This window comes from Salvia hispanica, chromosome 4 (assembly GCF_029641045.1).
Source record: "Salvia hispanica isolate PSC_SH4W2 chromosome 4, Shi_PSC_v1, whole genome shotgun sequence".
In the NCBI taxonomy this organism is placed as follows: Eukaryota; Viridiplantae; Streptophyta; class Magnoliopsida; order Lamiales; family Lamiaceae; genus Salvia; species Salvia hispanica.
This window is the reverse complement of record NC_142695.1, coordinates 52,565,855-52,701,344: the sequence shown is the minus strand read 5'-3', so window position 1 is coordinate 52,701,344 and position 135,490 is coordinate 52,565,855. Positions and strand designations below refer to the sequence as shown.

The 135,490-nt window shown below is 35.8% G+C and overlaps 23 protein-coding genes, 1 long non-coding RNA gene and 1 pseudogene across 26 annotated transcripts; 13 read left to right on the top strand and 12 right to left on the bottom strand.

Moving 5' to 3' along the window:
- The first annotated feature begins 5,402 nt into the window (after positions 1 to 5,402).
- LOC125195377 (UPF0481 protein At3g47200-like) lies at positions 5,403 to 6,728 on the top strand. Its single transcript, XM_048093535.1, has one exon. It carries the CDS (start codon positions 5,403 to 5,405, stop codon positions 6,726 to 6,728), a length of 1,326 nt encoding a protein of 441 aa, XP_047949492.1.
- A 1,089-nt stretch (positions 6,729 to 7,817) lies between these two features.
- On the bottom strand, positions 7,818 to 11,348 carry LOC125197068 (ER lumen protein-retaining receptor-like). The gene is made up of 6 exons (XM_048095766.2): positions 11,136 to 11,348; positions 9,718 to 9,983; positions 9,521 to 9,636; positions 8,469 to 8,542; positions 8,248 to 8,311; positions 7,818 to 8,163 (listed from the first exon to the last, which is right to left on the bottom strand). Exons 1-6 carry the CDS (start codon positions 11,224 to 11,226, stop codon positions 8,127 to 8,129), a joined length of 648 nt encoding a protein of 215 aa, XP_047951723.1. The 5' UTR covers positions 11,227 to 11,348; the 3' UTR covers positions 7,818 to 8,126.
- Positions 11,349 to 17,524: 6,176 nt separating this feature from the next.
- LOC148929416 (nitrate regulatory gene2 protein pseudogene) lies at positions 17,525 to 18,211 on the top strand (annotated as a pseudogene).
- Positions 18,212 to 19,685: 1,474 nt separating this feature from the next.
- PAP15 (purple acid phosphatase 15) lies at positions 19,686 to 23,052 on the top strand. Its single transcript, XM_048094185.2, has 7 exons — positions 19,686 to 20,418; positions 20,754 to 20,945; positions 21,171 to 21,504; positions 21,632 to 21,849; positions 21,937 to 22,127; positions 22,219 to 22,503; positions 22,629 to 23,052. Exons 1-7 carry the CDS (start codon positions 20,151 to 20,153, stop codon positions 22,806 to 22,808), a joined length of 1,668 nt encoding a protein of 555 aa, XP_047950142.1. The 5' UTR covers positions 19,686 to 20,150; the 3' UTR covers positions 22,809 to 23,052.
- A 302-nt stretch (positions 23,053 to 23,354) lies between these two features.
- LOC125195903 (PLASMODESMATA CALLOSE-BINDING PROTEIN 2-like) lies at positions 23,355 to 25,799 on the bottom strand. The gene is made up of 3 exons (XM_048094186.2): positions 25,145 to 25,799; positions 24,824 to 24,857; positions 23,355 to 23,811 (listed from the first exon to the last, which is right to left on the bottom strand). The coding sequence occupies exons 1-3, from the start codon at positions 25,443 to 25,445 to the stop codon at positions 23,550 to 23,552; spliced, it is 597 nt and encodes a 198-aa protein (XP_047950143.1). The 5' UTR covers positions 25,446 to 25,799; the 3' UTR covers positions 23,355 to 23,549.
- Positions 25,800 to 32,955: 7,156 nt separating this feature from the next.
- On the top strand, positions 32,956 to 33,860 carry LOC125196586 (ethylene-responsive transcription factor ERF062-like). Its single transcript, XM_048095169.2, has one exon. It carries the CDS (start codon positions 32,978 to 32,980, stop codon positions 33,767 to 33,769), a length of 792 nt encoding a protein of 263 aa, XP_047951126.1. The 5' UTR covers positions 32,956 to 32,977; the 3' UTR covers positions 33,770 to 33,860.
- Positions 33,861 to 35,527: 1,667 nt separating this feature from the next.
- POP1 (ribonuclease Ps) lies at positions 35,528 to 41,561 on the bottom strand. Of its 2 annotated transcripts, XM_048089393.2 has the most exons (13): positions 41,394 to 41,561; positions 40,082 to 40,594; positions 39,737 to 39,833; positions 39,431 to 39,538; positions 39,128 to 39,352; positions 38,714 to 38,829; positions 38,154 to 38,630; positions 37,660 to 37,768; positions 36,968 to 37,557; positions 36,707 to 36,871; positions 36,303 to 36,565; positions 36,116 to 36,197; positions 35,528 to 35,912 (listed from the first exon to the last, which is right to left on the bottom strand). In XM_048089393.2, exons 2-11 carry the CDS (start codon positions 40,519 to 40,521, stop codon positions 36,367 to 36,369), a joined length of 2,526 nt encoding a protein of 841 aa, XP_047945350.2. In that variant the 5' UTR covers positions 40,522 to 40,594; positions 41,394 to 41,561; the 3' UTR covers positions 35,528 to 35,912; positions 36,116 to 36,197; positions 36,303 to 36,366. The 2 variants fall into 2 exon arrangements, with proteins under 2 accessions (XP_047945350.2, XP_088925882.1); XM_089069756.1 differs by lacking the exons at positions 35,528 to 35,912; positions 36,116 to 36,197 and having other exon boundaries at positions 36,429 to 36,871; positions 41,408 to 41,555.
- A 572-nt stretch (positions 41,562 to 42,133) lies between these two features.
- LOC125194252 (phosphoinositide binding protein) lies at positions 42,134 to 46,576 on the top strand. 2 transcript variants are annotated; one of them, XM_048092373.2, is made up of 3 exons: positions 42,134 to 42,370; positions 42,648 to 42,816; positions 43,733 to 46,576. In XM_048092373.2, the coding sequence occupies exons 1-3, from the start codon at positions 42,257 to 42,259 to the stop codon at positions 46,423 to 46,425; spliced, it is 2,976 nt and encodes a 991-aa protein (XP_047948330.1). In that variant the 5' UTR covers positions 42,134 to 42,256; the 3' UTR covers positions 46,426 to 46,576. The 2 variants fall into 2 exon arrangements, with proteins under 2 accessions (XP_047948330.1, XP_047948329.1); XM_048092372.2 differs by having other exon boundaries at positions 43,724 to 46,576.
- Positions 46,577 to 46,647: 71 nt separating this feature from the next.
- LOC125194254 (Calcium-binding EF-hand family protein) lies at positions 46,648 to 48,423 on the bottom strand. Its single transcript, XM_048092374.2, has 5 exons — positions 48,270 to 48,423; positions 47,556 to 47,789; positions 47,282 to 47,484; positions 47,028 to 47,202; positions 46,648 to 46,917 (listed from the first exon to the last, which is right to left on the bottom strand). The coding sequence occupies exons 1-5, from the start codon at positions 48,283 to 48,285 to the stop codon at positions 46,811 to 46,813; spliced, it is 735 nt and encodes a 244-aa protein (XP_047948331.2). The 5' UTR covers positions 48,286 to 48,423; the 3' UTR covers positions 46,648 to 46,810.
- Positions 48,424 to 49,126: 703 nt separating this feature from the next.
- LOC125192730 (NADH dehydrogenase ubiquinone complex I, assembly factor-like protein (DUF185)) lies at positions 49,127 to 53,605 on the top strand. Its single transcript, XM_048090362.2, has 14 exons — positions 49,127 to 49,308; positions 49,382 to 49,440; positions 49,527 to 49,638; positions 50,224 to 50,306; positions 50,510 to 50,575; positions 50,932 to 51,032; positions 51,545 to 51,663; positions 51,784 to 51,821; positions 51,941 to 52,029; positions 52,155 to 52,335; positions 52,421 to 52,537; positions 52,624 to 52,668; positions 52,955 to 53,083; positions 53,196 to 53,605. Exons 1-14 carry the CDS (start codon positions 49,251 to 49,253, stop codon positions 53,328 to 53,330), a joined length of 1,332 nt encoding a protein of 443 aa, XP_047946319.2. The 5' UTR covers positions 49,127 to 49,250; the 3' UTR covers positions 53,331 to 53,605.
- Positions 53,606 to 56,516: 2,911 nt separating this feature from the next.
- LOC125195376 (uncharacterized) lies at positions 56,517 to 60,896 on the top strand. The gene is made up of 10 exons (XM_089056841.1): positions 56,517 to 56,707; positions 56,990 to 57,149; positions 57,222 to 57,434; positions 57,556 to 57,797; positions 57,925 to 58,083; positions 58,787 to 59,014; positions 59,415 to 59,574; positions 59,669 to 59,881; positions 60,285 to 60,526; positions 60,725 to 60,896. The coding sequence occupies exons 1-10, from the start codon at positions 56,517 to 56,519 to the stop codon at positions 60,894 to 60,896; spliced, it is 1,980 nt and encodes a 659-aa protein (XP_088912967.1).
- An 868-nt stretch (positions 60,897 to 61,764) lies between these two features.
- LOC148929415 (uncharacterized) lies at positions 61,765 to 65,151 on the top strand. The gene is made up of 3 exons (XM_089056840.1): positions 61,765 to 63,348; positions 63,406 to 63,562; positions 64,289 to 65,151. Exons 1-3 carry the CDS (start codon positions 61,765 to 61,767, stop codon positions 65,149 to 65,151), a joined length of 2,604 nt encoding a protein of 867 aa, XP_088912966.1.
- A 945-nt stretch (positions 65,152 to 66,096) lies between these two features.
- Positions 66,097 to 69,503, top strand: LOC125195375 (putative pectinesterase 29). Its single transcript, XM_089056839.1, has 6 exons — positions 66,097 to 66,344; positions 66,921 to 67,046; positions 67,599 to 67,758; positions 67,843 to 68,055; positions 68,799 to 69,040; positions 69,224 to 69,503. Exons 1-6 carry the CDS (start codon positions 66,097 to 66,099, stop codon positions 69,351 to 69,353), a joined length of 1,119 nt encoding a protein of 372 aa, XP_088912965.1. The 3' UTR covers positions 69,354 to 69,503.
- A 524-nt stretch (positions 69,504 to 70,027) lies between these two features.
- LOC125195374 (putative pectinesterase 29) lies at positions 70,028 to 71,769 on the bottom strand. The gene is made up of 5 exons (XM_048093532.2): positions 71,531 to 71,769; positions 71,279 to 71,438; positions 70,999 to 71,202; positions 70,296 to 70,543; positions 70,028 to 70,212 (listed from the first exon to the last, which is right to left on the bottom strand). The coding sequence occupies exons 1-5, from the start codon at positions 71,767 to 71,769 to the stop codon at positions 70,038 to 70,040; spliced, it is 1,026 nt and encodes a 341-aa protein (XP_047949489.2). The 3' UTR covers positions 70,028 to 70,037.
- A 793-nt stretch (positions 71,770 to 72,562) lies between these two features.
- LOC125196569 (large ribosomal subunit protein uL13w-like) lies at positions 72,563 to 74,546 on the bottom strand. The gene is made up of 4 exons (XM_048095138.2): positions 74,190 to 74,546; positions 73,387 to 73,503; positions 73,181 to 73,268; positions 72,563 to 72,864 (listed from the first exon to the last, which is right to left on the bottom strand). The coding sequence occupies exons 1-4, from the start codon at positions 74,459 to 74,461 to the stop codon at positions 72,721 to 72,723; spliced, it is 621 nt and encodes a 206-aa protein (XP_047951095.1). The 5' UTR covers positions 74,462 to 74,546; the 3' UTR covers positions 72,563 to 72,720.
- A 1,149-nt stretch (positions 74,547 to 75,695) lies between these two features.
- Positions 75,696 to 77,398, bottom strand: LOC125191862 (transcription factor FAMA-like). Its single transcript, XM_048089289.2, has 3 exons — positions 76,839 to 77,398; positions 76,399 to 76,746; positions 75,696 to 76,239 (listed from the first exon to the last, which is right to left on the bottom strand). The coding sequence occupies exons 1-3, from the start codon at positions 77,061 to 77,063 to the stop codon at positions 76,144 to 76,146; spliced, it is 669 nt and encodes a 222-aa protein (XP_047945246.1). The 5' UTR covers positions 77,064 to 77,398; the 3' UTR covers positions 75,696 to 76,143.
- A 343-nt stretch (positions 77,399 to 77,741) lies between these two features.
- LOC125192031 (uncharacterized protein At2g39795, mitochondrial-like) lies at positions 77,742 to 78,713 on the bottom strand. The gene is made up of 3 exons (XM_048089484.2): positions 78,561 to 78,713; positions 78,183 to 78,478; positions 77,742 to 78,115 (listed from the first exon to the last, which is right to left on the bottom strand). The coding sequence occupies exons 1-3, from the start codon at positions 78,699 to 78,701 to the stop codon at positions 77,851 to 77,853; spliced, it is 702 nt and encodes a 233-aa protein (XP_047945441.1). The 5' UTR covers positions 78,702 to 78,713; the 3' UTR covers positions 77,742 to 77,850.
- Positions 78,714 to 80,234: 1,521 nt separating this feature from the next.
- Positions 80,235 to 81,070, bottom strand: LOC125192494 (uncharacterized protein At2g39795, mitochondrial-like). The gene is made up of 2 exons (XM_048090087.2): positions 80,939 to 81,070; positions 80,235 to 80,804 (listed from the first exon to the last, which is right to left on the bottom strand). Exons 1-2 carry the CDS (start codon positions 81,062 to 81,064, stop codon positions 80,331 to 80,333), a joined length of 600 nt encoding a protein of 199 aa, XP_047946044.1. The 5' UTR covers positions 81,065 to 81,070; the 3' UTR covers positions 80,235 to 80,330.
- A 9,890-nt stretch (positions 81,071 to 90,960) lies between these two features.
- Positions 90,961 to 92,010, top strand: LOC125195372 (uncharacterized). Its single transcript, XM_048093530.1, has one exon. It carries the CDS (start codon positions 90,961 to 90,963, stop codon positions 92,008 to 92,010), a length of 1,050 nt encoding a protein of 349 aa, XP_047949487.1.
- A 1,787-nt stretch (positions 92,011 to 93,797) lies between these two features.
- LOC148929414 (uncharacterized) lies at positions 93,798 to 96,298 on the bottom strand. Its single transcript, XM_089056051.1, has 3 exons — positions 96,105 to 96,298; positions 95,577 to 95,698; positions 93,798 to 95,485 (listed from the first exon to the last, which is right to left on the bottom strand). Exon 3 carries the CDS (start codon positions 95,427 to 95,429, stop codon positions 93,993 to 93,995), a length of 1,437 nt encoding a protein of 478 aa, XP_088912177.1. The 5' UTR covers positions 95,430 to 95,485; positions 95,577 to 95,698; positions 96,105 to 96,298; the 3' UTR covers positions 93,798 to 93,992.
- A 2,384-nt stretch (positions 96,299 to 98,682) lies between these two features.
- On the bottom strand, positions 98,683 to 104,708 carry LOC148929413 (holliday junction resolvase). Its single transcript, XM_089069873.1, has 7 exons — positions 104,596 to 104,708; positions 104,008 to 104,100; positions 103,320 to 103,454; positions 103,117 to 103,206; positions 101,785 to 101,934; positions 99,882 to 101,458; positions 98,683 to 99,753 (listed from the first exon to the last, which is right to left on the bottom strand). The coding sequence occupies exons 1-7, from the start codon at positions 104,656 to 104,658 to the stop codon at positions 98,856 to 98,858; spliced, it is 3,006 nt and encodes a 1,001-aa protein (XP_088925999.1). The 5' UTR covers positions 104,659 to 104,708; the 3' UTR covers positions 98,683 to 98,855.
- A 6,070-nt stretch (positions 104,709 to 110,778) lies between these two features.
- Positions 110,779 to 111,230, top strand: LOC148929412 (uncharacterized). Its single transcript, XR_016137691.1, has 2 exons — positions 110,779 to 110,874; positions 110,981 to 111,230. It is a non-coding gene; the product is annotated as an uncharacterized LOC148929412 (long non-coding RNA).
- A 9,584-nt stretch (positions 111,231 to 120,814) lies between these two features.
- On the top strand, positions 120,815 to 122,106 carry LOC148929411 (uncharacterized). The gene is made up of 3 exons (XM_089069815.1): positions 120,815 to 120,925; positions 121,088 to 121,225; positions 121,810 to 122,106. Exons 1-3 carry the CDS (start codon positions 120,815 to 120,817, stop codon positions 121,945 to 121,947), a joined length of 387 nt encoding a protein of 128 aa, XP_088925941.1. The 3' UTR covers positions 121,948 to 122,106.
- Positions 122,107 to 123,401: 1,295 nt separating this feature from the next.
- On the top strand, positions 123,402 to 127,039 carry LOC148929410 (Inosine triphosphate pyrophosphatase family protein). Its single transcript, XM_089069988.1, has 8 exons — positions 123,402 to 123,580; positions 123,667 to 123,731; positions 123,887 to 123,950; positions 124,025 to 124,034; positions 125,095 to 125,126; positions 125,222 to 125,334; positions 126,585 to 126,661; positions 126,787 to 127,039. Exons 1-8 carry the CDS (start codon positions 123,439 to 123,441, stop codon positions 126,899 to 126,901), a joined length of 618 nt encoding a protein of 205 aa, XP_088926114.1. The 5' UTR covers positions 123,402 to 123,438; the 3' UTR covers positions 126,902 to 127,039.
- Positions 127,040 to 128,585: 1,546 nt separating this feature from the next.
- On the bottom strand, positions 128,586 to 132,035 carry LOC148929409 (putative pectate lyase 8). Its single transcript, XM_089056261.1, has 7 exons — positions 131,816 to 132,035; positions 131,412 to 131,471; positions 130,690 to 130,767; positions 129,456 to 130,098; positions 129,274 to 129,377; positions 129,040 to 129,178; positions 128,586 to 128,951 (listed from the first exon to the last, which is right to left on the bottom strand). Exons 1-7 carry the CDS (start codon positions 131,917 to 131,919, stop codon positions 128,730 to 128,732), a joined length of 1,350 nt encoding a protein of 449 aa, XP_088912387.1. The 5' UTR covers positions 131,920 to 132,035; the 3' UTR covers positions 128,586 to 128,729.
- Positions 132,036 to 135,490: the final 3,455 nt, after the last annotated feature.

The window sequence follows — 135,490 nt, the reverse complement described above, 5'->3', positions numbered from 1 at the left end:
GTACTAGACCCAATGAAAGAAACTACTACTACCCTCTTTCCATTCACAAAAATTTGACAACACGATTTGCTAATGAAGGGTTATATGAATAGATATGACTTATTAAAGAGGCAAATTTGATGTAAATAGATAAAATGTTGGAATTATTTTTTGTGGAGAGTATTATTTTAAAATAACTCTCAAGAAAGTCCAATAGTCAATGTCCCAAGGGCAATAGACGACAATGTTAGAATTATTTTTTTTGGAGAGTATTATTTTAAAGACTGAAATAATGGTACCTGATCTTTCATTTTCGCACGCAAATGATACATGATCTTTATTTTATATCATTTTTGGTACCTAGTGACAAAAATAATCCTAGGTATCAAACTTTTGATTATTTTGTTATGGAGGATATTTTTGAAAATTTCCATTAAATAGTATGCCAAACATGTGATTATTTTTTTCTTCATTTCTTTTTTTTTTCTTCTTTAGTTTCTCCTTCTTTCTTTTTCTTCTTTCTTTTTTCTTCATTTTCTTCTTTCTTTTTAGTATTTTATCTTCCTTTCTTCTTTCTTTTCTCATAGTTTATGTTTCCTCTTTTTCCTTTTCTCTTCTTTTTCTTCTTTCTTTTTAGTGTTTTATACATACATCTAATTGCATTCATAATATAAATCAAGAACAAAACACCTAATTAAATTAATTATTTAAAATATTTAAATCAATTAAATATTTTATATTGAATTATTTTATACTCATTTTACGGTTGAAACACCTAACTAAAAATATTCAACTCTTAATATCATTATGAATATATTTCACAATTTTAAATTTTTATTAAGATTATATTGATTAGTTATTAGTTTAATATAAAATAATAATAATAATAATAATAATAATAATAATAATAATTATTATTATTATTATTATATAATATTGTGTGATTCATAATTTAAATAAGAGTAAACTACAAAAATGGTTCCTGGACTATGGGTTTATCTCGCCCATAGTCCCTTGACTTTAAAAATATCGTCAGTAGTCCCTGGACCAAGGGTTTATCTCGAAATTGGTCCCTTTGGCTTTTTTTGGTACGAAAATGCCCTTTTGGGGGGTTTTGAGGATTTTGGGCAATTTGGTCTTTTTACACTTTTAGCATTTTAAATCTGATATTATTTCAGTTATGTACTAAATTTGATATTATTTCAAAATTATCATTCTTCTTCCATTTTGTCATCCTTCACTTCGTTTTTTTAGGGTGTCTCCACCGGCGGACGTCCCGGTCGCTCGTCGCTGACGTCCGACCGGAGGTCCGCCGTAGTGGGCGGGGAGGCGCCCACGCCCGTCCCGAGTGCCGGTCGGATGGGCTCGCCCCTCGCATCGACGTCCGCCACTGTGGCGAAGGTCGGACGTCCGGAATTTTTAATTTTTAAAAAAAAAAAAAAACTCTATAAATAGGGCTTCCCCAACTTTATTTCATTCACACCACTTGTGTTGACAAGTTTCTCTCTCTAACCTCTTTTTTCAATTATCTATAATGGCGAGTAGTCGTGCGGGTGGTAGTGGCGGAGGCACTAGTGATAGTGATGGTTATAGTGATGATGAATTGGATTTCGCTGTGCAAGAGGCGATTGATCGATCACTCCGGCAGAGGCAGCAGCGGCGGCAGCAGGCGGCGGCGGCGGTACCTCGGCCGATCCATCGCCACCGCGAATGTGAACATGGGGGTACCTCATGGAGAGGTTGAGCGGTTGCGCGCATTTGCCGACATGCGGCAAAGAAATGCCCATATTCGACTTCAGGAGGATATCATCGAAGAGGGGTGGACACTGATGTGGTTGTTTTTTTTTATCTACTATGTAATTTTTTTTCTTATCTACTATGTGATTTTTTTTTCCGAATGATGTATGTTTTTTTAATGAAATATTCGTATTTCCCGTTCGTATTCGTGTCGAATTTTAATTCCGTGAATTTTAATTTTAATTGTGAATTAATTTAATTGTGGAAAGGGCTAATGGAAGGACTAGTGGGAAGTCCTAGTGCAGTGGGAAAGGCTAGTGATGTGGCAGTGGAATGGGAAGGGCTAGTGCTGACGTGGCATGCAGTTTTTGTGGGAAGGGCTAGTGGAGGTCCTAGTGGGAGGGGCGCCACCAGAGACACCCTTATTTCAATATTATATTTAATTTTATAAAATTAAATTTCAAATTTTGATTTTTAAATATCAATAAATTTTTTAATTAAACTATTAATTCATGGACACTATAAATATTGATTAAAACTATTAATTTTTGTTATTTAATATAATATTCAGCTGAATTGAAGTACACACAAATAATATTAATCATGATGGAAAAATAAGAGTACTATTTTGCCTTCATTCGGTTGTTATAATTGCTTGTGATTGAATATTATGAAGTTGACTAAAAATTTGATCCTACTAAAAATTTTATATAGGAGTATTTTTGTTGAAAATTACTAGTAAATTTTGATTGTTTTCAAATTAATAAACAAAAATTATATTAGTCTTACATTAGATGCATACTTATTTGAGAATAAATCGTGTTATATGATATATTTATGATTAAAGCTATTAAATATTGATTAAAACTAAGTCGTTGTCATATTGATTAAATATTATACACTTTCAAATATTGATTATGACTATTAATTTTTTTTATTTAATAATTTTTGTAATTAAAAAAATTTATTGATATTTAAAAATTAAAATTTTGTAAAATTAAATCTAATATTGAAATAAAAAAACAAAGTGAAGGATGACAAAAAGGAAGAAGAATGATAATTTTGAAATAATATCAAATTTAATACATAACTGAAATAATATCATATTTAAAATGTTAAAAGTGTAAAAAGACCAAATTGCCCAAACCCCCCAAAACCCCTCAAAAGGGCATTTTCGTACCAAAAAAGCCAAAAGGACCAATTTCGAGATAAACCCTTAGTCCAGGGACTACTGGCGATATTTTTAAAGTCCAGGGACTATGGGCGAGATAAACCCATAGTCCAGGGACTATTTTTGTAGTTCACTCTTTAAATAATTATATTATTATTTATTTATTTATTACAACATGTTTTTAGCACTATAACAATAATATTATTACAATAATTAAATACAATTATAAATATAATTAAGTACTCCCTCCGTCCCAAGATAAGTGACCTACTTCTTTTGGGCACGAGATTTAAGGAATGGTATTTAAATAAGTTAAAGTGGTGAGAGTAAAGTATGAGAGAGGGAAAAGTATAGAAGAGAAGAGAGAATAAAGTAGGTGGAGAATAAAGTTAGAGAGATGACTTTTTGCTAAAAATGGAAATAGATCACTTATAGTGGGACACCCCAAAAAGGAATACAAGTCACTTATCTTGGGACGGAGGGAGTATATTTGAATGATATAAAAAATAAATTAATTCATCAAAATAATAATTTTAATATTGATTAATAATAATAGTATAACGAGTGAGAAGAATGAGTGAAGAAATTATAATATCACTTTTGGTACTTAATTTTGTATGCCCAAAATAACCTTAATAATACAAATGGAAATATGTATTTGTTTAGAGGACATTTTGGGGTCAAAATTGCATCAGATATAAAAAATGTGATATATAGGTACTAAAAACGATATAAAATAAAGATCATGTATCATTTATTTTCGAAAGTGAAAAATCAGGTATTATTTACGTAGTTCCATCTATTTTAAAATAACTCTCAAGAAAGTCCAATAGTCAATGTCCCAAGGGCAATAGACGACAATGTTCTATGTTCGTACGAATTCGGTAATGTTATTTGTCGTTCGCATTTATACCTTCTACGTAAGTTCCATAATACAAATCGATGACATCATAAATAAATACATTAAATATGTCATGCAAGCAGAAAAGATAGGTGAAGAATGTACTACCATTAGTAATGAGTATTGATTGGTAACAATAATGATGGTCCCATTCTATTCAATTATTATCGCTTTTGTTGATGATATGAATTCCTTTTCTCCTTTCAACGTGATGCATGTCTCAACTTTTTGAGGAGATCTTTACTTATTTCACCTACTCAACTTTTGAATCATCTCAATTCCACATTAAGACTTCAATATTTGATGAAATAGTAGTAGAAAAAAACGGTTTATACATACTATATTCGCCTCTATACAAAGCAATTGGACAATTTTAGGGTTAGTTTCACTTGGTTAAGTGTGATCTCATATATCTCCGTCTCCGACGGAGAGTGTTATATTATTAACTTAATACTTAATTATTAACTACAATTAAATAATAGCCATTAGATATTTAAATTAATGGTCTAGATCATTAGCTCCAGAATGTCAATACGATCGACAAAAAACGTCAATCAAGATCAATTTACAACAAATTAGTTGTAACTAACTTTTGAAAAATATTCCAAAACTTTAAAAAATATATAACTTTCTTGATTAAAATTATTTTTTCGCATAACATATATTAAATTAAAGATAATTTCATAAGGATTCTAACGAGATCTCACTTGCATATGTTCCGATGTCAAAATTTGAAAAAACTTTCGAAAATTTTCAATTTTTTCGTCGGCAACAAATGTCAACATGATATATAAAATGTCAATATGATACATGTAGAATGTCAATATAAGCTAGTGTTAACATTTTCAAAGCATTGTGTTAATATTTTCGAAACACTATATTGACATTTTCATCCAAAACCCTAATTTGGTAGGTTTTTTTTAATCTTTTTCGATTTAATTAATAAAAATGAAAATTACACGTGACAAATTATAGACCACACGTTTTCTAAAATCCTATGGTCTTAAATTAGTTGTAGTTAGCAATTAAATGATGAGTTAGCAATTAAATGATGAGTTAGCAATTGATCACTCCTCTACCTCCGACAGTATATTTGGGCTCTTTGTTAGTAGCTAAACAAGATCACTCATGCCATGTGCATTACCTCAACGACACATTCGACTCGAGCATGTGGCATGCTCTGATACCATATTAGATTTTACGGCACACTAAGCGTACTTGATATATGAATGATGAAACAATAAAACGTAGTGAATTTCCATCCAAAAACCAATTAGTTATAGGAGGAGTAAGTCACTAGACACCTTTGCTTTGCATTTTGTTGTTTTTAATGTGTGACAACTTACTTGTGAATGTCTAAACATCCGGTCCTTAAAATTGCCACTCCCTTCATCCCTCCATAAGCGATACGGTTTTTTTAAGCACGAGATTTAAGAAAATAATGTTTAGAAAATTAATGTTGAGAGGGCACTAACTATTGCATGAAGATAAAAAAGGTTAAAAATTGTGCTATAAAGGCTACTCCAACCATATCACATATTGTGCAGCTCAACACCTTCCTAGCCATCAAGTGCAGCTCATCATCTTCCTAGCTTTTAAATTGTATGCATAAAAATGGCCTCTCCAAAACCCCCAAAACCTAGCAAAGAGTACTCGAGCATCGATATACCGCAACCGATAATCTACAGAGTGCCAACGCAAGTGCGAGAGTCTCGGGGTGGGCAAAACAGAGCGCCATCACCGGTGCGAGGGGCCGAGGGTAGGCACCAAATCTACGACCCGGTCCTAGTCTCCCTTGGCCCCTACCATTATGATTATGGCCTCACTCAACTCAAGCCGGTCGAGGATCTCAAATCCGAGATCCTCGACCTGCTCATCCCCGACAAGCAGCAGCAGCTGCTGGTCACGGATATACTACAAAACCACTCAAGCCAAATCAGAACCTTCTACGAACGCCTGTCGATACAAAGCGACGTCGATTTGGCTGGAATGATGCTCCGTGATGCCTGCTTCCTCATCTACTGCTTGAAGCACCACAACGACGACAACTCCGTCGTCCTCCACCGCCTCGGAATGTCGAAGCTCGCGTTCGTCGTCCGCGATTTCTTCATGCTGGAGAATCAGCTCCCCTATTTCGTAATCAAAATGCTGATCCCCCACACATGCGAAGGCGTTGCCGATAAATCAATCGACGGGTATTTTTACGAGCTCGTGATCTCCATGATGAACAGTGAAGAAAAATCGCCGCAGGGGAGAGAAATCACTCACCTCCTCGACGCCTGCCGCACGCTTCTCGTCGGAATTAATAAGAGCGGAGAATCTAAAATTGAGGAGGGGAACCAGAAACCGAAGGTGGTAAACAGCCAATTCCAGTCGGTAATGGATCTAAAAGCGAAGGGGATCCATTTCCGGCCGACGAAATCGAAATCGTACCGATTAACCGACATCGAATTCAGATCTCACTCCTTCTACGGGATGCTCCGCCTCCCGATCCTGCTGCTGGAGAGCAAGACGAAGGTGATACTCTCGAACATCATCGCGATGGAGATGTCGCCGGGGAGCCGTACCGATTTCGCGGTGACGTCGTACGCGAAGTTCATGAAGTCGCTGATAATGAAGGCGGAGGACGTGAAGGAGCTGCGGGAGAAGGGGATTCTGGTGATGGCGTGGCAGGCGGACGACGAGGAGGTGGTGAAGATGTTCAGGGAGCTGGAGACGGAGGGGGCGTGCCGGAAGGATATTTTCCGAGGGGTTAGAGAGAGAATCAACGAGCACTGCAGGAGCAAGACGAAGACGTTCAAGGCGGAGCTGCTTTATACGTATTTTCGTAGTCCGTGGACCACCATAGCTCTCCTCGCCGCCGTGTTGCTTTTGTGCATCAATTGCCTCAATTTTCTGCTTAATTATCACAGATTCGCCCGCCAGCTTAAACGGCAATGATCATCCGAATAAACTCTGTTGTGAGATTGCATATTTATTCATAATTGTGTGCATAAGCAATCGATCCAATGTAGTTTCTTTTACTCTTCATATCTGAATCACGAAATTTGAATAAATTCTGTTAAAATAGAATTATTTTCAATTATCACATTGCGGTTTTCATGATTCTCAAAATTACCTTTAATTAAAAAATAAATAAATAAACTACTTATTTTAGAAAGACATTATAATGGTCAAAAGACCATTTTGGATATAAGTGAGCCATTATTGAAACTTTTTAATTTGATAGTATTATATTTTCACATGACATTGACGAAGATTTGACAGGTGATAGAATTATCATTATCCTTAACTATCAAATTAAATTATTAGTAATAAATTCTCAATCAGTGTTTTTTCTATTTCCGCATTTTTAATTATTATCCAATTCATAGCATTTTTTTATTTGTAGAATTAAAGTAAATAACTCAAAATGACATGACTTAAATATGAAATCTTTTCTACAATTACGTCAAATAAATAATGAAAATTACATAGATTAAAAGTCCATTACGTAATTTAAGTTTTCCAGAGGAAAGTAAGTATGTGAATTGTGATTAAAATAAATAATTACAAAAAACTATTTTGTAAAGAAAATTAAAAAATTGATTTGTGTTTGGCCCGGTGCCCGTAAAGCAACAGCATACGGGACTGGACAGTAAATCAGTCCCGGAATCACACCCCTGGAGGGGTGCGGGGCCCAGTCCCTCGCCCTCCCACATATCGGACGGGGTGCCCATACCTCTAGAGCATTCCGAACCAAATTTAAAGCCCGTTACTGATGCTCTTGCCGATAAAAATAATCAAACTGACATTATAATTTTATTGATAAAACCAAAGGCAAGTTGTAATATCCTTCGAAAATAAGCAGTACGTTTAAGCAAATCTCCAAACTGGCCATGACATTGATAAAACAACAAAAACATGTACTAAGACTTAAATTATCTGCAAATTTTCTACCAATCAGGAGAAGTTCGAGTAAACAGAACACATGGGGAAAAAAAGCCCTTTATGTGCTAGGATTAAATACTAATTAAATCAATAACGATATAAGAAAACATATGTTTGCTCTTTCTCAATTGGGAAAAAAAGAAAATGACAAATTATATCTGTCTAGTGAAAAGTTGGCCACATGTTCTGCTAATCATTCTTGCTGTATAACTATTTCCCTCAACATTACAACACAGTAATAAGTCACTTAATAGCAGGCTAAATATACGATAATGAGTAATGGGATCTCATCTCTTGTCCAAATTAAGACAGGCATAAGCGAAACCACATGCCAAGTACCTACTAGAGTGTCTGGAGAAGTGCTGCTTGAAAATATCAGCCTCGAACAATTTTATGCTGAGGACGATCTCAAGCCGGTAATTCAAGCTTTGCATTATTCTTCCAGCTGAGAAAATGAAATCAGAAAATAAATCAGTATAAAGCAAATACGAACTTTGGACATGTGGTCACGATATCAAATGTACTTTACCTTTGGAAATAGTAATAAAAGAAATCGGCATAAAGCAAGGTCTGGACAAGCCCTGAAACCCAAGCTGCAGGGCAAAAATAAGCACATCAATTTAGTACTACTATAAATTTCGGTAACCAGCTGTTCCTCTTTAGAGATTTTAGCTTCGGCAGGAACATCACCCAAATTTCATGATTATAAGGCAAAACAGACAGAAAAAGAGAGAGAGATAGAGGCTTTACATATCCAGTGGACAAAGTGTGGCTGAGTGAAGTAACGGTAAACCCAGTTCAAAATGTAGAATGATCGGTAGGCACTGCAAGAAGAAACCAAGACATAAAAAAGTTAAGTGTACAAAACCAAGTAAATTTAGCTTTAAAGAAAGGAACAAGAGGTTCTAATGGCAGTGGTAACTCAGTTAAATCATGTTCCACCAAGTAAGCAAAAGAATATCATGAAATATGAATATTTTGACAGACATAAGTTACCAGCGACCCCTTTTACTGTGAAAAAGAATGGAATCTGACAAGTCAAATCCATCTAATCATTTTTCCATCCCACAAACTAATTGTAAAATTCATGAAAGAGACAATAAATACACCAGTCGATAACTAAACTGGATAGCCAGTTGTTATCAAGATAAAGAGTACAGAGTGAGTAATATGTGCTTTAATCAATATTTCTACTATAAGTGGAGTCTTTCATGGGAATAAATTTCTATTATACATAATTGATGTTTTTCTAGCAATAAAGTTACATCAACTGTTCAACAAAGAGTGGTAATGAGAGAGAAGACTGTACATAAATCATCTCCATGCATCCTTATAAAAAATTATGTTCGAGCTAATAGTGTTAATAATATTTTAGAATATGTAAACAATTTTCAATTGGAATTACATCAAATTTCGAAACTAGGTCTGCTTAACAATGACATCTGAAATCTTCATACAAGCTACTTCCTCCATATATATTGTAATGCTCTAATTATAGTCATGTCGCAAGCACCCAAGACAGCATAACACATACCAAATTCATACATTCACACAATCTGTACATTACATAACAATAAATCCTAATAATTGATTTCGAAAATCAAGGCTGAATCTCATAAGCTATACTTTTACCCAAGACTCTTTACCAGATATTAAAGCATAAATTGGATTTTATAACAAAAGATAACACTAGAGGAACTTGCCACACGACAAAACACAATTTGAACCCCACCATCATTGATTCGTACACACCGACTGCTGCAAGAATTAAAAAAAAATTAAAGGGGGGAATCATCCATTACCCTAGAAGAAAAACATATTGCCCTGTCAAGTTGTCAATATTTCTCGTTCTCTGCAACAAGACCAGTTGAGGAAGGATGGCAACAGCTTCCAGGTACAAGGAAAAGGCCCACATAACCTAGTCAATCATATAAAGCATAAATATTTTACAGAGAAATATGTTGGTACATATATTAGCTTTCTCATGGGATTACAGTACCTCTCTAAAGGTAAACTTCTCATTCAAGACCAGGGCTAGTAATAAGCATGGAAGAATTAGAAAATAGTGGCGAAAAGTGTCGTGATCTTTGTCGTATGATCTGCGCACAATCTTGTGACGCCTCATATACCAGACAATTGAGAAAGAGCTCACCAAAAATATTAATTTCATAAGTGTGTTATAGAAAGACACATATTGTGTAAATAAATCCAAGTAGCGAGTAGCAAAAACAATAGCATAGAGCTCCTGAGTCTTCAGAGAAACGCCTGCATAAACACATACAGTCAACATCTTAAAAATGATTAAAGAGACATGATTCATATTGTTCCAATCAAGCCATGAGAAGATGACAAGGCACACCTCAGCAGGCAACATATTCAACTGATGAGTTGCACTAATTAGGTTCCTATGCGTAATGAAGTGAAAGTAGGCTGCAAATGTAAGTCATCATCTACTCTATCTGATTTACAAAGCATGTATACCGATTCCCAAATCGATTTACAACCAACATAGAAGTGATCTCCCAATCATATATGTCTATAAGACTATAACGGATGTAAAATAGATGCAGGGTCTCAGTGGGCTTAAGAATTTTCCACTGAAAGTACAATTTTGTGAGCATTACTACAACATGATACTTGTAATACCACCAACCTCAAAGGATTGGTAGTTTTTCAGCTAATCTGAAGCATAAAGCTTGCAGTTAAGTTTTAAATACACTAGACCAGTAACCACATCACCTATGTCTTGATCTGACCTCAGCTAATCCAACTATCAGAAAGTACCAATAGAATCATTTAACCTCTCAAACAATAAACTTCCCTTGGATACAATTATTTCCACCCAAACAGATGAATCTCCTCCAGAACCTCTTACATTAAAGCAGAAAGAGGCAAGGACCATCAAACTACTCCAACCTTTGATCAGTTCCTTGGCTGAAGACCTGGTAAATTTATTATAGCTCTCATTACTAACATAGCCTACAACATCTCAATTTGACCTCATTACATCTAGCTCTACCTGGTCTCTGAACATGACTAAGCCCAAACAACAATGCCCCAAACACCCTTATGCCAAGTGCACAAAAATATTTGCACCCAATCTTACTGTGCATCAGTTTCACGATTGATAATTTAATAAGTAAAATTTAGATTGACTGCGCCACAGTTCGTGTGACACGTACGGAAACAAGGGAATATGTTTCCATTGCCAGAAAAGAAAACCATTCCACCAATTACAAAAACAAACAACAATGAAATCGCTTTGTCTCACTCCGTCTCTCTCACACACACGAGGCACTGAATTAGGGCTTTAGATACAACAAACAGGGGCGTTTCAGCCGCAAACACCAAATCTCTTAATCTGGATCTTGCGAAGCAAATTGGATAAGAAAAAAAGGGGAATATGTAAATGCATACCTGCACATGATTTGATAGTGTGAATCTTGAGGAGCAGGACAAGAACACTTGCCAAATGTGTCATATCCCCTACTAGCCTGAATATATTCATCTTCACTCTCTTTTCTTCTCACTCTCTCTGCAAACCAGAAAATTTTTGCTTGTGCCCAGAAAATAGCAGAACAAGATTTTGCGTAGTTGTATTAGTATTTCCCTTTTTTAATTTAGACAAAATGAAATTGGGATTTTTTTTTTTTTTTTGACAGAATAAAAAAATGCAGCGCGTTAGATATTGAAACTGTAACGTGGCACGTGAGAAAGGTCTCAGGACGTGTTTCAGCCAATGAGATAAAAGTTTGACGCGTGTGATCTTCAATTTAGTTTGAGGTATTTATAGTTACTTTTATTAGTATATAAATACAATCATTTTTAATATTTTTTGGTTTTATTTTCAAAATTTATATTTTAAATTCAAATACTTGAATTTCAGATTTTCTACTTTTTGTGATGATAAACCATTTTGATGAGATGACGTAGACTATATACTACTAGTAGTACATGAGTCCTATTCTAATGCTTATAGCACCCTAATCTAAAATCAAGATTAAATCTCCATCCTTGGATTTTAAAATGAGTGGATGAGATTAAAGCTCACAAAATCACAATAAATAGTAGACAAAATATCAACAAAAGGGTAATATCGTCATTATGTTATCATATGATAATTTTCGTGAGTGTTTTTTTATATCAACATTGTGTATTACAAATATCAACAATATGAGATTAGAATATCAACACAAGGACAAGAAAATATCAACACATTTTTATTGAGATTGGACATGCATAATATTAAGATTTTGCCTACAATATATTGAGATTTTTTGTTGTATTTGTTGAAAATAGTTGCTTATCAACATGCACGAAAATTGAAATATAATTTATCAAATTTTATCATCCGAACATCGTCGGAACATATGCAGTTGAGATCTCGTTGGAATCCTTATTAAATTATCTTTAATTTGATATATTTTTTGCAAAAAAATAATTTAAATTGAGAGAGTTACATAAATTTAAAGATTTGAGATGATTTTGAGGAGAGAGAAAGTAGTTAGTTATAATTACTACATATAGGATTTGACATTAATACCCTCTTAATTTAATTAATAATTATTTAAAGTTAAAATATATTACACTTGAAATTATATTAACCACAAGATCTTCTAATATAATGGTTGAAAATTGGTCTCAATTTGGGATGGGTAATTAGTTAGCAATTGATTACATCCCAGTAGTACATAACATATTATCATCTACATGTCAAAATATGACAAATTATTTTTTTATAAATATATAAATTTCAATATTTTTTAGTATGTTTTTTACCCATTAAATCAGTTTAGCTTTTTTTCAAAAAAATAAGTAAGTAGGAGTACATATAAAACGGTTTAGCTTTTCTACCCATTATATTGAGAAGGTTCATATAAAACGGTTTAGCGTTTTATATCGACATAAATTCACTTAGAGCATCTCCATGAGAAAAATGTATATTGAGAAGGTATATTTCTCATTTCTCTTCTCAAAAAGGTTATTATATCTTTTTCAAAAGAGTGAACTTCAAAACTGGTCCATGGACTATGGATTTATCTCAAAAATAGTCTCTGGACTTTAAAAATATCACCAGTAGTCCCTGGACTAAGAGTTTATATAAAAAACGGTCCTTTTGCACTGTTTTGAGATGAAAATGCTCTTTTGGAGGGTTTTGGGGTGTTTGGGCAATTTGGTCTTATTACACTTTTAACATTTTAAATATTTTAAATATGATATTATTTCTGTTATGTACTAAATCTGATATTATTTCAAAATTATCATTCTTCTTCCCTTTTGTCATCCTTCACTTTGTTTCTTTATTTCAATATTAGATTTAATTTTACAAAATTAAATTTTAAATTTCAATTTTTAAATATCAATAAAAAATTTTAATTATAAAAATTATTAAATACAAAAATAAATAATTTTTTTAATTATAAAAATTATTAAATAACAAAAATTAATAGTCATAATCAATATTTGATAGTGTCTAATATTTAATCAATAAGGTATGACAACGACTTAGTTTCAATCAATATTTAATAGCTTTAATCACAAATAGATCATATAACACAATTTATTATGAAATAAATATGCATCTAATGTAAGACTAATATAATTTTCGTTTATTTATTTGAAAATAATCAAAATTTACTAGAAAATTTCAACAAAAATACTCCTATATAAAATTTTTAGTAGGATCAAATTTTTAGTCAACTTCATAATATTCAATCACAAGCAATTATAACAACCTAACAAAGGCTAAATAGAATAGCTCTTATTTTCCATCATGATTATTATTTTTTTGTACTTCTTCAATCCAGCTGAATATTATATTAAATAACAAAAATTAATAGTTTTAATCAATATTTATAGTGTCCATGAATTAATAGTTTTAATTGAAAAAATTTATTGATATTTAAAAATCAAAATTTAAAATTTAATTTTGTAAAATTAAATCTAATATTGAAATAAAGAAACAAAGTGAAGGATGACAAAAATGAAGAAGAATGATAATTTTGAAATAATATCAGATTTAGTACATAACTGAAATAATATAGATTTAAAATGTTAAAAGTGTAAAAAGACCAAATTGCCAAACCCCCCAAAACCCCTAAAAGGGCATTTTCGTCTCGAAACAGTGCAAAAAGACCGTTTTTTATATAAACCCTTAGTCCAGGGACTACTGGTGATATTTTTAAAGTCTAGGAACTATTTTCAAGATAAACTCATAGTCCAGGGACTATTTTTAAAGTTCACTCTTTTTAAAAGTAATAAACTCCAAAGAAAGAAGGTAAATTAAAAAGGCAAACAAAATAACTAACTTTTTACCTTTTTTTTTATTTATCAAAAAGAGGTAAAGATACTTTTTCAAAATGAAAGAAGATATAATAATACCTTCTCAAATAACCTTTTCATTGGAGAATAAAATTTTATAAAGAATAAATAAATATGGTAGTATTTCTTTTTACCTCTCCATTTATCCTCTTCTTTGAAGAGATGCACTTATGCATGACATATTTTTCCATCGTTATATTTTCATTCTATATTTAAGTATATATTTCAGTTTTTTTTTCCCCTTCTGATTTGCAAATCTCAAAATGCATTTTTAGAATTTTAAAGAAATGCAAGAAAATCACGAATGTTTATGTACTCCTATCTTATATATAAAACATATAAAAATGATATGTTACATATCTTACGGTGAGTATCACTCTCGTTTAACTCATGTTTAGTATTATTCGTTTCAATTTCTGTGAGCTCTGTATATAAGTATAATTTGCTACGTGTAATTTTCGTTGTTAATAATTAAATCGAAAAAGATAAAAAAAAACTACCAAGTTAGGGTTTTGGATGAAAATGTCAATATTGTGTTTTGAAAATATCAACACAATGTTTTGAAAAATGTTTACACATAGCTTATATTGACATTTTACATGTATTATATTGACATATTTTATATATCATGTTGACATATGTTGCTGGATGAAAAATTGAAATTTTTTTTATTTTTTTTGAAATTTTGACATCGTAACATATACAAGTGAGATCTCGTTAGAATCCTTATGAAATTATCTTTAATTTGATATATGTTGTGCGAAAAAATAATTAAAATCGAGAAAGTTATATGCGTTTTAAAGTTATAGGATATTTTTCAAAAGTCAGTTACAACTAATTTGTTATGAATTGACCTTAATATCCTTATTGACATTTTTTGTTGATCGTATTGACATTCCGTGACTAATGGTCTGGACCCTTAATTTGAATATCTAATAGCTATTATTTAGTTGTAGTTAGCAAGAAGGTATTGAGTCAACAATATAACAGATCATTCCTCTCTAAGCACAATTATTTTTCTTTCATATACTCCCTCCATATCCCTAAAGAGGATGTATTATTTCATTTTTTATCCGTCCTAAAGAATATGAACATTCCAATTTTGAAACCTGAAGACTCTTGTTTGGATATTCTATGTTTAGACTGTATGCACAGAAAAGAATAACAAGTTTCTCAGGTCCAGCAAATCCACAAGATCACAGGGTCTAGGAGCTCACTGGTCGTTGGAAAATCTCGGTCGTCGGACACACAGAATACTTCTTAAAAAAAACCCTCAACCACGTATACTAAAACTTAGCACAGGGAAGTAGAGATCGATCCCACAGAGACGGATGCGAAATTAAACATGCTCAAGGATTCGGGAACTATTTTTGGGTTGGCTGCTGCCACACATTTTTGGGTTGAGGAAATTAAACTAACTTGGAATTGAAATCTGCTACGCTAACAGCTAGATCTAGGCAGAACAGAAATCATGCATGTAAACTGGAAACCGAGTCAATCACTAGATCTAAGAAACTACTCCAAATTACCTAGACCTGGGAAATAAATTGACGGTGGAGACCATTTGCTGAAAATGTAAGGTACGGATGAAAAGCTGGAAAACAACTAACTAAAGTACTAACTAACAGCGACATCATCTTCTCCAATCGATTTGCATAAAACATTCAGTAAAACAAAGATGGAACGTGAATCGGAAACGAAGCAGACTAGATTTAAAGCAATTTTAACGAAGAACAATTAAAAAAACTAAGCAGGTCTACGGCTACTAGACGGAGTAAGTTGAAAAGAGAGCAAAGAGTTCGAAATCCATGCACAACTTGATTCCCCTATTCAGATCCAACCTCGGATGCTACCGGATCCAAGCATCCGACACAAACCCGGCCAAAAACAAACCCATAACTACAGAATCGCCAAACAACCTCCGATTAACAACAACAACACAGATCCACAGCCGAATTCCTCAGATCGAGCACAGAGATGTCCAAAACAGAGATTAACATATAACAGCCGAAATAAAACTTCAAATAACACAGAATCAATGTAGATCAACACAAGATAAACACCATCATGACAGAAACTAAATGCATAGATAAATCGGTAAGTAGCAACAACCAAATCGACTTCCAAACGTGAAGTTCGACGAAATAAAGCACGAAAAACTGAATGAAAAGCAGATTGTTTCTTTGCCCTTCGCAAGGACGGTGTTACGACTGACTTTCCCTGAAGAAGAACTCCTTAGAACCCTAAACTACCCCAGAATTCCCATTTCCCAAGTGTGTGTTTTTGTGTGTGAGCTAAGAGCAATAATCTGTATATGCGTGTGATGCATGCTCCTTTATTTATAGGCGTTGAAGTGGGCCCAACGAGGTATAGATAGTCTTTGTTGCCCTCAGCTATTGACTCCCTTCTTCTAGCCTTCTTTTCCCCTTCAGTTCTGCTCACTTTTCCTTCATTTCTCTCGCTAGTCCATTTTCTCCGGCTCTTCCTGGATCTAGCGATTTCGTCACACACCTGGCTTAAAAACTATGTTAGACCCAGTAAAATAAGGTGTTTTCACCACATAACCGATGCATGAAATTAGCCTTATCAAAACCTCTCTTCTTTCTAATAAGGTGAGACTCATTCTCCACTAACAATACTTTAAAAACTTTCTCTATCTATCTCTATCGTACTTTATCAATAATACATTAATATCCGTGCCGAACCCAAAGTTCATATTCTTTGGGGACGGAGGGAGTATAAGGGCTCGTCAGGTAGCCCGAAAATGCCGTGAAACCCAAATCTTACACGCCTATTCCACCGTTTGGTTCGCCGAACACCAAACGGCCGACCCGGAATAAAGCAGTCGGGTTTCAGGCTTATACATACTACAATCAGCACAAGTGTGTTAACTCTGTCAAGGTGAGGAGTGGTATTAGTTTTCGGCTTCCGCCGATTACGCTGAAAGGAAGCGTATTGTGCCCAATTTGCCCTCTGAAGCCGCTAATTACTTGCGTTTTGCGAACCGTTGCAGGTGAAATCGGGTCGTCGCTGGTGTGCAAGTATAACTCGGCGGCGTCACACTCTTTTCAATTCCAGTGTCATACTGTTTTCTATCCGGTTCTTTCGTGCTACCTTCCGGGTATGCCGAATTGTCGATTTTTGGCTTTGATCTGTTGGCAGTGAATGTGAATTTGGTGTTGATGTTTGAATTCGAGTCCGATTTGCACAAATTTTGTCTCTGCATCTGGTAAAAGTCTGGTACGCCAAAGTCGTTTTGCATTTGTGCCAATTTTGAAAATTTGTGTTCGATAAGACTGGGTTGCATAGTTGATTTCGCCCTGAAATCCGGGTCAGGTTTTTTTCAATGTTCGATTCATGGGTGTCGTATCGATCTGTTGCTTAATTTTTTTCAGCCCGATTTGGTCAGCTTAATTAATTGGTTTTGTTCCATCAAACTGATTACGATTGCCCATATGATGGTTGTGCATTGACCTGCAGCTCTCATGGAGTATTTCGACAAGGCTGCTTCCGCTGGCGAGCAGGTGACAGAGATGCTGGAGGCCGGGCGGGATCAGCTGCATCGAAGCTTCAAGCAGTTGAGAACTGAATATGGCTGATGGCTCTGTTTCACATGCTATATATGCTTTTGAGTTTGAGTTGTGTTTTCTTTAACATATGACTGTGAATTAGATTTGGTGTTGTAGAGAGTGTGTATCACTCTAGTGGAATGTTGAGCAACTTGAGCTCAAGCTGGACTTCAAAGCCTCCATTGACGCTTAAATACCAGTTCGAGCCCAGCTCAGTCGAGCTCTCCAGTGGCAATTAGAGCTTGTGTTCCACTCGGGGAACGCCTCTTGGCTTGGGAGAAGAAATTGTACCAGGAAGTGAAGGTATAATAAGCTTGTAAATCGTGTCTACTTATTTCAGAATTTCATATCTTATGTGTGTGATCACAATTGCAGGCTCGTGAAGCAGCGAAAATCGAGCATGAGAAGGAGCTATGTGCACTTCAGGGGCAGGAGTACCACGGTGAAGAGGAGTCGAAATTGGACAAAACAAAGGCCTCGATAAAGAAGCTGCAATCTCTAATCGCTATGACATCTCACGCTGTTCAAACCACCTCTTTTGCCATTGTTGGACTACGGGACTCTGATCTCATCCCACAGCTTGTTGAGCTTTGTCATGGATGAACACTCTCCCACATTTATAATAGTATCAATGTTATGCACAACTTAGCATAGGTTAGCTAACTCAGTGAAACATTTTGTTGTTAACTCTTCCTCTGCTCAACTTGAACTAAGTACATGACAATGGTTGTTGCATTGATTGTCTCTCATTTATATGTTCTTCAAAGCATGCTAGAATTGGACCTTGCATCGATAGTCTGTTTTCGAGTCTTTTATGAAACAATAAAGTGTGAATTATATAGCATATCATATCAGTTAGGATGAGTAATCATAGGAGCATTTGCACTTGGTACACTTTTTGGAGTTGATGTGCGGCGCTAATATTTGCCCTGACGTGAGAGGGTAGTTTAGGCAGATGGCATTTTGTTTCCTTTATTCCTTGGTTGAACCAAACGCTTGATATAAGCTCAATCAGCCCTCTATGGGCTGAACCAAACCACATACTATCCTATCTACCAATTAGAGAAAGCCCATTATCCATCAAAACATGATAAAAATTGTTTGGGCTACCAGACGCACCCTAAATATATAAATTGAAACGAACAATACTAAATGTGCATAAAACGAAAATGATGCTCAGATACGGAGTTCATATAAAAAAGGATATTGGCATCTAATATCACAAAACTTTTAAAAAGTAGGGGTTTTCCCACGAACGTTAAAATTGACAAATAATATCACGAACTTTGCTCCGGATCTATTTTTCCCACGAATGAAAAAATTCCACAAATAATATTATAATACGATTATTTTTCGTAATTTCTCGACAACAATTTTGAGAGTTTCAAGTTTTTCAATATTTAAAAATAATTTTTCTTGAAGCACATCCTCCAAAATTGTTTTTAATTTATTAACATAACATGAATTTTTTCATTCGTAGAAAAAAACAAACGCGGGATAAAGTTTGTGATATTATTTGCCAATTTTAAAGTTCGTGCAAAAAACTCAATTTTTTTAAAATTTTGTGATATTATATGCCTATACTATATCCCTATAAAAAATGACATCTACTTCACTTTAGAGAAAATATAAGTGGACCGCATATCAGGCCAATGGCCTCATCTCCATATCGGATATTCTACGCGAATAATAGGGCAAAAGAATATTCTTCTCGATTAAAACATTTCGATTTCGATCCATCAAATTTTTTATTTTCATTATTACTATATAGTAATACTATTTATAGTAAAAAATAAGAAAATATACCTTAAATATAATATTAAAATCATGTAGACACAACACATAGTCTATTATGCGTACTAAAATCTACCAAAATATTAAACTTTGAGATTTGTTCCGTAATTGAGTTTATTTTAGACTTTGAAATTTTGTTTTAAATTTATAAATTTTATAGTATGAAAATGACACATACGACTCACACAACAAGATGATGCATGAACATTCCTTACAATTAATTACACCATTGTACTTGACTACTTTCACATGATTTGCATTTAATTTTTACAAATTGGAAGTAGTAGGGTTGTAGACACGTTCAATGCATAAATATTGTTTTAGTAAATCATTGAAATCAAATCTACTATGCTAATTTAGGGGATTTAGACTAAATACATAGTCATAATTTATTGAATTTATCATTTGAAATATGCCTCGAAAACGGCAAGCATGCAGCAGTTCTCTGATTTCGAGGTGCAGATTATAATTGACGATTTTGTATCGATTGATTATATAACTGACATAACCGCTCACCACTACCCTTTTAATTCTTCACCCCATCTTCATATTCACACACGCATGTCTATATATACAGAAATAGCCACTTTGTAGGAATGCGAATTTGCAGAAATCTAGAGCTCTCATTTTGGGAGAATTTCGTTTGACTCATAAAGAAGGGAGCTTTATTGCTTTTCAAGATTCTTTTTTTCAATGATTTGATTTGATTTGATTTGGGTTTAGATTTTAGCACGTTTGAAGGGGGGAAATGGCCCCGCAAATAGGGAAAATGGTGGTTGCCGTTTTCATTCTTCTTTTCTTGGAATTAATTCAAATTCATTGCAAAATTCCCACAACCCTCGATGGGCCCTTTGATCCTGTCACTGTTTCATTGGATGAGAATTTCAGGGGGAATGCTATTGATTTGCCTGATTCTGACCCCAGAGTGCAAAGGGATGTCTCAGGTTTCGAACCTGAACAAATTTCGGTCTCTCTCTCTTCCACTCACGATTCTGTCTGGATTTCTTGGATTACAGGTTTGAATCTCTTCTTTTGAGCCTTCAAATTTGGTTATTTCCTGATATTTTCTTTTGTGCATTCATTATGTGGTGAAACTTATGATGAATGAATGTTAAGCAGCCCTTTTCTTGAATTTGTTGGATTATAGATGATCAGCTATGATTTAATTAGGCCTAGTTACTATTTTGAAGTGAATGCTAAACTTATGATGAATGAATGCTAAATTAGACATAGTTACTATTTTAAATGAATGCTGAACTTATGATGAATGGATGCTAAATTAGGCCTAGATGAATAAATGAATGCTTCATTTTGTGACTGGTTTCTTGATGATGATGATGATGTCTTGCAGGGGAATTTCAGATTGGTGACAACATCAAACCGTTGAATCCGAAGAGTATTGCCAGTGTGGTTTACTATGGGAAGCTAAGATTTCCTATGCATCGCATAGCTACCGGAGAATCTGAAGTCTACAGCCAGCTTTATCCCTTCAAAGGACTCAAGAACTACACTTCCGGAGTCATTCATCATGTCCGTCTCACAGGTGCAGTAAAAGAGTTTTCGCCTTTTCCATGTCGAGTTGCCTGATAATCTTTACTTGAAGAATGCATCCAATCCATCAATCATTTTTAGCTCCTGGTCTTGAATTGTAGTGTGTTTCCAAATTTTGTTTTATAGGAATATTGATTTTTCTGCTCTGACCGACACTTTGCAACGCACAAATCTTGATTTTAATTGTGATGGTAGATTTTCATTTATTGTTTCTTAGGTTTGGATCCTGATTCTCAATACCACTACAAGTGTGGTGATCCTTCAATACAGGCCATGAGCCGTATCCTACATTTTAGGACAATGCCAGTTTCCAGTAAACATAGCTATCCTGGTAGAGTAGCTGTGGTTGGAGACCTTGGTCTCACATACAACTCCACTTCCACGATTGATCATGTAACGAGAAACAGTCCTGATCTAATTCTGATGGTTGGAGATCTGTGCTATGCTAACTTGTATCTTACCAATGGCACTGGTTCTGATTGCTATTCATGCTCGTTTCCAAATACTCCTATACATGAGACTTATCAGCCCCGGTGGGATTATTGGGGAAGGTAACATCTCGATTATCTTAATAACAGTTTCTCTTACTGGTTTAAAATGTGTAACTCTAGTTGTCATAAACTTCAAACAGTTCTGAGACTATATATAACTGTGACATTTGGTGTATGATCCTTTCAGATTTATGCAGCCACTGATATCTAGAATTCCAATAATGATGGTGCAAGGGAACCATGAAATAGAAGAACAAATCCACGGCCAGACTTTTACTTCCTTCACTTCTCGATTTGCTTTCCCACATAAAGAAAGTGGCTCTTCTTCCCCATTCTATTATTCGTTCAACGCAGGAGGCATACATTTTGTCGTTCTAGGTGGATATGCTGCCTACGGCAAGACAGGTAACAGTAAGCCTTTAATTATTATCGTATAAGTCTCTGATAGTATTTGTTACAGTTGGTTCTAATTCCATGGCTCCTTCACTGCAGATGATCAATACAAATGGTTGCAAAGGGATCTAGCTCATGTGAACCGAGATGTTACTCCGTGGTTAGTCGCTACATGGCATCCTCCCTGGTACACCACTTACACGGCACACTACCGGGAAGTTGAATGCATGAGGGTATCCATGGAAGAGTTACTGTACAAGTATGGTGTCGACATAGTCTTCAACGGCCACGTAAGTTTATATGGTCGTAAATCATGGTTTATTATGTCGTTCTTTCGCTAAAACCTAAGAGAACAATTAAAAAAGGGGAAACAATATTTAGGTACATGCATATGAGAGGTCAAACAGAGTGTACAACTACACTCTTGATCCATGTGGTCCTGTCCACCTCTCAGTTGGCGATGGGGGAAATAGAGAGAAAATGGCAACGATACATGCTGACGAGCATGGCAACTGCCCAGAGCCCTCCACCACGCCCGATGACTTCATGGGGGGATTCTGTGCACAAAATTTTACATCTGGACCAGCTGCTGGGAAGTTCTGTTGGGACCGACAACCTGAGTATAGTGCTTACAGAGAAGCCAGCTTCGGCCATGGAATTCTCGAGGTACTTCCATTTTGTCTGAATCCTTCCTTACAGTCTGAGGGCATAATTGGGAGTATGGATGTCATCTACGTTGACAAGTCGAGTTTGTTCTTGTTTAGGTCATCTCATTTGGGTTTATCGTGCAGGTGAAGAATGAGACACATGCTCTGTGGTCGTGGCATCGCAATAAAGACATGTACAACGAAACTGGTGATCAGATTTACATTGTAAGGCAACCTGAGAGATGTCCAGTTGAACCCCAGGTAATCAAACTCTGGGGAACTGAACATTTGAACAGTGCATCTTTTTTTGATTCTATTAATTGAATATTTAAAAGTTTCTGGATCTTGAAGGGTATGAATTCTTATAGTATCCTTTTAAGGTTTCAACTGGAAACAGCTGTAAGCCCACTGCAAAAATGAAAATTTGAAGAAAAAACATTGTTAGCTTGTTAGTAGCTTTTAAAAAATATTGTTAGCTTGTTAGCTTCTAAGGTTTTAGAATTTTGTACATTACTACAACTTGTGTAAGATTGTCAACAGATGTTCAATGAAGGAAAATTTACTTGAATTTCTTGCCTTTTCTTTTTCTCTCTCTCTTATAATCTCAAGGTTTCTTCCAATGGCTTATTGATCTGATGCAATTTTTTGCTTATGTAAATTTGCAGCTTTAACATATGAAAAATGAAATGATGATATGAATGGGGATGAAGAAATTGCATTCATTTATAATTATGGGATTTTTCTGTATAATTATTCATATTCTCTGGTATCACATGTATGTGGAATATGTATTATGTAAGGATTGAAGAGAAGATTATATGGGATCCAAATTCTTGAGCTGCTAATCCAGTCTAATAGTAAAACATAAAATGACCAAAAAATTGGGTATTAGTTCTACCAACCTTCAACTGGGAAAATGTTGAGCTTGCCGATACAACTCGAGGAAAAGATCAAATATCTTCCTGAGAGAGACAATCAAGGAAGGCTACAAATGGCTAACACAAAACTGGGGTTCACCTACTTCTCAAGCTATATATATATATATATCCTGATGATTATACAACCCTAAATTATCTGGCAAATAACCATGAAACCGAGCAAGATGATCAGAGGAGACGAGGCTGTTTGCTGCAGTAAGATTTTGGACCCCTTAGACATGGGGGCGTCGGGGATAACTGGCCCTGTCCCCGTGCCTGTCCCTGGTGTTAGTCCGGCTCCACTTCCGTATAGAGGTGTGGCTCCTGAGGGTGGTGTGGTTGAACTTGGAGTGGTTATGCTTGTGGGTGTTGTGGATGTTATTCCTGATGAGACTCCTCCTCCGGCAGAACTGCAAAAAATCAAGAGAGGCGAGTTTTTTTAATGTATGCCTTCCATGGAAACAACACAGATAGTGATCCAAAACCTTCTGTTCAAATAATTAAGTTTTACGAATGTGAGTAATATGAATGCGAGTAAGTCGCATCATAATAAAAATATGAATTGAATCGCAATCTGTCGAGCTTACTGCACAGAATCAGTAAAAGAAGGCCAAAGAGGGAGAACAGAAAGAATCAAACACTAAACAAGTCAGAACAATAAAACATAATTGTATTTTGTATTAGCATTAGAATGTCAGCAGATGCTCATAAAAACTTGGCTTTTCAGAGTTAGGTAAAAAAAATTTGTACAAATTGATCTTCTGGTTTTCCACTTCAAATTTACAGGTATACACAAAGGCTAAACAACCTAAGATTTAGCTTCCCCAACTTTTTAACCTCTTTCTTTAGATCTCTAAGCAACAAGCCTTTAGCCTCTCCATAGAACTTTGCAATTTCTACAAGACATGACTTCTGAGTTCTGTGGTTATTTGGCACGAGGTCCAAACATTTCGACATTGCAATTTTTTTAATCGCAAGAATTAAACCCTTAGCCTATGGATGCTAACCCAAAGTGTAATTATCAAGAAGTGCACTACATAATAAGACAACCTTGTTATAAAAAAATGAACCCACATGAACAAGGACAAAATGAAGCTCCCATATCAAAGAAGCATAATTCTTATATCTAAACGATAAAATACTTTATACTATGATTTACTACAGAACACCGTATACATAACTCGATGACACTTTTAAAAATAAAGGCATATTTACACTCCAATTCTTTATAGTGTAAATACAAATTCATGCTATATGTGAGAATTTATAATATGAGATGTCACTAAAAAAATGGGAATAATGTCAAGGCACAAAACAGCAAAATGAGAAACTTTTGGAAAAGCACAAGAACTCACTGCAGAAACACCACACATCATCTAAAATATATGCAAATGGAGTGGGAAAAAAAGAAGAAAGTAATACCTTGCAGATGATGGGTAAACACAAGATCCATAGCCTGAAAACAGAGAAACACCAACAAATTTTTAAAAAAAAATGAAAAAAATAAAGAAGAGCCACCATAAAGTTCCAATTTTTCCACAAGCAAGAAGTAGCCAACTACATGCAGATATTAAACAACACAAGACCACCCATATCCTCAAAACAGAAACACCAACCATTGTTTTTTTTTTCAAATGAAACAATCAAGAAGACTCACCAAAAAGCTCCAATCTTTCCACAAGTAGACACACTCACTCAAACACACATATGTTATGTAGAGAGAGAGAGAGTAAAAATACGAACTTGGATCAGTTCTGGCGATGGTAGAAGTGGAAGCAAAAGAGCAAGAGTCGGGAGCATTGTTCTTGCGCTGATAATAGCTGTTGAAAGCGTAGGACGCATGAGCCTGCAGCGTATTAGGCAGAAAGCAAAGCCCATTCGGCTGAATGGGCGAGCAGTCAGCTCCAGCGCTGCATGCATAGTCCAGAGCCGTCTGCAGCGCCTGCTCGCTCGCGTCGCTCCTCACCACGCACCAGTTTCCCGCCGCCACCGCCGCCGCCGCCGAGAGCAGGAGCACCACTCCGAACACCGCTTCTGCTGCCATGGCTGCCCCCTTTTGAGTTTTGAGCTACAGAGAGAGAGTGTGGAAGAAGGGAGAAGAGGGTGGTCAACAATGGGGTGATTCTGTCTGATTTCTTTTTTACTACTCTCTTTATTGCTGGGGCCGATGTACTTTCCTTTTCTTTTGCTCCATCCCCTCCTGTTTTTCCCTATTTGTCATGTTTTGCTCTTGCTGAACAAGTTAATGTCTGAATTAATGTTTTCTGCTACCCTTTTGTCCGAAGTCGCGAGCATCGAGGAGTCCAGTCAAATTCATACTGTGGAATATCTCTTCATTCTTCAAATTTGAAAAAGAAGAAAACAAAAATTGAAGTAAGTAGCAGATAATTATCAATGCTTCTGCAGGTTTTAAAGCAATGTAAAAAACACTGGGTTTTGATAGCTGGATCTGGGCTATGGATTGGGCTGGATAAGATCTAAAAGTAAATTGGACCAATAGCATTACTTCTATTTTTTTTGGTGCTTAACTTCTGGATAAAGGAACATATCAGTAAACTTTTCGTTATTTTATTAGTCATTTCGTCACATTATTATGGGAGGTAATATCTTTGCAGTTAGTATTTTTTTTTTCATTTTAACTTAGTTGGAGTGTAAAAATTGGCATCTTTTTATTTATGATAATTTTTTCATTTTAAAGATGTGAAGTCTATTTTTTATTAACAATATTTTAAATAATTTTTGCATTAAAATTCAGTGACATCCACTACCAAAATCATTTTTTGTGTATTTCTTTTGTGCCTTCTATATTACATAAACACATTCAGTTATCAAACGTGTTTATACTAGTATACTTTTAAACTAACGAGTACTGGGTAATGATAAAATGCAAACTCATATATTGTAATAATTCTAAACTTTTCAACACAATATCAATACAACGTCAACACAGTGTAAAATTTCAAGATTTTGATGTCAACACAACATCAACCGTTGACGTGTTGACATTTTTTATTGCTATCATTTTATCATCTGTTGATATTTTAATATATATGTATATTTTCTCACATATTTTTCAATTCTCCTAAAAAGTTAGTGCTTTAATTAACGAATGGAGAGAGTAATAAATTTGTAATGTAATTATTGATTATTTATACTCTATGATTAATCTATCAAAGACAGATTTATTGATATAAACTTCAAAGGATTGTTTTATTTAATCAATTCCTCCCTGTGGGATTAATTGCAGTCCTTGTTAAAGTTTTTGATAAAACACAATGATTTTATATCATATTATGTTATGTATGATGTGTGTAGTATGAATGAAAGTTTAGTATGATCAATGAAATACAAACGAGATTATTTTCGCGACGAAAAACATATGATAGTTCCATTTCCCAAATCAAACATGGCCCAAAATAGTAGTGAGCTTTAAATTTTCAATCAAATGAGCCCATTACGTATATAAATTATCACTAACCCTGCTCCCTGCAAATGGGATTAATTAATTCGTAAGGTTACGAAATACTTAATTTTTTATTATTATACGAGATGCGGCATTTATAATTCATAGTACAATATTTATAAGTCACTTTTATTATTTAGACCCTATATAAAGTGTCTCAAAGGGTCCCTATCCTATATAAGTGGAAATAATTTAAAACGTGAGTGGTTGCACCGTGACCAAGTTATAAATCGTACCTAGCCAATGTTTCGTCGTATTTATTCGTTCTTTTATTTATTTAATAATTAACAAACTAAATGAGGTGGAGTTATGTTAATAAAAAATTACCGGACTCAGCACGCGAAAGAGAATGAAAATATAATGAAATATGTAAAATATGATTAAAAATTGCAACCACCTTCACTCGCATAATGGAGTTGTTTAACTAGGGTATATCAAGTTTAATTACTAGTACAAGTTAAAGTATTTATTTTGCAGAAATTAATTTGGTCTTATTTGTATCAAATCCTGCACTTATTTGGCGTGTGACGATTGCAAATTGAAAATTTAACCAAAGCATGCATGGTAAAATATTTCATTTAACAATTTGGGATCCGAACAGAAATTTGGCAAAATTGGGTTTGAACTTTGAAGTGGTTCTTTTCTACAGTCAATATTCGTTTATTCATCAATTTGCAGAAGTTAGATTTTTTTAGTCAACATTATATCAAAGATTCAAAATTTGTTCCTCTTTTAAGTGGTGCAGAATGTACTACTCCATCAATTGCATTAGTTATTTGACCACCACAGTAATATTTCTCATACTCTTTTGCACTACCTACAAATCTATCATGGAGCATTACACTATCACTTAATTTCATATTTCTCATTTCTTATTAATTACTTATTTATAATTATGACTTTCAATTGTATAAATTTTTGAATGAAAACAAAATAAAATATCATTAAATAAGAAAATTATACGATTGAATAATGGAAAATTAACCATTGGAATATTTTTCTACATTAAATCCATTTTTTTGGATTTAAAAAACAGGTAAAATTATTAAGAAAAATGCTATGTAGTGCAATGTAAACCTAATCTACAGTACATCGTATTCCCAATTCACAAAGACCGATACAAGTAAACCTAATGCTCATAAACTGTTTTTTTTTTAATAATTTGAGATCAAGATGATATACTATGGCTTACTACGAAAGCATGGACATAGTTTTTGAACAAATATACAAACTCCAATAAAATAATTCTCTCCATTATTTCACTATCACAAACTTTAGTACAAAACATAATTGTGCTATATTATATGCTCCATAAACGTAATTACTGGGAAAACATGTTTAAAAAATCAATCGAAGTAGTGATCTAGGAATTAGTGACACGTGGGACTGACCAATTTATTGAAGGAATTTTTTAATTGCACTTTTCCTTTTGTGCACCTAACTTTTGTTTCGACATTTTATGACTAATTTGGACCACATAACTTCCTTAGTGTTTAGTTGTCTACCTTATGACGATAATATTAATTAGACAGCGATAAGCTTGATTAATTAGAATAATCCGAAAAGTATTTTGATTTATAATTGGTGGAAGGCATGATGGTCTTATTGTTGAAGAGAAGATGGGGGCAAGTACAACTGAGCTTTTGCAGAACATGATAATTTTATTTAATCACTAATTAAGACTTTGCTGGTTGTCTAAGTATGCAGCCATTTAATTGACAAAATAAATAAATTATGATATGCGTACATGGACAAAAGTGACACAAAGGTATTACTACATCTCTTGAAATAAAATTTCCTTTTTCATGTAAAAAACACTAAATTAGAAAATAAAATGTCAAAAGCTATATTTGTCCATAAATTTTAAGTAATTAATTGGTTTTGTTTTCTAACAAGTGATCAATTTCAAGACTCCGTTATTAATTACACACTTATTCATCTATTAAGAATTTGCAATACTGAGAGTAACACTTTATTATTAATGTCAAGTAACGCATGTTTAAAGACATTTTTCTTATATGTGTTCATTATAGGGAAAATAATTTTACATACATATATGAGCACTATCCTCGTTTGATGTCAATTTGTTCGTTTTACTTATAACTTCAAATAAATGAATAAAATTATGGTATTTAATAGAATTAAAAGAAATGTGTAGTAAATAATGAAAAAAATTATGTATAGAATGTTTCTCATGATTAAGTTGATTCTTTTTGGGTATGATTGTGACAAAATATATAAAGCTAGATTCTATTTCCCATAAGAAGATGAAAATTGTGTGAATATTTTATTGCTAGAGAGCAAGTGGTGTGCAATAAAAGTAAGCATCGATCGATTGGGCCAGGGGAGGGGAATCCATTGGAATGTATTTCTAACTTTTTAACAATTTCCTACTAATTTCTTTTAATGTTTAGTTATTTTTGGTATGTAAATATTTTTATCTGAAAAAAACTAATTAACCGGCCTTTATAAACATCTATATCGACTTGAATAAAATCATTTAGTCCTTTGATAATGTAAGGATTTTTTATGAGAACTGACAAGGGTATTATCAGAACTCAGAAAGTGAGAAATCAATGATCAAATTCCAATACTCCCCTTTCTCTTCTCCTTTAAAAAGAATTTACAACTTATAAATGAGGAACCAAATTTATTGTGTGACAATATTTCAAGTATGTTTTATAATGATAGAAAAAAATTACAACAAGTTTTCTACTCTAAACCATATAAATAAAGCGTTCTGCATTAATTGAGTCACAAATATGGCTCTTCAACATACAAATATTCGGTAAGAACAAAATTTAAAAGTTTATAGTTATTTGAGAATCAGTATGGCAAGTTAGTCAAAGAGCATTTTGTGGATATTCAAAAATGAAGCAAGTATATAATTTTTTTTTCATCATTTGAAAATTGGTGAAGCTAGCAAAGTTCTTATCTTCTCGTCTAAGAATTTTGGAAAAGGAGAAGTTAAATGAGCACTATATAACCACAGCATATTCCATTCTCATCGTTATTTTGTTTTTTGTAGACTTCCTACATTATTTGATGTGATGTTCAAACATAAAAAGAAAACACTAATTTTGATAATTAATTGATCAACACATGCCACTAGCAATAATGTGGCTAATGAATCCATCCACATGCCTAAGCCTTGTTTTGGAAACTAAAGTGAATATGTTGCTACAAGGATCTTGGTTTTATTCCAATATATACATGTCTTTAAAGTCCAAAATTGTGGCAGGAATAAAGTAGTACTATATGATGATGGTGAAAAAGAAAAATAAAGTTAAAAGCAACTTTGAGCAACTTGGGCATTCAATAATATTATGGGCAAGTGAAAACAACAGAATTAGCTAGAGGAAAACCATGTGCTAGTTGGCTTTAAATAGCCATTAGAAGATCTGTTAATCTTTAGAATAATTTGAACTGACAAAAGTGAACAAGGGATTGATGAGAATCTTTGTCTCTTGTTTTGTTTGTTCCAAGACCTTCCAAGGTTGGATGATTTGGTAATTCTAATCTTTGAGGAAATTGGTAATTGGATATCATAGTTTCATCATTTCTTGAATAATTTGTGTGTTTGGAGATTGGGTTGGGATTCCAGCAATTTTTTTGCAAAAAAAAAGATGGTTTGTGATTGATGTATCCTCGTCATGTCTAGTGATATGATCTGAGAATGATTCATGAGATTTAAAGGTGTAGGTTTGGTGTTGATGTTGGGGACACCCATTATTATATGGGTATCTGCAAGTGCTCGGTATAACCCATTTTACCAAGCACGTTCGCCTTTTTACCGAATGTTTAGAGAAATGTGCTAGTGATATGATAAAAATAAAATTAAAATACGGACTGTTTCTATACTATAGAGAAATTAATCAACATTAGATAATGTTTAGAATGTAAGTATAATTTTTTGTCAGATAAATAAGTATGTGTGTTCAATAAAAAAGATTTTAACTGAGTACCAGGAATTGCTTCTGCATTAGACTGACATGCACATGAATACTTGACATGCACATGAATACTGAAAGTAGTGCATTCGCCTACAAGATTCGAACAAACAAAAGAAAAAATAACTTTACGAAATAAGTAATTTCGCCTCTAATCGTTGTGTTTAAATTCTCACCTCAGAATATTTGTTATGAATCTAAATATATTTTATGTTTGTATTTTCCATTGTATATTATTAGATTATGACAAGAATTACTAACAATAACATAGTTCGTGAATGTGAAATCAATTGTCTCACCATAATATGGATTAAGATGCAGATCTATCTCTACTTAAATTGTTACTTTCCTATTGTTTGAAAAATATAATCAATAATGATTTGCTTTTTATCTACGGTGACTTGAACTCTCTCTATTGGATTAAAGAGAAGAAATGTCTTGTAAGTTGCATTTCTCTAGTTTAATTATTACTTGTATTCGGATTTTGTTTTGAATCTTAAGCCCTCTCGTATATCGAAATTAATAATCTCACACTAACTTAAATAATTTTAGTTACCACATAGATATTTAATGATTCTTGATGGTAAAATGACAAAATTCACCCTCAGACATATAGTATGGCAACAAAATGTCACACACATGCGTTGAGATGCTTATTCATCCCCCTTGGAGGTAAGATCAAGAAAGTGAATATAGACTTATTGACATTAATTGAGGAGTGGCTTAAGAATGTTGATACATTGACAATATATGAAAATGATGTATATTCTAATAATTTGTGGCTCGAATTTGGAGGTGAAAATATTGGTCGTTTTTCACAAAAAACCCTAATTAATTAATTGATCCAATTACTATATTTTTAATTTGATTTTAATTATGCGTTGTTAAAGCGTCTCCAACCTCACCTCAAAGGCCACGTTTCGATGCCAGAAGAAAAGCCAAAAGTTGTATGAATGCCTTAATTAGTTGTTTGCTCTAGACTTTCCTAATTATTTTACTACTAGATTAGGAAAAAGACAGCCATGATTTCCTCACATCTATGATGCAAGAAAAATAGTTTATTTGCCCTTTTCTTTCTTAATAATACTGCTTGATGATAATGTTAACTATGTTTTGCCCTTAAATAAAACGTAACGACAGCCAATCATTGGATGGCCCTAACCTTCATTATGAATAAAGAAATGCGCCTAATTACAATAATTAGTAGATAAGATATTAAATGATAACCTCATTAACTTTTCACTGAATTCGTGGATTTAGTACTACATTAGAAATATGATGTTAACAACCCATAAAAAGTTCAATTTCTTGCCATTCGAGGAATTAATTAATCAAACATAAAATACCAACTATCAAATCAAGTTCATATCAAGACTTAGACATCCATTCATCAAAGTTCATCCTTAATAATGAAAACAAATTTTATTCTTAATAAGCGCAACTACAAAAGACATAATTTACCGACGGATTGTGGCCATCGGCAATAGCCAAAGCAGCCTATGTCCCAAAAAAAAGTTTACTGACAAATTTTGGCCATTGGAAAATTTACCGACGGACCCCACATAGATAAAATCCAACGTCGGTCGTTGGAGCTCGTATTTTTTTTGTAGCATTTTTCTTGATGCATGTAATTTGTAACCGAAGACATATATTCGAGAATTGAGAGAGCTTCCTCTATAACATTCTAGCTAGTAACTATACTAGTAATATTTTACAAATCCCACAAAAGTGAAAAAACCTTGATTACATAACCTTTAATTAGTTATCTATCTTAAGCCAAAAAAAGTTAGTGTGGGATCGAAGTATGCTTTATACTATTTTAACTAACAAACTTCAATGATGACACTTTTGTTTGTGCTATCATGTGGACGAATAGATAAATCACATGTTTGTTGATTGAAGAACAACCTAACAAAAAAGTAAATCTATAGAGAGTTTAAGGAGGTTCTTGTCACTATCATCCAAGAATATTTATTACATTAACCCTAACAATAATTAATAATCCCAAGACGCAGGAGCGACAACGCCACACATGTTCACTTTTCATTGGCCGAGATTCCAAGGCACGAATTTCTGAATAACTCCATTAATTATTTAATTAACATATTACTTGTATAAATACCCTTGTTGTCACAACTCTCTCTCTATTTGACATTCACTCACATGGCTAAGAAATTTCCAAAGATGGAGCCTTTGAATATTCAATTATCTGAGTTTTCTAAAGAGAGTATTGTGAGAAAGCTTCATGCACATTCTTTTCTTCCAACATACAACCACAATGAAACCCCAAATTATTCCCATCTTGGCGGAGGAGGCTCCGAATTTCCGAATCTGCCCCTGTTCGCGCACGCTCCATCGCCTGGGGCAGCGGGGGTAGATTTGTCTTTTCAGGAAAACCCTTACTTCCCCGCGGCGGAAGGTGATCACCAAAGCCGGCAGACGTGGCTGAAGATGAAGACGCAGCCGATGAAGCGGGCGGCGGGGGCGGGGAAGCTGTTCAGGGGGGTGAGGCAGCGGCACTGGGGGAAGTGGGTGGCGGAGATACGGCTGCCGCGGAACCGGACGAGGGTGTGGCTGGGGACGTTCGACACGGCGGAGGAGGCGGCGTTCGCGTACGACACGGCGGCGTACCTGCTGAGGGGGGACTACGCGCACCTCAACTTCCCGCACATGAAGCACAAGATCAGGGCGAACTCGCTGTGCGGCAGCACGGTGGCGCTGCTGGAGGCGAAGCTGAAGGCGGTGGCGCAGGCGAAGAAGGAGGCGGGAGGGTCGTCGTCTTCGTCGGAGGAGGTGATTGGGAAGGAGGTGGCTGAGGTGGAGAAGAGCAGCAGCAGCGTCGTGGAAGCGATTGGGATTGGGGGTGGAGAAGGTGATGCGGTTCATCAATTGAGCAGAGTGCCTTCTTTGGATATGGATATGATTTGGGATGCTTTGTTAGTCTCAGATTTATGAGATTAGTATAAAGTTTTTATTTTTATTTTTTTGTGTTTTTTTTGGGGATGTATAAGGGATTCTCTATGCAATGTTATTGATAATTTCTTGATGATGTTGAGTAATTTTTTCTGTTTTTTTTTCCATGTTTGTTTGCATTAGTATAACCAATAATCTGTGGAGAATCTCTAATTTCTTATACTTTGACATACACAACCTTGTTTTCTGGAAAAAGAGTTTTTTTTTTAACATAATTTCTTGATGAAAAACATATATATAGAAGAAATGTTTGTTTGCATTAGTATAAGTGTAAAACCAATAATCTGTGGAGAATCTCTAATTTCTTACACTTTGACATACACAACCTTGTTTTCAATAAAAAAAATCTTAATACTTTTGTAGATTTTATTTTTTTTAACAAAAATTGTGTGCGCATCCTGCATCGTCTCCCTACCGCCACCTCCTCTCCTCAGGTCAGATCCTCACGCATTGTAAGCGGGCGTTCGCAATGAGTCTCTTTTTTTTAACACAGTTTCTTGATGAAAAACATAGAAGAATAAATTACTTAGAAGTGATCATAGTGATCATGATCATGTCTAAAATTAGTACTCTATATTTTTCATTTGCAAGTTTTCCACTTTAGGCATAGAAACAAATTTTGGTTTTTCAACCTTATATATAATACACCTACCTATTTGTTAGAGTTTTTAGAAACCTCCATTGCAGTCGATTTTATTAATTTATTTACATTAAATCGACTATTACAATAGTGTTAGCACGAAAATGCACACTGTGGCGCACGGATGGTTTCTGGCCATTCAATATTACGCATAGTGCGCATCTAGTGGTGAACCTAATTTACACATCTGTAACAAAAAAAAAATATTAGTGTTATGACAATACATTATTATTATGGAAGATAGTAGTTAAATATTTGGATTTGACTATGCGGAAAAGATACTGTTGTGCTCATATGCATAAAGTCAACTTATTAGTGTGATTAAACTTATATGAAAGCACATAATACTACTTTTTTCTAAATTATGTTTCTTATCTTTGATGCTGACCCATTGCAGAACCAAAGCCTCTTTTATTCGTTTTAGGGTCCCATACTTTTTCATCATCAAAGGAATAAAATTATTGTATGACTTAAAACATAAATTGAATCATATACAAAAAGAAGAATATGTGGGGAAGAAATAAAAAGTCAAGATAAAATACTTCTTGTCATTATCATCCCGAAATCATGCTTTTGTCAAATGAATATTTTTTGGGCCTCTCGAGTTTTTAATTATAATAAATATTTCCCCATCCAAAAAAAAAATGATTCATTTTGGCATTTAAAGTACCTGATTACTTATTTTTTAAAAAAATTTTTAGTAAATGAACCGCACATAGTTACTCAGTCAAACAATTTCTTAAATCTGCATCGTGACAAAATAGGTCTTTAAATCGTGAACAGGAAATACAAATTAAGCATTTACATGATGGTATTAAACATTTATTAGTGTATATGTAAGTGAGTCATTTATGTGCATAGGAAGAAATCTAACTTGTTCAACCGTATTATAGAATATATTAGTAATTATACTACATAATACTAGTCATATAAGTGCAGTTAGGAGATAACTGCTTAAATATACTAAATACACTTCTTCCCTCACAAGTTAGGTTCTATTCTTAACAACATAATCCAAGTCTTACCAGTTCTGTATTGGACAAAGCATTTTAATAGATATGTTATCGTCATAAACTGATGTTTGAGATAAAATCAGCTGCTGTGGCAAAAATCTAGATAGTATTTGTTGACTTATGCAATTAATCATAAATAAACACGGTTGCTGCTGTAACATGTCGCCTATATTTTTCCTAATTAATTCTAAATTACAATCCTTACACAAAAAGTTACACGAATTCCATCCAATATTATACATTGCCAAGCCTAATAACATAATTTAGAAATAAAAAATATAATGAATAAAATCAACTACAGTTATATCACCTCTTATGAGATGCAAACACAGCTCATCTCGGGCGTTGGTGGCCCCAAAGACGAAGAACGACTGGAGTCTGGAAAAACCCTTAACGAAGCTCGAAAATCCAGCAAGAATGGGGAACAAGTTGAATATTGTGCGGAGAAACAATTAAACTGATCCTTGATTGCCTGTAAAATTTGGAAAATAAAATCTCATGATGTTGCAATTTTTCTGGCAGTAGACAATGAAATACTACTACTATATTAATCATAACACATAAAATAAATAGTGCCATCTTACAACAATGTAAATCTCCAGTTACGTTCTCGTGTATCCTGACTAACTTATCATAACAAAGCATGATGTATACATATTTGCGTAGAAAGTTCACCTTGAATGTAGATAACATCCTCCTAATCCACAGACGAGCATTGAAAGGTTCATTCCATTTACCGAAGCTTCCTACAGACTAACTGTGAAACGTAATTAAATGGACACCGTCAGTCTCTTCCTAAAATAAACTAACCAACCGTAAGAATGCAGCAAAATATTATCAGATGGCAGTACTTGATCCGTACCTAAAAGTGTTTTCACAAACCATGTAACTCGGACAGTGAGACGTGTGTAATTGTAGACAATAGGTCACATGAAATTGGTGTCTCGTTCCTGTTGCTCAAGAACAACGGTAGCACACGCAAGTCTATAGGCTGTGGATCTCATATTTCTAACCAGAACATAGATCTCCTTCCTTCTCCGCCTTACAGGTACATCTCTCCATTGTTCCTGCCGAAGCCTGGAAAGTACGCTCGCTTCGCAAAGAGCCCCTGCTGTGGCCTTCTTGCTGCATACTCAAGAGAGAGGAAAAGACACTCAGTCATAAGAAAATTGAAGGAATTTCGTGAAGAAACACCCTATAAAACATGACATTTTATACTCCTACAATCAGAGCATGGCTTTCAATCAGAACATGTTGCAAACTTGCCTTCCTCGAACAAAACCAGTAGTAACAAAGCCAATGGGCAATCTATGGGATGAGAGAGCTTGATCCTCAGGTATCTGAAGTTCCCATTTACCAGAAGGTGACTGCATGAAGTATGACATAACTGAAGATTGAGTTATTTGAAGTGGTTCGTCGTTTGTTTCTGAGCTGCATCATTTCAAAACAATTGCATAGATTAAACATAATGGATTAATTACACTTAACTGATTGACAGACGACTCTATCATATAACTCAAGGAGTACCTAGCAGTCCATAAATGTATGTCAGTAGCAAGGGGTGCACAAACCACTGCTCCCTGTTCAAAAACGCCTTCCTTAAAAGCACGCAGAAGTACTCGAACAAAGCAAGGTGGTTTTCTGGACTTCATTTCAGACATAACAATGTCTTGTTTGAGAAAATCTTTGTTCCTCATGAATTTATGCAAGCAATTCTCAGCACCATCTATACTAGGGAATAACAAACGATTGCCACTGATATTATCTAGGAAATCATTCAGCATGCATGAAGTCCTTGCTACAATACCCTCAAACGGAGTAGCCTGACAATCAGAAACATTATCCTTTGATTTTTCAGAGCCAGAGTTTGTCTCCATGTCATCAATTTTTTCATCTTGAGTTCTACATATATCTGCTTGAATTTTTCTAGCTTCAGTCAATTTCTCCCCAAAATTGTAGACCACACAGTCCCATGGAGGTGGTATAGGAACTTCCAGTGGCCTCTTAGAAGGAGGAACAAGCATAGCTTTTTGGTTGACTGTGGCTGCCTCCATTTCCATAAAATCCGAATATGCGTTGCAGTCGGGAAAGTCCAAGGGGAAGTATGGCAATCCAATCTGCAGAAAGACAAACGACATCATCACATCATCACATAAATCTCTTTACTCTAATCATCATACAAAATCTCTTGGTGTAGAATCATCAAAAGTATAACTTACTTCACCCGCAACCCAGTGCTTCTCTCTTAAGCCTATAGCATGAGCACCATTCGATACAAAAGTATTCCAAAATGCTTTTACCCAACTTAGAGGTAGAATAAGAGAGCACCTGAAGAAATTTGTAAAAGCAAACACTTGCTTAGTTATAAGAATACCTGAATCATCTGCCGGAAAGATCTATTTGGAGAACATAAATAAACTAGGTTGGTTGAGCTTGCATATATAACCAACAAAAATGGCCAACTCTGATTATCATAGCAAATGTCAAAGTTGAAAACAGCTCTATCTATTGTTAGCAAACAGTTAGGAGTTGTCATAAATAGAATTGAAAGACTTTCATTAGAGCATGTGAACAGTGCAATGTGTTTTGCAGAAACTTATGAGGCCCATGAACATTTGAAATATCATAATTATTGATTAGACCAAACTTTATAGAAGAAAAAGTTGTATGGAAAACATGAAACACCACGAAAATCATCAATGAGAAGATATACCTTGTAACAGAATCTTCAAAAATCCCATTTTTCAAAAGCAAAACAGGACACGATCTGGTGTAATTTTTATCAATAGTTTTGTTTTGAGACCCAGAACCTTTTTGGCCGAGGCAAAAGAACTCCTTCCGCTGGTGATGCTCGCCAGCACATAAAACACTTTCTTCCACTGGAGGGTCTAGCTCTTTGCTAGCGTCCCATAAATCACCATACTCGTGTTCAAATTCAGCTTCATGGTTAGGCGCTGATGTTTGCTGTTTACTCTGGTGTTCATTACCTAATAAGCCAAGGTTCTTTCCATCAGGAACAGCCACACCCCCAGTCTTAGTCAGATTACGAGGGTCCTTCACAACCATGGAAAGAACTGCAGAAGAAGACATCTGATGTCCTTTCTCAAACATGGACGTATTTTCAGATTCCACAGCATCATCATGTTCATGAGCTGAACATTTCTTCACAGGCCAAGGGTTCTCCGAATTACTGAGAAGCCAAACAACAGAAAATCATCAGTTGGAATACATATCCATATAGATAGAGAACAATTATTACTCCGATGCACTCACAGCTTAACAGGTTGCAATGTCTTGTGCAGCAACTGAAATACCTTTGTACCTATCAATTCCACTTTTGCAAGCTGTCCTTCTCGAGAAACGCATTGAGCTGAACAAGTCCCATCTGTCTGGATAAAAAACTCATAATTTGCAAACGCATAAAAAATATGCTCAGAAATTAAGTAAGCTATAGTAGTAAATCAATGTGAACCACTGAATCCTTCCCCAGATACATGAATTTGATTTTTAGGTAGTCATGTGAAAGAGAGATACAAGCCCAGAACAAATTTAATAACAAAATAGCTGGATATATTTATAGAAATTTCAAATCTAAGCACACTACTCATGCATCCTATCAAGCCCACAACCCGAAAAAGAGAGCTGCATAAATGTCATGCACAAAATATTTGAAGTTACGTAACCTACATTCATTTCACATGCTGAACTCAAAGAATCATATGCTTCTTTAAAAGAGGCAGCATGTATCCACAACCAGAGTTGGCGGATAGAGGTGGTGTTATCAATAGTAGGACCTTCACAGGAAATTTCTCTGCGAAGCTCATCTATGTTGGTAGAAATCTGCTGCATAGGTCGCCACATGTAGGTCACAGGAGCAATAGTAGGCAAACTAGGTTTTCCAGAATCATGAAGCTGCATAACCATAATTATTAGAACACTACCAATAGGTTAATATCCAAATTCAGGAAACGTAGAGGATTGTTACTTCACCATAGCAGTTCCAAAGATATTGCCCACAAGAATATCATGCAAAGTTTCTTCACAACAAGCTGATGGAGAAGGCACTAGCACAGAACTTAGAACTGATATCAGCGTTTTCTGGAAACACACACAAGGAGGTTAGGTCATTCTAAATATACACACAAGCACACCAAAGTGGTCTACCATCACATATTTTGTTATCATCCAAAACATGCTGGTAAATCCACAAGCATAAGGTGGAAACGAATGAAGTGGAGGATACGAAAAAAGTGAATTAAGATATTCAGCAAATGTTCACAAATTAAAGATGCCTACCTGTGGACCCTCTAACTGGATTGCACCATAGTAACTCGCATCATGCACAAGCACTCCATTTTTTAATTTTTTCAACAGAGCCCTTGAACCTCTTCCTCTGCATCACATAATTTGAAGTAAAGTTATCGTGCTTGCAAAATGAAAGATTGATTTATTATTGACCATAATAGACATCGAAAGCATATTTACTAACTTTAATTGCTCATCTTTACAATCAAGAAAACAAACCTATAGATTACATAGTCATGTTCTGACTTGGCCAAAAAATTCATTTAAGGAAAGATGCTTTTCAGAAACAAATAAACAGCCACCTTTTTTACCACAAAAGTTTAAGAAGACAACTACCTCCCATGAAGGCCAAGGGGAATATAAAATCCCCAAAGTTTTTCCATTTTGAACCGCTTAGCATGCCATACGTGCGTTCTCAGTCTCTTGGTCCCATCCCCTGAAGTAACATAACCGGTTGGAAGGTTCTTCTTAAGTTCAATACTCCTCCGAACACGACGGGAAACTTTCTTTTCATCATTCCCCATAGAATCAATTTTGCCTGCATGTCCTAATCCATCTATACTTCTCTTCCTGAACTTCTTTCTTGCAACTCGATTATCATGTCCAGTAGTTCTCCTCCTCTTGTTCCTTTGTGATTTGAAATTGTTATCCATACGACCAGCAATAATAGAATGCAGTCCCTCAATCTCAGGAGCTCTAGACTCTGCAAATTTCCACACATGAAGTTCGTGCGGAGGTGCTGCTGGCACTCCAGCTTTATTGCTATTTATTACCATACCCACAGTGCTAAATAATTAAACAATTTGTGTACTGAGAGCTGCAGTCAGCTATCACAAGCAAGCTCTTCGTCTGTGAAACAAAAGAGATAAGGAAAATATTAAATTTGAAATGTAGATAATGCCTTGAGGTATCCAATTTTCTCAGAAACTAAAACGTAAATAGATGCACGATTCAACAAAACATATAGAACTACTACTTTTTAACACAAGTTCATTCTAACTATCACCGTGATAAGTATCACGACTTAGTATTCCAAACTGACCATAGAATTGACACCTTCGAAACAAGAGAATCTGGAAAACTTACATCAGCCATTGTCCATTTACATAGTACAAATTAAATCACATGACCAGTAAAAAGTAATACTACTAGCTTCCTTTTTTTCTGCATGTTGTAATAATGATTGCATAATACATATCCATATCTATAATCTATAATCTATAATCTATCTATCTATAATAGTAATACAAAGAGAGAGTTTTTGGACTATTTTCAGAAATACCACTGAGTTAAGTTTTGGAGGGAAACATCATAAATTCTTTAAAAAAGTTTGGTTATTGTATTTGAAGCATATTGCAAAAAATTATTTTAAAGCCAAAACATAGATATATCAAAAGTAGAGTTCGATATTTTCATTCATTGGTTAGACAATAGCTGTGGTGATTGTGAAGAAACACTGCAGAAACTATTGGACAAGATAACTGTCTACTGTATATAATGGAGAAATAATGGGTTTCCAAACAAATTTTTAAATCTCTATAAATACCTATAAAAACGAGTAGAAACTCAATCTAGAAGAGAAACAGAATCAATTCAAATTCAATCAAAAACAATAAGATCAAATACTTGAATTGAAGAATATCAATACCTGCTGAAACTCACCACAGCGAGGCCGGAGACGCAGAGCAGAAGGAGAGCCGTCGAGCGGCAATGCAACGAGGTATGGCGGTGATGCAGCGGTAAGGCAGGTTTCGCCGGAGAAGGATATGGAGGCGCCACTTTAATCAGTTTGGGTTTTTATATGTCTATACAATTCAATTTAGGAATGTAATTAGTTTGGTTTTTAAATTGTTCATTTACATGTTTGGGCTTTTAACTAGTTTGGGCTTTAATATGGTGTTATAAATTTTAATTTGGATTTTAAATTTGTTGACTTTGTGCAAGTAGATATATTAATTTATTCAATGTTTTTATTGTTCTTTAGTAGTATTCCGATATTGAAATTATTTATCGTAAATAAATATAATTATTTGTATCTAATTTCAAGCTTTATAATTTTTAAATGTATTTATATTTAAATGATTAAATGATGTATATATAATAAGAATTGAGTTGATCTTGATTTTTTCTTTGATATAAGATATTGTTGTTCAAGACTTTATTTTTTATTTCCGTATCAAAATGTTTTTCAAAAGCATAATGTTATTAATTTATTTATATTTCTAATGATTACACAAATTTCTTTAATGCATAATGTTATTAAATTTTGTATTCTGAATATATTTGGGGAGAAGGTTACTTAAAGTTAAATCTGATAATCTAAATTTTTCTCTTTGAAAAGGACACAAACTGAGACACGACGTCGTATGAGTATGCTTCAGACTCTTGACTATTGACAAAGACCCCTCATTCTTCACCTCGTTTGATTCAATTCAATCCTATTGATTTCGATCACTGCATCAGCTCAATTTAAAAACTAAAGCAGGTTGAAATCAACAAGAGAAAGAAAAGATGTTGGAGAAAATTGGGCTGCCGCCGAAGCCATCACTGAGGGGGAATGCTTGGGTGGTCGACGCCTCAAATTGCCAGGGATGTTCCTCACAGTTCACTTTCATCAATCGCAAGGTCCGTCAATTTGCCTACCTCTTTCTCCACTGATCAATCCATTTGATTTCAGATCTTGATTTTAGTGCTTCATTGATGAAAACCCCTTTCGTCAAATTTATTGGTTCTTGAGTTCGGTCATGATTTTGATAAGTGAAATTTTCCTGTTTCGATTCATACCCTTTACACTTAATTGCGTATTTTTTGATGGGTTTCGTTTAAGTTGTGATCTTTTTGCCGTTGATCGCGATGAATTTGAATTGAATATTTTGATGTCTTGGGCTGGATGGATTTCCAGCACCATTGCCGCAGGTGTGGAGGCATATTTTGCGGCAGCTGTACCCAGCAAAGGATGGTATTGCGTGGTCAAGGCGACTCACCGGTCCGTATCTGTGAACCGTGCAAAAAGCTAGAAGAGGCTGCACGGTTTGAATTGAGATATGGACATAAAAATAAATCTTCTAGAGGTATTCAAAGATATCTCTATTTTGTTCATTCTCTTCTTTTATTTTCATGTAGAAGTGGTTCATCCTCGTATTAAGTTTTATGCTGATTTATTTTGCAATAACCCCCATTGTTTTCTTTAGTAAACTTGCTCTAGTTTTGAAAGCTTAACATTGCTCTCTGGCTAACCTGCTAGCTTTTCTGTCTCCCGTTATTTATTTACAAGTGGTTCATGCTCATATTACATGTTCTGATAACCTCCATTGTTGCCTTTTGTAGACTTGCTCTAGTTTGAAAAGGTTAACGTTGCTCTCTGGCTAGCCTGTCAGCTTTTACGTCTTATGTTATTTATTTTACAGGCGATTCTTCCTCATATTAAGTGTTTTGTTAACTTGTTTTGCTATGACTGTCATTGTTGTCTTGTGTAAACTTACTCTAGTTTTGAAAGCTTAACATAATACTAACATTCTCTCTGGATAACTTGTTAGCTTTTACGGTTTCCTGTTATGCTATGTTAACTAGTATACTATAAAAGTAGGTCACATTTGGCAATATTTGATTAATTTGTGATGAACTACTTAAATCCCTTTTTTGAGTTATATGTTCATGCTGCTGGATTAGATTTCTATAATGCTTCAAACTTGGATAAGTGCAGTACAGAGAACCATATTCGATTTTTTGATTGAATACATATGAACTGCCTTGTGTCACTGCACAGAGAACAATTTGTTTCAGAAGGGTCACAGCTTCCTGTCTCTAAATTACCTTTTAAACATTCAATTCTACATCATATGAAAATATTTTCGTTATGATATTGAACCATTTGGTATGAAAATCTATTTTTTGGCGCTGCACGTTAGCATGCTTGCTGTTGCTATATTATCTGTGGCAGATGAAAGAGGAATGTGGTTATCTGAAATTCTGAATTAGCTATTGCAGGTGGTTCGAAGCATGCTTCAAAGAAAGATGAAGAGATTTTGAATCAGATTCTCAGTAACGAGAATGGGCATTCCTCTTCACAAAGAGGCAGCGCATCATGTTCAAATATTTCCGAAGTAGCTAGTCAGGTTGAAGGTACAGATGTAGTTAGAAATCTCTCTCTCGATAAGTCTACTTTCACGTTGACAGAGTCAGGATCTGTCACCCCAGAAGATTTACGCCAGCAAGCTCTACTTGAAAAACAGAAGCACAGAACTTTGAAAGCTGAAGGAAAACCCGAAGAAGCATTAAAAGCTTTTAAAAAAGGGAAAGAGCTTGAAAGGCAAGCTACAGCATTGGAGTTAGCTTTGAGAAAAAGTAGTAAAAAGGCTTTTTCGTCAAGCAACATAGATGATATTCAACAGAACAAAGATGAAGCTAAAACCTCTGGTCTGAAAAACAAAATCCCGTCTCAAAAGAGTAAAGGAACAGACGATGTTTCTGCCGAACTCAAGGAACTGGGATGGTCGGATCTAGATCTCAACGATGCAGAAAAAAAGCCAGCAACCATGTCTGTGGAGGGTGAGCTGTTTTCGCTTCTCAAGGAAGTCTCTCAGAAACCTAATAAAGAGAAGAAAACTGTCAGTGCTGATAAATCTAAGGTTGTTGCTCATAAGAAAAGGGCTCTGGAACTTAAACGAGCTGGGAATGTTGTTGAGGCCAAGGAAGAACTTAAGAGAGCTAAAATTCTTGAGAGGAAAATAGAGGAAGAGGAGCTTCTGGGTGGGTCTGATGATTCTGATGATGAACTTTCATCACTAATACGCAGTATGGATGCTGACGAGCGTGCTGATTTTTCGGGGACATATAAATCTAACATGAATTTGGATTTCAATCAGTTGATTGGAATGGCTGATGATATTGCTGTGGATGGTAATTTCGACATAACAGATGAAGACATGAATGATCCGGAGATGTCTTCTGCCTTGATATCGTTAGGTTGGGAAGACGACGAGTCTGCAGATTTTGATGACCATGGCAACGAGGTTGCATTTTCCAAGAAGGATTCATTAATAACGGAGATTCAGTCTTTAAAGAGAGAAGCTCTAAATCAGAAAAAAGCAGGCAACACAACAGATGCATTGGCACTTCTTAGAAAAGCTAAACTACTTGAAAAGGAGCTCGAAAATTCCGAAGATTTGATCAATCAGGGTTCTGCTATACCTCAAAAAGGTGTAATATTGGAATCTGTGGAAGAATCTTCATTTTCCAGCAGGGCGAGTGTGAATGACGCTGGCCCTAAGTCGGCTCCAAAGAGTAAACTAATGATTCAGAAAGAGCTTATTGCCCTGAAAAAGAAGGCTCTAGCACTCAAACGGGAAGGTAGATCGGATGAGTCGGATGAAGAATTGAAAAAGGCGAAGGTTCTTGAGGAGCAGCTTGAAGCTATGAAAGAAGCTCCCACTGCAAGACAGCCAAGTATTGGCAACAAGCAGAGTTACAGCATAGATGAGACTACGGATAATGGAGATGAAGAAGTGACGGATCAAGATTTGCACGATCCTTCGTATCTGTCACTTTTGAAGAACTTGGGCTGGGAAGATGAGGATAATGCAGATATAGCATCAACTTTAAAAGAACATAACCAGTCCCAGAAGCATATAGGTGGGCCCTCTATCACCCAATCTACCACTGATTTTGGAGCGAAGATGCCTAAGAAAAGTAAGAGTGAAATTCAAAGGGAATTGTTAACGTTGAAAAGAAAAGCTCTTGCGCTGAGACGCCAGGGAGAGGTCGAGGAGGAGGAGGAAGTGCTGAACAAGGCCAGATTGCTGGAGGCACAGTTGAAAGAATTTGAAGAACCAATCAAAATAGACGATTCTCCCCCCAAAAACAAGGGAATCGCATCTGTTCATGAAGATTCAGAAAAGCAAGCTAAAGTTGAGATTAGACTAGAGAAACCAGATGGAATACCGCAGGAGATTGAGAAGCCACAAGAATTGCATGCTTCTCAATCAACTGTTTCTCAACCATATTCGAGTTCCCTCCAACAAGAGATCCTTGCGCACAAGAGGAAGGCGGTTGCCTTCAAGAGAGATGGGAAATTAGCAGAAGCTAAGGAGGAGCTTCGGCAGGCAAAGCTCTTGGAGAAGGGCGTGGAGGAAACACCTCAGACTACGACAACCAAATCCAGTGACAGTTCAGCATCCAACGTCTCGTCTGTGGACAAGGAGGCCAGTCCCAGTTCAGTTTCTAAACCGTTGTCAAGCCGTGAAAAGTTCAAACTGCAGCAGAAATCGCTTGGCCACAAGCGTCAAGCGCTCAAGCTGAGAAGGGAAGGTAAAACAGCAGAAGCTGATGCCGAGTTTGAACTGGCAAAAGCGATAGAATCGCAGCTGCAGGTGTCGGACGCTCATGATTCCGCTGGGCCAGCAGATGATGTAAGCATCGAGGATTTTCTCGATCCTCAGCTCCTGTCTGCATTGCAGTCAATCGGGTTAAATGATGGACAATCCAAATCCAAGGCTATAGAACGACCAGAGCCGGCCAAGATCGAGGCGGATGCTGATACAGAGAGAGCTCAGCTGGTGGAACAGATCAAGGCCGAGAAAGTGAAGGCGGTGAAGTTAAAACGCTCTGGCAAGCAAGCTGAGGCCTTGGATGCCCTACGACGTGCTAAGCTTCATGAGAAGAAATTACAGTCTCTAACTTGAAGAAGAATGATGCTTTCAGCCTTTTAGCATGATTGGAAATGTGCCATGTATTTTTGAAGCCATAATCTTATGGAATCTTCATCGGTTGTATTCAGTGTATTATAAATTCAATCTTGAGGATATATATAATTTTTGGGGTTGATTTTTAAAATTTCTAGTTTTATTTTTAATTATTTATTTAGTTGGCTTTGCTGGTTGGGGGAGTGAAACATTACAGCAAGAGATCCAAAATCAATCAAGGAAGACTGTAGGGACATAATATCATACAAACAAATGAACATACAAATATTTATATGAATCAGCATGTACACTTTGTAGCAGTTATCAGATCTACATGACTCTTAACCTTGTTGCAAGCAGGTCTCCTGCTTCAGTCATATAGAAGCTACTCTTCACGATCTTCATCGTCACACTCAAACCCGACCCAACTGATAAACGAGAACAGGAATTCCTTGAAGCTAACCTTCCCGTTCTTATCCCAGTCCATTTCTTCTGCATAAGCAACAATGCCACTGTTAAAAGCCGAGCACACCTCTAGCTAGTAATAAACCATGAACTACGCAAAATATTGAAATTATCGAAGAAAATGGAGGGTTCATAACTAAAACGGTTGTGTGTGATGTGTGAAGGAGATTTCTCCTTGGGAGAAGCCTCGTTTAGTGCCTTGACGACATCCTTCTTCTTCAGCTTCCCAACACCGTTCTTGTCAAGAAATAAGAACACCTCAATTATCGCATTCAAGGTTGTTTCAATTTGAGGTGAACACATCTTCAGTTTCTGCAGCAAGTTCATATAACGGAGAATCATAACCTGATAACAAATCCCGTGTCAGCTAAGAAGAAGACAATGCTTATACCATGTTAGGTGAAGCCGGAGCATCCATGAGGAGATAAATGAGAAATACAACAACTATAAACTCCTTCAATTGTATCCCTTCCTTGTCGTCTATGTCACAGTAAGCGACAAGATCACCAATTTCCTCATCACTAATGCTGAACTCGAACGCGTGCAAGCATTTCTTCAGCTCTTCATTGTCAATAGTACCATTCACGTCTTCATCTGTGGTAAAGGCAATAAAAGACTCATCATCAAGAACACGAGTACGATCTCAATAGGAGTTGAGAACTCACCATACTGCTCGAATATGTTCCTGATCTCTTTCAGCCCCTCTCTGAACTGAGGGAATTTCATGATTATGCTGTCGAATGATTTGAAATTGTTATTCCTCGAAGGGTTCCTCTTCATCTCCACCATTTTCCTCTCAAGGGTCGCGTCTAGTCTCTTATAGTTGTTTGGCAACGTAGAACAGCAGAGTATGTCTTGCAACTTGCCGTATAACGACTTAAAGGGTGATTGATATGCACCTTACACGATACAAAGACTTGTGTCAACAACAACAACGTTGCATCACAAATAAAAAGCTTCTTCAGTTGATCATCAAAACAAGGTTCAAATAACTTTCATCTTTGAATTTGCTAAGGGCATTCCTTTTAATTTCTTGACATGTTAGTTAAAACTGTTGATATTCATACTTAAAAATGAAATCTTTATTTTATAAATAGTCATGTCTACACAGATAATTTATGACCACTTCTCAACCAATTTTACAATATGTGATTAGCTAAAGGGTTCAAATGAATACCAAGAAACATTGTTTGCTAATCTACTTATAGCAATTCAAATAATACCAATTCACACAAAAATCTGTGAATAATTTCACTAGAAAGAGGCAAAATATTCTTGCATCCTTGAGCTTCAAATAACAGAAATTAAATATCACTGAATTTCCCATATGATGAAAAGATAAAAACCAAAAATGAAAAAAAAAATGCATAGGGCTTTACCTTGTGGATCTTTCATGGCTTTGAGAGTAAAAATACCTGAGAAAGTATACACAAAAGTAGAGAGCAAATGGCATAAGCAGATATTTTATATGTAAGCAGAAAAGAATGTTAAAGAATGGAATTGGGTATAAGAAAAGTAAAGTAGAAATGTGGAGTTTGTCTATGGAATAATGGTTTTCGAATTAGAATATCTGAAATTCTCTTCTTTTTCTTTTCCATTTTTTTTTCTCAAGTGGAAATGTAATCATGGTTTTATTGAATTCCACTTTGTTCATCTCCAGCACACATGAACAACTTTCAAAATTCTGTTTTATGGGGCCATTGATGTTATGATTTTCATTTATACTCCAAAAACCATGCCATCCTATAACTTTGTTTTTATAATTCTCTCTTTTTTATTTAAAAGAATCCATTTTTTTTTATATTTTCACTCAAAATGACATATTTCTAAAATGGTGAACACTACTATCTATTTGTTATCTTTTCACTTAATACTACGTTATAGGGGAGCCGTATAAAATCTCATGCTAAAAATGCTTCGTTTTGAATGGGATAGATAAAATATAAAATATGTATTTGGGAAGACAATGGAACAATATAAAGGGAGGTTAGTCAGACCCCTATCGCTATCGTTAAATGCGCTGATAGCTGAGACAAAGAATTACTACTCTGCCCGTCGGCATGAGGATTGGGTAACAAAAAATAAAAATTAGTGAAAAAATAAATTAGTTAGTATTTTTCTTTTTTGGATTTAAATGAAAAGAAAATTGGTTTTTATCATTGGACTGACAAATTAAAATTAGCAAATCCAACTGTTGAAAAATCGTTCAGCAACTACAGATAAACCTCATGAAGTCGCGTTTCTTCAACGCCTCTCTCTTCCGCAAAACCCCTCGAAGACTGCAGAAAATGCTGAGTAGAGTGTAGACGAACAAGGGGATGATACAAGTCAAGCATTGAAAAGACTCAAAGAGTGCAGAAATGGCAGCTCGCATTGCCTCCTCCAGATCCCTCTCCTCATTCCTTTTCTCTCCCAGAGGTGTGTGTGTGCGCGTGTTGTCATGTGGAATTCAATTTTGTGTGAATTCACTAAACAGTTTTCGTTTTTGCAGTAAATCCATTTTCCCCGGCCTACTTCTCCACAAACTTCGTTGGTGAATCCCCAGTTCTCGTAATCTCTCCTCTTTGTCTCAGCTAAAGAATTGATTTTGGAATTTTGGGCTCTCATTTTGTTCAACGTTTTTTTGAATGTTGAAGGTTAGGGATTTTATTCGTGCGGCTTTGTATGATCCAGAACATGGATATTTTTCTCAAAGGTCGGACTCAGTTGGAGTGCTTGATCGAAGCATTAAGTTCAATCAGCTCGACGGTTAGCTGACATGTTTGTGGATATTTAATTTTTGTTAGATTTTTTTGAGATATAAATCATGTTATTACTTCTTGGCTTAGGGTGTTGCGAGGTTGAGCTAAGGAAGGTTGTGATTGTGTTTTGAATCGAGAGTGTTTCTGATATATTATCTGCCAGCTTGATTAACCTTTCCAATGGATGATTTTGTCAAGAATATTTTACTCATGTGAAAAAGGGGTGCTTGTTGATTTCGAAGCAAAACTAACATTTAGAAGCTCACGATTACCAAGATTGTGGGCTGTTGTATACCCTGGTGGCTTGATAGTTCTTTATGTATATTTGTAGCAAGAAAGGATATCCATTTCAGTGTGCTAAATTCACATGTCGACATTCTTCGTTATTGAGCTGAGGGTTGCTACTCAGTAGTTACCCCTCTCTCATAGTTTAGTGTAATACAAAATTTCAGTATGACATAGATCACATTATGGGCCTTGGGAACTATTAAATGGATTTTCAAGCATTTGGTCTTACAACTCTCTTGCTTGGATGCCTTGGAGTTATTTTTATGTATGTGCTCTAACTGTTCAAAGTGCAACAAATTTGAAGGCCGGAAAGCTTATACAAAGCACGTGGATGCTATCTACAAGCAGAACGATATATCTTGGTTTACCCCGGTGGAGCTTTTTAAGGTAAAGTTCGATGATTGAGATGCAAAAGTATCACCTTATTTCAAACTTCTTGTTTGATAGTGAAGTAGGGGGCTAATGTGAAGAATAACCTATCTGAACATACGGCATTATTTCTGCATGTTATACATTTTTGAAAAATAATACTGGCTTTTGTTTCTCACTATTTTCATTGCTTATTATGTTAATATCTGTTCTTTTTGAAGCCTTGGTATGCCCATGGAATAGCTGAAGCAATTCTCCGGACTGCTAACCTATCTGTTCCACTAAAAGTAAGTGCATCATTTTTTGAGTAGATAGACAAACATGTGAATATCTTGTACTCCTATCATGATTCATATGCAGATTCACTCTGGTTTTAGATCATATTAAACTAGGAATAGACAATGGCAATACAATTAGTACTTTAACCATCTGTCCGAAATTCCAAGGCTGTGGTATAGTTAGAGTCCTGGTTGGCATGCTTATTGCTGTAAAATAAAAAGTTTAGATTCGTATGGCAATATCTGGCTTAATTTTGTCTTCTGCAAAAGTTGTAAGTTCTGGAAAATCTGATTGATCATATTTTGTCCATGCTCACCTCATCCCTCTTCCTATAAACATTTTTATTTGTTACATTGTATTTCAGATATATGAGATCGGAGGGGGATCAGGAACCTGTGCGAGGGGTGTAATGGATTACATAAAAGTGAATGCACCTTCAAGAATTTATGATAGTATGCAATATATGTATGTAATGTCCTGATACATGCTGTTGAGAAGATTTTTGGCTCGTCTGTTTTACTGGTGCCTCTATTTCCTTAGCATGCTTGGCTAATAATATACCACAACCACCCCTAGGTTAATACATGAAGTATACAATGTATTCGGCAGGGGCGGAGCTAGGATTTCACTTGAAGAGGGGCAAAAATATATTATGTAGAAAAATTTTATGTATTTGAGAGGGGCATTTAGTGTATTTTGTTAATATAATTGAGAATTTATATATAAAAATACAATAGTGTTGAAGGCATGAGGGGGGGCATTTGACCCAGCTCCATACATGCTGGCTCCGCCCCTGGTATTCGGTTATCCAGTACCGATTAAACTTAGAACTAGATGGAATACTGATATGAATTTTTGAAGATTTTGAAGTAGGGTTGATATTTCCCAAATAAGGCATTATAATAGAATTTTATTTTGGGATGTTATACTTTTGAGATATTTGTAGATAATAATTGTAATAATGTGATATGTTTCAGTTCAGTGGAAATTAGTTCTTCGCTGGCCAAAAAGCAGCTGGAAACTGTCGGAGAAGTTAGTAGCCACGCGAAAAAGTTCAGGGTAGAATGTCGTGATGCTGCTGATCCAAGTGGATGGGGTATGCCTGCTTTATTGATGCCGCCTTTGTTAAGTTGTTGTTTCATCTATACATGAATTATGAAGAACAAAAAATGTTTGGGAACCAGGGCTTAGTCTGAACTTATGTCTGTTGTAACAGGTTCTGAGCAACAACCATGTTGGGTGATAATGCTGGAGGTATGTAAACTTAGGATCGAGAATTGACTGGTTAGATAACACAAGTTTGGATATTCTTATTATTGACATGAAAAATCTATAACCAGCATATGGGTCGTTTGTCTGATAAACTTTTGCAGGTGCTTGATAATCTTCCACATGATCTAATCTATTCTAAGGATCAAGTCTCACCTTGGATGGAAGTTTGGGTTGAAAAAAGACATGACAAGTAATTCTGATTTACCTTTTACTTGGAATGGATGTTCTTTGCTTTGCTCGTTTTGCGTGTTATATACTGCATTTATATCAAAGTAATTTACTATTTTCTGTTTGTCTTCATGTGTTCGTCAATAGGCCCGAACTCTCTGAGCTGTATAAGCCTTTGGAAGATTCACTTATTGAAAGTTGCATGGAAATCCTGGATTTGGCAAAAGACGGTAAACCTCATGGAAGCAGGATGGGTTCAATCGCTCAAAGTTTTTTGGCTAAAGTGTTCCCGAGGCCTCGAAGAAGCTGGCTACCAACCGGTTGTTTAGTAAGATCTTTTAATAATATTTCCAATTCTTACAGTTGTTCTGGATTCACATATTTATGCAATTATACTACACTGAAATATACAGAAACTCCTACAAGTTCTACATGGCGCCTTACCAAAGATGTCCTTAATCGCGTCCGATTTCACTTACCTTCCTGATGTAACAATACCAGGCGAACGCGCCCCTCTCGTTGCCAGCAAGGTTCAGTACTCTTAATTATATTAGTAATGTTTCATTAAATTCCCTTCAATGAAGTTTATTTGTGGTTCTATCCTATTTGTTTGCAGAAAGATGGCACTAACTCAGATCATAACAGTTACCTGGATGCCAAGGTTTGTTTCCTTTGTTGCTGTCACCTTTATGAAACAGAGTGTTTATTAGATGTGTCGTTCATCAATAGTTTTCCATGTCTAACAACCGTACCATACATCAATTATCCTTACTCAAGAAATGCCTTTCTGTCGTTCACCCATGAGAGTTGAAGGTTAATTAAGATTTCTTATGGTTACGATTCTTGAGATGAGTTGGAAGAAGAACTGAAACAACAACATACTAAAATAACTGTTTACTTATATGCACCCTTCACAACCGTAATGCGATCGATGTCTTCCTTTACAGGGTGACGCCGATATATTTTTTCCAACGGACTTTTGCCTTCTAGAAGATATTGATCACTATTGCTCTGGATGGTTAAAGCCAACCGAAGCTAAACCATTGAAGATAGGAAAGAAGAGGCGAACCCTTATGGTAAATTCGACTTCACAAAATTATAGTATGTGGAAATGACACATTTTTGTTGCTGAATACGTTGTGTTCTAACTACTATCTTCGTCTCCCTGTATTTGCTACTCCACTGTAGCTTGATACATCATCTTTTATGGAAGAATTTGGCATTCCTTCCAAGACGAGAACCAAAGATGGATACAATCCGATGCTGGATGATTTCAAGAACACCAAGTTCTACCTGAGCGTTCCAACACATAACACCAAGTAGACTGATGGGATCCTCTTCCATTTGTTTTGTTGAAACCACAGGTGAGTTTGGAGAAAACATTTGCTACCAATAAATTTTTAGAAACAGAAATGAAAAAAAATTGTGCTGTATTCTGGCAAAATTTTGCAGATCACAAAATGTTGAAGCATTAGTAATTGCTTGAGCTGCTTTAGATTGACAAGAATATATTCTTTTCCCACATTCAAAGAATGATATAGGCGGCTATTATATTGGTACAAGATTTTCATGAATGGTTATTTGCTTGTTTGTGATGATCTTAGAATAGATATTAGTATTATTATTATTATTTGTTGTTTTGTTTGGTCAATTTAACTCGAAACTCGTGGGTTGGTCTGAATAGCCCAACAATTTTACAGACTCTAAACCAAATAGCCCGTGGTTCAAAATTAACCGAAGTGGTTGACCCAGAATGAAATAATTCTCGTTGTTTCAATTTGAGTTACTTTATTTCAATTTAAAATCATGGTGGTTGACCCAAAATGAGATAAATTAGTTTTGTTATTCTATAGCAATAAAAAGAAATGATATGGAAAATTGATAAATTTTCTTACGATTTCTAACTTGATTCAAAGTTATTATACTACAAAGGCTACAATATTTCCCTAAACTGTTATATACTATTTAATAAGTATAGATATCTATCTATACAATACATGAAAAAGGAGTTTTGGGGGTATTTAAGAAAATTTTATTTTTAAAATAGATATTATTGATTTGATACACGTAGGCAACCCCACCCCATTTACTGAACACTTCCCCACTCTTCCATAACCGCTTCTTCCCATACCCTCATTTTCATCATTACTTTCATCTCTGTCTCTTCATTTGCGTGGAAACAAAGTTGAGTTGGAACAATTTGGAGAAAACCAAAAATCAAGTTAGAGTGAGAATTGAGTGATGATGGAGAGTGAAGCACTTCTGCACCGCGCTCGTGGCGGATGGATCACCTTCCCTTTCATCACAGTTTCTTTTTCATGTCTCTTTTAATTCTTAAACCATTTTTACAAGTATTGAATTAATGTTTAATTTTGTTGTGGTGAAACAGCAACAATGGGTTGTTTGACATTCTCATCGGGATTATATGCCAACCTTTTTACATTCCTGAGAGATGAGTTCCATTTTGAAGACATTGATGCTGCTAAAATCACCAACTATGTCAATGGAAGCATCACTTTCATCCCTATCTTCGCTGCAATCATTGTTGATTCATTTGCTGGCTGCTTTTCCTACTTACCTTATAGAAGAACTCAGGCATACCATTTTTGTTCTTACAATAGAAGGAAAGCTTGACACCATCACGCCATAGAATCATTTCACACCATGTTCAATGAGCTCGAGGCTTCCTCAATTTCTTTGGTTGTCGGTCCATTACTATGTTTCTTTTTTAGATCGATGTTACCACCATTTTCTTTATTTTTGTTTTTAATAATTATAATTTTTTTTAATAGTAATGATTAGATTTTTAGCCCATCTATGTTACTTTATAGTTGATCCTATATTGTTATCTTCATACTCCATGATTTAATGTTTAAACATTATATTATATGATTTGTTTCAAATTTATTATGCTTTCAATGTTGATTTGCATAGATTTTTTTATTTTCATATAATTGAAATTGTTACTTTGTTCATTTTTAATATTGATTCTAATTTTTTCAATTAATTTAAAATTGAAAATTAGCGTTTAAAAATATACTATTAATCTGTTCATAGCACATGCGTGATACTAGTTTAATTTAAAATTTCAATATTTTCCTAAAGTGTTACATATTTATGACAATAGGCTACCAAAGTATACAAAATACTCCTCCGTCCCATTAAATATGCAACATTTGGGAATCGGCATAAGTTTTTATGTAGTGTTGTTTTGTGGTTTAATGTAGAGAGAGTAAAGTAAGAGGGATGAAAAAGTAGAGATATAGATGTTTTCATTTGAGGAAACGTTTCATTTTTAATAGGACAAACTAAAAAGGAAAATGTTTCATTTTTAATGGGACATAGGGAATATATAGTTTTTCTACCTCAAAATGATGTAGAATGTCAAGTTACTAAATAGTACTCCCTCCTTTGCAAGGATGATGACCCATTCCTTAGGCAAATTAGATTTATTGCACTTTAATTTTGTGTGTTAAATAGAGAGATTAAAGTAAAAAAGAGATAAAGGTGGTTCTAATTTTAGTAATAGTCGAATTAAAAAAGAAAGTGGGTTGAATGGAGTATACATTTTTTCTACCTCGAAATATGTAATTTTTCAATCTTCATGATGCTAGTGTGTATTAAATTCGAAATCAGGCATTTCTTCATTTGTCATTTCTAATAAAGATTGTCTATTGATGATTCCTCATTTTCTCTACATGGTAATTGGAACCCGTAACCCATTCATTGAAAAAAAGCTTTCTTATTATTAATTCAATTGCATTTTATTACTAGTATATTAAGTTGAAATCTGAGCAATTTTTAAAGGTTATATCAAGATTTTCATGAGTGAACAAGAGATTTTGCTTTTCTTTTGGTTATTTGCCTGTTTATATTTCCATTAATTGGAATATATCACTACTAGCTGGTTTAGATGCATATATATATATATATATATATATATATATATATATATATATATATATATATATATATCAAAGATTATACTGATCTCATTATATCCAAATTTTATTAATTACTAGTATAAGATATGTGTTACTATGTTTTAGAGATTTTTTACCTCTGTTCATTTATACGTTTTGCGCTTGAATTGTTGAGTCAATATTCAATATGGTTTAGTTCCATTTTTAATGACCATATTTTAGCATAGTATTTTATTTTTGTAACGCACATTTTGTGGACAGTGCATTAATATTGTGCAATCTCATATAAATGTTTACAAATTTGCTCAAAATTGAAATCAATCAGCAGAACTTAGGAAGGAAATCAAAAGAAATTAACCATGCATGAAATGAAATAAAATATGATCATGAAAACGTTAACTGAAAAAGAAAAAAAAAGAAGGAATGGGTGAAATGAACAAGATTCTGAAACTTATTCACTGTTTAGTGACTTCATAAATCCTAGTAACATATATACAGCATACTCAACTGAGAATACAAACACTTATAGAATCAATAATAGAACAAGTTGTATTGGTTTACTAGCTACATTCAAAAGAAAAAAATTATGGCATCTCAAAAATGGTGTATCTGCATATTTTTGTCTCTCTTGTCATCACTTTTTTCCATTGGGGCTGCAACAATCGTGGTTGATCAGTCGACGAGTGGTGGTTTCAGAACCGTACAAGCCGCCATTAATTCCATCCCTTCCGGCAACACCAAATGGACTACCATTGATATCAAAAAAGGCACTTACAGGTCAACAATAATACATAATCATTTTTCTTTTTAGTACGTCCTGATAAAATTACCTGAATCCCTCCACTTTCCCATATACCTCGGATCCTACTAAATACTCATTTTATTCTATTTTCTATGAAATTGTCCAAAAATACTTTTAACCCCATATCTAGAAAATTATTAAGAAAACATAGTTAGAGTTTTTCTCTGCGTCCGCCACTGTAGACTGTAGTCACTCCTCAACCTACATTTATTTGGATCATCATCTCATCTCTTAAAAATAATGCTGATTTGTTGCAGGGAAAAAGTGTATATTCCTAGTGATAAGCCATTCATATTCCTGAAAGGAGCAGGAAGTAAAAACACCTTCATTTCGTGGAATGGTCATGGTGCCATTAACGAAAGCGCTGCATTCACATCTAAAGCCGACAACATAGTTGCCGAGGACATATCGTTCATTGTAATAAGCTCACGCAGAATGTGCTCAAGCTGTTTTCAGTTGAATTATTGAGTAATTATTTGGCATGTGCAGAATACTTACAACTTTCCCCCAAAGGACAATAAAAATGGGATGGCTACGGCGGTGGCAGCTCAAATTCAAGGTGACAAAGTGATCTTCTACCGTTGTGGATTCTTCGGATTGCAGGACACATTGTGGGATGTTCAAGGCAGACATTACTACAAAAGTTGTACCATTGCTGGTGCCGTAGATTTCATATTTGGTGCTGCCCAATCCTTGTTCGAGGTAATTCACTAGGGTTTCCACTTTCTGTATTTTAAGATTGACCTAATTTGGAAAAAGATTATTCAAAAACTCAATCTTATAATGCATAATCACTCACAATAAAAACCCTAATTCTTTGCAGAGTTGTACTATATTAGTAACTGCAGGGTCCTTAGACGGACCGGGATACATCACAGCTCAAGGGAGAGAGAACCCTAACGACAGGAACGGGTTCGTGTTCAAGAACTGCAACATAGTTGGGGAGGGGAAGGCGTATCTTGGAAGGCCGTGGAGAGATTACGCTAGAGTCATATTTTCCAACACGCAAATGTCCGATATCATTGTCCCTGAAGGATGGGATGCTTGGAAAAGCGCGGGCAAAGAGTAACAACATTATTCTCATGTTAATTTCAGGGTTATTTGCTAGTAAATTCGGAATATATCCTTTGCAAATAGCCCTTAATTTTATCCATTGAGATCTAATCATTGATATTCCAATATGTACTTGCAGGAATCAATTGTTGCTATCGGAGTATAAATGTTGGGGCCCAGGTTCAACGAATTCGAGGAGAGTCCGGTGGGCGAAGAAGCTGAGTGATGAAGTGGCTAACAAGTTAGCAACATTGTCCTTCATTGACAATCATGGATGGATTAAACGAGCGTTTGAACATATCTATTAAATACATACTAATACACGTATAACTAAGTGTATGATTTGTACGTATATTCATATTATGTCTATGGGCCATACATGTTCAATTTTTGTTCTAGTGTACTTCAAGTTCTATTTTCTTTATGTTTTTTTTACATATTTCTATCAATTATAACCGCTACAAATGATACACAATACACAAATATTGCAATAAAAAAATAACGGCTACAATTACCTACAAATGATAGAAAAGATATAATATGTCAATCTTCATTATGTTATAGTATGCATAAACTAAATTTGCCATCCTTGCCATGCACATAAAATATCGTAGTGTGTATTAAATATAAAATTAGGGGATTTTTTTCCTTTCTCATTTCTAAAAAAAAAGTATTAATGTCGATTCCTCATTTTCTGTAAATGGTAATTTGAACTTATCACCTATTAATTAAAAGAAGCTTATTTTATTAATTCAATTGCATTTGTTAAATTGAAATTTGATCCCCTTTTAAGGCTATTATCAAGTAATAGTAATATTATCTTTTGTAAGTAGATGAAAAAAATGAATGAAGATCATTAGTTAAATGAACACGATAACTTATTCCGTCATCTTTAACTTAAGGATAAAGCTAACATATTCACTCAAGTCACTAAGTCAGTATATATACAGATAACACAGACCATTCGAGTAAATTAACATTGAGTATACAATCCATAATAGAACAAGGTGTATTTGGTTTATTACAAAAGAAAAAAATATGGCATCCCAAAAATGGTGCATCTGTATAATTTTGTCTCTCTGGTCATTAGTTTCGTTGATTAGCGCCGACATAATCGTGGTTGATCCATCGAAGCGCGGTGTTTTCACAACCGTACAAGCCGCCATTAATTCCGTCCCTTCCAACAACACCAAATGGACTACCATTGACATCAAACCAGGCACTTATAGGTGTTACTCAATTTTTCTGAATATACAAATAATAAAATGATTTGCTTTTGAGTTAATTAATTTTGTAGGTATATATAAGTATAAGCTCTTTTTGTGTCCTCTGGCAACATATTTTTCTACGTCCGAATTTTTTCAGAGAAAATCGGCCACCGCCTGCAATCATGGGCGGACACACTAGTTAAGAGGGTAGGGCTTAAGCCCTTATCCAATTTTGTTTTTTTTTTTTATCATTATTATTTTCTACTTATAAATTTTTAATTTTTTTGGAAAATCATGTTAAGCCCTAACCAAGTCAATACTACTGAAGCACAAATTCCTACTTACATTCCTTACTACCAACTTTTTCTGCGCCCGCCCATGCCTGCAATCATCCCTCTCTTTAATAAATAGTGTGTTGCAGGGAGCAAGTGATTATTCCTATGGATAAGCAATTCATCTTCCTGAAAGGATCCGGAAGTAACAACACCTTCATTTCGTGGAATGGTCATGCCGACATTAACGAAACTGCTACTTTCAGTTCTGAAGCCGACAACACAATCGCCAGGGATATAACGTTCATTGTAACGAGCTCATGCACCACGTGCTCGAATTAGTTACGTTGTTTTCAATTGGATTATTAGTTAATTAGGTAGAGTAATTATTTGGCATGTGCAGAATTCCTACAACTCTCCCCCAAAGGGTAATAAAAATCCCTTAGTGCCGGCGGTGGCAGCTCGGATTCAAGGCGACAAATCGGCCTTCTACCGTTGTGGATTCTTCGGATTGCAGGACACATTGTGGGATGTTAAGGGCAGACATTACTACAAAAGTTGTACAATTGAAGGTGCCGTAGATTTCATATTTGGCGCTGCCCAATCCTTGTACGAGGTAATTAGTGTTTCCACTTTCTGCATTTTAAGTAAATATTAAAATTATTTGGAAGTTGAGTAGCTCGTAAGAGTTATATATTGATTTCAGTTGCCTCTTCAAATCTACTACTAGTACATCATTTCAATTATCAATTGACGATATAAAAAATTACGTATGTACAAAAAAAGAGGGCTTGTCCAACTTTAAAATAAATCACTTTAGTAAGGAATAATTTGTTGTTACTGAAAGTGTGACACTAGATTCCTAGTGGAAAAAACTCCACCTAATTTTGTAAACATAATGTTATAGCCACAATCCATGAGATATACTCGCATCACCGACAAGTTTATTTAATCTTTGTAATAAAAAACTCAAATCTTAGGGCATAATCACTCTAAGTAATTGCACCGATTCTTTGCAGGGTTGCACCATTTCAGTAGCTGCAGGAGCTGTAAACGGACCGGGATTCATCACAGCTCAAGGGAGAGAGAAACCTAACGATACGAACGGGTTCGTGTTCAAGACATGCAACATAGTTGGGGAGGGGAAGGTGTTTCTAGGAAGGGCATGGAGAGATTACGCTAGAGTCCTCTTTTACAATACACTAATGTCCGACATTATTGTCCCTCAAGGATGGGATGCTTGGAATAGCTCCGGACGGGAGTAAACGCCCTATCCTCATGTTAATTTTAGGGTTATTTGTCTATAAATCTTTGAACTTTCGGCAAATTCTGAATTTGCATACTAGCTCTAAAGGTGGTATGCAGATTCAGAATCTGCCCAAGATTGAAGAATTTATACGCAAATAACCCTTACTTTTAACCATTAATATCTAATCAGTATTCGAATATGTACTTGCAGGAATCAATTATCATTTTCAGAGTATAAATGTAGCGGTCCAGGTTCGATGAGTTCTAAGAGAGTGGGATGGGCGAAGAAGATGAGTGACGAAGAGGCTAACAAGTTAGCCACCATTTCCTTCATTGATAATCAAGGATGGGTTGATCAAGCGTTTAAAGTTCTGGGCCCTTAGTTTAATCTAGTTTTACAGTGAACTACAAAATTATTGTGTAATGTGTTCTAATATTTTCGATCTATGATGAATTTTAATACTCCCTCCGTCCCGGAGTATTAGGCTCACTTCTTTTGAGCACATGATTTAAGGAATTGATATTTAAATAGTTAAAGTGGAGAGAGTAAAGTATGAGAGAGGGAAAAAGTAGGGGAGAGAAGAGAGAAAAAAGTAGGTGGAGAATAAAATAAGATAGATGCTTTTTACTAAAAAATGAAATGAGTCTAATATGTTGGGACATCCCAAAAAGGAAAGTTGGTCTAATACCTTGGGATGGAGAGAGTACTATTATGGATAGTCTCTATAAAAAAATAGAAAAAATGCAAATAAGGAACATTAATCTCTATATGCGGTTTCTTAAAAATCTATTTTTATAGGATTAACGTTTTCTATCATTAATTAGATGTTTATTTCCAAAATATTACCAATCTACTCAAACAAGTTTATCGACATCTAGTACCGATTTAGTATTATCAAGTTTGCGCATATATCAATCCAGCCAGTATATCTGTCGGAAAGAAATCACGGGAGATCACGAAAGATCAGGAGCACAATATATGGAATCAAATCATATCATAGTTAGAATGCAAATAAATGTAAATTAGGTTTACCATGTTTAGAGATAACCTAGTCTATATAAGTTCTAGTCCTTGTACAGTTTTCATATTGAATAAGAATGAATCATTCTACCGACCCTTTGATTTCTATCATGGCATCAGAGCAGTAACGATCCTGGCTCAGAAAAATTTCATCATAGCCGATATACCAATTCCCGACCTTTTTTAGCCAAAATCGAAACCAGCAAACTGACCGAATCCTACACAGAAATATGTCAGATACAGAGGAAGATACCAAACCGAATCCAGAACAGAAAAGCTTGAGAAACAGCAAGGGTATCACCATAGCATTCAAGTTGAATGGAAAGAACTACCCCTTATGGTCAAGGCTGATCAAGGTGAAGATCGGAGGCCGAGGGGCGTACTCCTACATCAAGAACGATCCTCCGGAATCAGGGAGCAGGGGGTTCGATGAATGGGAGGAGAACGACCTGGTGGTGTTCTCCTGGATCGTCGACAACATTGAGAACGACATAATCGCTGATTTTGCCCATCACCAAACATCAAAAGCATTGTGGGATAGCATCGCTGTAACATTCGAGAGCAAGGCGGACAAATATCTCATCTACGATCTGGAAGATAAAGTAATCGCAATCAGACAAGGAAAACTCGACTTAGAGACATATTACCGCAAACTCCACGGACTATGGGTGGAGATTGATCGCTGCCAAAAGCAGCCTGTGACTTGCTGCGACAAAGGAGTAGATCAATACAGAGTACATTCAAACGAGAAGAGATTAATCAAGTTCTTAACGGGACTAAACCAGGAGTATGATGTAATCCGGCGAGAGATCTTGAAGGATGAGCCATACCCATCAGTAGCGGCAGCCTACGGGTGGGTGAAGACGGAGGCGGCTCGACGTCGAATCATGCCACCAACATCCGCCGCACCCACCATAGACGCCGACGGCAGTAACGCCGATTCATCACTTGGGGATATTGGACACGGATTTGCTGCACAGAGCAATCGACCGCCGCACCAGAATGGACCATCGCCGCGCCCCACCGCCACCAACAGCCGACCGGGAGACCGCCTAGATACGTCGAAATTGTGGTGTTCCCATTGTGGAAAACAAAAACACACATGGGACACCTATTTTAAGCGATTAGGATACCCAGATTGGTGGGAGGAGCGACGGAAGGCGAGAGCCGCACAAGCTCAGGCAAAATTCGCCGTTGGAGTAAGCGGCGACGGACAATCACGAGGAGGAGATGGCGGAAACCCCAGGGAGACGGTCGGGGTCAGATCGGGAAACCACCAGGAGGGTCAGCCCAGCGGCGGCGGCGTGCGGGGCGTCGGAAATTTCGCCGGGCGAACGGAGAATGGAACAGCGGTGCCGCTTCAAGGAGGTAAAGGGTTTGGTTTTAAACCAAACCCTAGAAAAACTCGAAAATTGCAATTACACCCCCACCAGTTTGATAATTTAGAAAATAGACCCCATCCCTTGATTAAATGCACCCCTGACTCTCTAAAATATGAAATTGACCCCAGTTATGTGTCTGAAAATTCTTTTGCACCCCTATACAATATTTCCGCTGCATTTCATGTCCAAAATATATCTGATACACATACGAGAGGATGGATATTTGATTGTGGTGCGACTGATACTATGACTCCGGAAAAGAGTGATTTTGTTGATTTTAATGATGAAGTTGCTAAGACATATATTCGGACTGCTAATGGGGATTTAATTACTGTTGTGGGTTCCGGGACTATTGAGATATCTCCTACACTTCGTCTTAAGAATTGTCTATATGTTCCCACATTATCTCAACGGCTGATGTCTATTAGTCATGTAACCAAGGAATTGAATTGTACTCTCCTAATGCATCCAGATTTTTGTATCTTGCAGGATATTCAGACGAGGAGGATTCTTGAGCGTGGCACTGAGAAGCATGGACTCTACTACGTGGATGAGATAGCTCAAACTGGTAGTGCGATGCTGGCTCACGGATCCACGAAACAAGAGACTTGGCTCTGGCACCGAAGACTAGGACACCCTTCTCCTGGTTATTTTAAACTTCTTTACCCGAACATTTCTATTCCTGCTAATTTTGCTTGTGAAACTTGTGTTTTGGCCAAGAGCCACAGACAGTCGTTTAAACCTACAAATACTAGAATGAATTCCATATTTTCTTTAGTACATTCGGATGTGTGGGGGCCTGCCCCAATTGTTGGTGGAAATGGGTTTAGATATTTTGTGATATTTGTTGATGATTGCACTAGAATGACATGGATTTATTTTTTAAAACATAAGTCTGAAGTTTTCGATAGGTTCGTCTCCTTCTTGAAATTAATCCAAACACAGTTCCACACTAGCATTAAAACCCTTAGGTCCGACAATGGAAGAGAATTTGTTAACAATACCATGACCCAATTTTGCAAAGAAAAAGGAATAATCCACCAAACTTCCTGTGCCTATACACCTGAACAAAACGGGGTTGCCGAGAGAAAAAACTGAACCATTCTTGAAATAACTCGAGCCCTAATGATCGAATCCAAAGTCCCGAAACATTTCTGGCCCGAAGCCATTGCTACCTCTATCTACCTTATAAACCGCCTACCAACTAAAATCCTTCACATGAAAACCCCACTTGATACCCTATCCAAATTAGCCAAAATTCCAGAACACCTAAATCTCTCACCCAAAGTCTTTGGATGTACTGTTTACGTCCATATCCCAAAACATGAAAGATCCAAACTATCACCTTGTGCTACCAAATGCGTCTTCGTAGGGTACGGGCTGAACCAAAAGGGTTACCGATGTTATGATCCTCTTACCAAAAAGGTCACTACCACTATGAATTGCAATTTTTTGGAAACCGAATTCTTTTACCACCAATCCCACCTTAGTAGTCAGGGGGAGAGTGATCCAGGTAGTACAGTGGACTATCTAAGTTGGGTTGTGCCAGTTCCAAACTCTTCAATTGAGGACCCACCAGAACCCGCTGTCACTACCGCCGAGCAGGTCTCACCACAAGAGTCAGCTCATCCACCTCAGAATTCTCCTCCGATGATATCCGAGGTAATTCCTGAACCCGATCCCAGCTCTATACCGGTTTCCACTGACTCTGTTGACACAGAACTGCGAAAAGAGGAAAATGTTATTGATGGAGACACAGGACGATATACACTTCCCTATCGGAGTACAAGGGGAGTACCACCGAAACGATACTCCCCAGAAAAGATTGGCAAGAAGAGTCGCTATGGGGTGGCAAATTTTGTGCAAGGGAATTTAACCAAAATGGCCCGAGCATTTGAGGCTGCATTGTATGAGGAGGAAGAGATTCCACAGTCAGCCGAGGAAGCTATGAAGATTAAGCACTGGAGAGAAGCTATGTTTACTGAGATGAAGGCGTTAATGAAGAATAATACGTGGGTAAAAGGGAAGCTACCCGAAGGAGTGAGGACTGTTGGGTGCAGATGGGTGTTCACTATTAAGAGAAGGCCAGATGGTACTATAGAACGATACAAAGCCCGACTTGTGGCAAAGGGGTACACCCAGACATATGGCATAGACTATGATGAGACCTTTTCTCCAGTGGCAAAGATTAACACCGTGAGAGTTCTGTTCTCGATTGCCGCAAATAAGGATTGACCGCTTCATCAGTTTGACGTGACCAATGCCTTTCTTCATGGAGAGTTGCCAAAGCCGGTTTATATGGAACCTCCGCCTGGATTCACAGAAGAATTTCAAGATGGGGAAATCTGCCAACTGAAGAAGACATTGTACGGGCTAAAGCAGTCCCCACGTGCATGGTTTGGAAGATTCACCGAAGTGATGAAAAAATATGGGTACAAACAAAGCATTTCCGACCACACTCTGTTCTTAAAGAAGAAAGATGGTAAAATCACGTGCCTCATTATATATGTCGACGACATGATCATTACAGGAGATGATACAGATGAGATAGCCGAGCTAAAGAAGAACTTGTTTCAAGAATTTGAGATGAAAGAATTGGGCCTTTTGAAGTATTTTCTGGGAATAGAAGTCCTAAGGTCGAAGAAGGGGATATTTATAAATCAGAGGAAATATGTGTTGGACTTGCTAGCTGAGATTGGGATGCTAGACTGCAAGCCAGCAGACACCCCGATGGTTCAGAATCATGGATTGCAAATAAAGGAAGGAGCTAAACCGACAGATAGAGGAAGATATCAGAGACTAGTTGGGAAACTGATCTACCTTTCTCACACAAGGCCGGACATTGCCTATGCTGTAGGAGTGGTGAGTCAATTTATGCATGCACCTCAAGAAGAACACTGGGAGGCAGTCTTGAGAATTATTCGGTATTTGAAGGGGACAGCTGAGCACGGGCTCATATTTGAGAAACACAATCACATGGAGATACATGGATTTACTGATGCAGACTGGGCAGGGAACCCGAACGACAGGAAGTCAACCGCCGGATACTTTACCTTTGTCGGAGGTAACCTTGTTACGTGGAGGAGCAAGAAATAGAAAGTGGTGGCACTCTCTAGTGCAGAGGCAGAATTTCGAGGAATTAGAAGTGGGTTGACAGAGATATTATGGCTAAGGAAACTCATGGGCGAGTTAGATCTTCGCCCAATCCAACCATGTAGACTCTTTTGTGATAACAAGGCGGCAATCAGCATCTCGGAAAATCCGGTACAGCATGATCGAACCAAACACGTGGAAGTGGATAGACACTTCATAAAGGAGAACATCGAAGCAAAGATAGTTGAGATGCCGTATGTCAAGTCCGAAGATCAACTAGCGGATATTCTGACTAAGGCGGTGAACTCAAAGTCGTTTCAAGAGGTACTAGGCAAGTTAAGTATCGGGAATCCCGTTACTTAACTTGAGGGGGAGTGTTGGAAAGAAATCACGGGAGATCATGAAAGATCAGGAGCACAATATATGGAATCAAATCATACCATAGTTAGAATGCAAATAAATGTAAATTAGATTTACCATGTATAGAGATAACCTAGTCTATATAAGCTCTAGTCCTTGTACAGTTTTCATATTGAATAAGAATGAACCATTCTACCGACACTTTGATTTCTATCAATATCAAATTCGTTCGTTCAACATAATCTAATTATCTTAATTACATTAATTAGTACAATATCTATTTTTTTTATTACGTCAATTTATTTTCGTGATTTCAAACCAGTTAAATAAATTTATCTATAAATGATTCAAGATTTTACTCCAGTTCGTAAATATTCATAATAGGATGTTCTAGTATTCACATTATATATAATGTGTTGCCAAATTTGTTTATTATAAATTTCCCCTATATAACAAGGTGTATTGGTTTACCACATTCATAATAAAAAAAATATGGCTTCTTGGTGTATCTGCATATTTTTGTCTCTTTTGTCATCGGTTTCTTCCGTTAGCGCTGCAACAATCGTGGTTGATCAGTCGAATCGGGGCGATTTCACAACCGTGCAAGCAGCCATTAATTCTGTTCCTTCCGGCAACCTTGAATGGACTATCATTAACATCAGAGAAGGCATTTACCGGTCAACAACAATACTCGTTTTCTTTTTTGTTTATGCAGCATGAACCCTCTACTAATTGCTTCATCTGTCTCAATCTACTTGCATCATTTTTGAGCACGAGGAATAATTGACGTTTAAAGGTTAAATGGAGTAATAATAAAGTCCGAAAGAGACAAAAAAATATTCCATTCACCCCACCTACTCATATGTTTTTAGGACAACCCACACCTAAAGTGAGCCATTTCATTTTTATGGGCAAAATATAACATAATTACTCTATTTTATTGTATTTTCTACTGCTTAACTCTCTAAATCTCATACTCAAAATAGCCGAAGGGAGTATGAGAGAGTATATTTTTTGCCCCTAAAAAATGTAGTAGTATAAGTAGCTTGGAATGGTCCGAAACAAAAATATGGTGCGAATAACTTAGGACGGAGCAAGTACTTTTTTTCTATTTTAAAATCTATATAAATTTAAAAAAAAATGTTTATAGCCCGTATTAAATTGAGGTGTAGAAAATTATAAAAATGTTTATAGCTCATTCTCTTACAAATGATGTTGATTTGTTGCAGGGAACAAGTGATTATTCCTTACGATAAGCCATTCATAATCCTGCAAGGAACAGGAATTCAAACCACCATTATTTCGTGGAATGGTCATGGCCCCATTGACCGAGACGCTACTTTCAATTCTGAAGCTAACAACACGATTGCTCGGGACATATCATTTGTTGTAATAAGCTCATGCACCACGTGCTCAAATTAATTAACTTATTTTCAGTTAAATTATTAAGTAGTAATTATTTGGCATGTGCAGAATTCATACAACACTCCCCCTAAAGTTAATACGAACCCAATGGTAAGGGCGGTGGCTGCTCGGATTAAAGGCGACAACTCGGCCTTCTACCGTTGTGGATTCTTCGGATTGCAAGACACACTGTGGGATGTTGAAGGCAGACATTACTACGAACGCTGCACCATCGAAGGTGCCGTAGATTTCATCTTTGGTGCTGGCCAATCCTTGTTTGAGGTAATTACGGTTTCCACTTCCAGCATTTTGATCAACTAATTACTATAGTTATAGTTAGTACTACCTCCGTCCCTGAAAATTTGTTCCATTTTTTCATTTCCGTCCGTTCCCCAAAATTTGTCCCATTTCATTTTTACTATTTTTGGTAGTGGACCTCATATTCCACTAACTCATTCCTAATCACATTTTATTATAAAACTAATATATAAAAGTAGGACTCACAATCCACTAACTTTTTCAACTCACTTTCCATTACATTTTTTAAAATTCATGCCCGGTCAAGGTGGGACAAATTTTGGGGGACAAAGGTAGTAATTTGTTGTTATTGAAAGTGTTATACTACTAGTATTTAGGAAAAACATACATAGGACGATTTAATTTTGTGCAAATTATCAATCTTAAAATTAGTTGATAATAAGTCGATTAGTGCATTTATCTTTTGTAGCGATTCCAATTCTCATTCTATGTTACGTTGTTTATATCAATTGCGAAAATCACTAGGTATTTTCTATTGCCAATATGATTAACTACTTTATGTACTTGATAAGTCGGTAAGGATCACCTACTCCATTAATCCTAATCCATTCTTACTCCACCCTCACAACAAAATAAACTTGTCCCAAATCTAAAAACAGAGTAAATTTATTAGGTAAAGTGTGATACTTAACTTGATCGTATAATGCTTCAAAATCTCAATGTTATAATACATAATCACTCAAAGCAAGCATCTCGATTCCTTGCAGAGCTGTGCCATATCAGTAGCCGGGGGAGCTCTAAACGGACCAGGATTCATCACGGCTCAAAGAAGAGAGAACCCTAATGACACGAACGGGTTCGTGTTCAAAAACTGTATTATAGTTGGGGAGGGGAAGGTATATCTTGGAAGGCCGTGGGGAAAGTACGCTAGAGTCCTATTCTACAACACGCAAATGGCGGACATCATTGTCCCTCAAGGATGGGATCCTTGGACGAGCGTCGGCCAAGAGTAACCGCCTTATTCTCATGTTAATTTTTAGGATTATTTACCACTAAATTCTTCAAGTTCAAGCAAGTTCTGATTTTGCATACTATGCAAAATTAGAACATGTCCAATATTAAAGAAATTACAAGCAAATAGCCCTTAATTTATCAATCATGATCTAATCAATATTCGAATATGTACTTGCAGGAATCTGTTGACGCTGTCAGAGTATAACAGTCAGGGTCCGGGATCGAATAGTTCCATGAGAGTTGGATGGGCAAAGAAGCTAAGTGATGAAGAGGTTAACAAGTTAGCCAGCGTTTCCTTCATTAAGTGACAAATGGGGTCGGTCGACACCACCACTGGCCCTGGAGTGCCGCCTGAGAACGTCATGTATTGGCCGCTGACCCCACGTTGGTGCTTCTTCGCCTGAACGACACCCACTTCTTTCTCTGCATATACACCAACACCAACCTTCTGTTTTTTTTGTATTAGAATTTTGTAAGACTGGCCCATATTTTTACTTCTTTAGTTCTATCTTGATATGTTGCTTAAGTTGAGGACTAATTTGTCTAACTACAATTGACTCATATTTTATTTGCATCCCTTTATTTTAGCTGGGACACTAAGCACGAATATGATATTTGAAGCAACGGTGGTGCATTTATAAATACAAATTAGCGTTGTTAATTGAATTAAAAGTGTCCGTTGATTATATCAATTTAGCTAAGCGTTTAAAAATCAAATTACCTTAACTAAATTGATTACAATATCTATTCTTTGATTATATCAATTTATTTTCGTGATTTTTATTATCAAGAAAATATACACTCACGTAAATTATACTCCAATCGTTTGCTTGCAAAATTAATACTACAAATCAATAATTTGAAAATTTACATAAGATTTGAAAGCATATGATTTTTCCTTTTATTGCAGTGTATCAACATTTTTCACATAAAATGTAGATTAATTATCTCTACTATTTCCTTCAAACAACAACAAAAAAAAAAAAAAAACTTTAAGCACCAAAAATGTTGAAAGCTAGCTTCCTCAACCAACCTTCACCATCAATGAATGAAATGCTGGTGAACTCCTTCAACTCTTTCTCACTTAGCTTATTCGCCCACCTCACTCTCTTCGAAGCGTTGGCGCCTCTCCCACGACTCTTGACCTCCGCAAATCTCAACTGATTCCTGTCCAATCTCCATTTTTTTAGGACAAGAACATTTGATTCTAACTGTTATGTTGATTGAGAGAAAGAGCAAGGAGATCTTACTCGTTGCCGGTGCTGTACCAAGCGCTCCATCCTTGAGGGACGACGGCATCGGACATGAGTGTGTTGTAGAACAAGACTGTCGCGTGATCTCTCCATGCTCTCCCGAGATACGCCTTCCCCTTCCCCTTCCCGACTATGTTGCAGTCTTTGAAAACGAAGGCGCTCGTCTCCCTTGGTCCTGATCTTCCCTGTGCTGTGATGTAGCCGGGGCCTTTGTGCAGATTTTCAACTATTGAGATTGTACATTTCTGTTTTGAACCAACAAATATTCAAGAAAGGGTTATATTTGGTCAACTAGCTTTGAGATCAGCAAGCACGGCCAGTGGCAGACGCAGAAAAAAATATGTTGATGGTGACTCAACTATTTTTGCAATTTTCTAGATATTAATTTGATAATTTACATACAAATAGGAAACAAAAAGGGAAAATTAGACTATGTCAAAAATGCGGAATAACTTGAAATTCTCATTGGGCTTCCGAAATGTCATTTTAGGGCTTCTTATTTAGGTGACTAAAATCATTTTTATTGTTTTTGGGGCTTTTTTGTATGTTATAACTTTATTTTATTTTGAGTTTATAGGTTTCCGAAACATTTATAAATATTGGCTTTAATTTCTATGATATCTCTACAATTCGGTCATTCTTGTGGCACGTTTGCATCAGGTCATCATGGATGGCATAATTTGGGGTTATTCTAGTGTACCTCGTAGAGGGATTGGCTTGCACCAAAGATGAAGTCGACCGAGCCTTGGATGGTGCATAGTTTGAAGTAATGCCGGCCTTGGACGTCCCACAACGTGTCTTGCATGCCGTAGAATCTGCATCTGTGGAAGGCCGATTTGTCGCCTTGGATCTTGGCTGTGAGTGCTGGCCTCATGCGGTTGTGAGTTCCGTTGTTGAAAGAGTTCTGGTTTTGAGAAGAGGAATAAGAAAATCATGAAACATGTGTGATTTCATGGAAAGATAGATTTTTTTTTTCTTACAACAAATGATATGTCTTGTGCCATTGTGTAGTCTGCATAAGAGGAGAAGGTGGCACTTGTTGCAATGGAGTCATGTGCATCCCATGTTATGATTGTGTTTTCCTCTCCTCCTCCTTTGAGGAAGATGAATGGCTTCTCACGAGGAATGCTAACTTGCTCCCTTCAAGAATTAACAAACAAGGTGAAAAAACAGTACTGTTTTTATTCAAAAAATTGCATAAGACTACTGTGAATGAAGCTGAGTTTATTCACCTGTATACACCCTTTTTGATGTGTATGAAAGTCCATCGTGGGTTGTGAGAGGGGACGGCGTCTATGGCCGCTTGGATCGTCTTGAAGTGGCCCTTCCCGGATGGATCAACGTCGAGCACATGATGGTTAGGCTTCCTTTGGTGATTTGCAGCATTGTGGTGTGTTGCGGAATTGGTGGACGGAAATAGTGAGAAGAGAGCAAGAAGTGTGTAGAGAAAAAATTGAGGGGGAATTTGCATTTTTTTTTAGTGTTTTTAGGTTGGATTGGTACAATGAGAGCGTCAAGTTGGATAGTTTTAGTATAAGAGAATGCAATGACAGAAAATTAAATCTAACTTGCCGAAAATATGCTGACAGAATCGTGAGGCCATTTTTTGTATAAATAAAACTACAAAAAACTGATTTCAGAAATTAGGCTGCTTGATGTCGTTTTTCCATGTTTTGCTTGAATTGCTTTCCTTATACTGATACTGAAATAAAAGAGATAATTACAAATTTGATTCATGGAAGTGGGAATTACACGTTATTCTCTCACACAATATTTCACCACGAGTTGTTTTTTCACTTATTACATTTTCAATTATTCATTTTGTTGTTTTATTTAAATTTTTCTTTGCATTTATTTGCAACAAAGAAAACTGTTTTTAGGTAGAATTGTACTATTAAATTTGAAAGAACTGTCTTAGAGATTAAGCTGATTCGTTTTATTTACAAATTACGAAAGCAAACATCTTTCAGCTTATGGAAAATATTGAAAATTTTTAACGTTGTCAACGCTTATAATAACATTTTTTCAAAAGAATATGTCAAATTTTGATTAGAAAAGTCAAAATATAAATAACAGATAATCATCAATTTCTATTATGCATCATTTTCTTTCTTAGGTAACGCTCTAAAAAAAGAAAAACCAGAGCTAAAAAACGCCTGGCAAAATAATCACACCATTGATAGCAGAAAACATCAAACATTAATGAAATCACAAGTAATTAGTTAAAAAAAAGCAGAAATGTACTATCGTACTTAACAGTAGAATTGGCAAAATATTGGAAGTCTATTAAAACTTGCAAACTTTGAGAATATGACATCCGATTTCAACAACCATTTTAAGTTTGGCATAAAACAAAATCACGACCAAAATATCTAAGTCGCAGACAACATTGTTATCACTCAACAGCTATCTATGGAAATATTTAGTACTTGATAGGAGCAATGACATCTAGCTGTGAGCCGAGCTTCTCCAGAGCAACCTTCTCAGCCTTGACTCTCAGCTTGTTCAATTGCTTCTTCCTTTCATAAGTAACCTGAGCTCTTTCCTTTCTCTTCTTCTCCAGCTCCTAAAACAAAATTTAAAAAGAAAACATATTTATTAGTCCATTCATACAAACAGACTATGCTCACAACAAATTGAATAGGAGTACAAATTTATAATGAATTATAAATTTGTATAATATCAAGTTTATGAAAGAAGAAATTAACAATCTAGAAAGAAACAAAGCCAACAAGGCTGAGATTTAAAAAAATTCATACAAGAGTTCATGGGTGGATGTAGTGGACATGCAACAATAAGCCACAACTCCAAGTTGAATAAAAAAAATATATCCAAAATCCAAGAAATGAGGAAATTATGCACAAGTTGGGTTTTGAACTTACCCTGATGGTATCATAATGATTCCACCCAACTTCTGATGAGAGTCTGCCCAACAAACAATATTTGTGGCGAGCTTGAAGCCTCAACACCCTAAACAAAGGGAAAACAAAACATGAGTTGAAGGTTAAACATTTTAAGGAAATGGAATTGAGAGATAATTGATTGCATAACAATTAGAAGAATGAATAAATAATTATGCAGTACTCACTTGAGTGCATCAGGGATGACCATCCTCTTGATTTTGTCATATGGAGGTGGGACACCCTCGTAGACTTTCAAGCGTGCAAGAGCAGCTTCTCCTCTCTTGGTCTTGTGGGGAATCATCCTGCAAATACATGTAGGGAACAAGTTAAACAAACCCATTGTTCTAAGCACAGAAAATAAGAAACATAAATTCCAAAGCTAGCACAGACATCCCACATTACTATGCCTTCCAATTTGTTTGGAGGAAATAAATACCAAAGCTAGCACAGACAAATCAAAATTTATGAATCCAAAAGAGTTGTGAAAATTATCATTACATACTCCAATCATGAGTATAACAAAAACCATACTTGAATAAGTTCCAGCAGCATTGCTAATCACAAATTAGGATAGTACTTTTAAGAAAGAGAGATGATCTCATAAACATAACATCTAGTGGAATGGAATAGAAGACTAGAAGCTATACAACTAATGTTACAGAGTAGAAAACTTAAGCTATATAACTAATGTTACAAGTAGAAACCAATGATAACGAGCTTTTAAATTGCCAACAGAATTACAAAAATCCACCACAACCCCACAATGCCAATACAAGTATGCAAGGGTGAAATCTATCATCATCAAAACATTTCATTTTGTAATCAGCAAAAGCAACAAGAAAGCAAAGGTACAAACTTTTCAAGCATACATAGTCTTAAAAAGCAGCTAGCAAATAAACTTTCAGATCATAAGCATAAGCTACAGAATACAAGTGAAATCATCTTCCATTAGATAGCATAGAGAAAATAGAAAGGAAGAAAATCATACCCACGGATAGTTCTCCAGAGAATCTTGGAAGGGGCGCGGAAATGGATGGGTCCGTGCGACGGCTTGGTGTTCATCCGCTTGCGGAGAAACCGCAAGTACTTCATCTTCTGGCGAACAAGGCCGCCGGAGAGGCAGATTTCCTCGCATCTGACCACCACCACTCTCTGCCCATTCAAGAGCTCCTTGGCCAGAATTGACGCCAACCGCCCGAGCATGTGGTTCCTGGCATCGACCACCACTCTCTTCGCGCAGATCCCCGAGCCTGACACCATCTCTACCTACTCTCAGTCTCTCACACTCTGCTCTCTCTCTCTCTCTCTCTGCTCAGAGGCGGAAGGGTTATAATGGTGGTGAAGGTGAAATTAGGTTTTTCTTAGGGTTGGATTTGTTCAATTTGGGTTTTGGGGATTTCTTAGCTTCGGTTTCTATTTGGGCCAAAGCCCATGTATCTCGATTTGGAGAAAAACAGATTATATTTTCTCAGTTTGGGCTTTGGTATTTGGGCCCATAAGAAATTAATTTTTCATCTAGACGTAAATCTTTTCCCGTGTCGCAAAAAATGAATTAAACAGAGGTTTTATTTTATTTATTAAATATTTGGTTTATTAATTGTAGTTTATGATCCAAACATCGGAAAATACAAAAAAATAGTTTGAACTTTCGTGAATACTTGAAATTTAAAAAATACAAAAAATAAGCTAGAGTTTCGTGGAATTATGTAAAAATTACTCAAATTTTAATAAATATACAAAAGTTATATGAATTCTGAAATATGTCCGAACTCCGAAGATCGTGGGCTTCAAAATAAAATTATGTTTCATCGAACCCAATAGCTTCTCATATAAAATGCATATTTCCTTTTGTTGGGACATGATGTGGTTGCAAGTTTGCCCAATTGAATTAACATGAAATGGCTTTCCACATGAACACTTCTTTTATAAAGTGTTTAGCAATCACACAAGCTTGCTCCAAAATTATCGATTCTTGTTGTTCTTGTTCACATGTGAATCCCTTTTATTTTTTCATATATCATGCATTAATTTTTACAACTTTCATAAAAGTGCATATCATTTTTATATTGTTAGAGTTCGAGCTATTTTTACAACTCGGGCACGTCCATAACCAATCAAAATAACTATAAGAATAAGCACATCATCTAGCGTACTTCAATATATATGATTAAAAATATTTAATCATTATAAGAAATTAGAGATTGAAAATTGTTGATTAATGTAGAATTTAGACAAAATATATAAATATGATCGAAAAGATAGATCATTTATTGACAAAATTTATTTAAATATTGGTTGGAATATTTACATACAAATAGTCGTAGTCATGTAATAAATGTTGCGATGGACTACTAGAAAAATAGCAGTAGTACATTACACAGAAGTAGTCGAATGGGGTAAATATATACTGTGATTTCTTTCTTGTAAAAATACTATGGTGATGAAAACCATCTTGTCATTCAAATATTGTTGTACTCAATCAATATTAAAGTAGTAGAATAAGACAAAATGAATTTCTCATTATATTTTGTAGTACTAATCAATTTTCATAACAATTATATTTTGGTAGTACTAATCAATTTCATAACAATGAGATCAACAATATTACTAATAATTAATCACTTGCTACCAAAACCATGTGCCATTATTGAAACATGGTAATGGTACCAAAGCAAGTACTTACAGAGTATGACAAAAGCAAGAGAAGGTACAACCCCACCATCCATGGCATGGTACCTTCTCAAACCTCTCTCTTTTCTTTCTAATTTCTGACAAGTCAACTCTTGTGGATGCTTTGACTTTGTCAAATTCTGTTGGAAATTGACACCACTTAATCATATTTTGTCTCCAACTGTCACACACACATGATATGGTCATCGTAATAATGTGGAATCTTGAATAGAATGAAAATAAACCAATATTTAGAAGACTTGATTTTTTTTTCATGGCATGCTGCTGCTGTTGGAATGAAAACAATTCAGTATATGCTGAATTGAGTTTGCCACATCTTCAGCTGTCAGCATTGCTTCTCTACTCATCTACAAATCCAAATTAAATCTTGAAAATGCCAAGAATCACTCAGAAATAAATAAAAATTAAAAAATTAAAAAAAAACATAAATAAAAATTGAATCTTGAAAATGCCATGAATCAGTGAGCAGTGCAAAAATAAAAATAAAAATTGAATCTTGAATGTACCTTGACACTGAAAGAGCAGACAACAAGTTGTTCAATGGTAGTAATGTGAGTTTGCAGAATCTGAAGATGCAAACACTCAACAGCAGAGATATTCTTGGTGATCTGTCCGCGCCGCCTTCCCGACAGAATCTTGATCATCCCAAACAGCCCCGAGAGCCTCACTTCAACCTCTGCCAACCAAGACTTGCTCTCAGCCGTCTGATCATGATGATCAAGTGTTGGAGGCAGGATCAACGGTGGTGGTTGTTGTTCATGATGATGATGATGAACTGATTCAAGGCATTGGAGGAGTTGTTGCAGCTCTCTCACAAATTCAATTGCTCCACCAACTATAGAAGCCTGATCTCCCTACATTACAAAAATCATGTTTTTAATATATGTTTCATTGAAATTATTTAATTTTGGTGACAAAAATAGGAAATAGAGTTGTTCATTAGTACCCTGTGGACATAGTAGGCCGGCATGAGAGACCTCAGCATTTGAAGATGCTCGTTCATTTGCTTTCTCCGGTTCCTCTCCACCGCGATATGAGTCATCCTCTGCCTCTCGACCTCTTCACTAGTCTTGCTGGCTTTCGCCCTCTTCCTCTTGTTCTTGCCCTTGCCCTTCGCTTCAAGATTTTCGACTGCAGAGTTCAATGTTTTCTCCTCTTCAAACTGCATCATATCTCTGCTAAATCTAAGATGTTCAATGAATGTGTGTGTGTGTGTTGTGTTAATGTAGAATAGCAACTCCAAAGAGGCTAATATAGATGAATGAGTTGATGTGAGGAGTGGTGTGACAGAGACTTTTACTGCAAGGGGCCACTCTCTTGTGATGTTCAAACATTTTGAAGAGAAGCAATTGAAAATCAGAAGTTCAAGTGAAATGATTGGTGCTGGCACATGATGTAGTGACAAAAACTAATTAATTTGAGCATGCTATTTCTGGAAATGGGATGTGGATGAGGACATGTATGAGCACTGAGTAAAACCACCATCCTCTGCAGAGAAAATACAGAGTGAAAGTATGAGATTTTCTCTTTCTTTCAATCACAAGCCATTCACTTGGTCACATAGGTCATATATAACAAATGCACCGTATAAGATTCCCACTAGTCATATCGACTTCTTTATTCAATCATTATGTTACTATACGGATGACTCATTCACAAACCCTTTGAATCCGCCACTAATTGCATCATCTTCTTTATTCAATCATTATGTTACTAGACGGATGACTCAAATGATACAGATTATTATTATTATTATTATTTCTAAAAACAAGACTCCAAAGATTGAATTATGTGCTTATCACAATCACTTCCTAAACTATTCTACAAGGGCAATATTACTATATGTTAATTCATTAAAAAAATTTAAATTAAAATATGAAAAAGACAAAATATAATGAAAAGGACACAATTTTTAGACTTCATTGAAGAAAATAGAAATAGACATCAATTCTTAATCACTAGCGCCACCAATTGGTCACAACATTCTTGAGCTTCTCCAATTCTTCCACATCAGATTTTCTAACATCATCCTTGAGCTTCTCCAATTCTTCCACATCAGATTTTCTAACATCATCCTTGAGCTTCTCCAATTCTTCCACACCAAGTTGATCACATTTTTGCGAATTCCACATCGTATAATCGTACAAAAATCCACCAATCGATTTCTCAATCCCTCTTGCGTGGAGAAACTCTCCCAACGCCTCCTGCAACTCGCTCTTCGGCCTATATACACACATTTATAAAATTATCATCACAAAACACAAACAAAATAAATAAATAAACAACTCACTTGATGCAGAGCTGAGAGCAGATGACATCATAATGACTATCCTTGGCAGTCAATTTCTGGATCACAATGTCATCAGCAGAAGCAGTCGCCGCAAAATTCATAGATTTTCCATCTGATTTGTAGATTTCAATTTTCAAATCCACGGAAGAGGAATCGGAAGCACTCTTATCCTTGTGTTTTTCGTCAACCAGCCTCACCTCGATTTCCTCTCCGGCGAGCTCCCTCGTCATGCTGACGTAGCCGCCGAGATTGTGTTCTATTTTGAAGGGGAACTCGGCTGGGGCCTCTGGCCTCCTCTAATTAAACGAAGGTAATTAACAAAGTTCAAGCACTTAATTTTGAGTAAATTTACAGAAAGAAATTGATGATTAATTTTACCATTTCAGTGATGTGTTTGATTTTGGAATCTAAGGCATTGGCGAGCATGCTGTGAGCCGACGCCGCCGCGGCGGATGAGAAGCGGCGGCCATTGGCGAATAGTAATTTGCGAGAAGAAGAAGCAGCTACGGCGCGAAACATCTTGATTATTGATGTGGTGATTAAGTAATTAATTGTGAAATTGATTGGCCTTATATTTATAGAGAGAGGATGGGATGCGTTAGGGTTTTGGTTTGGCTTGGTAGGGAAGAAAGAGATTTACATGTGAGGGTTTTAGTTTGCCTTCGCAGGCAAGAAACATGTGTAAGATTTGGAGGATTTTAATGCATTTTAAATCATAAAATAAATGTAATTTCATTATTATTTAGAGTCACGACTTTGAGGATATTACTATAATACTAAGATTTGCATTAGTAAATTTTGAATTATTTTTAATGGGATAGTTTGAGTACCAGTAGTATTAATTTTTGGTACTAATAAATTGAGAATTCAACTTGGATCATTTACAACTTTTCCTACTCTACTCTCTACTCCATTCTTTACAAACATAACTAATGGGTCCACTATTATATTTTATGTTTGTGAGGGGTATAGTAGGGAGTGGAGTAGAAAAAAGTTGTAGGTAATCTAAGCTGTTGAGAATCGTGATGCTATATGATCTTTTGAGTGAAATATGAAAATCTATTACTCCCTCTGTCCATCATTAAATGTCTTATATTTGATCGGCAAGAGTTTTAGGAAAATGTTTGACTTTATGAAGTAAGTGGGTAGAAAAATTGGTGGAATGTGAGACCTACTTTTATATATTAGTTTTATAATAAAATGTGAGTGGAATGAGTTGGTGGAATGTAGTGTCCACTTACCAAATATGATAAAAGTGAAATGGGACATTGCATAGTGTTTTTGTTAATTATATTCTGATAATTTCGTACTATGGTATGAAATCATTACTAAGATGTGGTAGCTTTGAAGCTGATCCCATCTACTCTCGTTGTGTCGTAAATTTTGTCACACTTTGATTAGGTACGAATTTTAAGAAATATAATTGAAAGTTAGTAGAAAAAGTTAGTGGAATGTAAATCCTATTTTTATAATATTATTAATTTTATAATAAAATATAAGTTGGAAATGTGAGTATAGATGTGACAAATTTTGTGCGACCACGGAAATGAAAAAATGTGAAACTTTCAGTAATTCTTTATTTTTCTGAATATTAAAGTTTGGATTACGCCTAATTGATCGTATAAGTGTCAAATGTTTAGCTCTATGTATCAAAAACGGAAACGCCTCGTTGATCGTGTAGGTGTAAAAGTATAATTGGATCATGATCAATGACATTTCTTGTTTCGTGTAAAAGTTTATATCTACACATTACATATTATCATCGAATTAATTAAAGCATTGAGCATTTAAATATTGTTGTTATTTAATTAACTTATACCGTCTACGTCTTAATCAATATTAACATCGGATAGAATTTTTCTATCTTTGAGGGGTTACTCTTAGATTCTCTTTGCAATGCATTTTGTTCTTTTTTGTTTGCATTATGACACACCCCTATTTTACTAATAGTTTAAATTTTTTTATACGAAATTAGTAAATTACTTTTTGTTAATATATCAGATTGTAAATATCATAAAGTTGAGAATAACTAACTCTAAAAAGTACTATCAATTACAAAAGAAAAACATATTTCTTTCATTATTAGTCTTGTCAACTGAGAAAATGGTACATCAAATCAAATACTACTAGAATTGAATGATAAAAAGTCTACCAATCCTTAACAAATTCATGCAATTTTTTGAGGTCAGCGGTTTCATGAGGCTTTGGTGGGGGAACCCAAATTGTAGGCCATCGCTTGCGTTTCTCCAACATATAATTGTACAAGAAACCAACACTCGATATATCAATACCTCTAACTTTGACAAAATTACTCATAGCATCCTGCAATTCACCCTCCAATTTCAATCTCACAGAGAGATTGTAGCAGTTGGGCTCACTAAATGCTATTTTGTCAACCAAAATTTCATCACTAGAAACATTAGCTCCCACGTCCAATGTTCCCTTGTCCTCTTTAGAGATAGACACGTTTATGCGAACGAATTGCGGGTCGCCGTCGCCATCGTCGTGGGCCGGGTTCACCGTGACCTCGATTTTCTCCGGGCCCAACTCCCTTGTCAGCATGACGTGGCAGTACTTATCGTCATCTTCGATCATGAACGGGAGATCGCCCGGCACCCCCCTCTGTGTTGGCAAATTAAAAAATAAATAAATATAACAATATCTCGCATCACTATACAGTTTAAAATTGCTAGTAAAAAATATGCATGTATTTTTTTTATAAACAAATCCAAAAAAGCGAAGGATAAATTGATCACTCTTTTCATGATATCCAACTCAATGGCTTTGATTTCGGAATTTATGGCTCCGATGAGTTTAGAGCGGCCGGCGACGGTGGAGAAGAAGCGTGAGGCAACTGCAGAGGTAGAAACTAATCGAAGCATGGTGAAATATATTTTACTATTGATACATGGAGAATATATAACGGCTAAATTTATAGAACAAGTTTTAGGGTATACATGACTTGGCTACCAAGAAACTAATTATTACGATGTGCTAATATATTGTACTCCTACGTATGTTTTTATTTGGGCCAAATCTTACGAAATTTTATTTTTTCCATATAAATCCAATTATATCACATATAATTTCGGTTTATGTATATTCCTTAAAACACTTTTCATTAAATTTTATAATGTGTTACACACATGAGAATAATGTAGATAAGATCTATTTTTCTAACTTTATTTTATCTCCACTTTAACTATTTATTATCATTTTCTAAAACGAGTGCGAAAAATGAAATGACTCAACTATCGCATAACGGGGGAGTAGTGATTAGGACTACTAGCGAATGAGCATGAGGAAATAATTCCATATTGATCCGAACTAATCCATACGCTCTTTAATAAGATTCCGGCTAGAAGCATACAAGTACTATAATGCGCTTCTCCGTGGGTATCTGGTAACCATGTATGTAGGGGTATGATTGATAATTTGACAGCAAAAGCAAGAAAAAATCCAATATAAAAGAATATTTCCAAGGCCACAGGATAGGACTGATTAGCCAATATTTCAAAATTTAATGTTGATTAGTAGAACTATATGAGCCGACGCCCAGAACTCCCATTAAAAGAAAAATAGAACCCCCTGCCGTATACAAAATAAATTTCGTAGCCGAATACAGACATTTTTTTTCCTCCCCACATGGATACAAGTAGATAAACGGAAATTAATTCTAACTCCCATATGAGAAAAAAAAAGTAAAAGATCTCGAGAAGAAAATAATCCTATTTGTCCACGAGTAAAAATTCTATGGTCACTACATACCATGGTGGCATAATAACTCGGTATACTTCACCATTAATTTCTTGACAAATGGAACTAAAATGGCCCACATACCACCTCAATTGGATTTAAATATAGCAAATTGATGACACAAAATAGACACATCCATTTAATAATATTATGGAAGGTGGCATATTATTAAATTTGGAAATTACCACATACTCCCTCCGTCCCGCTTTAAGAGTCCCGATTGAATCGGACACATGTTTTAAGAAAAAAATGTTTGTGTGTAATAAATAAATATTGTAGTGGATGTTGGGACCCACTTTTAATTGAGTGTCCAATAAATAAATGTTGTAGTGAATGTTGGGACCCACATTTAACACTTTTTTATTAGTTGTAGTGGATGTTGGGACCCACTTTTAACACTTTGTAGGCATTTTATATTAATTTATCTCAACAGGAACTCCTAAAGCGGGACGCCCAAAATTGATCAATCGGGACTCCTAAAGCGGGACGGATGAAGTAATTAATTGGATTGCTATATACTACTACAATATATATACGTATATTAATATCATAATTAGTATGATAAAATTATACACATAAAAAAGTAATCATATTGCATTATTTTTCATTTTTCAAGTCAAGGAAAAAAATTATACTATAACAATTCTTTAATAGTGTATATTTTAAATTCTATAGATAAGACTTCTTTTTTCTAGTTTTATATTTATATATATACAAAAAAATTTACCCATAAATTTATGACCTGTAACTTATTTTGTTAGCATAATAAATTATAAATTTTATTATATTTTTTACTGAATATAATATTATTATACACAGAGTAATACAACACCAATTACATAATAATATTATTATACTATAATTCCCATATTATTATAAGTGCAATATGATTAATTTTTTTATGTGTTTATTAGTATTATTATTCTCAAAATAATGGCAGCCAATACATAATAAATGCATTATGATTACTTTTTTATATGTACGTATAATATTTTCATATAATGAGGTCAAATACTTATACATATACTCCTTGTACTTGGTTGTCCGTATAATGGCAATCCAACTAATTTTATAGTAATTTCTAAATTTAATTATGCCACTTTATATAGAATGGATGTGTCTATTTTGTGCTATTAATTTGCTAAATTTATATCTATTTGATGTGGCATGTAGATCCATTTGTCAAGAAATTAATGGTGAAGTACACCAAATCATTATATCACCATGGTATGGAGTGACCATGGAATTTTTACTCCCACTGTATATTCTAACATCAGGAAATGAAATAATTGAGAATCTCGAGTAACCGGCCAAGCCGCTAAAGTAGCTAAAGTAGTGATGATCCCCGTTAGTAAAATGGGTCAGTGGAGTATCTTGAAATTCAAAAGGAAGAAAAAAACACCTGTTCTGTTTTTCAAGCATTTTTCATTAGCTTGCCACCAAAACTACACGCTAAAAATATTAAAAATCGACTTTAATTTTTTTTCTTTATTATATACGATGATGATTGATGATTATATTAGTTTAGTCATAAATCGATTTGTTTTCTCAAATTTGAAAATCAAATCTTATTTTAAATTAACTTTGAACTAAAATTTATACAATTTCCATAATTTAGAAATTAGTGAAAAATATAATAAAACTATTAATTGAACCCCCCTTATTTCGGATACATTATGTTTCAGAATTCAGAATTACGATCATTTTTTTCAAATATATTAAGAATTCAGAATTACGATCATGCGAGTAATATAGGACCGATGGAGTATTATTTTATAAAACTATGGTAAAGTTTTACATAGGTTAGAACTTAGAAACATTGCATAGTGTAAATTTTAATTACGAGTATTATTTTGAGTTATGACTTAAGATTGGGATGAATCTTGAATGGGATTCTATTTATCTTTCTTATACAGAAGATCTCTTTTTTAATTTTTTTTTAATAATTGCTCAAACAATATTACTTAAGATTGGGATGGATAATTGAAATGATTCGAAGCCTAATCGAGTTTTCAGAGATCTATCTAAGAGCTGCGAGAGGAAGGATTGATCGAGAGAATGGAGCGAAATCTTATTGATCAAAATCTGAGAGAGAAACTGTACAACTCTGTTTTTAATATGAAAACCGAAAGAGTAAAGGCAACAAAACAAAATAACAACTCTCTAACGGCTATCTAATCTGACGGCTCAGATACAAGCTCACTAACTAACCCAATCCAACGGTTGCTGAAACACTCGAGCTTGAGATTAGCTCAAGGCTGATTCCTCTCTTTGAATGTGCTGATATTGAGCCATCACAAGTCTAACAAACTCCACCTTGATTGCTCAATCATTAACCTTCTCCAGCTTGCACAAATTCATCATCCTCATGCACAACTGGAACTTTTCTTTTGATAAAGGCTTTGTAAGCATATCCGCAGGGTTCTCTGAAGTATGCACTTTAAACACCTTGACCTTCCCTTTCTCTATTTCTTCTCTGATGAAGTGCAAACGAACATCTATATGTTTACTCTTCTCATGATATACCTGATGCTTAGCCAAACTTAAAGCACTCTGGTTATCACACCCAATACTAACTGCCTCTTGCACCAGACCAAGATCTGCCAACATCCCTTTCAGCCAAAAGCTCTCCTTTACAGCAGAGGTGAGTGAGATATACTCAGCCTCCGTTGTAGATAAAGCCACCACGCTCTGAAGGTTGGACTTCCAACTCACAGCAGATCCAAACATAGTGAAGATATAGCCTGACTGAGACTTTCTGGTGTCTATGCTGCCAGCAAAATCTGAGTCACAGAACCCCATCAAAATATCTCCCTTGTAGCCATCTGCTTTGAATAGAATACCATAATCTGATGCTCCCTTAAGATATCTCAGCAGCCATTTCAAAGCTGCCCAATGCTCCTTCCCATGATCTGACATAAACCTAGATGTCACACTAATGACTTGTGATATGTCTGGCCTAGTACTTATCATGGCATACATTATGCTACCAACAACATTAGCATAAGGTATCTTCTGCATTTCTCTAACTTCAGCTTCAGTTTGTGGCCTTTGAGTAACAGAGAGTTTAAAATGAATGGCCATGGGGATTGACACTTCTCTCATGTTCTCCACCTTAAATCTTTTCAACATCCTGGATATGTAATCACTTTGAGTTAGCCACAGCTTTCTCTTCTGTCTTTCCCTCAAAATATTCATACCCAGAATTTTTCTTGCTGGCCCCAAATCTTTCATCTCAAAGGCTGATCTTAGATCATCCTTCACATCCTGCACATCACACATCCTTTCCCCAGCCACTAACATATCATCAACATACAATAATAGATAGGCAATGGGAACACCTTTTCTTTTTCTGATGTACACACAACCATCATATTTAGATCTGACAAAGCCATTCTTTAACACATAGGCATCAAAAGTCTTATGTCATTGCCTACTAGCCTGCTTCAAACCATAGATACTCTTTTTAAGCAGGCAGACCTTGCTCTCATCCCCTGGCCTTATAAAGCCCTCTGGTTGTGACATGTAGATTGTTTCCTCCAGATGATTTCCATGAAGGAATGCAGTCTTAACATCAAGCTGCTCTAATTCCCAATCTTTCTTAGCTACAAGAGCCAGCAGCATTCGAATTGAAGCATGCTTCACAACAGGTGAAAAAACCTCAGTAAAGTCAATGCCCTCTTCTTGTGTAAATCCTCTTGCCACTAATCTGGCCTTGAACCTTATATGATCAGCCTCATTAGGTGAAGACTCAATCTTCTTTTTGAAGATCCACTTGCAGCTCACTACCTTTCTACCATCAGGTTTCTCAACAAGTACCCAAGTCCCATTTTTCAATAAAGACTCAATCTCATCTATCATGGCCTTCATCCAGCTTTCCCATTCCTTGTTGTTCATAGCATCTTTGTAAGTAGCTGGTTCAGAATACTCCACCTCCTCAGCTATACAAAGCGCATAAAAGAGCATTTCAGAATCAGAATACTTAGCAGCTTGCTTTGGGACTCTCCTGGCTCTGTCTCTGGTGAGCATATAGTTTCTCAGATCAACTGGGCTACCTTGAGATGTATCTTGAGATGGTGCTTCATGTTGTATTGGTTCAGTATCATCATCTGACTCCCCTGACTCCACCTCAGGCTTATTATTATCCATATTAACAGCTTCACTCTCCACTGCCACTTGTTGCCCTTTAAAGAATGGCATCTCAGTCTCTGTGAAAACTACATCTCTACTAACTATAATCTTGTGGTTTCCAGGCTCCACACACCACAGCCTGTACCCTTTAACTCCTGATTGATAGCCCAGCATTACACATCTTAATGCTCTAGCATCAAGCTTCCCTTGCTTCAGGTGGGCAAAAGCCTTGCAGCCAAAAATTCTCAAATGACTATACTCAGGATTTCTCCCATACCATCTCATATCAGGGGTGTCTCCATTGATGCTAGATGAAGGACACATATTTAATAGTTTTACTGCAGTGGAGGCTGCCTCAGAACCTTTTTTCCAATCCAGAGGCCAACAACATGCATCGAACCCTCTCAAGAATTGTTCTATTGTACCTCTCTGCCACTCCATTTTGTTGTGGGTTGAGGGGTACAGTCCTATGTCTCTTGATTCCTCTATCTTTACAATAGTTTTCAAATTCTTTAGACAAAAATTCCAGCCCATTGTCTGTTCTAAGGCATTTAAGCTTAACACCTTTCTCCCTTTCCACCTCAACACACCAGTGATCAAAGCACTTAAAAGCCTCTGATTTCTCCTTTAATATGTAAATCCAACACTTTCTAGAGAAATCATCTATTATACTCATGTAATATCTACCTCCCCCTACAGAATTTACAGAGGATGGCCCCCAAAGATCACTATGAGCATAATCTAAAGGTGAGGTGGATGTATACTTACCTGCTGGATAAGGCAGCTTCTTAGATTTCCCAAGGATACATTCATCACATGGAGTGCTGTGTGAATCATCAACTCCATGAATTATCCCTTTCTTTATCAGTTGCTTTACACTCCCTTCTGCTGGATGCCCAAGCCTCCTATGCCACAAGCTCACAGACTCTGACTTCACAATGTGAACTTCATCCATAGATGTCTTCATCACAGTAGCAGTTAGGTAGTATAAAGTTCCTCTTCTTTCACCAGTCAAGACCACCTTCTTATCCTTCATGACAGTCATGCTTCCATTTGCAGAGGAGAATGTGCAGCCCTTTCTTTCAAGAGATCCAAGGGACACTAAATTTCTTTTCACCTCTGGGATATATCTTACATCACGTAGTTTCTTGATTGACCCATCCTGCATCTTCAGCCTCACGGATCCAATCCCTTTAACATGACACACCACATTATTTCCCAGAATCACAGTGCCTGTTCCCTCTTGAATTTCCTCAAACCAATCCAAATGAGGACACATATGGAAGCTGCAGCCAGAATCCATAATCCATGAGCTTCCATCCTTGACCTCCATTATGTTGAGAGCATCTGGAGAATCATTCTCCTCAACACAATCAGTGGAGTTGGCAGTGTTTCCACCACCATTTGCTTGCCTTTTCTTCCATGCATAGCAATCTTTCTTTAGGTGCCCTGGTTTTTTACACCAATGACATGATCTGGTTTCCTTTTGATCATTTGATGAAGATTTTGAGCTTTCTTGATTCTTTTTGGCAAACTTCTTCCCTTTGAACTTCTTGACATTGAGACTCTCTGAAGTAGGATCCTGCACTTTCTCATTTGACTTGTGCAAATCTTTAGCTCTCAAGGCAGACTGCACCTCAAGAAGTGTGATGGTCTTTTCACGTCCATACATGATTGCGTCGCGAAGCTGATCATAGGCCTTTGGTAGCGCATTGAGAAGCAAGATTGCTTTGTCTTCATCACCAATTGAGACATCAATATTTTCTAGATCATCCACCGCTTTGTTGAAGTCTTCCAATTGCTCAAGAACACTCCTCTCCTCCAAGAAGCGATAGGAGTAGAGTCGCTGCTTCATATAGAGCCTATTGGCGAGCGACTTCGTCATATAGAGATCTTCCAATTTCTTAAGAATACCAGCCGCGGTGGTCTCCTTCGACACTTCCCGGAGCACCTTATCTCCCAGACTCAGCACAACAGCGCTATGCGCCTTCGCCTCAATTTCCGCCTTCTTCGCAGTCGCTTTCTCATCAAGAACGACCTTCGGTGTATCCTCGCTCTCAATTTCCAGAGCCGATGAAAGCCCCTGCTGAATTAACAACGCCTTCATCTTCACGCGCCATAAACCGAAGTCGTTCTTCCCTGTAAATTTTTCAGCTTCAAATCTAGAAGCCATTTTTTGATTCTTCGCAAAAAATCAAAATTCAAATCCCTAACCAAGATTCAATCGAATTCCCACAGACGGCGCCAATTGAAATGATTCGAAGCCTAATCGAGTTTTCAGAGATCTATCTAAGAGCTGCGAGAGGAAGGATTGATCGAGAGAATGGAGCGAAATCTTATTGATCAAAATCTGAGAGAGAAACTGTACAACTCTGTTTTTAATATGAAAACCGAAAGAGTAAAGGCAACAAAACAAAATAACAACTCTCTAACGGCTATCTAATCTGACGGCTCAGATACAAGCTCACTAACTAACGCAATCCAACGGTTGCTGAAACACTCGAGCTTGAGATTAGCTCAAGGCTGATTCCTCTCTTTGAATGTGCTGATATTGAGCCATCACAAGTCTAACAATAATAAATTCAAATGAATGAATTATATATACTAATGAATCTGCACACAGCCGTAGCCCACAAGTCATAAAAAATTGATTTAATTTGAGGGATATAGGAACGTGATCGAATGCAAACTCTAAATATTGTACAATCTTCAAACTATGATCTGGACCGTTAAAAAAATCAACGGATAATAAAATAATAGCAACAAAAAACGTCAACACAATGTCAACGGTAATGCTGTGTTGAAATTGTATTGACATCAAAATCTTGAAATTTACCCATCAGTATTATATAGAGCGACATTTCATTTATTATTACGGCACATAAGATATGGTAATTTTATTAAAAAGTTCTTAGAAGGGTTATCTAGTAGTCACAATTGAGTTACTAGAGTATTTTTTATATTTATTCATTTGTATATTACTCTGACTATAATTTCCCCATCGTGGCTACTAGCTAGTGCCTAAATCCTGTATGGAGAGTATTCATTTTTTTTAGGTATTTCTATTTTATTATTATAAAAATAATTTAATAGTATATCTTAAACTTTATATTCTTTTGAATTATTTTTTCTACTTTATTCTTTCTTTACTAACACTAAAAAAAATTGAACTGAAATATGACAAATGTTGGCGTAAAAACATTATTCCAATTGTGGTTTTTTTATTTGTCTAGAAAACCATGAGCGATAGTCAAATAGCTAATAAAATCATAGTAATACTAGAAAAACACAATTAAACCTAAGAAACAAATACTAGTACTCATATTCGTAGCTAGTGGGAAATTGGAGTGAACCACATGGTTGGAGCAAGCGTGTGTGATATCTGAGAGACATGAGAGGGATAATAGATGGAAGATACTTTCCTATCCACGTAATCAAAGATGCCACTATCATGATTACATCTACCATCGTAAGTAAAAATTAGATTATCAGTGAAATAAATCGAATCTGGACTCAAGTTCAAGTCCGCTGCTTGCATCACGAATGAGTGGTTGCATGCGACAAACATTGTGAAACCATCCAATGAAGCGTGCATGTACCTCATTTTACCATCCTTGGCATCAATTTCATACACCTCGAAACTAGTGGTTTTGTGTGGGTAACTATCGTAGTCGTTGTAGCCACTCTTAAGGCGGATGGATTTCACGAGCGATCCGTCGCGCCCGACCTGGTTCACCACTTTACGTATCACTAGAAATAGCCGGCCCGAATGTTCATCAGTCATCAGATACTTATTGTAATGGCAGCCCTTGTCGTTGTCCTTGTTAAAATAAGGATCCGACTTCCATACTAAGGAGGAAGATTCGAGGTCCCAGCACCCGACCGCGTCATGTTCCGCTATGCAGAAGAGGCGGTTGTGGTGGGTGGAGTAAACGGGTTGGGTGTAGGAGCCTTGGCCGCAGACGGGGAGCCAGGTGGCGCTGGTGTGGGCGGGGAAGCAGACCGCGATGCAGAATCTGGGGCCGTACACCATGATCGCGCGGCAGTCGTGGGCGGTGGGAGGGGAGGATAGGATGATCATGTGGGGCCAAATGATGGAGGAATATGGGCGCAAGGCGTGGATGTCGGGAAGCTTTATGTGACGGCCGGTGATGGGATCGGAAAGGAAAGTTTGTCGATTGTCTCTGTTGTATAATGCCACCCAGCCGTGGGAGTATCCCACATGTTTCACCTCGCCTTGTGCCCACGGAGGCGGCGGTGCTTCCTTCTTGATGCTCACCACTTTCATCTCTGGAAGGCTGTAAAACTTACTATACAACGCCTCCGAGGATGACGACGACGGTAGCATCAGCCAAGGGGATGATATTTTCCCAATGCTGCTGGTGCTCATCGTCCTACCGCCGCCCTCCATTCCACGGAATATAAATTGGAAGATTGAGGACCCCATTCTCATTTCTAACTAAACCTAACCACCTCAGTCGCACTCTTTATTGTATTTTCATGACTTGTGGGATAAGACAACAATTAATTGCTTACTATGACTACGAGAGATTAATTTCAATTGAAGATTCAACCTAATCTCAATCTATCTTGTGCTACAAATCACTATATATTGAGTAACACAAATGAAATTATATATAAGACAACAATTAATTACTCCTAATTACTAGTACTATAATAATTATGTGAGAGATTAATCTCAATTCAAGATTCATCGTGATCTCTATCTTGTGCTACAAGTCACTATATATTGAGTAAGGAATAATAGTATAAGTAAAGATGCCCTAGCTAACTCTATAATCATTAATCAAAAATGAAAATGATGATATTAGGAGCAGCCGCAGCCAGATTACATTGGTGTAGGATGATGAGCACCACCACCACCAAAACCATGAGTAATCCTAATCCATGGCTGATGCTGAGACCCACATTCGACAGAAGCCGCGGCGGCATGGTGTACAACTTCTACAACCTAGAGGACAATGAGGTGGTGCGGATCAACAAGTACGGCCCGGGACCGGATCCTCCGGAGCACCCGGACGACGAAGCCGAGGTGGTGGGATCCTCCCACGGCTGGCTAGCCTTAAAGAACCACCGCAACAACGAGCTGTTCCTCTCGAACCCCATGACCCACCGCCACATCAAGCTCCCACCCATCGACTCCCTCCCCAACCCCGAGTTCAACCTGGACAACTGCAGCCGCTCAGCAAACGTGTCAAAACTAATCCTCTCCGCCTCCCCCGACGACGCCGACTGCCGCGCCATGGTGGCGTTCGGCTGGAGCGGCAGGCTGGCCTTCTGCCGCCCCGGGCACAGCCGCGACTGGGCCCCCATCGGCCAGCTATTCATGGAGCGGGAGCGAGAGGGAAAATGGTACGACTACAAGTACGCTAGGTCATACGATGATTTCGTGTTTTCAAGCAAAAGCAATGTCTTCACTTGCTTGACCAGCTCCAACATCCACACCAGGGGATTGGAGGACTGGGACCTCACAAGCATCGATTCTCCCAAAATAGATTGGATTCGGAGACAGGGTGACGAAAAAGAAGAAAACAATGACGATAACGAAGAAATGAAGCAGAAGCAGCACCTGGTGTATGCGGAGCAGACGGGTGAGCTCTTCATCGTGAATCGTCTCATCCAAGAAGGTACAACTCGAAGATGTGATGTGTATAGAATTGAAAAGGAGAAGGGGGGGTGGACCAACATTAGGCCATGTTCGTTGCAGGGTATAGCGTTGTTTGTCGGAACCAACCACTCCTTCGCCGTCTCCGCGCCCCATATCATGCCCAATTCTATTTACTACGCTGACGGTGACGATGTCGGAATATACGATTGCGATGACGAGACTTTCTCAAATTGCTATTATCCTGATGATGCTGATCAAGCCTTAGACGATACTGATGATACACCTATTTGGTTTACTCCCATGCTTACTTGATTCATTTTTCGAATATTTTGAATAAAGAAATTTTGGTATTATATTACTGATCCTATTTAGAATTTTTGCTATACTTACAAGTTTCATCATTTTAATTAAGAATAAAAAATAAGAGAAATTATAGTTGCCCTATTACTTTCATTTATAAGGATTGAATAAAAGAAAACATATTAATGAAGAGACCTATTAAAATGACAATGAAAGACAAGGACCTAATATAAAATAAAAAAAAGTAGAAGCGTGAGGATTTGAGGATGATTATCATCCTCAAATTAACAACATAATATCATCATCATTTCTGGAGCATTTTATTAAAGTTAATAAAAGTAAGTTTCAAGTATTATGCGTGTTACATGTTTTTTTTTTATATAGAAATCATTATAGTAGTAGTAGTTATTAAATTTGTTTATATTAAATTTTTTTTTGTTAATGTGTCAGATTTCATAGAGTCAAAGTGGTGAAAAAATGCTGTACTTTAGAACAAGTTTTAGGGTTTGCACGACTTGAAATTCTCCCCTAACTAGGGTAATTGTGGGAATTTCTGCTTTATTTTATTCCACCAAATGTGGAGGTTTGCGCTTCCTATATCAATCCATAGATTTTGCTTTTTTATTTAATTACAAAATTATTGAGGAGTATATAAATAAAGATGCCCAATAATTTTGGCATTTTTCTGAATTGTTCCATAATATTTCAATAGGTTTATTTGTGCTCCAAGTCAGTGAGTCACTGTATATATGAGTAAAGTTAATTAATGATTCGTTAAAGTTAATTAATGATTCGCTTTTTTATTCGTTAAAGAAAAACAAGCTTATAATTTAGCACTGAATCCCAATTAATATTAATTTAACTCAGCACATTCAGTACTATAAGATAAATTGAATCAAATATCCCCAATTGATCAATTGGATATAAGATTCAGGTAAAATCCCAAATTAAATATAGGATCAAAGATCAATTAAAATGAATATATCAAATTAATCTAATATTTGATTGAGTGGGGAATAGTTCATATATTAAATAGTGACAATACAGAAACTAGATGTAAACAACTAACCATTAACATTACTCTGTTACTTAAGATCCAAAATATATAACTTCAATTCTTCCATTTCATCAAATGAGTATAAATGCTTCATGCTAGCCAAGAAGCATTCGGCATCCATCCTTGATTGCATTGTCTGAGGAATTTCTGTACTTACGAACAATAACAATCAAGAACTTCACAGTTTTCATGTCAGTTTCGGACAGGCTTACCTGGCTAAACATAATCAAATAAAGACAGGAGCACCATAAACAGAACTTGCTCTTGGTGAGACATCTTCGAAGCTCTCCAGGAAGTCATAATATTCAGTCACAATTCTCTGTTTGGCAATGCTTCTTTTCTTTTCTGAAAGCAAATTCAGGGGAGGCCATCTAGCATAACCTTCAAGCCGCTCTGTAGCAGTTCGATTTCATTAGGGAATTTCCTTTTCTCGGTATGCTGTTTCTCATTTTCGACGTCCATCATACCACATAATGTCACCTACAAATTTCCTTGAGCACTTGAGCAATGTGATCTGATCAGACTAGCTTGTATTTTTGGACATGCCTTATCCTTCTCCACAACTGCCTGCAAAAGAAAAGACAGGGCAGCCAATTCTCTGTTTGGCAATGCTTCTGTTCTTTTCTTTTCTGAAAGCAAATTCAGGGGAAAACATGTTGAGATGTGCAGGCTGTCAAATATGCTACAATTGTACAGATAAGTCTTTGGCAAAGATGTATGAGGAAGCAGGGACAAAATCAGGTTCATAATAGTAATACTACTCCATTTATATTCATTTTTGTTGCTACCCAGAGAAACTACACCTTTCCTTGACAACAAAAACCAAAGAAAATAGGGAAGGTGCTTGCTCGCTAATGAGATACTCCTAACAATTAAGATGATAAAGCAGAACACTAAGAAACAGATTTACTACTACTAAGTACTACTACGGAATTGACTAATTTGGGGTGAGCCACATGGGTGGAGCAATCCTGGTGGAAGTGGTGGATATCTGAGACTCACAGGGATAATCGATGGAAGATATTTTGCCATCCACGTAACTATAGATTCCAGCATCGTCCTTTCTTCCGCCTTGGCTAATGTAATTCACACCATCCGGGGTGAAATAAATGGAATCGGGGCTCAAGTTGAAGTCCGCCGCGGGCAGGGCAAACGAGTGGTTGCCTCCGACAAACATTGCCAAACCATCCAGTGAAGCCTCCATGCACCTCATTTCACCTTGTTTGCAATCAAATTCGTACGCGTGGAAACGAATGGTTTTGTGCGAGTAACGGATTGAACCACCATTCTCTTCCTCCTCCTCTGCCTCTGCCTCTTCCTTTTCCTTTTCCTCCTCCTCTGCCTCTTCCTCTTCCTCTTCATCTTCATTTTCCCCTTCCTCTTCATCTTCATCTACCCCTTCCTCTTCATCTTCAGAGATATCTCCATTTCTTTTCTTGGTAACGTAGATATCAAGCAGCGCTTGATCAACCATATAGTGCGACCAGTTCTGCAATCGCGGGCAAGTGGTGTAAGAATCAAGGAACAGGCATTTCCGGTCGTCTTGCTTGGTTCCACATGATGTGCAGAATTGCACCTTGAGGTTTCCACAAAATTTGCAAAAGGACGCTGTGTCATCAATCCAATCCTCATCCTCCCCGCCCTCTTCCGTGACGACACGGATCACAAGAAACAGGCGCTGGGAGTGCTCATCGATCACCAGATAGCGGGGGCAGTGGTAGTGCTCGTCCTCATACCCGTGACTCGTATACATTCGGGTATTCCAAAGAGGCGACCGCGGACGATGGAGGTCCCAGCACTCCAGCTCCAAGAACGAGTCCGCCTGATTGGTCACGCAGAAGAGGCGGCTCTGGCGGGCGGAGTAGCCGATCACGTGGTATTCGCCTTGGCCGCACACGGGGACCCAGCTGCTGCTGGTGTGGGCGGGGGAGCAGACCGCAATGCCGGAGGAAGGGGCGTGGCGCATGATCGCGCGGCAGTCGCGGGCGTCGGGAGAGGAGGAGAGGATGATGTTGATGGGGCGAGTGCCGAAGGGTGAGGGTGGCTGTGCGGGAAAGGCGTGATCAATGTCGGGAAGCTTTATGTGGCAACCGGTGAGGGGATTGAAGAGGAAAGCCTGACGGTTGTCCTCATTGAATGAGGCCACCCAGCCGTGGGAACATCCCACATGTTTCACCCGCCCGCCTTGTGCCCACGCCGGCGCCGCCGCTGCCTTGTCGATGCTCACCACTTTCTTCTCTGCCAGGCTGTACAACTTTTTATACCCGACTTCGTAGGATGACGGTAGTATCAGGCAAGGGGATGATAATTTCTCAGTGTTGCTCATCATCTTCATCCCACAGAATATAGAAGATTGGAGGATTGAGGAGGCCATTCTCGATTGTAAACCCTTGTGAACTAGAATGTGCGTGAGATTTCCCAATTATAAATCTGCAATAAGCAGAGAAGTGTCAAATTTGATAAAATTACAAACGATAACAGTTCAAATCAAGAGAAATGAAGAGAAATCATGAGAAGAAACCTGAAGTAGGAGACGAGCCGGCGTTTTAAACACCGTCTGATGTTGAGCCGTTTTAACTCGGTTGAGCCGTCCGGTTTGGCCGGAAACCGGAAATCGGTTCAGCCGGTACACTTAATTTGAATCTGCTGTGTTAGCTCACATAATCCATCTCACACATGTGCCACCTCCAATGATGATTCGATGGATGGCCAACGTGGAAAGCTTGCAGTATCTGTTCCAGATCATCACATCAAAATGGATAGAATTGACGATGCCAACTCATCTCTGAAAACCAACAATATTTTGCTGCAATCTTGTTAATAATATTCTGTATATATATCCCTTAGTTAGTTAGCATCTTTGTCTTTTAGTGATTGATAATATCTAGATCCTTCCTATGCTATGTATATATAGCTAATTATGTAGTCCTTGTAGACTATCTTTTTTGATGTGATGATCTGGAACAGATACTGCAAGCTTTCCACGTTGGCCATCCATCGAATCATCATTGGAGGTGGCACATGTGTGAGATGGATTATGTGAGCTAACATGCTGCAATATGTCACCGCGCTCTCTCGTCCCCCCGGCGCAGCTGCTCCATCGCCAAATCCGACGCCAGCCCCGCCAGTCTGCTTAATCGCCGCCGGCGAACCCCTTGATTTGGCAGCAAAAGAAGCTAGAATAGTGCTTCAATGGTGAAATCAGTAAAAGAGTAGAGAGAGAAATTGATGTGAACTGTGAAGGGAAATTATCAAGTATACCGTGTGAATTGAATTACGTAAAATTGGGAATAGAAAAAGTAACTCATCAAGTAAAAAGTTTTTGATAGCTGTGCACATTTATTATCTGCATTTTTAGTTTTATATTCAATCTGCAAATACTTTTGTAATTCATTTTTTTAATAACTGAAATTCTTTAAATATTCAGATTTAGATAATATTGACATACTACAATCTTTTTTTAAAAATATTTTTTTATTTATTTACAAAATATATTTTAATCTTATTTACAAAACATGGCAATATGTGAAAAATACTTGAAATGCATTTGTGCCCCAAATTTTTCATTTTTGATATCTATAAGGCTATTTTTTATTTTTTATTCACATATTTTATTATATGTATTTAATAATATATAATATATATGTTTATTATATATTCTGGTTCAATCAGTGGTTCGACCAATGAACCGGTTGAACCAGTGAACCAGTAACGACGCCGGTTCGTTTGCCGGTCCGATTTTTAAAACATTGACAAACTCTTGAATCGATGAATTCTAAACCTTGACCGTTCAACGCGAAGGCGGTTTAGGCGGGAAGTGAAAAATGAAAAGCTTTCTGGAAATCCTAGTAACTTTTACGGTACTCAATATATAACTGGGCTTTAGATTTATTCAAAAACCCAATTATTTTTATAAAGCAGTTGGCCCAATTATATTTCTGGATTATTAATAATTAGAGACACAGATATTGAAATACTTCCAAATTTCTATCCATTACTTCTGATTACATGAAATTCTTCTCAACAAATTTCTCAAAGACAAAAGCAAAGTGCTTCTTTTTTCAAACAAAATTGATATAAGTGGAAGTGGTTGTCCCATATGGTTAAGCTACAAGCACAAATTAAATATATACGAGTGTATTAGTGGAAGTCATGCAAGAATTTGAGAACCACCGCGTTTTGTGCTTTCATTGTTTAGACTTCGTCGACTGCATTGGGAGGTTGTACTTTTTATAAGTAGATTCATATATTGGGTGAATTTGAGATGAAATTATTTGTGTAAAGTGTGAAATATGATTGTGGTGATAATCTTGTAATCCGATCGAGTGGTGAGAGAATGTAATTGTGTCGTGGTTAAGATTTCTACTACTGGAAGTTTAGTAAGACAATTAACTATTTTTAGGAGATAATATTATTATAGACATCGATGTGACATCATATTAATTCAACATAGGGTGAAACATGGTATGTGTCCCTGTCAAAGAACCAAAACCCCACCTCCGTCCAGAATGAATTTATGAATTTCATATACTGTATATGAATTATGAAGATAAATTTTGCAATTTTCATGGAAAATAATGGCAAACTCTTTATGTCCTTATACTTAAAAATAGATACGTCGAATAATAAATGTCACAATTTGCGGAAAACAGATGTCCACACGCTCTACGAATAAATAACAACTCAAAATATGAGATCCATATTCCTCTACTCTCATAATATACTCAAAACAATTTTTTTTGAAACCCCAAAGTGATTATTTTGGAACTACTACTATAAAAGTGATTACAGAAGGGAAGCTTACAAAGCCCCAAAACCAAGTTTTTATACATATAAATACTCATTATCATTAACAAACTAACTAAATCAGCTCATACAATCAGAATCAATAGTGCTTTCACATTACTTCACTAAACTTTTAATGGATCATTATTTGATGCATCTACAATGTGATTTGTTCTCTTGATCGAGCATGAGTCGATCTAATCTAAGAGTTATCAGGTTGGCAATGGCATGCTTTAAGTATTTAAGTATGATCATAGTGTCAAATTCTTTAATTGATGGTCTAATTTACTTTTTGAAATGGGAGCACTATTGAGGTAGTTGCAGATAATTACTACTACTAGGCAAGGGTTGGTGCTAACTTCAGTACTTCAGTAAATTACACTCTGCAATGAATGTCACGCTTCTAACCTACGCAAAATTTTAACATAGTTTTAGAAAGTAATACTACTATAAATCTTTCACAATAAGATGAAAACGCCATCAATGGTGTAATTTCAGAAAGCATTGAAGGAGTATATACCAAACAAAGGTCAAAGAACGCATGAGCACTGACCTTGGGGAGCAAATATTTCAACCACTGTGTATTCTTGAGTCATATCAGTGTCACTCTTAAACCAAATGATTATGAGTATTTATTTATTTATCTGTGGCCTAGAATACTAATAAAACTATTGTCGCCAGCAATTTAATTTGCTACCATACACTTCAGTACTGTTGTTTGCTAGTAGTATTTTCAAATTTTATGATGTGAAATTTTCACTACTGTGCTTAGATGGATATTCAAACTAGTTTATGTTAAACGGGGACACTAGAAAAAAGGATAAAGAAAATATATAACCAGCTAAAGAACATAACATACTATAAGATTTTCTTCCTCATTTTTCAAGACGAAATGATAATAAATCAGAATGCGAAACAGTTATAAACATAACATATGAAGGTGTAATATACCTGTCTAAAGACAAGCGCTTCTTGGCTCCGCAACATCGAATTTTCGTGTTCAGACTACAGACTCTCAGCTACTATCAGCAAGTTTAGCTAAGTGTGCTACCACATCTTCAAGACAGCTGAAATGACTCAAAAACTTTTCACGAGCTTCACTTGAGTCTGGTTGATTCTGTTGCCAATCGGAAAGGCCATCTAGCATAATCTTCAAGCCGCTCTGTAGCAGTTCAACTCCTCTTGAGATTTCATTAGGGAATTTCCTTTTCTTGCTAGGCTGTTTCTCATTGTCAATATCCATCATATCACATAATGTAACCACTGGAGCATATTTCACAGTGTCCCTACAAGTTTCCTTCAGCACTTGACCTTCTTTCACTAGCAATGCGATCTGATCGGGACTAGCTTGTATTGTTGGACATGCCATATCCTTCTCCAGAACTGCCTTCAACTCCGACATGAATCTATCTTGGTCAGTTTCACTTCCCCCCTGCAAATCAAAAGACAGGGCAGCATCTTGTGGCACAAACCTCCAGAGTTCATCACAGGAAGTGTGAGAAGCAAAATACCCAAATGCAGTGATAGCTAAGTGAACAAAAGCCCAGTGCCTCTCCCTGAGTAGCATTTGATATAGTTCACATGCAGCCGAACTTCTCGCGCTGTCATCACTGTCTGGTAATTTCATATGACCAAGGCCAGTCATGAAGCAAACTAGATTAGGTTTGCATAGGAAGAGTTGGCCATCTGAGTATGAAGGTCTCGAGATAAAGAGGTTCTGGAGCTCCAAAATAACTTCTTCCATTTCATCAAATGAGTATAAATGCTTCATGCTAGATATGATCCCTAGCAGTTCGCCAATAAGCATTCGGTATCCATCCTTGATTGCATTGTCTGAGGAAGTTATGTACTTACGAACAATAGCAATTAAGAACTTCACAGTCTTCATGTCAGTATCGGACAGGCTTACCTGGCTAAACATAATCAAACAAAGGCTTTCAGAATTATCTAAAATAAAGGGGGAAAAGGGGCACGAATAGGTAGGGTGTGCTCAAGAATGCTTTTGTAACATGTAGATTGAGTCTTAGTATAATATACTTACAGAGACTGCAAAGCAGCACGGAGAGCAAAGACAGGAGCACCATAAACAGAACTTTCTCTTGGTGAGGCATCTTCGAAGCTCTTCAGGAAGTCATAATAATCAGTCACAATTCTCTGTTTGGCAATGCTTCTTTTCTTTTCTGAAAGCAAATTCAGGGGAAAACCTTCCATGTGCAGACTTGCATGCACATTCAATACATGTTGAGATGTAGTACTTTCAAATATGCTATCGTAAACTTGATCGGCCAAGAATTCTGGTCCGTAAGTAACAATTGTACAGATAAGTCTTGCAGTTTTTCGCAGAGAGCTATGAGGAAGCAGTGCCGATTCTTGAGATGTTAGCATCAATAGTGAACATAGTTTATCGATGACATCGTTCACCATACTGCGCTCGGCATGCCTAAGGACAAAACACCAAAGTTCAGTGACAATATCCCAACACAGATGGTGAGGATGGAAAAGGTTTTCGCTGAGGAACGACTCTATTTCATCCCATGCCTGACTTGAAGAGACCACAATCATGAATGTCTTAAGTGCATGGAGTACAGCACAAACCATGGGTTGGTAAGCCAATTCATGGTTTTGGCTACTGTTTAAAGGAGTCTGCAAAACAAGAATGGAACAATAAACATCTTCATATACTAGTGTATCCAAAAGCCATCCAAGCTTTCTGGCAATGCCAATTCTGATGTCATCTTCGAGATCAGGAGCACACAAGACAATACTAAGAAATAAGGCAACTCGGCCCAGAAAGAAAACCCTTTCCTTGTTCAAGTCATTGGAACTTATGGCAAAGATCATATCTAACGAATTGTGGCAGCTGCTAATGCCCACAGTCACAGAACTCATGTCGCCGCTGTTACTAAACAGCCAGTCCAAAATTTGGAGCTTGTCTTCTTGCTTCACCAGAGCTGAATATAACAAAGTGTTGAGTAAGTGCAAGGATGTCGGCTCCAAAATTTCTGCCAGTACTTCGCTTGTGGATTTCAACCTTTCCACCATGCTGAGTGCAATTCTGAAGGTTAATATCATAACAACCAACATTGCTATCTCCTTGTACACCAAGAAGGCTTGGCTTTGGTATTGTGAAACAATTCTTACTGCGTTTATTAGATAAAACTTGACTGGAAGGAAACTCCTTTTGGCCTCTGCCACAGAGACTTCTTCCTTTGTAGAAGATGACCAAGTGTCAGCAGCACATCTCAATGATTCACTGGCCAATGAAATCAGGTTCATAATAATATCTGTTATATTCACCTTTGTTGCTAAAGAACCCCTACCAAACTGAAGCAGAGAAACTACACCTTTCCATGACATGTTAAGTAGACTCACAAGACTGCCTCCATCGCTAGCTGCTGCAGTGCCCAACTCACACAACTTTTTAATTGTGCAATTGGTTACATGAACAACATGGTCACCATTTTCAGTCACTTTACAGTCTCTTAAACTTTCATTTTCAGTTTTTGCACGGTAAATATCCCAGTTCACACCATTGCAGTATACCTTGCATAACCGAGTTGCAGCGTCTACAGTCATCTGTGCTGCCTTCAGTAGCTCTGGACCTAGAACGTTAATCCTCTGTAGAGCAACATAGAAGTGCAAAAATAATAAAGATCAGATGTTACTGCAATATATGCATGAAGACTCAATCTAAAAAGTGAAATATGCATAATGAATGCTATGGCTGCAAACTTATTTGTGCCTCGGATGAAACAAGAAAGATGGGTAAACGAGAAGTAAATTCTACCAACGTAATCCTTGAAGAGAACTGCTAACAAAGAATTCCAAAAGGCTGTTGAACAATTAGAATGTACTGGATTTGGTATTGTGTAACGAAGGTCCTACTTTACTTAAAAAAGGATCAACACATCTTGCAGAAGATAATAGTCAAATTCACTTGTTACCTTTATTTCTGATACCAAGTCTTTCATCAGAGTGAACTGTTCTGAAATAAAGTTTTCTAGGCTGCCCACCAACTCTCTATTAACGGAAATAGGATATCTTGCCACAGCTGAATAAATAGCAGCAGAATAGCCAAGTAAATCCAGAATTAACTGAAAAGAAGTTGAAAGATGTCAAAAACAGTTGGATGAGTTGATGAGTTGGGTGAAAATGCACTTGTCATCAAAATTAATGTAATACAGAAATAATAACAGAAAAAACAGAAATAATAACAGAAAAAATAAAAGGGGCCAACAGAATGTTGAAAAGTTGTAATTAAAGAAGCAAGGAGAAAAGGTCCAAAAAACCAACTGAAAATTTCATTTAGGCTTTCAGAACTGTTCTGCAATAAAGTTTTCTAGGCTGCCCACCAACTCTCTATTAACGGAAATAGGATATCTTGCCACAGCTGAATAAATAGCAGCAGAATAGCCAAGTAAATCCAGAATTAACTGAAAAGAAGTTGAAAGATGTCAAAAACAGTTGGATGAGTTGATGAGTTGGGTGAAAATGCACTTGTCATCAAAATTAATGTAATACAGAAATAATAACAGAAAAAATAAAAGGGGCCAACAGAATGTTGAAAAGTTGTAATTAAAGAAGCAAGGAGAAAAGGTCCAAAAAACCAACTGAAAATTTCATTTAGGCTTTCAGACCTTTGGATGCTTGAAAACTATCCTTCTGCAAAAAATAATGCATCTAGTACATATGCAACTTAGCAGAAACTACTTTGATAGGATATGTGTAAGTGCATGATCTCCAATCAAGAGGTACAGCCTACATGTGGAAACAAAGAATACATGTTCCAACAACCATGCCTTATTCTTGCATCATCCAAGTACTTTTATAGATAACACTGACATGGGTCAAAATCAACCTCAGACAAAGTCCAATCCAGATGGAACAGAATTTAAAATGAATTTCCCAATTCATGTTGGAAATACTTGCATGATTTGAAATGTGTTTGTAACTGGTGTGATGTTAAAGAGAGATGACTGACCAAGACATGGATGGATTGGAGATATTGATGCAGAAATCATAAACCAATAACAGTCTATCTCTATTGACTCTAGTCCAAGATCTAGTAACGCCAAAATCTGTGTGGAGTTTCACACATTTCAAGTTCAAGAGGTGAAAAAACTGCATTTAATGGTAGATCAGATATCACTTTTATTTATCCTAGCTTGTCTACCTTACAAGAACAATTCAATTAGAGAGAACTTGTCCTTAGGGACTGCATATTCAGATTCGGACATATAATAATAGGCAGCAATAATATTAAATCAAGCAGTTACCTGATAGAAGAAACTAGAATGCTCTTCTTCTGGGGAGTCTTCCAAAGACATAAGAGTCATTTGTAAATGCTTTCTACACCAGACATTTGCCTAAAAATGAAGATACGACAATTATTGCATATCATTTATCCGCCAGACATTGCTACTCTTGGAATTTTCTGATAGTTCAATATACTATTTCTGCAGGGAAATTAAGTGCTTACTTTTGATCCTAGAGCCAGAAATTGTATCAGGCACCCTGAGATGTCTGTCTCAAAGTATTTCGCAGCCACTTGTAAAATAGTTTTATTCAAGGTGCACTGAGATATATCCAGACAAGTATAGTCTTCCCAATATATCTAAATTGTTGAGGCATAACTAAGACCAGCTCCAATAAACAGTGAACTAGAATCAACAGATGAACTACTTTATTTAAAACTGAAGTGGAATATATAAGTGTTTGAAACAGACGTATTATAGTTTCCTTAATTCCAATATGGCCCACCACAATCCAGAGACAGAAATAGTTCTACACTAAGATGATATGAAAAGAATAATTTACTAGATTCCTGATTAACATCTAATAGTTGCCAATGTATGAAGCTATATGTAATGCATTAGCAATGAGGTGATCCTCCACCAAATGTGTTTAGTTCCCTAAAATACGAGCATAACCAGAAATTTTAGTAATCAAGTCAAGTAACTTCGACCATTTTCCTTACTGAGGCAATGGCACTTTTGAAGGCTGTCAAAATAGAAGACTAAGACATATAATCTTGATTGCATGGAAATGGGAACTGCGTTTCTACTCCATGCATCAAATGAATAGGTAAATCTATGAGGCTATGACTTAGAAGTAAAGTGAAAAGGCTAAACAATGAAATCAAATTGGTGCCTGAATGATTAGGATACTGTTAGGGCATCAATGAGAGAATTAACGGAAGACTTTTCGTTGACATCTATATCCTCCAATTCCTGGAGCAATCGTACTCGATCCTCAACAACCTGCATATGCGTTCAACTTTTCAAGTATCGTGAAGCTGATCCACAGATACAATTAAATAAATGAAATACAAATTGCCCCATTCCGACACTTCAACATTCAGCCAACTATTCAATTAAGTTAAACTAGGGCATGTTACCTCAATTTACAATGTTAATATAAACCTCAAAGCGTAAAAATAGTTTTAGCACTGTAATATCCTACTCTATGAGATAACTACAACAGCCAACTCACCAAGGCAAATGAACAAGGTACTGCATATTTCGAACGAAGTAAAAACAAAACTCTCCAGCAAGATATAAAAATAAATCTCGAATTCAACAAATGTAAACATAATCAAGCAATATCAAACCGACTTTAAGAAAACTCACCCACAAGGCACTGTAATCTCCGTAACGAAATGCGAAATTAACAAATGTAAATAAATAAAAAAATCGTTCATAAGATCTGAAAATAGAATGAACTGTGGTTTGGTGCGTAATTGGTAAGAAGCTCACCTCGGAAGCTTTGATGGCTTCAAGCAGGTCCTGTGATTTTGTGCTTGAAGTCGAGTTCTTCATTTTTGCTGCGCCTGTCACTTCCTCTCTAAACCGCAGCTTCACTTCCTCTTTTTGTATTTTAACCCTTTGTTAGTATTTATTTTCAATTTTAATTTTCGCGCCATTTCTTATATTTATTAATTGGATTATAAAATGATAAAAGAAGTGGAAATTAGCGAGTTCGACTAGGGCGGGGGAAAAATACCGAAATACAGGCCTTATCGTATCGAAAAAATATCGAAAATACCGAATTTTAGGTATACCGTGACTTTCGGTACGGTATGATACCTTACCGAAAGATTTCGGTAAGGTAACGGTATGAATTTTCATATACCGCGGTATACCGCGGCATACCGAAATTTGGTATATACCGTAAATTAAGGTATATACCGTAAACTAAGGTATATACCACAAACATATAAATACAATTATATAAAAAATATATTTTATATATTTTTAAATTATAAAATCTATTGTGAAATATAAATATATTTATGAATAAATTATATTTAATTTATTTTTAAAATTATAAAATATAAATAATATTATAAAAACTCTAATTTTCTATTTTAATTGAGGTTGAAAGTCAGGTATACTGTAAAAGTAAGGTATACCGAACTTTGGTACGATATACCGAAAATGAGGTACGGTATCGGTATGAAAATTTGTCATACCGAAAATAAGGTATACCGAAAACTTTGGTAAGGTAAAGGTATGACTTTTTCGCATACCGTATTTACGATGAGATATACGGAATGGAGGTTTCGGTAAGGCATACCGTACCTACCCACCCCTAGGTGCGACTGCGACTGCGACATCAGGCACGCCAACAAGAAATTCTTTAATTTTATACTCAAAAAATACATATACTATATATGTTTCCAAACTCGTATTTTGTCTCCTTCAAATTTAAATGCACATTATAAAACATACAATCTACAATTCTACATCTTCACCAAAATTAGGATAGAAAAAATACTGAAATATAGGACACTTTACACTTATCATACGAAAAAAATATTGATGATAACAAAGTTCGATAACTACCAAAGTAGAACTGGCTAAAATAAAATGTTACTCCATATATTATTATGTTTTCTATGTCCTATAAAAGTATATCTAATAGATATGGCACGAGAATTAAAATAAAATTAGTAAAATAAGAGAGACAAAAAGAATAGGTATGTTAAAGTAGGAGAGACGGAGAGAATGAAAGTTAAAATAGTGTTAGTAGTTAAATTACTACTAAAACTTTTCAAAAATAAAATGCACTTATTTTTACGGAATGAATAAAAATAGAAAATTTACGTATTTACATGGGATAAAGGTTGTACTGATTGGTCGTCAATACATGTATAAAAATATCCAAGCATTCTGCATTGTAGGATAAGAAGTGGCCAGATTAATAAATGTATGGGGTAACTGCTTTTAAAGTCACAAACGTTCCATGAATTTCGGTTTTTTCCACGAACTTTAAAAAGTTCGTGTAATGTCAAGAACTTTATTGTCGGTTGTCATTTTCTCATGTCAGGTTTTCCGGTCTGATTCAAACTATTCGTTTTTTATTAATACAATGTCCAAATTCTTTTATCTTACTTTCGTTATCTTCGCCTTTGAAATAGCTTCGCGTGGGTACCTTGTACGCCTCAATCGGAACTCGGATGAAGAAGTTATGGCCATTATGATAGTACAAGGTCACACAAAGGTCGCAACCTTCATCAAATGGTCATAACTTCTTCATCCGAGTTCCGATTGAGGCGTACAAGGTACCCACGCGAAGTTATTTCAAAGACGAAGATAACGATAGTAAGATAAAAGAATTTGGACATTGTCTTAATAGGAAACGAACAGTTTGAATCAGACTGGAAAACCTGACATGGGAAAATGACAACCGATAATAAAGTTCGTGGCTTTACAAGAACTTTTTAAAGTTCGTGGGAAAAACCGGAATTCATGAAAAAGTTGGTGACTTTGAAAACAGCTACCCCTAAATGTATTTTACTCGGTCTCATTGCATAAGTAAAATATTATGAATTTCGCGACCTAAACAGGCAAAAGATGTAGTGTATAGTATATTAAGTATCATAATCTTAGAGTAATGAATGACACTAGTGCGAAACAATACTTAATATTATGAGTAGCGAGATAGAGTTATTCTTGCTGATTACTCCCTCCGTTTTATAATAAGAGTTTTATTTTGTCATTTCGTTCCATCCCACAATAAGAGTCTTATTTTACTTTTATTATACGTAATTCCCACATTCCACCAACTTATTTCACTCATATTTTATTATAAAATTAATTTATATAAGTTAGACTCATAATTTACTAACTTATTCAGCTCACTTTTCTTTACATTTCTTAATATTCGTGGCATAACTAAATAGGACTCCTAATTCGGGATGGAGGGAGTACTAAACACTAACAAAAATCTTATTGATTGTTATCATGAAGTACTACTCCATGTAAAATTGAGTTTACAACATTAATTATAGTACTTATTACTTTGATTTGTCATACGCGATGATTTTTCTTAATTAAAAGAATCGTGGCATCTTGGGTAATAATAATTAATGTCTTGTTGTGCTACGATTGTTATTGCATTGAATCATGTCGTGATAGAAGACGAGTTGAGTATTTCACCTCTAGGTAGGGCTGGCAAATCGTGCGTGTTGTGTCGTTATCGTGTCGACACGATAACGACACAACACTATAACAACAAACACGAACACGACCTGTTAAGAAAACTCCAAACACGAACACAAACACGACCCGCTATCCTCAGACACGAACACGACACGAACCCATTAACAACATGAACCACTTCGGGTCAATACGACACGATAACAACACATATATGACACGACACAATAACGACACTATAATAATAATATTATAATCTATAAATATTATTTCTAATATTAAATTTTAAATTTAAATTTTAAAATTTTAAATATTTAAAATAAAATAATATGATTATTATTATAATATCTTAATATTATTTCTTAACGTGTAATACGAACACGACACGAAGTTTTCGTGTCATTATCGTGTTGACACGATAAGGACACGAACCCAATAAGCTTTGACACATACCCATTAATTTCGTGTGGATTCATGTCGTGTTATCATGCCGTGCCAAAAATTGTTAGCCCTACCTCTAGGTGTTTAAAAATGAATTTGTTATATGAAACTGGCCGAAATTTATTCCAATATAATAAATCATATTCTTGAACTATAATACTCTTAGAAAAAAAATGCAATTACTTAAATTATTAATGAATATTTAATTAAATTAAATATGAGAAATTTAATGATCTGATTATCCAGATTACTTGTATATATGGATTTGACTGAGAGTGTGCAATATAAATTTATGTGATCGTACATATTAATTTTCCACTAAACTGCAAATTAAACCGGGCTTAATTTAATTTTAACTAGTAGGTATCTTAGTAAGGAAAATTAAGCACAAGCTCCTTTGCACTCTAGCTTAGCCAAATAATATGTTATTTGAAAGAAAAATGTTTTGGAAAATAGGGTTAAAAGGGTAATTTAAGATTATATTTAATTTATAATTAAATTCATGTTATACTCCATAAATACTATTTTACCCTTTTAGTAATGAACGCTTGTCATGCTTTTAATTAAGGAATGTATGGCGGATCCAGAAAGCGATCATCGGGGGTCGAACTTATTACTAATAAATACTACCTTCATCTATCATCCTTTATTACGTGTCTCAATTTTCCATTTTGAAACGTTCCATATTAATTATACTATACTTTTTAATAATAAACCCCATGTTACTTTTATTGGACCAAGGATATCCATTAGTGGACATGATGACTATTTTTCATGTTGATTCGTAGCCACCTTAAAGGGTGGGATAATTGACTATAAATTATATTATACTGACTAACTTCACTCGTATTTTATTTTAAAACTAATATATAATGGGAGGACTCAACATTCCACTAACATTTTCTACTCACTTTTTTCTATATTTCTTATAATTTGTGCAGGTCAAAGTGAAACATATACTTCCTCCGTCCGTGAAATATTGTCCACATTTGACTTGTCCCGAGTTTAAAGAAATGTAAAGAAAAGTGAATAGAAAAAAACTAATGAATGTGGTTTCCACGTAGTTTATAATAAAATGTGATTGTAGTGGAAAGTAGATTTCATTTACCTAAAAAGATAAAAACAAAATGGATAATATTTTGCGGACGGATGTAAATGACAAAAAAGACAATATTTTACATGCGGAGGGAATATTAAAGGACAGTGAAAGTATAATATTAAAATATATTTATGGTAATTATTCATCTCGATTGAATATTATTAGGATTTGGAAACGAAATTTTAGATATAATAGTAGTTGATAGATTGCTAATGTCATTTACATTTTGTAATGTTAAAAATTTGGGCTCATTAGAGAATAGAGTAATGGACTAACTGTATATCCATGTATTATCAATACCTTTATTCCCAATTCCCAATTCGCATCAGTCTTCTTAATCTTCTCAGCCTTCATTCCGCAACTCAGGTCCTCATCTTCCTCCAATCTTCCTTGCCCAATCGTCTCCGATTATAATATATACAAATTCTCACTTTCTTCTTCTCCCATTATAAACATCCATCAACAAATTATTTCTTCTCCGATTTGCTTAATTCTAATTTTCTATAACAATAAAAAAATATTTACTATATTTTATCACCTACATATTACAATACACATTTGTTTAGTTCCATTTGCTTTGTTTCTTCCCAAATTAAAATTCTTTATGGAAATTAAAATTGCCTATTTGATCCATTCGGATCCCTCTGCAGCTTCTAGAGCAAATTTCAAAAATATTTTTTTCAAAACTTTAAATTTCTTGATTCTTAATTTTTAGAATGTTTTAATTGAACCCCAATAAAATAAATAATTGCATGTTCTTAACCCATCTATTTATACGTTATATAGTCCATAATTTCTCATGTTCTTTATAAAATATTAAAGTTCTTAGTTTGATCCACTATATTATAAAACAAATTAGAATTTAATATATGATGTGTTAATACTAATTGAGTTGAGAGTTTTGATTTAAGAATTTTATAATTATGATTTTAATTATTTAATTTTCTTGATTTCATTTTCTATAAATTCTTAACTTTTTGAACGTTACAGTAGAACCGAGATATATGATTTATTTATAAAATGGAGTTATTGGCTCAATGCGCTATAACATACATCAAATCAAAATCTGATATATTATTTATTAATACTAATTAAATTTGCGGTTTCAAGTTTAAGAACTTTATAATTTAATATTAACTTTTTATTTTTCAATATTAAATTCTTAATTTTGGAATGTTACTGCGAACCTCTATCAATTTGATATATGATACTTTTATATTGATAATAATTGAGTTCACATTTTCAATTATAACAATTTCATAACTTTGATTTAATTTTTTAATTGTGAATTATTTAATTCTTAATATTTTAAATAAGGAGAAAAATTGTACAACTTGTAAAATATACCAAATATGAAAAAGTATATAGTTACATTAATTAAGCATCACTTTAATTTACCATATTAATTAAAACTTTCTTTACATTAAAATCCTCTAAATTAGAATTATCCATAATTGCATTGTTAAGGATATATTAGTCAATATATAAATTATACTTATGGCAAAAAAAACATAAGGGTATTATGGCATGGAGAAATTATGTCTCTAAACACTATTCTATTTGAAATTAAAGGAAAATATTACGAGGATGGATATTTATGCGATAGATTTGTTTATTAATATTATTACTGTTATTATTATAATTGCGTGTTTTGTGTTTGTTTATTACTCCATCACCTAAGTCAAAGGAGACCGTCCCTTAGTTTTCGAAAAATTACTCAAAATAAAAACATTAATTACAATGCAGAAAATCCAAGTGCATGTAGTATCAATTATCATAGCCGTTTTCTATCAAAGGCAAATGCAATTAAATGTGAATATCCGATTGCATGTATAAAATTGTTGTTTTCTATAAAAGGCAAATGCAATTAAATGTTACTACAAATTACACGTATCTCTCTCTATACTATAAATGTGGTAATACATTGAAATTGTGTTTTATACCATCACATACTATCATTCGAAATTGAGCAGAAATGGAGAACGCAACCCCCAATTTCACCACTAAGAAGTTTGCAACTCTCTTTGTGCTAACATTTTTGCTGATATCCCTCGGTAAATATGTTAACCTATCTATTTCTTAAAACATATTATTTGGTTAAAAATGTTAGTCAGATGTGATGATCGTTATTTTATTTTAAGAAAATTGTTTGATTTGCAGAATGTGGGGTGATAGAAGGTCAAGGAATTCAGTGCCAAGGAAAATGTGAAGATATCTCTGATTGCGATGGGTTTTGCCAGAGGTCAGGGTTTGCATCTGGAAAGTGTTATCCACCACTTTATCAATATTGTTGTTGCTCTTCTTGATTCATATATTCTACGGAGTATATTATTGTAATCAAGTCAAGGTGACTATATGGAGATGCGGATGGGTTTATTAATGAAAATAATACACCTTGAGAAGTTAAGAATTGAATTGACCACATTTGAAATTAATAGCTAATAAATTAGCAATTCCAAATTAAAATCAAATCTTAACCATTCATATTTAGTGGTTGAAATAATGTTAAGTTGATTATATTTTAAATTAAAACGAATTACTTTCCCTCTCCTCACAATCATCTTAAAACTCTAAAACACGTAACTATATCTATTTAAATTATTTCTTCGTAAAAAATATATCAAATTAAAGGTAATTTTGTAAGGATTCTAACGAGATCCTAATTGCAAATGTTCTGAAGATGATCGGATGAAGAAATTTTATTCAGTAATTTTTATTTCAATTTTCGTATATGTTGATAAACAGATTTTATATCAATAAATGCATCAAACAATTTTAATATAATGCATGTACAATATTAATAAAACTGTATTGATATTTTCGGTTACTTGCGTAGAGATTCTCACGTCACCGTGTTATGTTTGTAATACATTATGTTGATATAAAAAAGTCGTGGAAATTATTATGTTATAATAGATTGACTATTTTACCCTTTTGTTTATATTTTATTTACTATTTATTGAAATTCATGAGTTTCTCAATCCACTCATTTTAAGATTTAATGATGTGGGATTAGTCTTAGTTGTGGATTGAATAATATATGCATTTTAACGTAACCAGGGATATGGATTGATTCAAAATCTACCATCTTCTATATAAAGACTGATTTATTTCATTATTTATTTAGTGGTACTATCATAATTAAAAAATGTAAATGAAAGTGAGTGCGAAAAGATAGTGGAATGCGAGACTCATTTTTATATATTAGTAGTTTTATAGTAATAGAATGTGAGTGTAATGAACTAGTGGAATATAGAGTCAATCCACCATTTATAGTAAAGTGAACTAGGACTCTTAATGATGGACGGACTAAAATAGTAAACTGGGACTCATAATGGCAGATAAAGAGAGTATTAATTTTATAGTTAAAAAATGAGTCAATGGAAAATAGAGTTCATTTACTAAAAGTAAGTAAAAATTATATAAAAATATTAACTATTTAATTTCCAAAATAGCAACACTTAAAAGCTAGAGAAGGCATATATATCATGTATATATATGCATTGTAAGTTTGTAACTATGAGTCTCATTATCGAAAAATCCATTCTTAAAGACTGAACTAGAGACAAAATTAGGATCATCCATTTTCTTAATCTTGTGGTTAGAACTAATTTACAATTAATTCAATATTTTATTCAATTAACTTTTTTTTTATTTTTTACTCCCTCCGTCCCGGATTAGAAGTCACTTATTGTTGTGACTCAGATTTTAAGAAAGAGTTGAAGTGTGTAATAAATGAAGTGAGATGGTGGAGTGTTTAATAAATGAAGTGAGATGATTGAAGGTGGGTCCCTTTTGACTTTTTTATATTTTAATGTAGATAATGTCATTCTGATGTAATTTTGATGAATAATGTGGTAAAATTGTATGACCAAATAGGAAAAATTCTAAATGTAACTCTTAAACTGGGACGGACTTTTATGGCAAAAAGTGACTCTTAATCTGAGCGGAGTGAGTATTTTATTTTTATTTTTATTTTTTAATAAAAAGTTTTATTTTTATTTATTTTTTATTTTTTAATTTTTTTATTCAATAAAAACTTGCCGGAGTAAATAATGAAATACATTCACTAAATAATGAACTAAATGAAGTATGTTATTGAAATACATTAATGATACAACAAATTTTAGTGTTAAACGTTAAGCAGTAGTAATGACTATATCAATAAATAATGAACCAAATGAAGATTAGTAATGAAGTAAATATGACATTTTTATTGAAATACAATGTTAACTGTGTTAAACGTCAAACAGTAGTAATGAACTTATTACTTCATTCAGTCATACTATTACTTCATTTAATTTTTTTTGGTAAAGAAAAGCAGGCAAAGCCTGAAACTAACATAATTAACGGATGTAAGAAACACATATGCTATCATGGATCAACCAACTACGTAACCTCAAAGGCGGAGTATCTAAAACATGAACTCTTCTAGAAAAACTTCATTTCATTAGTTTATTACTTCATTTAGTCATGCTATTCAATTGTCATTTACCCTATTATACATCTTATTTTATCAATACAAACAATAATAGAAAATAGTCTTTAATGTGTAATAATATACATTAGTTGCATAATTTCTTCTTACATAATTTAAACTAAATTTAAACTCTCTCTTACAAACTAAATTATCTTTTAAATTATGTTTCACAACCAATTATTTTGTTATTAAATCATTTTTACAATTATATGTTATTTTTTTTTATACAAAAGAAAAGCTCAAGCTGAGGTCACAGCGAGCAAAACAGTCGATAACAACACAAACGAACATAGCAAAAATGACAACCAAAAACAAAGTAGAAACCTCCCACTAATGTGCCACTAACCAAAAACCCATATGCTAAGCAAAGAAACACTACAAGTCGGCAGCAACCCGACCACGAGCCATTCCTCACCGAAAAGCCACATCACCAGCTCAACCAAGAATAAGACACCAACAACAGAAAAGCAGACATCGGAGTAAAAGAAAGAAAGAAAAAGTAACAAAACCACAAAAAAGCACACCTCAAAAGCCTTCTTCCATCTAGTTCCTTTTCCTTTCAAAGTCTCGCCAGCCTCTAACATCGTTTAAGTTTTCTGCCATTTGTGTAGGGGAAAAAGGGAATCCTGAGCACCAACCCCTCACCCATGTACCAAGTCGCCACAAGAGTTTTCTCTTTTCAAACTCCCAGTTTGGAGTGAAGTCTTGGAAAATTATTTTATTCTGGATGTCCCAAATCGTCCACGAGACGACATAGAACATGGAGATCCATATCTTCTTGTCAAACCTCTTGAAGGGGGCACCAAGCCATGAGAGCAAGCATGCTTTTGGTCCCTTTGGCAAGCAAATCGATATACTCCAGCAGTCACAAGAAAAATACCACAGTTTTGATGAAACTTTGCAGCTGAAGAAAAGGTGCTCGATCGATTCAGATTCACCCTTGCAAAAGGTGCATAAGTTGTCTTCAATCCTCGGAGTTCCTAATCTGAAGAGTCTCTCTTTAGTGTTGAGTCGCCCAAGAAGTACCAACCAAACATGGAGCTGAGCACGAGGGGGGGCGAGGTTCTTCCAAGCTAGTCGTTCGGGTTCATTTGTTGCCTGCTCATTTTCCGTTTGCTTATTAACCTGCAGAACAAAGTTAGAAACTGAAAATAAAGTATGATTGTCCTCACACCACACCCTCACATCGCTCGTATTTTCCTTCAATACTATCAGACTCACGGCCATTAGGAGTTCTTCCACTAATTCCTCCTCCCAGACAAAGAGTCTCCTTTTCCATAAAAGGTTCCACCTCCAGACACATCCATCCTATCTCCTCATCTTCTCAATAAGCTCTTCCTTTTGTGTGGATAACAAGAACAAACGAGGAAACGTCTCATTTAATCTGATCTTTCCCACCCAACGGTCTTGCCAAAATCTCGTGAGCGCCCCATTCCCAATCTTCACACGAATACCATTTGCTGTCACTTCCATTTGTTGTCACTCCCAAGCATGCTTCACACGAATACCATTTTCACTTCCTGGATCTCTCTTCTGAAATCTGTAATCTGGCTCCAAATGCTACTATGGCTCGTAACATGTCTCTCTTGCAAGTCGTTAAAATGCTCTATACCATGATTTGATTTAATGATTTGCTTCCAAAGTGGCGTTTTTCTCATCCATGAATCTCCACCAACATTTAAAAAGCAAGGAAGCATTCTTCAAGTATAAATCTCCAACACCTAAACCACCTTGTTTCATCGGTTTCTGAATTTTCTCCCACGCGACCAGATTTCCCCCTTTAGCTCCTTCTTCTTTGCCCCAGAAGAATCTCCTCTGAAGATGAATTATACGTTTGGCTACATTCTTAGGCATGCAAAAGAGGCTGAGGTAGTACATCGGCAAATTGTTGAGGACTGCTTTGACAAGAACAAGTCTGCCTGCTCGAGAGAGACTTCTTGCTTTCCAGAGGGCTAATATTTTTTCCACTTTGTCTATAACAGGTTTCCATGTAAGAATCTTTCTCGGGTTAGCCCCAATGGGAATGCCTAAATAAGTAATAGGCAATTTGGCTACCCCACAGTTTAGGACCCTCTTGGTAGCTTGAATCTAGTTTTCTTCGCAGTTTAACGGGATGAGGGCTGATTTTCTAAAGTTGACATGGAGTCCAGACATCAAGGAAAAACAACGAAGAAACTTCTTGTAGTTGTTGATACAATCATCATCAGCAGGGGAAAAGATTATTGTGTCATCTGCAAACTGGAGGTGAGTAATCGGCACTTGTCTAGACCCAACCATAATTCCTTTGAAAACACCAATTTCTCTTCCTTTGAGGATCAGCCTATTGAAGGTTTCGTTCCTCAGGGCTTATGGTTTGGCCTTTCTTGGTCGTCCTCTTTTCCTCAATCTAGTATCTAGATTTTGTTGGAATCTATGCCCGGTCAATGGACTTTGACCAATTATAATTTTAACGAGATATTTAATTTTGCAAAATTAAATGATATAGCGTCGATCTACGTTCGGAGTAGATGACCGTGGTATATTCATTTTCTCAAATCCGATTCCCGGTGAGTGAGAAATAATGGATTAAAGTTGTGCAAAATTGCAAACTAATTAAATGAGCTATGAGAGAAGCTATGTGATTAATTAAGAGAGTTAATTATCCCACATTGAAAGTTACAACCTTATTAAACTAGTATTTAATAAGAAGGATTATTACATGTAATAATTATAGTGGACTAGGATGGGCTGTAAGAGCCCACACGCCCGCCGCCCTCCCCGCCGCGAGCCCGTGCCCGTGTCCTTGGCAAGTGGTCTTTGAGTGGTCTTTGGGCTGTTCTTTGGGCCTGGTCGTGGGCTCGACCCAAGGCTAGTGGGTCTAGTTCTTTTTGTACCACCACCGTTTCCACGTCAGCGAGCCAAGCGGGATGACACCTCGACAGTATGACGCGGTAAGCCAACGTGGTTGATATGTGATAGTCCACGTCATGATCGAATCTAGAAGCTTCTAGATTCAGCCTCTCAGCTCTGTAATGCCTCGTAACCGACAACCGTTACAGTCTAGCATTGATGACAGCCATCATGGCTGTTGACCCCCTGCAGTGGACCGAGCCTATAAATAGGCTAGCCATTCCATGCATTCTACACACATCAAACACTAGAAAGCATTCTGCATCATAAGCTCTCTCCCTCTCTGCATTTTTTTTCTGTCGAAAGCTCTGCCCTCTCCTCCATGCAGTTCGCCGGAGCTCTGCTGATAGCGGTGCTGCTTCATCAGAGACGTAGCCGTTTTATCTTTGGGAACGAAACGCCAATCCGAAGAGCACTACCGGGGCGTATCTCGTCTTGCGGAAAGAGGCCTCCTCGACTCGGCTAAATTCCTTTTACAGTTTTACTGTTTCGATTTTTCCATTATAATTTCGTTTCAGTTTGTTCTTTTGTATTCCTTCTTTTGGGTTGTATTATGCCCGACTTTTATCTCTTGTAAATCACATAATCACCAACAGATTTGGTGCCCCATCTTTCGGTAATTCCTTCAGCACCGCCTCTTCATTCTCAGCGTACAAACCCAGCTTCTTTCCGAGAGCCCACACGTCAACAACCTCTTTCTCTTTCGAAGCCAATTTTCTAACTGCGCTTCTTGTTAGTCTTTTTAGTGTAAAAACGATTATATGTGCATATAATTCAAATCTTAGTGTTATCATCCAATTAAATAATTGTAGTAGTTCATATTAAATTATTTTATTAATAAATAATCTTTAAAACTCTAAGTTATAAAAATGACTATTGTAATAATTTTTTAGTCATCTTAAGAAATAATGATAGTCATTCACATCTAATTAATTTATTATTTAATAATTCTTAAAATTCTAAGTTATAAAAATGATTAAACTCATATATAATTAATTTCTTAGTGGTGTCATTCAAAAAAAATACAAAATAATAGTCATTTGCATCCAATTATTTTATTATAAAATCTTTTTAAATATTTTAAGTTATAAAAATGGCTGCATGTGTGCATAATAAATTTCTTTGTGTTATCACATCCAATTCTTGTATTAATAATAAACTTTAAGATTCTAAATTATAAACGAATACATGTATATAATAAGTTTTTAATATTGTCATCCAAAGAAATAATTATAACCATTCCTATCTTATTATTTTATTGTAGAACATAGTACTAGTATTAATCAAGAAGAGCAACAACAATATTGATAAAGTGGTGGATAACACATCCCTGATGCAAACCCAAACCTCTGGCAAACCTCATTGCAATCAGAAAAATCTTCACATTTTCCTTGGCATTGAAATTCACGACCTTCTATCACCCCACAATCTGATAAAAAAAAGAAAAAAGAAATACACTAGTTAACAAATGGAGTACCAATTAAAATTTTTTTAACCAAGTAATTTGTTTTGTCAGATTAATATGCAAAAAAATCAATTTTAAGAAATAGATAAGGGTGTGAATACGTTAATATATTTACCAAAGGATACCAGCAAAAATGTTATCATGAAGAGTGTTGTCAATTTCTTAGTGATGAAATTGGGGGCTGCGTTCTTCATTTTTGCTCAATATTTTCGAATGATAATATGATAGTACGTAAGGATACAAAAAATGTTTCTATGTATACATATATATATATATAGTTGTAGAGATAGAGAGACTATTATAAGTTGTAACATACACATTTAATTGCAAATTACCTTGATAGATAACGGCAATATTACAAACGGAATCTCAGAAGTATAATTAATCTCCTTTAATATGAGTGATTTTCAAATTAAAAACTATGGAGAAGTCTTCCTTCACTTAATGGAAATAAACAAATACAAATATAAATACATAAAATATGGAGCAATAAGTAGTTAACAATTACCCCATTAATAGCACGATAGTTACAAGAGTTAGTGATCAATGTCGAATCATTCCTAAAGATCGAACTAGAGATCAAATTTAGGTCATCCATTTTTCTTAATCTCGTGGTTATGAATTAATTTAATATTTTATTTAATATGTACAAAGTAGAGCTCGGTGTAATGCGAATCGAGGAGAGCGACGAGGACTGAATTGGAATTGATCTGAGCGGCGGAGTTTGCTGGTTGGGCCGGCAATGCGGAGGCGAGGAAGGCGAGAGAGAGGCCATAGATCTGAGAATCCATGGCGATTAATGAATTTGGGGATTTGTCGGTCTAGAGTAATAAGTAAGTCTGTTGATTTCTCTCTCTTGTTTGGGAGAAAACAATGAGAAAAAATATGTGCATTGGTTTGGTTAATTAGTGCTATGTTGTTTGGTGAAATATTAGTGGGAAGAGGAAAGGAAGGAAACAGACATTAGTAGTATATCCATTTTTTTTTTTATTGTTTTCTACATCAAAAATATCAAATCGATTCTTGAATACTTTCCAATATTTATACAATATATAAAAGAAGAGTTTGGAAGAAATTTACAATATTGTCATTTAATTTAAAATATTATTATTAAATAGAAAATGTATAGTTAAAGGCCATTTAAACACATTTTATTAAAAGCTAAAATGTGTGATTAAGTGGAGTGAGTGAGAGGTTTTATTCTTCATATTTATAGGTTTTGATTGTAGGAAGTTAATTCTTTTTATTTTAATTATAACGAGGTGGAAGAGAAAGATTTTGAAAGAAATTAACTTCTATTTTTCTACTATAAATATATGGCATTTGATAGCTTATAATCCATATATTTCTATCTTTTTTTCATTATATTCTTTGCTAAACATTTTGCAGAGATTTGATCAAATTTCAGGTACTCTCTTACTCTCATCGTTATTAGCTTAATACGAAGTTTGTTTTCTACATGATTTTTATTATATAATAATAATAATATTTGTTTACATTCTCAGTTCTTCCTATTCAATTTTATTGCTTTAAATATGAAGTTTGTTTTCTACATCATAATTTTTATTATATTATAATAATAGTAATATTTGTTTATAATTTTTATATAATAATATTATTTCTAATTTTATTAATTAATTTACAATCTAAAATAAATATTTTCAAATATCTTCATTTGTGCATAGCACATATGCACAAATGGGATATTAGTTTATTAAATATGTGAAATATTTATTGATGCCAGCGAACATGTAATATCAAATAACCTACATTTTTAGTTAATGGTTTAAGGTAGAAAATAGCGGGTAATACACATTAATTACTATTTTTTTATTATTATTTGTACTGATAAAATAAGATGCATTTGTGGTTAATGGTTTAGACCGTAGGGTAGAAAATACTATAGTCGGTAATACATAGGGATGTCAGTGCAGTTCGAACCCGATAGGCTGGCCCGAAAAACCCGCCAAAATAATAGGGTTAGGGTCAAAAAATCGCAACCCGATAATGAATCGGGCTTAACGGGCTGGCCCGACGGGTTACCGGGTCAGCCCATCGGGTTATATAAAAACCTTATAAATTATTATATTAAATGCCTGGTAATTATTATCCACGTAATTGAATGAAAAACGATTCAAAAAATAATTTAGTTTGTGGGAGTGAGTTTTAATTTTTTAAAAATGGAATGAAGACAAGAAACGTCCTCTTTTTTGTTAATGGACATGAAATTATGCGTACATTACTACCTAATTGGATAGAAATGATTCAACAGAATTGATTAGAAATTATGGAATTGATTTGAAGAGGTAGTAAATCATTTCCTCAAACTTGTAATTAAATGTTGATGTTAAGAAACTTATTCTTTCCTAAATGATCACAAAAGGTTAAATCTGTAACACATTAAATAAATTAATGGTATAATTTTTATTTTATATGTAAAATACCTAAAATGTCCACTTTTGTATATACAATTTTTGTTAATTTATCACTACTCCATTTTTATTGGATTCAAATACGAACTTTAAAGTCTCACCGTGAATATTCCAAAATCATAAGGTAAGTCAATAATTGATTGTTGGTAGGATTGATTAATCTATATTCAGATACATGATTTTCTCCTAAAAAGTGACCGGACAGGTTAGCTACGGTAAATAAAAAATAAAAAAAGGTTAAACTTTATTCATAATCATTCAAATACAATAATGGAAGATTTCTAATATAGTTGGAATATATTGAAAATCTTATCCGAAAACACGGGAATAACCGGTAAGTTCATCTCCAATTAGGATATCTCATTCACCATAATATTTATTACTCCTAAAATAAGTTTATTAATATTTTTTTTTTACTCAAGATACGTGACCATCTAACTAATATCATAAACTACCAAACACTTTATACGAACATTACATATATATGCAAATCAAAACACTAGCACATAGTATAATATTCTTATACATTGCACAAAAAAATTATATTATGCTTAAGCTAACAAGCATATGTTTTATGTATTTGCAGATCCTTCAAAACTGTATGTGTATTTGCATATGCTTCAATCCCCATCACAAAGTAACCGATTTTTTTGCAAAGAAACATAATTTCCTTACATGTGTATTTCTATAAATAATCTAATTTAATCATCGCAAAAATGAAGAAAAAAATGGCCCTTCACCGACTAACTTCCAAATTCATAATCAATGGATCACACACATTTCTCAACAATACATGGATTTGCAGAGGGTTTGTCTCTGCCACCGCGCCATCTCACAGAGTAAGCCACATTAATCAACTGATTTGTTTTAATTATTGAATTGAATCATGATGGATTGGAAAACAATGATGTTGGATTAATTAAGCTCAATTCAACACCTAAAATTGGTAGATTAATAATGCACGAGATTTAAAAAAATTGTGTTATGATTTGATTAAATAGGAGAAAATCGATAAAGAAACGTGCGAGAAGGTCATAGAAGCAGCTGAAACGGTGAAAGAGGGATCGAAAGATGTGGTTAAGGAAGTCAAGCGCGTTGGCGAAGCTATCACCGAAAAGGTCACCAAGGCTACCGGAAATGTATGCAATTTTCTTTTCTCTTTCTCTATCAAAATTCAAATGATTTGTGTAACAATATTATTTTTTTATACCATACTGAATTTTCGGCATAAATGATTCGTGTAACATAAATTTATCACTATTGTGTAAATTGTAAAACATTTATAAAAGTTAGCATGTAAAAACACATGTGCACGCTACACGCGCCTCCCACCTTGCGTGTTGCACACTCGCATGCCACGGCCTATCGGGTATGTGCATGCAACATGCGCATAGCCCCACGACTTGGCTTCATTCTGCTTCAAGTACTAAGTTTTTTTAATCTGCTAATTCTTAAAAAATAATCTCCCATCCATGAATGTCTCCCTTTGATTTGAAACGTAGTATTAGTTATTTGAATGTGAAATGACACGTTAATATTAGATATCCTAAAATAGCAATATGAGATACTCAATAATAATAAAAAAAATTTAAATGGTTAAATAACTTTTAATTTAAAGGTCGCGCCACGGAGGACTTGAACCTAAGACCTTTGACCTCAGGCATTAAGCTCTCTACCGCTTGACCAACTCACACATACAATAACAATAATTTTGTGATGACAGATGATGGCTGATGCAGTCAAGAAGGGATTTGAACACGCAGCGGATAAAGCGGAGAGTAAAAAAAGCAAAGATATATTGGAGACCGGCAAAGTCGTCGCCCAAGCCGTAAAGGAAAGGATCGATAAAAAGGATAAATGAAAACACACACATACACACAAGCACAGAGTAGTTCATTTGCAAATTATTTGAAGTGGATTGGGTATTTGGGTATCATATGATTAATGTTAGCCTAAGATAATGTATTTATTTTCATCTGTGCAATGTTCAACTTTCAACGACAATAATATCTATGTTATTTGCAACGAGTCAGCGACAGTAAGAAAACTATAGGTCAAATCTCTTTAGTAATAAGTACTATTTCTAAAACTAATTAAGTACTATTTTCATTTGTCTAACATGAAAATACCCAAATTTGACGTGGATATTTTGTTTTCATATATTTTTCGTTTGAGCACCAAAACAATGGGGCATATATCAAATTTGGCTTCTCTGCCTAATAATAATATCACTATAATGAAATTAATTATAACCAATAGTTAATAATATAACCAAAAGTTTTAAATGATCAATAAGAATTTGGTGGTTCATATAATCATATGTAGGGTGATGCGTAAAATTAATTATAATTAATGAAATCTCATCTTTCTACACTTTCTTCATTTTTTTCAACTATGATTGACTGTACCGCAAAACAATGTGTACAAATGAACAATCTTCTAAAATTTCATTCGTGTGGAATTTCTCGCTAGTCACGCCCATTTGTATTTCTAATATTCAGAGACGATATATTACTAGGGACGAGTAAAAAATTGGCAGTATTATTTTTCTAAAATGAGTGAAAAAAATGAAATAATTTTATTACTCCCTCCGTTCCTTAGTAGGAGTCATTCTTTGATCGGGCACGAATTTTAAGAAATGTAAAGAAAAGTTGGTTGAAAAAGTTAGTGGAATGTGGGATCCATTTTTTTATATTGGTTTTATAATAAAATGTGAATGAATTGAGTCAGTGGAGTGTGGGACCTACTTACTATTTATGGTAAAAATAAAGTGTGACTCTTAATTGAGGACAGATCGAAATGGAAAAATGTGACTCTTAATGGGGAACGGAGGAAGTATTATAGAACATAATGAGTAGTAGTAGTATATGCCGAAACACATGGCGATAAAAAGAGAGCACAAAGTGAGATTTCCTCAATTGCACTATACTGCCGTGACTAATGTTCTACTGTAGTACATATTTTCTTCGGTTTGTCCGTCATTACATATCCCATTTATATTATGCTCCTAAGTCCTACCACTTTAATTTAACTGTTCAATTTTTTTTTTCCGAACATGCTAATATTTTTTATGTCACATGTTACTTGCATTTTTCTATTTTAGTTCGTCCTAAATTACTCATATTATATTTTAAGTAAGAATTATGGTAGTTATTAAAATATTAAAATTAATTAAATAGTTTATTATTAAATGATATCCCATTATATTAAAGTACTAGTAGTATTAATTTAATTATATTAAACAATTAATTTCAAAACAACCATCTGAAATGAAAATTGTGAATAATATGAGGATGAGTATATAAACTTTCTTAAAAAAAAAAAAGGCAGAGAACAAAGAGAAAGAGCGGGAATGATGGCGGCGGCGGCTGGTGGAAGTAGGGCGGCGGTGCTTTCGCAGCCGGTGACATTCGTAACAGGCAACGCCAAGAAGCTCGAAGAAGTTCGCGCGATCCTCGGCAACTCGATCCCCTTTCGCTCGCTTAAACTTGATTGTACGTTATGCATCCATGATCTATCCATCGCCGTTTGTGATTTGTTTACTGAATACTTTTAGGATTTTGTGCTATATTTTAACCAGTGCCAGAGTTGCAAGGCGACCCTGAGGAGATTTCCAGAGAAAAGGCACGATTAGCTGCGAAAGAGGTACGAACAAATTGTGCCGATAATATGTTTGTATAAATGTTTATAAGAGAATGATATTTATGAATCGTAAAAGTGATTAGTTGCGAAAAATATACGAACAATTTGTGAAGAAAATATGTTTTTATAAATGTTGATGTTTATGAAATTTTGAAAAGGTAAACGGGCCGGTGCTGGTGGAGGATACCTGCCTTTGTTTCAATGCTCTGAAGGGACTACCTGGTAATATTGATCTATTAGCATAAGTCATGATGATTGTTTTAGAATATGGCTAATGATTGACACAATCTTTGCAGGGCCTTACATGTAAGTTCCTTGCATAATCGTCCATCACGGTGAAGTTGGTTTTATAGCATTTTTGTTTGGAGCTTTATGAAGTGAAAACTCATAAACTAGTGAAATTTATCGTATGATACTTCTCTAGGGCTTGGATTGTTATGGGAACGTAGTAATTTACAGTTATATCGAACTATGATCTTGTATGTAGATAGTCGCCTTTATCGGCCACATAGAGGTTTCTTTTCTTTCATTGGATACAATGTCTTGCATCTAAGAGAATATGGCGTCTTGTTCGTAGGTCATGGCAACTTTATCGGCCATATTAGATGTTATTGTCATAACAGTTTATGCTGATATAACTCAACGTTAACAAAGTTTTATGTACCTTAAACCTTTCATGCCTAAAGGAATGGTTTTCTACTTGTCCTTGAAGTTACTTGGTGCTGATTGTTTATGTTGATGAAAATTATAGTACTTAGTATTTGATTTGATCGAATATGTGGTATCATCCTCCATATTTGGTCCCTTGCAATATCATACTAGAATGTCTAGACTTTTCCTTTAATGCTCTAGCTTATGCATTGTGTATATTTTGTACATCAATCTTGCTTTGCACTTTGCTCCTTTATTTTGCATACTATTATACTACCCACTCTTATGTTTGCAATTTCTTTTAGGGGTTCATGATAACAAACCTACGTGAATAACAACCACTTTTATACCTCCCCACCCCTCTCTGTTGTCCACATCTTTCTTTGGGTGTGCTTAATGTTGTAATTTTATTTTGGGATCTCTCATTATGCTTCTTTAACAGAATTGGACCGTGTAATGACTAGCAAGCTTTACCACTTTTAATTCTAGAAAGATTGAATTAGATATGTATATATCCTAAGACTGCTTTCAAGTAATGTCATTGTGAGGAAGGTGAGACAAATACTCTATGCAATTTTTCTTCTTCTTTGGCTACCAAATTTGACATTTTCTAATTTGTTAATGTGCACAATCGATCAGTTTATCTTCAATTCCATCTAATCATTTTGCTTTTTGTGTTATTCTACCCCACTGATGTGGATAAACAAAATTGCAGCAAGTGGTTTCTGCAGAAGATTGGTCATGAAGGTATCATTTCCAAGCATAGTTTCTTGTCTTGTTGAATTATTTGTGAAACTTGCCTCCTAGTACTTTATATTGATGTTGCTTCTGTTTCTCTTTAGGTCTAAACAATATGTTGATGGCTTATGATGATAAATCTGCTTATGCTCTCTGCGTATTCTCTCTTGTTATTGGGCCAAATGCAGATCCAATTACTTTTTCAGGGAAGACTCCGGTATGCTCTATGCTTCCTAATTCTATAATAAATTCCACAAAACTAGATCCAGTGGCTTGATTTTCTATACAAATTGAAATAGATGCATGCTACTTTTAGGGGAAAGAAAAAGAACGAAAAGAGTTCAGATGATATTACTGACTAGTCTCATTTTTTTGGTAAATCAGCGCTTAAAGCGATTAATTTGGTTGAACACAACAGTATATTATGATTTGTGAAATTCCGCTAATAAACTCAACTTACCCACCCAAAATACAACCCCATTCCTACCAACATAAGAAAAGATTTCAGTAAAATTGTCCTTATTTGCTTATCTTCTTTGAATATCTGTTTAGTTCATAATTACTGATTAGCATGTCAATAAACAAACATCTCCTTTTAACTAATACATTTTCCTGAAACTTCAGGTCTTTCTGTCTAATACCGATGCTTTGGTACAACTGAGAATTTTACCTAACCTAACAATATGGAATATTTTATGCTTAGAGCAAACCAAATATAGTTTCACCTTCAAACTTCTAACTAAATAGGAGCTAATGCTGCTTGAGATGTACTCTCTCCTTCCCACAATAAGTGTGACATTTTATCTTCGTCACGGAAAGGAAGTGGTGTTTAGTGAGCTAAGTGGTAGTAATAAAGTAGAGAAAGAATAAAGTAGAAAAGTGAAGGCGAGTGGAAGAAATTTAAAGGAATGCGCCTCACTTATCGTGAGACTGAGAGAGTGCATCTGGGATAGTGCAGCCTGGATCAGTTTATTAGGCTATTAGCAAAAGTGGTTGTCCTTATTTATACTTTTATGTCCCTTATCTTAAGGGAATATTCAATACAAAAGTGGTTCATCTTCATATATTGGTAGTGATTAAACAGTTAACGCTCATGAGCTGGTCTAACATCGTACCACTTTTCCTCGCCCCTAATAACTGGTAGACAATCTAACCAACTCTGCCATCACAAGTCATAAGTTGTACTACAATTTATATTGCCAGAATTTACTCGTGCATACATGTACCAAACATTTTTGATGGACAAACTCAGCGCATGTACTTTCATTTCTTTTACTTGTAACCCTCTCTGTATTGGCTCTGATTTGGTAACTTTACGTGAATGTTCGACTTTACAACATATGGATGGACCCTGTTTTAGCATTGAACTAGTACCTTCCATGTTGGGACCGTGCATATGCATCCGACACTTACTCACAAAACACGCATATAGTACAGAAGTGATATAACTTGCCGCTGCCATTTCAGGGAAAGATAGTTCCTCCTAGGGGACCAACTGATTTCGGATGGGATCCAGTTTTCCAACCTGATGGATATGACCAAACGTAAGTTCATTACTCGACTCTCTAGTAGTAAAGACTTTGGTTTTATTCATTACGTAGCATCATAACTCAGCCAACCAATTTGCCATAAAAGCCGGCCTACTAACCAACCAATGTGTTTTTTACAGTTATGCTGAGATGCACAAGGAAGAGAAGAACAAGATTTCTCACCGCTACCGGGCCCTTGCACAGGTGAAATCACACTTTGCTGAGGCTAATTATGCTTTCCAGAACGAATCCTGAACTCAAGAATGCTCTGTCCCATTCATAGAACATGAAAGCACGTTTATGCAAATTATTAACCCCTATTTAAGAGCTACTAAGAAAATGGTTTTGCTGCAAAATTTTACTGTTATGCAATGTAAGTAGTTTTTTGCTTTATTGTTTTATCCTCCCTTGGCTATTTGTTTCATGAAACATTAGATTAGATGCTAACAACCATTTGATTTAGATTAAAAAAAAAAGTTGGAAAGTGATTGAGATTATTCTGATTGAAACTGCATCTGCATGTACCTTAGTCTGTATTGAATGTGAGAGTGACACATATGTATATAAACAAGTAACATGGAAGTGGGCATCGATGGTGAATTAATTAATTGTGACTGTGGCTGTTGGCCCCATTTTGTCTATACGAAAAGAGAAAATTGTTAGCTCACTTGCTATATGGACCCATCATCACATGCTAGGCTATGTGCTTCACCAATCGTTACATGTGACCAGCGATGCATCCTACGTATTTAATTTTACATCTTAATTAAGTACTACTATTAAGTTATAATTAGAGTATTTATTCGATTTGTTCTTTCAAAGTCGTTTTTAAATTTGAGTTTATTGAATTTAATTTAATAATAAAATTACTTTCCAAACTTATAGGAGTCTAATTTTACTATGACCAATGTAATTGCACAAAAATGTAACATGTTAATGTCCATACCTATTACAAAAAAAATCTCGTTTTATAAAATGTAGTTAGCGCCATCGTATCCATAATTTAATGACAATATTGCAATAGGAGTAATTATTTATCTATTTTACGATAGAGGTGTGCACTCTTCTAAACTTTCATCTATCTTATTAAAAAATTATTTACAAATTAGTAGTAGTATTAAACTAACAGTCAATAATAGCTACAAAATCCAAACAATTCATAATAAAAGAGAATTACAGATATCAAACTATAAAATAAAGAGCTCGAATTTCGATTATAATGTCAACGGAGTACAATTCACGATCAACCTTAAAACCAAAATTCACAAAGAAAATAAATAACTAGGAGTATTTTTATTCTTCTAATTATTAACTAAAACTACTACTAATAAAATACTTACTATAAAGAAAAATCCAACGGTTGCTTTTTAATGATAAAATACAATCGAGGATAGATAATCAGATCTGTCGAGCATGCTGTAAATTGTAATAACCACAATGTATCACAAAGATGAAGTAAAATCCAAATAAAATAGAATCCACAATCATTCAGATAAAAAAAAAGTAAAAAGGTCGCTATCAGAGAACAAGAAGAAACAGCAAAAATATAGTAAAATCATAATGCATTGAACCTCACTACTTACATACTATGCATCATCTATTACAGAAGTTCCTTCTTTTCTTCTTCACCACAAAGTTTTGGACATTCACACTATAATATGGCTCCATACAACAAAATGAAAGGTAGATTCTCAAAGGGTAACCACAATTTTTGTGGATAATAATGATAAACAGATATTCATATATATATAGATGGATATATATTCTCTGTTACGACAGGGATGGGGATGGATAAGATTTTGGACAACGCTTCCGCGCCTGTTTCCAGAACAACGATAATTCTTTCCGACTGAATCAGGCCGAGGTTGCACAATAATGTGGTGATGGTGGGATGATGAAATGGAGGTGTGATTGGAGAATGTCCAGGCATGTATAAAAAATGTACACTTGCCAATGTGAATGAAGCATGGGAATTTTAAAAAATCGGCGAAAATAGGTATTACTGTAAGGCTTGGAATTTGTAGAAAGAAAGAAGGCGGGGAAAGAAGACCTTCTTTCATTGCTTTTTTTTTCATGCGGTAGGCTAGCACTGCCGCCCACGGCGGCAGCCAAGGGCCCCTGCACCGGAAGTGATGGATCCAACCATGGAGGAAGACTTTGCACCCAAACTCGAAGCACGAGCGTAGCTGGCTGAAGCTCCAGCTCCGGATGGTGTGAAGTAGGCTCCGTTCAGCATCAGGTCTCCTTCTGATCTCCAGTTCCAGCTCTTCCACTTACCTGCAGCCGTGTCGACTCTCTTTGTCACCTGATCGTAGAAACAGCAGACGTTTAATAAAATCTTGTTTGTAGAGAAAAATGTGACTAAGAAGTGGAAATTTTGAGACTTGCTGTACCTCCTTTGCAAAAGGATTGACTGGTGCAAGGTATCTGTTTCCTTGGCTGTTGATGGTGGGCTCTGCACTTCCACCTATCGCGTACATCTCCCAGTGAGTGTAGTCGTTGTTCACGACATGGAAGTATCCATGTCTGCACCTGAAAGGGCAAGTTGATACATAACAGATCAAGATGGATTTTTTTAAGCCAAGACAAATTTGGAAGATTGGAACATTTTTTCTTGATTGTAATACCTTGGCATTCTCTGGATGAGTCCCTCTCCAAAATGGTTGAATGCGATAGTCGCCTGCATCGACTTGTCTCTCATGTAAGAATCACTGTGGCCTAACAGAATCACCTGTTTCCACCCAAGTGTGTTAGTAAAAACTCTTCAAAATGCAAAACAGAGGAAGTTGTATTTTGAAGGAAGGCCTACCTCATTGTGGTGTGTGAAGTAGTTGTTGGAAATGGTGATGGCAGTGGATCCCATGACAGCGTCGACGAGCCCGTCCGCGCAGTTAGACAGCGAGTTATGGTCGACCCAAATATGGCTCGACCCAAAGATGGAAATCGCATCACCATCCGCCATAGTCCTCCATCCGTAATGCGAGGGTGAGCTCCTCACCATCGCATTACCAGTCGGCTTGCAGTCATGGATGTGCAAGCCATGGATGATGACATTCGTAACGAACTGGATCGTGATGCATGCGCCGTTAGCAATGTGCACATTGACTCCACGTCCATCTATGGTCTTGAAGCTGTTCATGATCAGCTCCTGCTTCAGCGTGATGACCATGTCGCGCTTGAAGACGATCCACAGAGGCTCGTCCTGAATGACAGCGTGGCGCAGGGTGCCTGGCCTCGGGTTGACAGGGTCGTCGTCACCGGCGTCTGTGACCACATAGTAGCGGCCGTCGCGGCCACCAATGGCATTGCGACCGAAGCCAATCCCGCAGTCCGCGAGGCGCTTGCGGTTCCTCTGCCAGTTGGCGTCGCAGCGCCAGCAGTCGTCGATGGGGTTGCCAGTTCCGCATGAGAAGAAACCGAGTTTTCTCCTCTCCGTGCTGTTTCTTGTGGCCCTGTACGGTGCAAAAGATTCCTCATCAAACTGTTGAATTTGTGTCGGTGGAGTTAATAAATATCTCTCTCTTTCTCTCTGGTTATACTTATTTAATTAACTAACTATGTAATATTGTAATAGTACTCCATAACAGACTCTGTATAGGAACACATGCAGTCACGTGAAAAAAGATACTAACACAGCTAATCCCACTTAGAATGTGATTGGAGAAGTAGCTTTCATAACTAACAAAAGAGAATTAAATATCCAGTTAAGGAGCAGAGATACAAGCAAGAACATGAATAATTATGAATTATAAAATTACCATGAGCATTATATGTGAAGGAATGTTGTACAAGGGAGTAAGAAAAGAGGCCCCCGTAATCCAATTCACACATTAATTAAATACTCAAAGAAAAAATCTGTAGAAATAAATACAGCATGTGGGTAGGGACGTAGGGCTGCTGAGAAAAAGTATAGTGACATTGAATTTTTGCTGACCACAACGAGAATAACTCATTAGCACTAAATGCAGAAAACGGCAATTATTTATCCAATAATTTTTAAATATTAGTAATAAAAATGATGTAACAAGAGAGAAAAGACCTACATTTCTACCATTCTTGCCACTTCTTCTGGATCATCAACTGCGTGCTCATTGTAATACTCCTCCTCAATTCCTTCCAACCTGCACCAATTTTTTTTATTAATAAATGCATAATCACATGACTCTGTAAGAAGTTTTTCTCGAAGATTGGGATCTGAGGTTTTGACCAGGAGTTTACCATTTAGGCTAGACCAAATCGACTATAGCTGATTCTCTAGGGAGGTCAATAAAATTGAAAAGGAAATAATATAAATGTTTCGCTGTAGTAATTCCACATGGTGGTGTCAGTTGCTACCGACATTTCACAAATTAAATAACTATACATACATAAATATTTTCTCCTATATTTTCAGCTTATTAATTTTGAAATTCCACTTTAGAAAGTGGCTAACGCATCACACATAACATGACTCACCCACCTATTGCACCACACACGAGTGTTGTACATTGAGAGAGAGAAAGGGGAATAAACTGATAACTGATTAAAGAGGATCAAAATGCAGTGCTACAAAAAAAACAGAGAGCAATAATATCTTAAGATAATTCCAACAGAAGAATCCGAGGGGGATTCGCCTAACATAACAACCGATTAAACTGTTCAACAATCTGCAGCAAATATGGAACCGATTCCTTTTCGCATAGTGTTCATTTTAGAAGATCCGACGGCTTAGACCAGAGTTTATGAAACCGACGGTTTAGATATGTGAAAAGTAGTGTTTACTCACTTTTCCGCCGCCGTCGAATTGCGAGAGCTCTGCAACAGCAACTCCTCTTTCTCAACCGCACTGCCGCAACAAAAAAATATTATAAATATAAAAATATAATGCGCTTCACAGAATCACAAAAATGTGGAGATTTTAACTCTGTTTATCCTAATCTGAGTAATCCTTCCTTTTCCATTTCCCAAGCATAAACAATCGCAACATTTTTCCGCAAAATGCAAGTGATTTACGAAGCAGATTTGAGAGGAATAAAATCGAAATAAATAAAAAGCTGCGAGATCTCTGCTGAAATCGCGAAATTCGGCATTAAAATGAGGAGAAATCAGTATTTTGAGAACTTTCCCCAAATCTTCAAGATGGAATCACAAGCATTTTGAAAAAAAACAGCAAAAATCGCGAAGTTGAACCTCAAAATAGCAGATTCTTCGACTTTCTGGATTCTACAGAGAGCTCCGGCGACAAACGCAAACAGCAGCAGCGAAAACAGAGGTAGCGATTTCTTAGACGCCATTACGTGAGCTCTCTCTCTCTGTGTGTGAGTTTGTATGTATAGGTGAAAAATGTGTGTATTTGATTCGGTGAAGAATGCAGAGCGAAAATGGAGCAGGAAAAGGTAGCGCTACGACCAACATAACGGACTCCTCCTCGTTTTATAGACTGTGACGTACACAGAAACGTTACACTTAACGTCCGTTAACTAACTGCCATTACTGCCACCCTCACTGCCTCTAATTACCGGTTAACTGCATTCACTGCCAATCACAATTGCGCTTTTATTTTTTTATTTTATTTTTCGTACTATCATAGTATTGCTTCTTTTTTTCACAAGAATCATACTCCTCATTTGTTCATTTGAGAACATTCAATTAAAAATGTATGTTTACGGATTTATATTCAGCGAGTTAATAACAAACTAACTTCTAGCCTAATTTAATGAAACAAAGATTTTATATACTTATAAATTACTTCATTGAATAATCAACGTAGTTCATTTATGACAATAAGACATAATGATTAATTATCTGAATAATGATGAATCGCATAACTACTTTTTTTCATTTCGCATAATATCTATTTAAGGGTTACATGTAATTTTGTTTACATCTATATAATCCAGACTTTTAATTATCAGATTTCATTAATATGAAAAAAGTAAAGATAGATTACTTAATTATATAAAATGCTTATACTTTTATATCGTTTTATCGAACTTTGATACTACTATTTTTTTATGATTCTAATAAGAAGTTATTTTTACGTGGGTATAATCCTAAAAATGTTTCTTATTATTCATGAGTCGTATGTATAGATATTAATTAATTAAACAAGTAAATGACATAGAGTTGAAACTGATAGGGACTCGAACCCAACCGGGAACCAGGCGACGATGAGCAGCCCATTCACGCCCGAAGAAGTGAAGATCCTTGAATATCTTTAGTTTATTATATTTCCATAGCTAGACTTATTTCTTGTTATTTAATTATGTTATATTTTGTATTCTTTTGATATCTTGCAAGGCAAGATATCGTTTGGGTCTAGTTTATAATATCCTCGGGTTTTCTTGTCGGTTCTTTCTCGAAACGAACTAGGAAGGTCGAACCGTCTAGGGTTGCGGATTCTATAAATACTAGAATCTCATAGATAATTAAATCATTGAGAAATATGAATTAACTTCTATTCTCATTCTTGGTTCCGAAACCTAGCACTCCAACGAGGTTTATCTTCCTTTTGTTCTTGTTACAAACGGTGTGCCGAATCCCGATAGAACGAGGTTCTATCAATTGGTGCTTTACATTGATTACTCTTCCTCCATCAAAATTGATCTCTCAAAATTCCTCAATCTTCCTCACGCCAGTTAACACAAATCTTTCTCCAATCCGTCAAAAACTCATTGCACCCAGATTTTTCTCTACATACGATGCCTCTTCTCGAGGAATCACACCAAAATACTTCTCCCACAAGTTCAATGATGATGGAAACAGCCGCCAACAGAAAAATTGAGGAAACCCTCACCAAACTGTCAGCCTCCGTCGCCATCGCGAGAGCGAAGGAGCCACCAGACCAACAACTAGTCGCAACATCTCCGCACAGTTGGGCGTTCCTTCCATCGGTCACTAAAGCACCGCTTGTGCCCGAAGCCCTACCACGCCTCCGTCTCAAACCCCCACGTTTTGACGGAGAGAATGCCCCGGATTGGATTAATAAGATCCAAACGTACTACAACCAAGACTACACACCGTTAGATGATCGTCTTTATCTTACACAATATTTATTCGATCCACCAGCATCAGATTGGATGGAGTATTGGGTGGAAAATAACAAAGGAAAGGGTTGGGATGACTTCTTGTCAGCCTTAAAGCAACGATTCGATCCTGATTTGTACGACTACGTCGGTCGATTGGCTACTCTCCGGCAAGCTTCTACAGTCAAAGCCTATCAAGCATCGTTCGAATCATTGCTACAAAAGGCTTCTCACATCGGGGATGCGACACTATCCTCTTTGTTCATTGCGGGTCTCAAATCCCCGCTGAAGCAGGTAGTCCTCATGCGGCGGCCTAGCACACTCAAGGAAACTTTCACCATCGCCCAGAAATTAGACCAGCGACAACCCAACTGCACAACGGCGTTTCCAGTCGTGAACCGGGAGCCCATTCGCCCGCCACCACAGCGAAACGAGGAGGTCAAACAAGAGGTATTTGCTCCGCCTTTCTTTGACGTGGCAGTTTCATGTGTGGTTGATGACAATCAGTTAGATGTTCTACCTTCAAATGAGTTAATGGATTCTTCGTTTGGAAATAAATTGGAGGTGGAATTGGTTGAGAATGATGCCCTCGTTGGCATAGATTGCACAGTGAACTCTAATAGGGTGCTTGACTTGAAGCATGGTCAGGGAGATTGTGAGGAGTCGAGGAAGAAGATTCACATGACATTGTCGATCCCATTGAATCTTGAGGTTGAGGGCCCGGTTCGTCTTTCCGGATTCTGAATTATTTGCGGATATTTTACTGACAGAGAATGATGATACGGGACTGCCCTGCCGAACAGCCAACTCTTCCTCGTCTTTCGAGTCATCGGCTGATGAGGAGCAAGTTGTCCGTGCTTCTCATTTGAGCAGCTCTAGCTTAGAAATTGTTGACCATTCTCCTCTAGTGCATTCAGTAATTCCCAAAAGGGTTGAAGCTTCCGAAAGCTCCAATAGCTTGAATCATCGTTCGACATCAGTATGTTCCGATTCTGATACTGGATTTCACATGAAGCTTGTCAAATGGTGTGATGATGAAGATGACGATGGTTTTCTTTATGTTGAATCTGCACAATCTGTGAAAGATTTTCCATATTCAGCAACTCCTACACTTTCTTATAGTGATGATACGAAGTCTTATGAAACTCAATTGGGTGAAAGTATTGACACATCGATCCTGCAGCCGCATCTGCTTACCCTTGAGGTGGAGAGTTGTCTCTTGGATTTGATGAATTCCAAGATGATGGAGATGCCCTTTTCTGGAAATGCCGAATGGGGCCAGAGATTTCGTGATGCGAATCGAGACATGTTTAGTGCCATATTCAATATTTTTGCTTTTCTAGTTCGTGCACCTAAGTGCTATTCAGGTAACAAATATGGGCACTTGGATAGGATTTTACTTGATGGCGAAGGAAGCCGAGATACTCTTCAATTTGGTAGAGACGAAGGAGTTCACATATTTGACCCAGGAGCCCTTGAAGTGAGAGTTGGTTCTATGGGTTCCTTTGTAGTTTTTACGGTTCTGGATCACGACATGTGGAATGTTGCATATGGGGAAGCTAGTATCCGGCTGGGCGATAGTCGAATCGGTGAGAGCTCAAGCAGACCTCAATCTCGCCCACAATTCCAGCAGGTTCAACTGTGTAAGCAATCGGTTTTGGTGATAGAGAACAGACATGAGAATAGATCTACATACATGACGCTGTTCGAGGTCTTGGAAATGGACGAGGATGGATACTCTCTGGTGTTTCACATGACAAACTTTCATTTTGTGACGTCGTTTCTGTGGGGACGATGGCCTTCCGTGGTGGCAAATGCTGATCGTGAAGTTGCTGAAGCA

Coding starts and splice junctions, on each gene's coding strand:
- LOC125195377 (XM_048093535.1), top strand. CDS start 5,403: ATGGCCTCTCCAAAACCCCCAAAACCTAGCAAAGAGTACTCGAGCATC.
- LOC125197068 (XM_048095766.2), bottom strand. CDS start 11,226: ATGAATATATTCAGGCTAGTAGGGGATATGACACATTTGGCAAGTGTT. Junction 8,543..9,520: donor CAATATGTTTTTCTTCTAGG/GTAATGGATGAT, acceptor TTCTTCTTGCAG/TGCCTACCGATCATTCTACA. Junction 8,164..8,247: donor TTTTATTACTATTTCCAAAG/GTAAAGTACATT, acceptor TCATTTTCTCAG/CTGGAAGAATAATGCAAAGC.
- PAP15 (XM_048094185.2), top strand. CDS start 20,151: ATGGCCCCGCAAATAGGGAAAATGGTGGTTGCCGTTTTCATTCTTCTT. Junction 20,419..20,753: donor CTGGATTTCTTGGATTACAG/GTTTGAATCTCT, acceptor GATGTCTTGCAG/GGGAATTTCAGATTGGTGAC. Junction 22,504..22,628: donor TCGGCCATGGAATTCTCGAG/GTACTTCCATTT, acceptor TTTATCGTGCAG/GTGAAGAATGAGACACATGC.
- LOC125195903 (XM_048094186.2), bottom strand. CDS start 25,445: ATGGCAGCAGAAGCGGTGTTCGGAGTGGTGCTCCTGCTCTCGGCGGCG. Junction 24,858..25,144: donor CATCGCCAGAACTGATCCAA/GTTCGTATTTTT, acceptor CTCTGTTTTCAG/GCTATGGATCTTGTGTTTAC. Junction 23,812..24,823: donor GTTTACCCATCATCTGCAAG/GTATTACTTTCT, acceptor GATTTTTTGCAG/TTCTGCCGGAGGAGGAGTCT.
- LOC125196586 (XM_048095169.2), top strand. CDS start 32,978: ATGGCTAAGAAATTTCCAAAGATGGAGCCTTTGAATATTCAATTATCT.
- POP1 (XM_048089393.2), bottom strand. CDS start 40,521: ATGGTAATAAATAGCAATAAAGCTGGAGTGCCAGCAGCACCTCCGCAC. Junction 39,834..40,081: donor CCCCTTGGCCTTCATGGGAG/GTAGTTGTCTTC, acceptor TATGTGATGCAG/AGGAAGAGGTTCAAGGGCTC. Junction 36,872..36,967: donor ATACATTTATGGACTGCTAG/GTACTCCTTGAG, acceptor GAAATGATGCAG/CTCAGAAACAAACGACGAAC.
- LOC125194252 (XM_048092372.2), top strand. CDS start 42,257: ATGTTGGAGAAAATTGGGCTGCCGCCGAAGCCATCACTGAGGGGGAAT. Junction 42,371..42,647: donor TCACTTTCATCAATCGCAAG/GTCCGTCAATTT, acceptor ATGGATTTCCAG/CACCATTGCCGCAGGTGTGG. Junction 42,817..43,723: donor TAAAAATAAATCTTCTAGAG/GTATTCAAAGAT, acceptor ATTCTGAATTAG/CTATTGCAGGTGGTTCGAAG.
- LOC125194254 (XM_048092374.2), bottom strand. Junction 47,203..47,281: donor CTCCGGCTTCACCTAACATG/GTATAAGCATTG, acceptor AACTTGCTGCAG/AAACTGAAGATGTGTTCACC. Junction 46,918..47,027: donor CATCACACACAACCGTTTTA/GTTATGAACCCT, acceptor TTGCTTATGCAG/AAGAAATGGACTGGGATAAG.
- LOC125192730 (XM_048090362.2), top strand. CDS start 49,251: ATGGCAGCTCGCATTGCCTCCTCCAGATCCCTCTCCTCATTCCTTTTC. Junction 49,441..49,526: donor TTGGTGAATCCCCAGTTCTC/GTAATCTCTCCT, acceptor TGAATGTTGAAG/GTTAGGGATTTTATTCGTGC. Junction 51,822..51,940: donor GTTGGGTGATAATGCTGGAG/GTATGTAAACTT, acceptor AAACTTTTGCAG/GTGCTTGATAATCTTCCACA.
- LOC125195376 (XM_089056841.1), top strand. CDS start 56,517: ATGGCATCTCAAAAATGGTGTATCTGCATATTTTTGTCTCTCTTGTCA. Junction 56,708..56,989: donor ATCAAAAAAGGCACTTACAG/GTCAACAATAAT, acceptor GATTTGTTGCAG/GGAAAAAGTGTATATTCCTA. Junction 59,015..59,414: donor ATCAAACCAGGCACTTATAG/GTGTTACTCAAT, acceptor AGTGTGTTGCAG/GGAGCAAGTGATTATTCCTA.
- LOC148929415 (XM_089056840.1), top strand. CDS start 61,765: ATGTCAGATACAGAGGAAGATACCAAACCGAATCCAGAACAGAAAAGC. Junction 63,349..63,405: donor GGCTGATGTCTATTAGTCAT/GTAACCAAGGAA, acceptor TGTATCTTGCAG/GATATTCAGACGAGGAGGAT. Junction 63,563..64,288: donor ACTAGGACACCCTTCTCCTG/GTTATTTTAAAC, acceptor GCGTCTTCGTAG/GGTACGGGCTGAACCAAAAG.
- LOC125195375 (XM_089056839.1), top strand. CDS start 66,097: ATGGGCGAGTTAGATCTTCGCCCAATCCAACCATGTAGACTCTTTTGT. Junction 67,759..67,842: donor CTCGGGACATATCATTTGTT/GTAATAAGCTCA, acceptor TGGCATGTGCAG/AATTCATACAACACTCCCCC. Junction 68,056..68,798: donor CTGGCCAATCCTTGTTTGAG/GTAATTACGGTT, acceptor GATTCCTTGCAG/AGCTGTGCCATATCAGTAGC.
- LOC125195374 (XM_048093532.2), bottom strand. CDS start 71,769: ATGCAAATTCCCCCTCAATTTTTTCTCTACACACTTCTTGCTCTCTTC. Junction 71,439..71,530: donor ATCAAAAAGGGTGTATACAG/GTGAATAAACTC, acceptor TAATTCTTGAAG/GGAGCAAGTTAGCATTCCTC. Junction 70,544..70,998: donor CAAGCCAATCCCTCTACGAG/GTACACTAGAAT, acceptor GGTTCAAAACAG/AAATGTACAATCTCAATAGT.
- LOC125196569 (XM_048095138.2), bottom strand. CDS start 74,461: ATGGTGTCAGGCTCGGGGATCTGCGCGAAGAGAGTGGTGGTCGATGCC. Junction 73,504..74,189: donor CTCTGGAGAACTATCCGTGG/GTATGATTTTCT, acceptor ATGTATTTGCAG/GATGATTCCCCACAAGACCA. Junction 72,865..73,180: donor ATCATTATGATACCATCAGG/GTAAGTTCAAAA, acceptor ATTTTGTTTTAG/GAGCTGGAGAAGAAGAGAAA.
- LOC125191862 (XM_048089289.2), bottom strand. CDS start 77,063: ATGATGCAGTTTGAAGAGGAGAAAACATTGAACTCTGCAGTCGAAAAT. Junction 76,747..76,838: donor CGGCCTACTATGTCCACAGG/GTACTAATGAAC, acceptor TTTGTAATGTAG/GGAGATCAGGCTTCTATAGT. Junction 76,240..76,398: donor TCTGCTCTTTCAGTGTCAAG/GTACATTCAAGA, acceptor TTGGATTTGTAG/ATGAGTAGAGAAGCAATGCT.
- LOC125192031 (XM_048089484.2), bottom strand. CDS start 78,701: ATGTTTCGCGCCGTAGCTGCTTCTTCTTCTCGCAAATTACTATTCGCC. Junction 78,479..78,560: donor TCAAACACATCACTGAAATG/GTAAAATTAATC, acceptor TCGTTTAATTAG/AGGAGGCCAGAGGCCCCAGC. Junction 78,116..78,182: donor TGCTCTCAGCTCTGCATCAA/GTGAGTTGTTTA, acceptor GTGTGTATATAG/GCCGAAGAGCGAGTTGCAGG.
- LOC125192494 (XM_048090087.2), bottom strand. CDS start 81,064: ATGCTTCGATTAGTTTCTACCTCTGCAGTTGCCTCACGCTTCTTCTCC. Junction 80,805..80,938: donor AGTTGGATATCATGAAAAGA/GTGATCAATTTA, acceptor TTGCCAACACAG/AGGGGGGTGCCGGGCGATCT.
- LOC125195372 (XM_048093530.1), top strand. CDS start 90,961: ATGAGTAATCCTAATCCATGGCTGATGCTGAGACCCACATTCGACAGA.
- LOC148929414 (XM_089056051.1), bottom strand. CDS start 95,429: ATGGCCTCCTCAATCCTCCAATCTTCTATATTCTGTGGGATGAAGATG.
- LOC148929413 (XM_089069873.1), bottom strand. CDS start 104,658: ATGAAGAACTCGACTTCAAGCACAAAATCACAGGACCTGCTTGAAGCC. Junction 104,101..104,595: donor AAGCCATCAAAGCTTCCGAG/GTGAGCTTCTTA, acceptor ACGCATATGCAG/GTTGTTGAGGATCGAGTACG. Junction 103,207..103,319: donor TTCTGGCTCTAGGATCAAAA/GTAAGCACTTAA, acceptor CTTCATTTTTAG/GCAAATGTCTGGTGTAGAAA.
- LOC148929411 (XM_089069815.1), top strand. CDS start 120,815: ATGGCCCTTCACCGACTAACTTCCAAATTCATAATCAATGGATCACAC. Junction 120,926..121,087: donor CCACCGCGCCATCTCACAGA/GTAAGCCACATT, acceptor TTGATTAAATAG/GAGAAAATCGATAAAGAAAC. Junction 121,226..121,809: donor TCACCAAGGCTACCGGAAAT/GTATGCAATTTT, acceptor TTGTGATGACAG/ATGATGGCTGATGCAGTCAA.
- LOC148929410 (XM_089069988.1), top strand. CDS start 123,439: ATGATGGCGGCGGCGGCTGGTGGAAGTAGGGCGGCGGTGCTTTCGCAG. Junction 123,581..123,666: donor TCGCTCGCTTAAACTTGATT/GTACGTTATGCA, acceptor TATTTTAACCAG/TGCCAGAGTTGCAAGGCGAC. Junction 125,127..125,221: donor GCAGAAGATTGGTCATGAAG/GTATCATTTCCA, acceptor GTTTCTCTTTAG/GTCTAAACAATATGTTGATG.
- LOC148929409 (XM_089056261.1), bottom strand. CDS start 131,919: ATGGCGTCTAAGAAATCGCTACCTCTGTTTTCGCTGCTGCTGTTTGCG. Junction 129,378..129,455: donor ACTTCACACACCACAATGAG/GTAGGCCTTCCT, acceptor GGGTGGAAACAG/GTGATTCTGTTAGGCCACAG. Junction 129,179..129,273: donor CTCATCCAGAGAATGCCAAG/GTATTACAATCA, acceptor TTGCCCTTTCAG/GTGCAGACATGGATACTTCC.